Consider the following 113,468-nt stretch of genomic DNA (forward strand, 5'->3'; position numbering starts at 1 on the left):
AAGTTCAGGGTCACTGGAAGAAAAAATTGTGCCCAGTCCATATCTTTCTTGTGGATAAACTTGGTAGGTTCTCATTTCACACAAGATTTCTCCTGACCTAAGGATATGTCATGACCTTGGGTCAAGGTGGTTTTGGGAAGTTCAAGGTCACTGGAAGAAAAATTTCATAATTCATGTCTGGTCCATATCTCTCTTATGGATAAACTTGGTAAGTTCTCATTTCACACAAAGATTGCTCATGACCTAAGGATGTGTCATGACCTTGGGTCAAGGTCATTTGGGGAAGTTCAAGGTCACTGGAAGAAAAATTTTACAATTTGTGTCCGGTCCATATCTTTCTTTATTATGGAAAAACTTGAATCTACTACTTTACACAAACATTGCTTATGACCTGAGATTGTGTCATGACTTTGAACCAAGGTCATTTATGCAAGTTCAAGGTCACACAGAAAAAGTTCATGATTCGTGTCTGGTCCGTATATTTAGTCTATTTTTTTTATTAGGCTGCGCCTTCGTTTCATTTATAAAAAAAATATAATGAGCAATTACATTTGCACTAAAAATGTTTTAGCATTTCTCTCTTCTCTTAGATCCATAAAATATTCATGATTTAGCACTAATGAAAAAACCAGCAGGGGGTATTTTGTCCCGTTTGAACAGTTCTAGTTAATCCCAAGTTTACATTGGGTAACTATGGCAGGGTAATTGGTATCACAGCTTTGGTGTTTGATGTAGCCTAAGACTGATAAAACAAACCACTTCGCTGCAATTCAGAAATTAAATACAGACAGTATTACCTATATTGCATTTAATAATATGCTCTGTATACATGAAATCGTAAATTCATATAACACAAAGATTTTTCTCGGTAAACTTAAATTAAACAGTTAAAATGCAGTGCGTAATGCACAATGCAGTAATTGTTATCTGCGCAGAAATTAATAGATAACCTTGACCGCCATTTGCATTGTTAGTTTTGTAAACTATATGTTCCTTAGTAGAACTTCATAATGTAATACATTAAGCTATTAATAATATTCAAGTACACCGTTTAAATACTGATTATTTTTAGTGCTCTAAATAACAATTTGCATTAAACTTCATCAAATAATGTTTTTTAAAAAAATTGGATTTTTGAGGCGCATCATTTTCAATGCAGCCTCATTGCGATCACCTGGCAATTCTTTCTTATCTAAACTGCGGCGGCAAAGGACTCAACAATATTGATTCTTAACACGTTATTGAAAATAGTGCTAATGTACATTGACAAGTTGATGATATCCATTGTTAATTTTAAACAGCTAATAACATGAAATCTTTTACTTTGAATCAACAGAGGTTACAAAAAATGAGAAAATAAACAATTAAAACAAAGAGAGAAAACAACAACGAACGTGCCCTGCGCGGAGTAAGATCTATTTGCATAACAACAGCTCGTACTATAAATTACTCGGTTTTTTATCGGGTTTATAATAAACCGTATACAACGCCCGATTGTTTATTTTAGTCCCGTATAATTTACATGAACATTTCATGTATATAACATTTGTTACATATTGTGCCATTTGTATTGGGAAAAAGTTAAAAACAAAGTAGTGATATTTATAAAAGTGCACATAATGAAAGGAACTGAAATAATTCATATATGAAATTATATAAATTTATTCAATAATCATTACTAGTAATTTCTATATTGACATTCATAATTTCATCTTCCTAATAGTAAAAGAATAGAAATAAAAAAGAATTGAAATACAATTAAAATCAATTATGATTTAATTTAAATATCAATGAATTATAACCGATATATCAGACTATCTTTAAAAAAAATGTTTTTCCTCTCCTGCACATGATCGATTGGCTAAAACTCAGAGCCATGGCTCAATTTTTTTAACCTCAAAGAAACGTTAGTTATTTTTTAAATTCTTATTCCTGGATTCTTTCATTCCCTTAACATTGATGTTGAATTTCTCTTAGAAAAAAAAAAGTTTTATACCCTCAATGCGATGCGCCTCTCAGGCCGTCAGGCCTTTGATTTCTTTTCTTACGGAGAAGGTTCTTCAACTATAACGCTAATGATACATCCCGTTTGATCACGTAAGCATGGCCTGGAATATGTTAAATCCCTCTATATGCAATTAGGCATGTATATTAAATTGTTTTACAATTATACATGATAAAGAAAACAACAACATTGTTTTTTCTTAATATTTATTGCGAATATGCTTGAGTCTTTACCATAAAGACTGCATGTTTGGTAATACATTATGCATGAAAATATATACGAAAAAATGGGAAATTATTGATTCAACTTTGGAAGATAACTTCGGATATCTCGAACCCCCGGATATCTCGAAGTTGTGTCCAGGTTCCCTGAACTTCGAAATACTGATATTTCACTGTATATGTTTTGACTTGGAAGAAATGAGCCATCGCTGACATGCTACTTTCCGTGGTCGTCACCATTTTGTATGTAACACATTTTTTCGTTTAGCTTTGTATTTTTCAGTGGCAATTTAAAATGTAAAAAAAAAAAAAGGTATAACAAAATAGAGGCCTCATGTAAACAGTTTGGTTCTTGGGTCCAACATGTTGCCTTCCAACTCAGTCAATAAATGTATAATGTGAAGTTTGTCTCACTTTTAGACAACATTGAGTGTTGAGGTGAGCTTTGTAATAATTGATTACCTACAGGGATTTTTTTACCCTTTGATTCCAGGGGCCGGGGCCGTCAACATTGGGAAAAATAGCGATATTTAGTTGAAATTGGGAAAAATATCTTCATACAAATAAAAAGGAAAAAACAAGCAAAAGTCAACTATTTAATCTTTTTTTATTATCTTTTATTGTATAAAACTGGCTTCAATCAGCTTTACTGATATGAAATAATAGCGGCTGTTGAAGTTCAGAAGCTTAAAGATGGCAAAGTCGCAGAGTATGATAAAATTGTAATGAACATACATGTATTTATACGTTGTCATCTTTTTTTTTTACCTTTATTTAAGAAGTTTGTTAAAAATAAAATTTGATAATACAGGTAAACTTCGTTATCTCGACATCGACGGGACAGTCGGAAAATGTCGAGATATCCGAGGTGTCAAGATATCAGAGTTGAGACTTGACGTCCTTAATTTTAATGCATATAAGTAAAACCATAGACTTAAACTGAACAGACGTGTTAATTACTACATGTACCTATATGACTTCAGTAGACTGTAGCTCGTTTGTTTCAGTTATCCTCTATATTTATTAGAAAATCTAAGAAGATAATATATTTACAAATGTTATGAAATGCTTTCTTTTTTATCCAAATCTTCTCATTTTACTGAAAACCGTTTTCTATCCAGCATTCGATGCGCGTGCCACTAGCTCTGTCAGAACAGGATACGAAATGCACTCATCAGTTACTTTTTTAAAACAAAATGTTTAAGTTTTGTTAGATTTTGAAATAAATAAACGGTTGTACATTTACGCAGAATCGAGAAGATTTATCAATGATATTATCTAAGCTGAACATTAAACAATTAATGATTAGAGACGCCGAGGGGGCTTGGGATTCCTCTAAAAACACATTTCTACAGAGCAGTATGTAGTCAAAACATGGGTGTGAAAGGTGTGAATTTCTGACGACGTCGAGATACATGGAGTCGTCCGTGCGTGACGAGCTACCAGCTGACAAACAATTAGGTTAAGTAGAGCAGAAAATTGCCCTGATGTCGACATATACCTGGTAAATTTTGCTCTTGGGACTGGGAAATACGTCGAGATAAGCGGGGTAGTCGACATTACCGAGGTCGACATATCAGAGTTTTTGCAAATCATTTATATAGTAAATAATGCCGGGACCGAGGATGGATGTCGACATTTCCCAGGTTGTCGACATATCCGATGTCGAGATACCGAAGTTTACCTGTAGTTTTGTTCCTGATGAGTGATTAATCGGTACTGATTGACCAGTTTATAAGAATAAAACTCGAGAGCAATTCAACCCAGCCTGAAAATTTTTGTCCAAGGCAAACTGGAGAGACTGCCATGATGCACATTAATTTATTAAATAACGATCCGGACTCTAATTTTTCAATTGATCCCGCTCTAAAAAACATCCGTAGTATTCCGAATGACTTTTCAGTACTTATCGGATGGCTGGGGAACATAACACCTGTTTTTCATAATTTTATTTTAATAATTTACAACTTAATACTTTTTTCATATTGGGAATTTTTATGTATAATTTTGGGGAAAACATGCACTTTTCAGCATTGGGAATGGGGCCGAATTTCGGCCCCAGAGAGACCTTAAATAAATCTATGACCTATGTCTCAAATTAAAAATTATTTTATAAGACATTAGTTAATAAACTAATCTTGTATTATTTCCTTTCTTGTAGAGCACAATTTGGGAGTAATGACTACCTTTTATTGAGAGATCAAAGGTGTTGAAATCACAAATTCCATTCTGTTTATTTTTTTTACCATATCAGTAAGTTTTATTTTTTATTAAGTATTTCAGTGTTTGTGTTACTGTAAGATACTTCTTTCTTATGAGAACTTTAAACTTGACCATAACTTTTAATGGGTGATGCAAGGGGCTTTCATATTTCACAATTGTATTTCTTGTGAATTTAATATTTAATACCCATGCCAGGAGCAGAGAAGAAGATTTTCAAAGAATTTATGCATTTTCACTTTATAATCAATAGAGCCCCCCCCCCCCTCCCAACACCAAAACCCCTGACCCTGGGGCCATAAAATTCACAATTTTGGAAGAGGCACTCTTGGTCAGCATTACTTTGTACTCAGTTAGTTTGTTTAATATCCATGAGCAGAGGAGAAGAAAAGAAATAAAGCATTTTTACTATATAATCTATTTAGCCTCACCCTAGCACTAGAACCCCTGACCCTGGGGCCATGAATTTCACAATTTTGGTAGAGGACTGGATACTGGATACTGATTACAATCATGCCAACAGTTTGACTGCTTGATGTCCAGGAGTAAAGAAGAAGATTGCTATCTGTTTTTGTCTGTCATAGTGCGTCATGTGTCGTGTGTTAACATTTGAACATTTTCAGCTTTTTCTCTGGAACCACTGATTCAGTTTCAATCAGATTTAATATACAACATCTATGGGTGAAGGGGAACAAAAATTATGCAATGGTCCCTGCCCCCCTGGATCCTGAGGGGTGGGGCAAAAACCACTAAAATTAATGGAATCTTTAAAAATCTTCTTTTTTACTCCCGGACATCAAACAGTCAAACTGTTGGCATGAATGTAATGAGTGAATGTAATGAGTATTGAGTCCTCTACCAAAATTCTGAAATTCATAGCCTCAGGGGCAGGGGTTCTAGTGCTAGGGCAGGGCTATATAGATTATATAGTGAAAAGCATGATTTCTTTGAAAATCTTCTTTTCTGCTCCTGGGTATTAAATAGATCAACTAAGTACATAGCTATGATGAGCGAGAGTGTTTCTTCCAAAATTGTGAATTTTTATGGCCCCAAGGTCAGGGGTTTTGGTGTTAGGGTGGGGCTCTTTTGATATATATAGTGAAATGCATTAATTCTTTGAAAATCTTCTCTGCTTCTGGGTTTTAAATAAACCAACTAAGTACATAGTTATGATGAGCAAGCGTGCCATTACAAAAATCTTGAAATTTATGGCCCCAGGGTCAGGGGTTCTGGTGTTAGGGTGGGACTCTATTTATTATGTAGTGAAAATGCATTAGTTCTTTGAAAATCTTCTTCTCTGCTCTTGGGTATTAAATAAACCAACTAACTACATAGTTATGATGAGCAAGAGTATCTCTACCAAAATTGTGAATTTTATGGCCCCAGGGTCAGGGGTTCTGGATTTAGGTTGGAACTCTATTGATTATGTAGTGAAAATGCATTATAATTCTTTGAAAATCTTCTTCTCTGCTTTTTGGTATTAAATAAACTAACCAAGTACATAGTTGTGATTAGCAAAAGTGCCTTGACCAAAATTGTGAATTTTATGGCCCCAGGGGTAGGAGTTCTGGTGTTAGGGCTGGGCTCTATCGATTAATTATACAGTGAAAATACATTAAATTTTTGAAAATATAATGTAATTTTATACAAAATTTTATTCACTTAAGTGAATGGGATAAAATTTTGTATAAATAAAAACTTTGAAAAATCTTCTCTGCTTCTGGGTAATAAGCAGATGAATTACTTACTGTAAATGTATTATATTTGGCATGTACAATATTTGGTGGAAATTGAATTATCAACAAGTTAGCGTAGATTTGATTTAGCGCAATCTGAATGTGCTTGATATACCTATATGATATACAAGGCATTAATCTATGTACTTGATTTAGCGGACTCTGCTTACCGCCAAAATCGCTAATTAGAATACACAGCTAAATGTAATACATTTACAGTATATGGTTATGATGAGCATGGGACTTCTTTTTCAGAATTTTGAATTTCAAGGCCCGTGGGTCAGGGGTACCATTTTCAGTATATAATAGAGCCCCCTGGCTCTACTTATATACTGAAAATGAATTAATTAGGGCCCCGCAAGGATTTGCGGGTGCCCTATAGTAATCACTCTGTCCGTCCGTCTGTCTGTCTGTCTGTCTGTCCGTCTGTCACTCTTCCGTCCACAAATTTTCTGTTTTTTTCTAATAACTTTTTTTATGGTTGCCCAATCAAGTTCAAATTTAGTATGGTAGTTCAGTAGGCAGAAATACATATTTTGATGCTAAGTTTGGTTCTCTATGTCTTCTGGTTTGGAGCTGGGGTTTTGGGCTAGATTCCTTAACTATGCATAAGAATGAATGGGCAACTTTTTTTATGGTTGCCCAATCAAGTACAAATTCGGTATGGTAGTTCAGTAGGCAGAAATGCATATATTGATGCTAAGTTTGGTTCTCTATGTCCCCTGGTTTGGAGCTGGGGTGGTGGGGTAGATTCCTTAACTTTATATATGAAAGCATTGGCAAAGAGAGATAACTGCTGAAGATGTTCCCCTTGTAAAATGAATGCTGCTATGAGTCCCTTGGGATTAATTAGCTTTCCTCCTGAAGAAAATCCAGAGCATTATCTTTCTCTGTCAAATTGAGATGAATTACCACCTCTGTCTGCAAATGAAGTTTGTTTTGAAGTTAAGTCAATTTGGAATGCTATGAACACTCTGAAATGTGGATTTAAATATAAATTTTTATAATTTATTTTTGTTTAATAGTTATGATTTCATTGAATTCTAATAACAAGAAAAAGATTAAAGAAGATTTTTTGATTTACTTTTTTTCACTTTATGTTAATTCAAGAATATTATTAATTTTTAGGATAGTTGTATAAAAACCCCATTCTATCATTAATACTGAAAAAGTTCTTATTGTAACTTTAGAAGAAAATGATGAGAGAGGTACAATTAATCCCTTGGGATTAATTATCTAGCCTGTTGCAGAAAATTTAGTAGGCTTTTCTTTATCTGTCACTTTAAGATTAATGGGTCCTTGAACAACATCAGCATAAAAGTAGGTCACCGTGACCTACTTTTTGAACTTTATGACTAATTCTTTTTAAAACATTTAATCCAATTATTTCAGACACTGAGAGGTTTAGAATCATCAAATCTTGTAAATTGATGCATCTTGGGACCTTTAAACATATTTATGAAAAAGTAGGTCACAGTGACCTACTTTTTTGAATTTTGCAGGCATTTGTTTTTGAATTGTTTAAAAGGCATATTTTGATTACCTTCAGACCTAGGATAATCAAAATTGGTCAGCAGATGCATCTTGTGACTTTGAAAAATTTCGACCAAAATATAGGTCACGGTGACCTACTTTTGACATTTTATGGCTTTATTTAAGTGTCTTAGGTATTTTTTGGCTTAGAGTCATCAAACTTTGTAAGTTGATGCATCTTGGGTTTTCGGAGAATGATGTCTAAAAAGTAGGTCACGGTGACCTACTTTCGACATTTTATGGCTTTATTTAAGTATCTTAGGTATTTATTGGCTTAGAGTCATCAAACTTTGTGAGTTGATGCGTCTTGGGTTTTCGGAGAGTGACGACCAAAAAGTAGGTCATGGTGACCTACTTTTGACATTTTATGGCTTTATTTAAGTATCTATGGTACTAAGTGGCTTAGAATCATCAAACTTTGTAAGTTGATGCATCTTGGGTTTTTGGAGAATGATGTCCAAAAAGTAGGTCACGGTGACCTACTTTCGACATTTTATGCTTTATTTAAGTATCTAAGGTATTTATTGGCTTAGAGTCATCAAACTTTGTGAGTTGATGCGTCTTGGGTTTTCGGAGAGTGACGACCAAAAAGTAGGTCATGGTGACCTACTTTTGACATTTTATGGCTTTATTTAAGTATCTATGGTACTAAGTGGCTTAGAATCATCAAACTTTGTAAGTTGATGCATCTTGGGTTTTTGGAGAATGATGTCCAAAAAGTAGGTCACGGTGACCTACTTTCGACATTTTATGCTTTATTTAAGTATCTAAGGTATTTATTGGCTTAGAATCATCAAACTTCGTGAGTTGATGCGTCTTGGGTTTTCGGAGAGTGACAACAAAAAAGTAGGTCGCGGTGACCTACTTTTAACATTTTATGGCTTTATTTATGTATCTATGGTACTTATTGGCTAAGAATCATCAAACTTTGTTAGTTGATGCATCTTGGGTTTTCGTAGAATGGTGTCCAAAAAGTAGGTCATGGTGACCTAATTTTTGACATTTTATGGCTTTATTTAAGTATCTATGGTACTAACTGGTTTAATTTTGTTTGTTGATGCATCTTTGTTTATAGAGAATGTCGACCAAAAAGTAGGTCATGGTGACCTACTTTTGAATATCTCAAGGACTTATTGGCTTAGAATCATCAAACTTTGTCAGTTGATGTATCTTGGGTTTTCAAAGAATGTAGACAAAAAAGTAGGTCACTGTGACCTACTTTTTTGTCTACATTTCTTTGAAAACCCAATAAATATCTCAAATACTAATTGGCTTAGAATCTTCAATCTTTGTTTATTAATGCACCTTGAGTCCTCAGAAAACTTCAATCTTAATATAGGTCACTGTGATGTACTTATGATTTTTTATAGCTTTATTATTAAAAATATTTTCAGTCCTAATTGGCTAAGAATCATCAAACTTTGTCAGTTGATGCAACTTGGGTCTTAGGATACTTAGGGTTAGAGGCTTCAAATAGAAGTGATAGATTGTAAAATTTATCAGAAGAGCGATTCAAGGCCCTTGGGCCTCTTGTTTAATCATTCCGTAAGCTGCACCCTATTAATTCTGCCCCATGGTGGGGCCCTTGCTGACTGGTCAGTTTTCTAGTTGTTTGAAATCTTCTCCTTGGTATTATGTAACATTTTGTCAGTTGATGCGTCTTGGGTCCTCGAACAACGTCAACTTAAAAGCAAGTCACCATGACCTACTTTTTGAATTTCATGGCTAATCCTTTCTAAAACATTTAATCCCACTGTTTCAGTCACTGAGAGGTAATCATCAAATCTTGTAAGTTGATGCATCTTGGGGCCTTGAAACATATTTATGAAAAGTAGGTCACTGTGAACTACTTTTTGAATTTTGCAGGCATTTGTTTTCAAATTGTTTAAAAGGCATATTTTGAATACTTTCAGACCTATGATCATCAAACTTTGTCAGTTGATGCATCTTGGGTCCTTGGAAAACGTCGACCAAAAAGTAGGTCACAGTGACCTACTTTTGACATTTTATGGCTATATTTAAGTATCGGGTATTATTGACTTGGAATCATCTAACTTTTTTAGGTGATGCACCTTGGATTTTTGGAGATTGTCTATCAAAAAGTAGGTCGTGGTGACATACTTTTGACATTTTATGGCTATATTTAAGTATTTCAGGTACTTATTGACTTAGAATCATCAAGCTTTGTAAGTTGATGCATCTTGGGTTTTGGAGATTTTCGACAAAAAATTAGGTCCCGTGACCTACTTTTGATATTTTATGGCTATATTTAAGTATGTTGGGTACTTGTTGGCTTAGAATCATCAAACATTGTCAGTTTAGGAATCTTGGGTTTTCAGAGAATGTCGACCAAAAAGTAGGTCACGGTGACCTATTTTTGAATATCTCCGGCACTTATTGGCTTAGAATCATCAAATTTTGTCAGTTAATGCATCTTGAGACCTCAGAAAATTTCAATTAAAAAGTAGGTCACCATGACCTACTAGTGATGAAACGATTGTCACCGACAATGGATTGCCGATCATTTTTGGGTGTTTGATTCCGATTATTGATTACGTTTTTCATAATCGATTGTCGCCCAAATAAACTCGCCCAGTAAACGTGTACGATTTGAATGAAACAAATGCGTATGCAATAAAAATACATGTAAAACGAAACAAGGTCAACAAAAATGGAGTCCGCAGATGAAGTTAACAACAATCAAGTAGAAATTTACCCATATCCAGGGAATGCAAAATCTGATATCATGACAACAATTTTTAGTTTTTATGAGCAAATATGTATTTTTATGTCCCGCCATGAATATGTCCGGGGCATATAGTGTCATGTCCGTCTTCCATCCTTCCGTCCTTCTGTCCTTCTGTCCTTCCGTCACACTTGAGGTCAAAGTCTCAAAGAAACTAGCCTAGATATTTTCATCAAACTTCATATGCTGATAGATATTGATGAGAGCTATGCAACTGCATCAACATTTTTTTGACCTTGACCTTTCCTTTAACCTTGACCTCCATTTTCTTAAGGTCATTTGGGGAAGTTCAAGGTCACTGGAAGAAAAATTTCATAATTCGTGTACAGTCCATAGCTTTCTTATGGATAAACTTGGTAGGTTCTCATTTCACACAAAGATTGCCCATAACCCAAGGGTGTGTCATGACCTTGACACAAGGTCATTTGAGGAAGTTCAAGGTCACTGGAAGAAAAATTTCATAATTCGTGTCCGGTCCATATCTTTCTTATGGATAAACTTGGTAGGTTCTCATTTCACACAAAGATTGCCCATAGCCCAAGGTTGTGTCATGACCTTGACCCAAGGTCATTTGGGGAAGTTCAAGGTCTCTAAATTTCATAATTCGTGTCCGGTCCATATCTTTCTTGGGGAAAACTTACTTCTGAAAAACCCAGCGGGGGGTATTTTGTCCCGTTTGGACAGTTCTAGTTTTATTCCCAAGTAACTATAAGTCCTACCTGAACCAAATTTAAACTTGCATGGATGATGCATCTAGGGATGGACACTACCAGACTTGCTTCGGATGCTGGATCTTGGCTTATATTTTCATTCCCAAGTAACTATAAGCCCTGCCTGAACCAAATCTGCATGGATGATGCATCTAGGGATGGACACTACCATACTTGCTTCGGATGCTGGATATGACCTATATTTTCCAAACAAGCAATTCAGCTGCATCACTATTCAAGATATTCTGATCAAATTCTATACACATACAAATTTTCATGTTGCTTTACTAATATATCCTCGGCGGGGCATTCAGGCCTCTTGATTCTCAAAATCAGGGGCCGATATTCGGCCCTGTTCCCAATGCAAAAAAGGTACCTTTTTTCCCAAAAGAAAGGTGTAAATTTCCCAATTCCCATAGCAAAAATATTAACCCATGTCCTGCCAGGGATTCTGTAGATAACAGCATCTGTGAGTGCCGAGCTGATAAGGAGCTCCAGCCGCTGACTGTGCCAGGCTGATTTATAAATTTCTGTCAAATTGCATATGTGTAGATTATCTTAATTATCACCATTTTATAATTGCCTTTTCTGATAGCAATCTACACAAATTTTTTTCAGAAAAAACAAAAGAAGAAAATTGTGAAGAATTTTTAGGTCACCTGAGTAAACTCAGGTGACCTATTGCTATCCGTTTTCGTCCGTCGTCGTTCGTCGTCTGTCGTGTGTTAACATTTGAACATTTTCAGCTTCTTCTCTGCAACCACTGAACCAATTTCAACCAAATTTGCCCTAAAGCATCTATGGGTGAAGGGGAACAAAAATTGTGAATTTCATGATCCCTGTCCCCCTGGGGCCTGAGGGGTGGGGCCAAAACCATTAAAATTAATGCAGTCTTTAAAAATCTTCTTCTTTACTCCTGGACATCAAGCAGTCAAACTGTTTGCATGATTGTAATCAGCATTGAGTCCTTTACCAAATTCATGGCCCTGGGGTCAGGGGTTCTAGTGCTAGGGCGGGGCTAAATAAGTATATAGTGAAAATGCATTATTTCTTTGGAAATCTTTTTCTCTACTCCTGGGTATTAAATAAACCAACTAAGTACATAGTTATGATGAGCAAGAGTGCCTCTACCAAAATTGTGAATTTTATGGCCCCAGGGTCAGGGGTTCTGGTGCTAGGGCGGGGCTCTATTGATTATATATAGTGAAAATACATGATTTCTTTGAAAATCTTCTTCTCTGCCCCTGGGTATTAAATAAACTAACTAAGTGCATAGTTATGATGAGCATGAGTGCCTCTACCAAAATTGTGAATTTTATGGCCCCAGGGTCAGGGGTTCTGTCATTAGGGCGGGGCTCTATTGATTATATAGTGAAAATACATGATTTCTTTGAAAATCTTCTTCTCTGCCCCTGGGTATTAAATATACTAACTAAGTGCATAATTAGTTATGATGAGCATGAGTGCCTCTACCAAAATTGTGAATTTTATGGCCCCAGGGTCAAGGGTTCTGGTGTTAGGGGGGGAGGGGCTCTACTGATTATATAGTGAAAATACATGAATTCTTTGAAAATCTTCTACTCTGCTCCTAGGTATTAAATAAACCAACTAAGTGCATAGTTATGATGAGCAAGAGTGCCTCAACCAAAATTGTGAATTTTATGGCTCAAGGGTTCTGGTGTTAGGGCGGGGCTCTATAGATTATATATAGTAAAAATACATGAATTCTTTGAAAATCTTCTTCTCTGCTCCTAGGTATTAAATTAACTAAGTGCATAGTTATAATGAGCAAGAGTGTTTTTACCAAAATTGTGAATTTTATGGTCCCAGGGTCAGGGTTTCTGGTGTTAGGGCAGGGCTCTATTGATTATATATTGAAAATACATGAATTCTTTGAAAATCTTCTTCTCTGCTCCTAGGAATTAAATAAACTAAGTACATAGTTATGTTGAGCAAGAATGCCTCTACCAAAATTATGAATTTTATGGCCCCAGGGTCAGGGGTTCTGGTGTTAGGGGGGCGGGGCTCAATTGATTATATGAATGAAAATACATTAAATCTTTGAAATTTTTTTTCTTTGTTTCTGGGTATAAAGCAGATGAACTACCTTTATAGTTATGATGAGCAAGGGCCCTAATCTTGCAGAATTGTGAATTTCAAAGCCCCAGGGTCAGGGGTGGGGTGGGGGCTCTACTTATATACTGAAAATGAATTTTTTGTTTGAAATCTGCTCTTTTGTATTTATAAAACATTTATTTTTTGATATTAAGGGTGCCTTTTTGAAATTTGTTCAATGTGTGGACCTAGGGTCAGGGGTTTATGTCACAGTGTTAGGGGCACTACTGGTTAGTTGGAATGCATTTTTGTTCCCCTACCCTGCATATGGGTATTCAGTAACCAAGCTAAGCAACTGCTAAGTGTATTGTTATGATGATCAATGGTGCCTCTTTCAAAATTGTGAATGTCATATAGCATCTGGCTTAAAGCATGAATCAAATTCAATAACTGGAAAATTGTTGCATAATGCTCAGGTGACCTATAAGGCCCGTGGGCCTCTTGTTTTTAATATTTCAACTCAGTAAAAAACTACATAAGCTTTAAACAAAAATTTTATATTGAAAATCTTTAAAATACGAAATTATTGGTATTTTAATGTCACTATTTATTTCATAGTAGCTTTTTGCGATTACTATATTGTAAGAGTCCTTCATGTTACTACTGGATATACTTTTACATTTTTAAACATAAAATTATGCTTTCTACAAGTCCTTTTTTTGACATCTGTTTAATGGACATGGAAATCCGATTTTGTGGCCCTGTTTTTTTCTTGTGAAATATTGAATATATCTGCTGTAAAGTGATTTTTTTAACCAAATCGTCTTCAAAACAGTTTTTAGAAATAATAAACTTTAAAAGTCAATCAGTTTGCGATCATTTGACATAGTTGTATCGATTTTTTTCACCTTTGAAACTGGTGATGCATATCAATGTTTTTAAATCCACGTGTCCTGTGAAAAGTGATTGCTCCAACATAATATTCATGTCCATGGAATCAAATCATCAGAATTCTTCATCGGAAGCATAATTTAGATATATTTTACCAAATAAAACTTTAATTTTCTGCTTGCTATTACTGTTAAAGCGTATTTCCATCGAGCATCTTCTCCGTTACCTCCATCTTGTTTTCAAACTTTCCCCAAAGCATGCGATCAACAAGTTTCATTTTCTAAGAATACATAAAGGAATTTCCCATCAAGAGCCAATCATATCATTAAACTACTGGAAAATCTATCTATTTTTAGTAAACAACATTGAAATGAATGGATTCCCTTTATTTCATTGGTTAAAATATGAAAGAAAACGTCATGTGTGTAAAGTCAATATACTGACAACCGGCACAGAACGGAAAACATGGCAGCTCTCACTTTATCGACGACCGGCACTGTGATGGTGTTATCTGGGTCGTCGATAAAGCGATGACCTGCAGGACAAGGGTTAATTAAAAAATAAAAGTTGCAGGACAAGGGTTAATTAAAAAATAAAAGTCCATGAAACGTAATCGCGGAAAAAAAACTCAAACAAAACACACTTGCAAATGAAAGTGAAACTGTATGTCTGTTTTATTAGTTCGATCCAAATGCATTCGTAAACTGGTTCAGGGAACCAGGTTATTATTTATACAAAAATGTGTACTAAGTATGAATGCAGAGTGTCTTGTCATGTAGTTTCGACAAAAAACATCAATTTGGTTTCAAAAATAGACATTTCATTTAAACATTAGTACGCTGCACCTAGGAACATACCCACACTTCAGCATGTTCTGTCTCACGCTGTATTGGTAAGCAAAGTTGTCCATGTGATCGAGGAAATTCGGGACTATGTGACTAGCGACTGTCACTCAGAAAGACAGATAACCAAAATATCAACACTCAAAGATGGTTATGACAAAGCTAATGTACTTTCATAAATAGCCTACGTAACCATGTTTGTTCTGTTTATCTGTTTATTCAAAACCAGAGTTAAATTGATGACAAAATGCTAGAAAAGCAAAATTTGAGGATTTTTTAAATGAATGTTGGTTATCCAACTTTTCCCAAACTGACGATGATTTTCCCAATTTGATCGGCCCTGGCCCCAGTCCCAAAAAGTGGCATGAGAGCCCTGGCATTTATGTCCTATGGACATTTTTTTTTCTGTTTCTTTGTTACTTATACGACAAAAAGTTGTCTTTAGAAAACTTGATAAAATCTTATTTTTAGTTTGTTACATAAATGATAAATGCTATAAAGAAATGGAATTTTGTATTTGAAATTTGAATTACCAATTTAGTCGATCATTGATCGATTAAGTGTCTCCGATTTTGACCGATTATCAATTAAGAAATTTTCCCGATTATTCAACACTATGACCTACTGATGGTATTTTATAATTATATTGTAATATCTTCAGTCTTAACTGGCTAAGAATTACCAAACTTTGCAGGATGATGCATTTTGGGTCTTATGATACTTAGAGTTGGAGGCTTCAAATAGAAGTGAAAGATTGTACAATTTATCAGAAGAGCGATTCAAGGCCCTTGGGCCTCTTGTTCTTAATACTTTGGAAAAGTGGCAATCTTGTTGTGTATAAATGAAAAATATTAAAACTATAATCCCTGGGCCTCTTGTTGATAGATAGGTACTGGTAGACATCATTGTTCTAAATGATATCAATGCATTTTCAACTAAACTAAGCAGTTTCACTTTTTCATAAATTCACAGGGCCAAAACAGGCGCTGTGTGAAACTTGTTCTTTATAAAAGATTTTGAGTAGCTTTTCTTCGTTCGCTTTAGACTTATAAACATATAGAATTACAGTCTCATCATAGTTGTATTTTTTATTCTAGATTGTTGTGCTCTACTTGCCAATATTGGTGACAAACAACAGCCTTGTGGAGCCTGACCTCCACAGTTCCTTCTCTTCCATCACATGGACAAAAAGAAATTGCTACAACCAAGCAAGAGACCACGGTTAGAAGCTCCAACAAGTATGTCATTCATGATTTCATATTTTGGTCACCCGAGTTACTTAGGTGACCTATTGCTATTTATTTTCGTCGTGCGGGTGTGCGTTGTGCGCAAAGGAGTGTATATGATAAGAGCCAATTTTGGCCCCCTAAAAATCAACATTTTAGAATGACATTCAGATATGTTTAATTGATATTTATTTTGTAGAAGAGATTATATTAGAAATATTTCCAATATATTTTTCACATTTATATGCACTCACTAGCTGTAAATGACATTAGAAATAATGCTATTTTTGCTATCTAGCAAAAAAGCCAAAAATATGCCTTTTTCTTGATGTTTTTACTTATGGGAAACAAAGAGCGCAGTGTAGAACATACATAATTTTTCTGTCACTAATTAGTATTGGATAGATACATCTTTGGTAAAAATATCAATCTTGTTCTAGGCTGCGCTCTATATTTTCTGGAAGAAAAACTGCTTGAAAAAAAGCAGTTTTATTACAAATTATGCTAAAAACGTGATTTTTATGATGTCATATTTCTAAAATAACGGAATTTTGATCAAAATGAAAATGACCAATATAATTTGCATATATAGCTGTACAACTTAAAGCTATATATATAAAGTAAAATTTAAGGGGCCAATTGAGACATTTACCATATATCGCTCTTTTCACATTTTCGACTTCTTCTCAAGAACAAGGAATAAGGAATATTAAAGTGAAAAATTAATGACACCTTAAAAATCTTCTTCTCCAGAACCACAGGGTCAAAAAAGATGTATCTTAGGCCAAAACTTTTTTATTTACTGTTTTACTGGAAATTTTTTCAAAAAATTGAGTCGGGGGGTCGAAATAAAAATAAGAATAAAATCTTCAAATTCAAGCAGTCGGTCAGAAAAATGAAAATAAAATTTAAAAATGTAACAATTTTTTTTATTTTTTAAATGAAGAATGGAATTGTTTTATTGCCTTAATTTAGTAGAAAAAGGGTGTTATTTGAAAAATTAATGCATGCAAAACAATTTTATCATATATATATAACATGGATAAATATATATATATATATATATATATATATATATATACAGTGAAATATATGCAAAGGGAGACAAATATATATATATTAAAAACATGGAAAACAGTAAAATGGGAAAGGATTTTAACGTCGGAAACCACAGTGTGCTGGATTATTCAGGTGTCGGATTAGACAGTTTTCACTGTATATATATATATATATATATATATATATATATATATATATATATATATATATATATATATTTATTTTGGTATTCAATAAATAATAAGATTTGAGGATTTATGATAGATATGTCCTTTATCTATATTCAAAATATGGTTAAGATCTATTAAGTGTATGCCCTTGCGAAAGTACGATTTTATGAGGTATCTCATTGTAAAATATATGTAACCTGTACATAAAAACACGACATAATTTATAAAATACATTCTCTTGATAGTTAATGAATAATCACACTAAACAAAGGATATACATTGACATTAATCGACTATTTAAAACCTGTAAATTATATTCCGTTTAATAATAAAATGCATTTTTCATTGTTAAAAAATTCCTCAATCTGCCTCTCACAGCACATGAAATACGTCATTTACAAAAATGACCTCATGTTTACAAGTTCATCCCGATCAGTGTCTTTCTCTGATCTAACTCTGGGTATTAAATAACTAGAGTAAGCATTCTAAGTGTATAATTGTGATAAGCAATGGTGCCTCTTTCAAAATTGTGAATTTCATGGCATCTGGTTTAAAACACTCACCAAATTCAATTTTTGGAAAGTTGTTTCATGATACTCAGGTGATCTATAAGGCCCATGGGCCTCTTGTTTAGATATGTTACACGTTTAAAAACGCATCTTGGATAAACATACAGGTTTAAATAAGTTACATTTTGTTCTTCACAAAATTCGAAAGTCTACTGTTGATTCCCATTCTTTTATCACGTTCATCAAGGGTATCAAAATTGTAAATGAGAACTACCATTAACGGAACAGAAAAAGTGACAGTCCTGTCAACATACATTCTCTAGTCATTTCTTTAATTTCTTTTTAACTCCAACTAAACTTCATCATCCGATGTACTCTTATTGTCGATGAGTTTCCTATTTGAGCTATGGTTGACTTGCAGAAACTATCATGTATAAGGACAAAGTATCCTCAATTTTTGTAAAAATCGACATTTCTGCATTTTATACACCTCCGAAACAGTTGATAACAAAGGTAAATTGATTGGATGATAATAAAGCCTTTCAATAAAGCAGCCAATCAGAATTGCTGACTTATTTGCACATAATTATACCCCCCGCAAACGAAGTTTAGGGGGGGTATATTGGAATCACCATGTCTGTCTGTCTGTCCGTCTGTCCGTCTGTCTGTAGACAAGATTTTGTCCGGACCATTACTCAGAAACTATGAGAAGGATTTGGCTGAAAATTTGTACATATATTATTCACCATATGAAGTTGTGCACCTGAAATTTTCATCCTGATTCAATTATTATTTTGAATTTTACAGGTGTTTTTTCATTTTTATTTTGTGGTTTTGTCCTGACCGTTTCTCAGAAACTATTGCAAGGATTAATCTGAAAATTTGTACACTTATTATTCACCATATGCAGGTGTGCACCTGGAATTTTCAACTCTTTTTGTTAATTTTTCTGCATTTTACAGGGTTTTTTTATTTTAATTGACTTGTTCATTTTGGGCTCATGTATAAGGTTTGAGACATAGAATCTAGAATATCTGTACAAAAACGTGAACTACAGCTTAAAACTACTCATAAAAACTTTAAAAAAAAGAAACATCATCAAGTGTTAAAAACAGTTTTTACATTGCACAGAAGATAATGTAATTTCATTTGTCTCTTGGGAATAATGACTGGACATGCATCCAGTTAAAGATAAATAAATGAGTTTGGTGTGGGAAGTTGAACATTAAGGCATCTCATTATCAACCATGTGTATTCTCCAGGGAATCGGGCACAAGAATTAAAGATCTCTCTTCTCTTATTCTCTTAATTATGTCGCCCCGAACGAAGTCGGGGACGACATATTGATATTGTACGCATGTTTTTTTTATCCAGGCTGTTTCTCGGAGATGGCTTTGACAATCTTGCTGAAACTTTCCTCAAAGGACGATCACTGGTTGTAGTTGTGCAGTGAGGTCGTTCAGTTCCAATATGTCTACCGTTGCCATGGAAACCTGTAAAAAGCGACGAATTTTGTCCGCGAGTGTTCTCTCTGGTCCCTTAAACGTTTGTCATGAAACTCTTTTTATTTTAATGATTAGTATCTGTAGTTGTGCGATTTGCATTTAAAATTTTCAAATAATCGATTGTTGCCATGGAAACCAGGGGAATGTTAAAATTCTTTAATTTCGATTTTCTCAATAACTACTCAAGCAATCGTTTTGAAACTTTCAATGTTAATTCCTTGCATTGTGTCAAAGTGATTTCTACTTTTAAAATAATTGTAATGAGTCGCTCACAGTTGTCATAGAAACAAAACAGAAAAAAAGGTTAAGATGTACACATGTGTTCTCCAAGGTCTAGGTAAAGGGTCAAAGTTCTTCATGTCCAATAAAAGTTCTTTTCACAAGGATTACATATTTGAAATACGAAAGCCCTAGCCCTTACCGTTCAAACGTAAGGTACTATGTTCAAGACGACCCCCCCCCCCCCCCGCCCCCTTTTGAAGCGCACTGCCAGGTAGAATACACAGATATAACATATACAACTTACAAGTAACGTTTTAAAAGTTTCATTCATAAAATTCAGTTCTCCTGATGTGATTTGATAGTTTGCCAACATTCATTCTTCCTCTGTCTTGTCTCTAGATTTTATAATTATTTTATTTTATCAATATAAAAAAATAACGATTGTCAACTGCATTTATTAGCATTTCGCGTTTTTTTTGTATATCTATTACTTGTATATTATTAATTTCATTAGATAGTGCAAGTATAAATTAGAAAATTGGTACGTTATTTCCATAGTTTTTATTCATTCATAAATCCTTGGATCCGCCCCCACAGGTGCGCTAAGCCTTGATCACTACTGTAAACAAAACATTCATCTCGCCGAAAATGTTCATGATTCCGCTAAACTGAGAAAGTTTACACATGATTTATCATCTCATAAGAAACATCAGCCCTGTACAATGCAGAAATGCTCGAATTGAAGGTGGCATGTCAGATTCGTTTTCCGGCAGAATCTCTAAAAATGAAAGTGAAAGTAGGGAAATTTCAGAGTTCTCACTGGCGTTATAATACACAAAATAATTCGGCTGATCTTCTTAATAAATTACATTTGCCAAGCTTTTTTGGTAGGAAAGATACTGCCAATTAACAAGTATGAGGCTCACTTCAGTACATCTGCCCAATTTCTTTCATGCAAGTCTGCAATTTTGGACTTGTAATTATTTCCTGCACTACTTTCTTCTCCTACCGATTCTAAAAATAATGAGTGGGATGTACCCAATTAAGGTCTTCCGTTTCCAACGGAAAGAACTGATAGGACTCGATGGTTGTCCAAGCTTAGCTAATGGACCATTGTTTTAGTGATGATAAAAATGAAAGTATTGTCCAATACGGGGCGATATATGCTATTGCTTGCAATAGCAGACTTTCTAGTTGTAATTTATTGTCTGTCAAAGCACTTCATTACTGGATGACCAGCTCTTTATTTTCAAAATGAATTTGATATAAAGTTATCAAGATTAATTTGATTTTGTATATGATTATTTTTCAACAATCAGTTTGCAGAGTGACATAACACATAATTGCAATATTTTTTTTTAATGCAGAAATAAAAAAATAATGTTACAATGGAATTACAATGTATTTGTATTGATGTTTCATTTGGTTGCACCTTTGTTTCATTCATTAAGAAACATGGTGAGCAATTATATTTCACTGCAAATTTTTGTAAGTAAATTGTGAACACCTCTAGATCCATAAAGTATTTTTGAATTGGCACCTTCTCTGAAAAACCCAGCGGGGGGTATTTGTCCCTATTGGACAGTTCTAGTTTTATTTTCTTAGTGCACTTGCATCGATGATCGGCGGGTAATTTAAAAATAAAATCAACAACAGGGACTTTTATTTTTATTTGGTTTTAGCTAAAATTGTAGTCGGCGCTCCAGTAAACATTTGATAAAAAAAAATGTTGGCCTAAGTAAGAATTTAAATTGGGGTCAATGTACTTTTTTCCAGGGGATGCTCTGTATTCAAGTGCCCTTTTTAGGTCATCTCAGATTGCTAACCTATTGCTATCCGGTTTTGGCCATTGCGCGTTTACATTTGAACATTTTCAGCTTCTTCTCTGCAACCACTCAACCAATTTCAATCAGTTTTAGCACAAAGCATCAATGGGGTAAAGGGGAACAAAAATTGTGAATTTCATGGTCCCCCTAGGGCCTGAAGGGTGGGGCCAAAACCACTAAAATTGATGCAACCCTTAAAATTCTTCTTCTTTACTCCTGGATATCAAGCAGTCAAACTGTTGGCATGATTGTAATTGGTCCTTTACCAAAATTGTAAATTCATGGCCTCAGGGTCAGGGGTTCTGGTGTTAGGTTCGGGGCTCTATTGATTATGTAGTGAAAATGCATTAGTTCTTTGAAAATCTCCTTCCTTGCTCTTGGGCATTAAAGAAACTAACCAAGTACATAGTTATGTTGAATAAGGCTCCCTCTTCCAAAATTGTAAATTTCATAGCCCCAGGATTAGGGGTTCCTGAGTTATTATTGAATTCTTTGAGAATCTTTTCCTTTGCGCTAGGGTACTATGCCAATCTGAAAATGAATTAATGATTTGATATATCCTCTTTGTTATTAATGATCCATTTATGAAGAAATAAAATTTATAATAAAACTTCCAAAATTTTGAAATATGTGGCCCCAGTGTCAGTGGTTCCTGTGGGATGGGGTGCACAACTTGTGATTATAAAGTGGAAATGCATTTTCTCTTTTTTACTCTGATCTACCTCTGAGTATTAACTCTTTACCCCGTAATGCCACGATTTGACACACTGGCCGAATCCTTCGAGTGTTTGCCTAGCTGCCCCTTAGAGCGTTTTAGATGAAATGGAGTGCAGTTTAAACCTGAACAAATAAGGGTCAAAATATTTCATTTATGCTACGTTTTATATATCATTGGATTTGTAATAAATTGAATTTTTCAAATCTATTTACATAATTTCTGTTGAAATTTTCTGTAAAAAAAATAATTCAGGTGAAATCAGGTATAATTCGCAAAATAGATATTTTCAATATAAAAAACGGCTTTGAAAAGCCGAAATTGTCTGTATAAATAATAAAAAATATATGTGATGATATAATTGATGATTAAATTATTATTTATTATCAATTTTATAAATTTAATTCCTCAGAAATCAATAAATTGTAGTGCTACCTCAATGTCAATCTCGCCGATAAATTTTCAGATGAGCGTGCTAAAACTTGATTTCTTAACGTTTTTGGATACTTTATTGATCTAATTCTATTAAAATAATTATTTTCTACACCTGTACATATACACAGTACAGGCCACGAGTTTTCCGAAAAAAAAACACAGGGCCCTGTGGACCGCAAGAAAACGCTTTAGTGTGTACCTGGAACTTTGTCGGCGTCTTTGAAGTCAGCGTTTCTGTGCACTGTGTGACATGGTGTGTCACAGTTCTGATGATAAATATTTTAAACATTTTCATTGCCCTTATTTAATAAAATTAAATCAACTTTCTTTTGAAATGTTTGTTGTACTTTTCCATAAATTAATATTGGTAATTTATTGCATACAGATGTTTAAACTAATAAGATGCCTTAAAATTTAATAACAACGTACTCGTGTCCAGCAACAAAAAAAAATGTATAATCACATTTCAAGTTAAATCCTAATTATGTTCCCCAAACGAAGTTGGGGAACATATTGTTTTTACTCTGTTTCTTATTATGTTCCCCAAACGGAGTTTGGGAACATATTGTTTTTACTCTGTTTCTTATTAAAGTCTTCCGTCTTCAGCGGAAGACCTTCTTGTTATTCTTAGGTTTCTTTTCCACTATTTTTATTAAGGTCTTCCGTCTTCAGCGGAAGACCTTCTTGTTATTCTTAGGTTTCTTTTCCACTATTTTTATTATTTTTATTATTGTTTTTTTTTCTTACCGATTTTGTGCACGCGATTTCTCAGAAACGGCTTGATCGATTTTTATGAAACTTTCAGGACTGATGGAACATCAATCAAACCTGATATATAATTTTTTATTTTTATGACGTCACTTCCGGTTTCGAGATTTCCGAGATTTAGTGATTTTCAGAGGGTCACATTGTCCAGCATTTTTCTCAAAAGTGCTTTTATATAGAAACGTAAGATTTTCAGCGATGATAGAGCAACATATGCTGATGTGACACACACCTTTCTTATTCTCCGGAAGTGCAGCACGTCGGCGCTCGCTATGGCTCGAAAAAAGATCTATGGGGAATTTAGACATTTTTCACACATTTTTGGCAATATCTTTTTACATGTTACTATTTTGTAAAGATGTATAGAACAAAAGTTGTGAAGAATGTCACGATCTTTCGAAAGATATCAATGATGAAGGGCTGGTCCCTATAATAAAGGGCCAAAAGGGGCCGAAAGTTTTTCCTTTATATCTCAAAAAGTATTGAGAATTTGTAATACGTCAAAGAAGCAAACTTGTTCAAAATATCAAGCTTCATCTAATGGCGTCGTCAAAATACGTCCGGCGACGTCACTTCCGGTCAAACCGGAAGTTGGCAAAAATTGCATATTTTTGCTGTTCTTGACAGGTTTTTGGATATCAAATGTCACTGGAAGCTTAAATCTTAATTTTCCGTCCGTCGACGTCACTTCCGGTCAAACCGGAAGTTGCCAAAAATGGCTTAATTTTGCAATAATTACCATAGATTTGGAGGATTAAACCATTTTGGGACTTCATAACTCTTCATTTTTTTTAATGAAAGTTACTTCCGGTCAACCAGGACGGAAGACCTACTCGTTGCTTTGCAACGAGCTCGGCTCTAGTTATTATGCCCCCCTTCGAAGAAGGGAGGGCATATTGCTTTGCTGCCGTCTGTCGGTCGGTCGGTCGGTAGGTCTGTCGGTCTGTCGGTCCACTTGGTTTCCGTTCATTTTCTTCACAACCGTTGTACATACTGAAATGAAATTTGGCATACAGATTTATCACATTAATATCTAGGCCAAGTTCTGTTTTGGGTACGATCGCACCATTTTTGACAGAGTTATGCCCCTTGGACTTAGAAAAATTCCAATTATTGGCAGTTTCCGTTCATTTTCTTTGCAACCGTTGCACATACTGAGATGAAATTTGGTATACAGATTTATCACATTAATATCTAGGTCAAGTTCTGTTTTGGGTAGGATCGCACCATTTTTGACAGAGTTATGCCCCTTGGACTTAGAAAAATTCCAATTATTTGCAGTTTCCGTTCATTTTCTTTGCAACCGTTGCACATACTGATATGAAATTTAATATACAGATTAATCAGATTAATATCTAGGTCAAGTTTTGTGTTGGGTATGATCCCACCATTTTTAATAGAGTTATGCCCCTTGGACTTAGAAAAATTCCAATTATTTGCAGTTTCCGTTCATTTTCTTTGCAACCGTTGCACATACTGAGATAAAAATTGGTAAGCATATATATCAGATTAATATCTTGGTCAAGTTCTGTGTTAGGTACATTTTTGACAGAGTTTTGCCCTTTTGGACGTGGAAAAATTCCAATTTGGGGGGAGGGGGGCATAAGTGTTTTACAAACATCTCTTGTTTTTATTGTTTTTTTTCTTACCGATTTTGTGTACACGATTTCTCAGAAACGGCACGCTCGATTTTCATGAAACTTTCAGGACTGATAAAGCATCAAACAAAGCTGATATATAATTTTTTGTTTTGATGACGTCACTTCCGGTTTTGAGATTTTTGCGATTTAGTGATTTTCAGGGGGTCAGTTTGTCCGCGAGTTTTCTCAAAAACGGCTTAAGATAGAAACTTGAGTTTTTTGAGCAATGATAGAGCAATGTCTGTAGATGTGACATACGCATTTCATTTTTACCGGAAGTGCTGCACGCCGACGCTCGCTATGGTCCAAAAATGGGCATGTCGAGAATTTTAAAATTTCTAACACCTTTTCTTCGATATCTTTTCACATACAAATATTTTGTTAAGACATATAGAACAAAAGAAGTGTAGAATTACATGATCTTTCAAATGATATATCGTAAAAAGGGCTGGCCCCTAAAATAAAGGGCCTAGAGGGGCCGAAAGTTTTTCATTTATATCTCAAAAAGTATTGAGAATTTGTTATACGTCTAAAAAGCAAAGTTGTTCAAAATGTCAAGCTTAATCTGTTGAAGTCGTCGAAATGCGTCCGGCGACGTCACTTCCGGTCATACCGGAAGTCGTCAGAATATGCATATTTTTGCCGTTCTTGACATATTTTTGTGTAACATATGTATCTGGAAGCATAAAACTTCATTTTCTGTCCGTTGACATCACTTCCGGTCAAACCGGAAGTGACCGGAAGTAGCCAAAAATAGTTTATTTTTGAAGGTTTAAATACAAAATCAAAATTATAAAGTCAATGGAGACCACTTAGCTCATTTGCTTTCATTTGTTGACGTCACTTCCGGTCAAAACAGGACGGAAGACCTACTCGTTGCTTTGCAACGAGCTTTGCTCTAGTTATTATTATTTTTTTTCTTATTTGTTCTCCGGTACTTTTTTGTCCGCGAGTGTTCTCAGAAACTGTTCACCCAAATGAGCTAAAACCTTTTTTAGGGTTAATAGGTGTGTAGTGTAGGTGTGCGGAACGAAGATCATTTTGCGCGCAAACGCCTGCACGTGCGTGCGCGTGAAATGAGTGAATTGACTGATATATTTAATATAGCTATAACTTTTACATTTTTTGATGAAATGCTTTGAAACTCATTACTTGAGGATATATTATTTGTATTAATAATATGACACTGTCAAATTAGCACGAACTCACGCGCATGCACGTGCGCCTTGCTCTGATTGGCTGAAACAAAAATCTCAATATCTCTTTTGTTTTTCGACTAAATGCTTTGAAATTTTTAACATTGTCATGAATTAGGATATCCTACAATATAATATGGAAAGAATTTCATGAAATCACGCGCATGCACGTGCGCTGCAATCTGATTCGCTGAAACTTTAAATGGCTATATCTCCTTTGTTTTTTGACGAAATGCTTTGAAATTTAAAATATAGTCATACATTAGGATATCCTGCAAAATGATATACAAAAAATTTCAAGAAATCACGCGCATGCACGTGCGCTGCAATCTGATTGGCTGAAACTTTAAATGGCTATATCTCCTTTGTTTTTTGACGAAATGCTTTGAAATTTAAAACATAGTCATGCATTAGGATATCCTGCAAAATGATATACAAAAAATTTCAAGAAATCACGCGCATGCACGTGTGCTGCAATCTGATTGGCTGAAACTTTAAATGGCTATATCTTCTTTGATTTTTGATGAAATACTTTGAAATTTAAAACATAGTCATGCATTAGGATATTCTACAATATGATTTAGAAAAAAATTCTTGAAATCACGTGGATGCACGTGTGCTGCAATCTGATTGGCTGAAACTTGAAATGGCTATAATTCCCTTGGTTTTCAACCAAACAGGATGGGATTTAGAACATAGATAGATACAAGGGCCTCCTACAAGAAGGTATGGTCATCATGCACGTACACGCACGTGCGTGCATTTGGAATGAGTGAAATTAAAAATACACTTAAATGAGTGATTTTTAAGACTTTTGGACTAAATGCTTTAATATAAAGTATATTTAGATATATAGAAAGTGTAGACAAGATTATATGATCATTATGCACGTGCATTCACATGGGCACGCGTGCAATGTTAAAATTTAATGTAATTGGTATCCTTTTGGGAAAACTTTGTTAAAGTCAAAAATGCACAGATGTTGTCTAATTTAATAAGGCTTACAGGGAATATGGCACCAAAAGGGAGTTGGGAGCGTTTGGGGAACATCTGTAACGGCTCCCGTTACAATTAGCACTAGTTAAGGTCTTCCGTCTTAACGGAAGACCTTATAGCGATTCTATTGTTTCTTATTAGGTCACCTGAGTAAACTCAGGTGACCTATTGCTATCCGTTTTCGTCCGTCGTCGTGCGTCGTCCGTCGTCCATCGTGTGTTAACATTTGAACATTTTCAGCTTCTTCTCTGCAACCACTGCACCAATTTCAACCAAATTTGGCACAAAGCATCTATGGCTAAAGGGGAACAAAAATTGTGAATTTCATGATCCCTGCCCCCCTGGGGCCTGAGGGGTGGGGCCAAAACCACTAAAATTAATGCAATCTTTAAAAATCTTCTTCTTTACTCCTGGACATCAAGCAGTCAAACTGTTTGCATGATTGTAATCAGCAATGAGTCCTCTACCAAAATTGTGAAATTCATGGCCCTGGGGTCAGGGGTTCTAGTGCTAGGGCGGGGCTAAATAAGTATATAGTGAAAATGCATTATTTCTTTGAAAATCTTCTTCTCTGCTCCTGGGTATTAAATAAACCAACTAAGTACATAGTTATGATGAGCAAGAGTGCCTCTACCAAAATTGTGAAATTTATGGCCCCAGGGTCAAGGGTTCTGGTGTTAGGGTGGGGCTCTATTGATTATATATAGTGAAAATTCATGAATTCTTTGAAAATCTTCTTCTCTGCTCCTGGGTATTAAATAAACTAACCAAGTACATAGTTATGATGAGCAAGAGTGTCTCAGCCAAAATTGTGAATTTTATGGCCCCAGGGTCAAGGATTCTGGTGTTGGGGGGGGGGGCTCTATTGATTATAAAGTGAAAATACATGAATTCTTTGAAAATCTTCTTCTCTGCTCCTAGGCATTAAATAAACTAACTAAGTGCATAGTTATGATGAGCAAGAATGCCTCAACAAAAATTATGAATTTTATGGTCCCAGGGTCAGGGGTTCTGGTGTTAGGGTGGGGCTCTATAGATTATATAGTAAAAATACATGAATTCTTTGAAAATCTTCTTCTCTGCTCCTAGGTATTAAATAAACTAACTAAGTGTATAGTTATGTTGAGCAAGAGTGCTTTTACCAAAATTGTGAATTTTATGGCCCCAGGGTCAAGGGTTCTGGTGTGTGTAGGGGGGGGGCTCTATTGATTATATAGTGAAAATACATTAATTCTTTGAAAATCTAATTCTCTGCTCCTAGGTATTAAATAAACTAACTAAGTGCATAGTTATGATGAGCAAGAGTGCCTCAACCAAAATTGTGAATTTTATGGCCCCAGGATCAAGGGTTCTGGTGTTGAGGGGGGGGGGGGGGCTCTATTGATTATATAGTGAAAATTCATGAATTCTTTGAAAACCTTCTTCTCTGCTCCTAGGTAATAAATAAACTAACTAAGTGCATAGTTATGATGAGCAAGAGTGCCTCAACCAAAATTGTAAATTTTATGCTCCCAGGGTCAGGGGTTCTGGTGTTGAGGAGGGGGGTGGGGGGGCTCTATAGATTACATAGTAAAAATACATGAATTCTTTGAAAATCTTCTTCTCTGCTCCTAGGTATTAAATAAACTAACTAAGTTAGTTATGATGAGCAAGAGTGCTTTTACCTAAATTGTGAATTTTATGGTCCCAGGGTCAGGGGTTCTGGTGTTAAGGCAGGGCTAGTTTGATTATAAAGTGAAAATACATGAATTCTTTGAAAATCTTCTTCTCTGCTCCTAGGAATTAAATAAACTAACTAAGTACATAGTTATGATGAACAAGAATGCCTCAACAAAAATTATGAATTTTATGGCCCCAGGGTCAGGGGTTCTGATGTTAGGGCGGGGCTCTATTGATTATATAGTGAAGATACATTAAATCTTTGAAAATTTTCTTCTCTGTCTCTGGGTATGAAGCAGATGAACTACCTATATAGTCATGATGAGCAAGGGCCCTAATCTTGCAGAATTGTGAATTTCAAGGACCCTGGGTCAGGGGTGGGGGAGGGGGGGGGCTCTACTTATATACTGAAAATGAATTGTTTGAAATCTGCTCCTTTGTATTTATAAAACATTTATTTATTTTTTGATAGGCAATTTTAAGAGTGCCTTTTTAAAATTTGTGCAATGTGTGGACCTAGGGTCAGGGGTTTATGTCACAGTGTTAGGGGCACTACTGATTATTGCTGAATATTACTGATTAGTTGGAATGCATTTTTGTTCCCCTACCATGCGTATGGGTATTTAGTAACCAAGCTAAGCAACTGCTAAGTGTACTGTTATGATGATCAATGGTGCCTCTTTCAAAATTGTGAATGCCATATATCATCTGGCTTAAGTTAAAACATGAATCAAATTCAATAACTGGAAAGTTGTTGCATAATGCTCAGGTGACCTATAAGGCCCGTGGGCCTCTTGTTATTATTATTATTATTTTTCTAATACGATTTCTCAAAGACTACTGGATGGAATTACATGAAATTTTCAGGACAGATGTTTTGTTAAATGAATTTGATACATCTGAGAGATTTTTTTGAAATTCGCTTCCGGTGCCAAGTTACAGACCTTTTTCTGATTTCTTTTGTACGGATTTTCTCAAGAACGGTAAATGATATCAATGTGAAAATTTCAGATATTATAGATGATAATAAATACTATCCAGGACGCGACTTTTCGTTTGTCGTCATTACTTCCGCTTGCTACCGGAAGCTAATTTAAAAAGTCTAATTTTTTAGATTTTTTTGTTTTTCAATATTTTTCGTTTATTTTTTGTATGTTAATAGAAACCTTTCTTATAATGCTTACTATATATTTTGTTTGAATATTGATAAATCTAAACTCTAGATATTAGCATTTAAAAATTTGAAGCGTTTCAAAATGGCCGCTCTCTCTGTCAACTCCGACATTTCGCAATAGGGGTTTACTGAGGCAGTCGAGCATTTGCTTGAACGAAAGTAACATAAGGACAATTGGAATGTAAAGGAATACTTGGATTTTCACGTTGTAGTAACGTAACAATTCTGTGTCAAACTAAATTCTTCTAAGTAAACGTCTTCTATAATTGGTTTTGGTTGATTCTCAAAGTAGAAAAAGAAAAGACTAAATGTGCAAATGAAATTCGATACCTAATATCTATGATTGCACCACGGAAAAGCAGCTCATTAATCATTGTTATAAGTAATAGTTTTTCAAGAAGGATATCAATGAATACAGTAAGTATAAAACTTACTCACTGTTTTTCCCATGCACACTTGTGCCATATTAAACGAATAAAAAAGACAAAATAAGATAACCTTATTTTTTTAAAGATCGCTTAATAGAGTTTATATTAACATTATTGTCTCAAAGATTTTATTCAAGTTATTGAGCACAAACAATATCCAATTCCTTGACCGTCGTAAGGCGAGTCATTTATTTTTTTGCGAAACATTTCAATCTCTTCATGAATGTTTTTAACTAATCGGGATAGTTCACTTTAGCGAGTTCACTTTAAAATGAAATTTTAAAAAAGTTAAAATTCATAGCCGTTTCACTGTTTTAGTGTTACTTCCTTATATACTAAATGGAGTTTGTGAAATGTATTAAATATACTTTCTAATCATCAAGTTTTATGCTAAATGAACAGTTTTTTAATTTCATTAAAGCTATCACACCTATTAAATAGAACATTCCAAGGAAAAGGCGCGAAGATTAACTCGTGGCGTTTGGCGCGAATTTATGAATAGTGACTAGCTTTCATAATTCTAAGACAAACGCACTGTTATACAGAGGTATATACAAGAAGATTTAGAGCAGAGGTCCCGACAGATTACGTAATATTTAGCGCGTTGGATTTTCATGCTGCTGACTTGGATTCAATCCCCCTTGCGTGTAATATTTTTTTTTACCTTTTCATCTAGATTTTACAAAGGTTTTTTTTCGGAATCAGACGGAAGACCTCTCGTTGCTAGCAACGAGATCGTATCTAGTTATTATTATTATTATTTTTCTAATACGATTTCTCAAAGACTACTGGATGGAATTACATGAAATTTTCAGGACAGATGTTTTGTTAAATGAATTTGATACATCTGAGAGATTTTTTTTAAATTCGCTTCCGGTGCCAAGTTACAGACCTTTTTCTGATTTCTTTTGTCCACGGATTTTCTCAAGAACGGTAAAAGATATCAATGTGAAAATTTCAGATATTATAGATGATAATAAATACTATCCAGGACGCGACTTTTCGTTTGTCGTCATTACTTCCGCTTGCTACCGGAAGCTAATTTAAAAAGTCTAATTTTTTAGATTTTTTTGTTTTTCAATATTTTTCGTTTATTTTTTGTATGTTAATAGAAACCTTTCTTATAATGCTTACTATATATTTTGTTTGAATATTGATAAATCTAAACTCTAGATATTAGCATTTAAAAATTTGAAGCGTTTCAAAATGGCCGCCCTCTCTGTCAACTCCGACATTTCGCAATAGGGGTTTACTGAGGCAGTCGAGCATTTGCTTGAACGAAAGTAACATAAGGACAATTGGAATGTAAAGGAATACTTGGATTTTCACGTTGTATTAACGTAACAATTCTGTGTCAAACTAAATTCTTCTAAGTAAACGTATTCTATAATTGGTTTTGGTTGATTCTCAAAGTAGAAAAAGAAAAGACTAAATGTGCAAATGAAATTCGATACCTAATATCTATGATTGCACCACGGAAAAGCAGCTCATTAATCATTGTTATAAGTAATAGTTTTTCAAGAAGGATATCAATGAATACAGTAAGTATAAAACTTACTCACTGTTTTTCCCATGCACACTTGTGCCATATTAAACGAATAAAAAAGACAAAATAAGATAACCTTATTTTTTTAAAGATCGCTTAATCGAGTTTATATTAACATTATTGTCTCAAAGATTTTATTCAAGTTATTGAGCACAAACAATATCCAATTCCTTGACCGTCGTAAGGCGAGTCATTTTTTTTTTGCGAAACATTTCAATCTCTTCATGAATGTTTTAACTAATCGGGATAGTTCACTTTAGCGAGTTCACTTTAAAATGAAATTTTAAAAAAGTTAAAATTCATAGCCGTTTCACTGTTTTAGTGTTACTTCCTTATATACTAAATGGAGTTTGTGAAATGTATTAAATATACTTTCTAATCATCAAGTTTTATGCTAAATGAACAGTTTTTTAATTTCATTAAAGCTATCACACCTATTAAATAGAACATTCCAAGGAAAAGGCGCGAAGATTAACTCATGGCGTTTGGCGCGAATTTATGAATAGTGACTAGCTTTCATAATTCTAAGACAAAAGCACTGTTATACAGAGGTATATACAAGAAGATTTAGAGCAGAGGTCCCGACAGATTACGTAATATTTAGCGCGTTGGATTTTCATGCTGCCGACTTGGATTCAATCCCCCTTGCGTGTAATATTTTTTTTTACCTTTTCATCTAGATTTTACAAAGGTTTTTTTTTTCGGAATCAGACGGAAGACCTCTCGTTGCTAGCAACGAGATCGTATCTAGTTAAGGTCTTCCGTCTTCACGGAAGACCTTATAGTGATTCTACTGTTTCTTATTATTATTATTATTATTATTATTATTATTTTTCCGTACACCAAATTTTGTGCACGCGATTTCTCGAAGACTACTGGGTGAATTTTCATGAAATTTACAGAAATTATGTGTTATTATCTGAAGTTATTTTTTCCGAGAGATTTTTTGAAAATTCGCTTCTGGTGCCAAGTTACGGGACATTTTCTGAAAATAAAATGACATTTTGTCCACGATTAAACTCAAAAACGGTAAAAGATATCAACATGAAACTTTCAGGGATTATAGATCGTGATATTTACCATCCAGGACGCGACCTTTCGTTCGTCGTCAGTACTTCCTGTCGTTAGGAGAAGCGAAATGAAAAAATTGGATTTTCTAACTTTTTTGTTTTTAAATATTTTTTATTTATTTTTGGAATGATAATAGACACCCTTTGATTGATGTTTACTGTATAAGTTGTTTGAATATTGGTTAATCTGAACTCTAGATATTAATATTTGAAAATCTGAAGCGGGTCCAAGATGGCGTCTGCCTCTGTCAACTCCGCCATTTCGCGAGTAGGGGTTTGTGGAGGCAGCTGAGCGTTTGATTAAACCATTCTTACATAAGGATACATGAAATGTAGAAAACTACTTGGACTTTCACGTAGTAGTACGTTGTAATTACGTGTCAATCTTAAAACTTAATTTCCGTTTAACTGGGCTAGATACGATATGTAATATGTACAATGTGTTAAATATACCTTCTTAACGTCGAAATAAAATAAAGGCGATAAGAACGTTTTATTTATTTAATTTCATTGAAGCTATCACACCTATTTAATAGATCAGTCCAAAGAAAAGATGCGAATATTTACTCGTGGTGTTTGGCACGAAATTATCAATAGTGGCCCGCCTATTATAATTCTTAGACAGGTGTACTGTTGCAAATGTATACACAAGTATATTTAGAGCAGTAGCTTAATGGTTTGCGCGTTAATAGATCACGTAGTAATTACGTTACAATTCTGTGTCAAACTAAAGATTTATTCCAGGGTCTTCTCAAACGTCTTCTGTAACTGGTTTTGGTTGGTTCTCAAAGTAGAAAAAGAAAAGACTAAATGTGCAAATGAGAGATACCTATTAGCAAGACGGAAAAACAGATCTTAAATCATAGTTATAAGTTATAGTTTTTCAAGAAACAATATCGATGCATGTATATAGTAAGTATAAAACGTATAACCACTGTTTTTCCCATGCACACTTGTGTGATATTAAATGAATAGAAAAGACAAAAATAAGAAAACCATTTTAATAAGATCGTCTAATGGAGTTTATATTAACATTCTTTTCTCAAAGATCTGAATCAAGTTATTGAACATAAATGGTATCTGATTCCTTGACTGTTGTAGAGCGAGGCAGGCATGTTTTTCGGCGAAACATTTCAACCTTTTTATGAAAGTGTAACTAATCGGCATAGTTCACTTCTGAGACGGGAAATAAAAAAAAATTAAATTATAGTCATTTCACTGCTTTTGTGTTACTTTTCTACAGAATGTGTACAATGTGTTAAATATATTTTCTAAACCTCGAAATGTAGGCTATGAGAACGTTCTTTTTTAGGTCACCTGAGTAAACTCAGGTGACCTATTGCTATCCGTTTTCGTCCGTCGTCGTGTGTCGTGTGGCGTGTGTCGTGTGTCGTGCGTTAACATTTGAACATTTTCATCTTCTTCTCTGAAACCACAGAACCAATTTCAACCAAATCTGGCACAAAGCATCTATGGGTGAAGGGGAACAAAAATTGTGAATTTCATGATCCCTGCCCCCCTGGGGCCTGAGGGGTGGGGCCAAAACCACTAAAATTAATTAATGCAATCTTTAAAAATCTTCTTCTTTACTCCTGAACAACAAGCAGGCAAACTGTTTGCATGATTGTAATCAGCAATGAGTCCTCTACCAAAATTGTGAAATTCATGGCCCTAGGGTCAGGGGTTATAGTGCTAGGGCGGGGCTAAATAAGTAGATAGTGAAAATGCATTATTTCTTTGAAAATCTTCTTCTCTGCTCCTGGGTATTAAATAAACCAACTAAGTACATAGTTATAATGAGCAAGAGTGACTCTACCAAAATTGTGAATTTTATGGCCCCAGGGTCAGGGGTTCTGGTGTTAGGGCGGGGCTCTATTGATTATATAGTGAAAATACATGAATTCTTTGAAAATCTTCTTCTCAGCTCCTGGGTATTAAATAAACAAATTAAGTACATAGTTATGATAAGCAAGTGTGCCTCTACCAAAATTGTGAATTTTATGGCCCCAGGGTCAGGGGTTCTTGTTTAAGGGGGGGGGGGGCTCTAATGATTATATAGGGAAATGCATGAATTCTTTGAACATCTTATCCTTTGCCCCTGGTTAATATGCTAATGATCTAATTACATATTTAAGGCCAGGATTTTTTTTTTAGTTTTTTAAACCCTCCGCTCAAGGTTTTGAATGTTTAGAAAAAAAATAAAACATTTTTTTCTTTCCGATGTCAAATTTGAGTCGGGATCGAGATTTCAAATTTACGAACTCGCACTTCTGGTTTTAGGGCGGGTAAATAAAGCTAGATCTGAGAAGAGCTTGGTTTAGTGTAAAATTCATCGATAAGAGTGCCATTCAGAACGTTTCACCCGTTCAAAAGACAAATAAAATGCTGACGACTTTGTTGCACAATGACATGATGGTGAGATAATTATGTATTCGTTTCAAAAGTAACTGTAAATTATTTTCCTCCCCCAGGTTTTTAACTGCCCGTGATAGCTATTGCATATTGCCAGGGACAATGTTTAGGTATCTATTATAGCTTACAGTCTAAGCATCATTCCTCAGAAAAGGGTTGCTTATGCATCAAGTGTAATGAATAAAACCATGGGAGAAGTGAATTCAAATTTGAGGAAGAACCTGAAGAAATAAAAAGAAATTCAAATATTAAAAGGCAAGAATATACAAATATATACAGGCATATAGTATCATTTGTATCAACCAGAAAAATTATTTTACACTTAATTGAAAAAAAATGTTGACCCTACTCCCCAATACTCCCTGTCTGTTTTATGATAGGAATTATAATTTTAGGCATCAAGTAAATTTTAGAACAATGTCTACACATTCATACATTAAAGAAATGAAGATATTTTGAAATATATTTTGATCAACATCACAAAATTTATGTAATTGGCCCAAACTGGCGGATGATGAAATAAGCAATTAAATGTTCTACTTTCCTATTTGTAAGCATCATGTGTCCAGTGGTGAGGAGCCTATTAGAATAGCATAAAAAAGAATGTACCAATGTTAATAATTGATTTATCAAAAAAAAATTTATTTCCTTCTCCTTCGGGACTTTATTACATGTTCATAACTAAATCTAAACATAAAAAATGCTGGCCTTATAATGAAGAAAGGGGCCTCTTTCAAAATAGATAATTTCTCAGGGCTACGGGGTCAGGGGTACCAGGGGGGTACTTTGACTAAAAATGAATTAATGTTTTGATATCTGCCCTTTGATAAGCAATGGTGCCTCTTTCAAAATTTGTGAATTTCATGGCTTTTGATTAAAACACGAACCAAATATAATCACTGGAAAGTTGATACATGATACTCAGGTGACCTATAAGGCCCGAGGGCCTCTTGTTTCTTAATTTCATTGAAGCTATCACACCTTTTTAATAGATCAGTCCAAAGAAAAGGCGCGAAGATTTGACGTGGCGTTTGGCGCGAAATTATGAATAAAGGCCCGTCTTTTATAATTCTTAGACAGGTGTACTGTAGCAAAAGTATACACAAGTACATTAAGAGCAGTAATCCCAATAGCGTAATGGTTAGCGCGTTGGGGATAAAAGGGGAAAAAAGCGAATTGGATTTTCACGCTGGCAACCTGGATTCAATTTGTGACCAAAATGTTTAATCAATTCTCAGCTCGACTTTACGAGTTTTTTTTCCAGAATCAGACGGAAGACCTCTCGTTGCTCGCAACGAGATCGTTTCTAGTTATTATTATTTTTCTTCTTCCTGGGAAAATTTTGTCCACGAGTGATCTTGTAAACTACACATCCGACTTAGGTAAAATGTTTTTAGGGTCAGTAGACATGTTATGTAGATTTGCCGAACGAAGGTCATTTTGCGTGCACGTGCTTGCAAGAGCGCGCACGTGCAGCACATGAAATGACCAATATAATGGATATTGCTGTAACTTTTCTTTTTCTTGATGAATTTTTTTGAAACTCATAATGTAAGGATACATTAGTAGTATAGACAAGATGGCATGGTCAAAATAGCAAGATCTCACGCGCATGCACGTGCGCTTCGCTCTGATTGGCTGAAACTAAAGTCTCAATATCTTTCTTGTTTCTTGTCATAATCTTTTGAAATTTTGAGCATAGTCTTACATTATGAAGATCTACAGCATGATATATAAAAAATTTCATGAAAGCATGAGCATGCGCTCGTGCTGCAATCTGATTGGCTGAAACTTTAAATGGCAATATCTCCTTTGTTTTTTGACGAAATGCTTTGAAATTTAAAACATAGTCATGCATTAAGATATCCTAAAATATGATATAGAAAAAATTCATGAAATCACGCGCATGCACGTGTGCTGCAATCTGATTGGCTGAAACTTTATATGGCTATATCTCCTTTGTTTTTTGACGAAATGTTTGAAATTTTAAAATATAGTCATTCATTTAGATATTCTTCAATACGATAAAGATAAAAAATTATGAAATCACGCGCATGCATGTGTGCAGTAATCTGATTGGCTGAAACTTCAAATGGCTGTAACTCCCTTGTTTTTCAACCAAACAGGATGGGATTTAGAACATAGATAAATATAAGGGACTTCTACAAAAAGGTGTAGTCATTATGCACGTGCTTCCACGTGCGTGCACGTTCAATGAGTAAAATTAAAAATACACTCGAATGAGTGAATTTTTTAATACTTTTGAATTAAATGCTTTAATATTAAGTATATTAAAATTTGAGATATTGTAGACAAGATAATATGGTCGTTACGCACATGAACACGCGTGCAATGCCTATTTTTAAATATAATTTCTATTTTTCTGGGAAGATCTTGATTAAGTCTAAATTCCATAAAGTATTTCTTATCTAATAGAGATTACAGGGAATATGACACGAAAAGGGAGTTGGGGAGCATTTGGGGAACATCTGTGACGGTCCCCGTTACAATTAGCACTAGTTACATTAGTCATAAAAAGTTCAATAGACTATTATTATTATATTACACTAAGAGGAAACACACTTTCATAAATGAATAACTTGATTGTCTCTAATCTCGATTTTGATTATAACCGTGTTCAATTAAATTGTTGATACAAGATCATTTTTCCCTACGTATGCATTCATGCGTAGTACATATCAGATGCGTGATTATACTAAGTGAATTAATTTTTTGTAAGAATTTAAAATATATATGTACTGTGTCTAGAATAAATTTTTTTTTTTTAAATACGTATCAGACTGGCACATTAATTCTGCTCTTTGATACCGGTACCAAGGCCTAGAAAAAAAAATTGTGTGTTTCGGGTAACCCGACCTAACCTAAAAATATGCGCCGATCCTAACGTTTTTTTTTTCGATGTCCGTTTTTATCCGATTAAAGTTCCTATTATATTTCTATGTAAAATCAGTTTTTATCAGATTATTACTTTTTTATACGCCCGTCTTAAGACGGGACGTATTATGTTATAGGCTTCATGTCCGTCTGTCTGTCCGTCTGTCCGTCCGTCCGTCTGTTAGCTTTTCTCGTGTCCGGCTCATAACTTGAATACTATAAGGCCTAGAGTTATCAAACTTTGTCAGCTGATACATCTTGGGTAGAAGGTGTGTCGCGCACAAAAAGTAGGTCGCTCTGACCTATAATTAAAAAGTTATAGCCAAATATGGAAAAATCTTGTCCGGTCCATAACTAGAAAACTATTAGACTTAGAATCATCAAACTTGGCCACTTCATGCATCTTAGGTAGAGGGTGTGTCGCGACCTATTTCAAGGTCACTGTGACCTTTAACTTAAGTGAAATTTTAAAAAAAAATGTCTTGTTTTCTCTTCATTTACACACTCCAAAAAATGTAAAAGTATTGCACTATTCTTATTAGAAAAATGTTAAATCAAGAAAATACTTATTTTTTTAAGCATATACTTGACAGCAATCTATAACAAATGTAATGTATGTTAAAGAAATTCCACCACTCCCATGAGTTTAATTATCAAGCACTGGTCAAGAAGAATTTTGATAACAGAAAATTGCATGTCAAATTAGAGAAATTAATGAGTTTAGTGTGAGGGAGAGCATCGATGCTATCTATATCCCTTGAGTATTGGGTCAAATGGGTAATCCTGTTGGATTAAAAATAGCTCTTGTTGGCTAGCATAAGTTTTAAAATGAATTTGATGAGAAGTAAATAAAACTAATTTGATTTTGCATAATAAACTATTTTGATATTACATAATATTATGAACTTTAAAAAAATAATTTTATGGGGGTGGGGTGGAATCAGCATGTCCATATGAATTGCATATTAAAACCTGTCTGCCATTAAATCTAACAAAAAAATCATTGAGGTTTTATATGTTTTAAAAATGCTTTATGGTAGATAGTGCAGATCCAATAATCTCTTGGGAGTAATGAGTAGACAAGCATCCAGTTAAAGATTAATTAATGTGTTCAGTGTAGCAAGGCTATAGTTGTCTCAATCATTTCTTCAGAGCATTATCTTAATTAACTGACAGTGCATCCTTTGGGAATTAGACAGAAGAACTGTTGGTCAGTTTATATTTGATGGCCAGCCTTTTATTTCCAAAATTAATTAGGTATAGATTAAGTTGTTAAGACTAATTTGATATTGTTTAATATGATAGGCATTTGGCAAGGTTTAACACAACCAGTATAGAAATCTATGAATGATGCAGTATATGTTATAATTAATGCCTACACCACAGGAGATGGATAAACACATTTTTTAAGGAGTCGAAAAATCATGGAAATCTTAAAATCAAGGTTGACATGATTTTCTTGCACTTTTAATGGTTTAAGATAATTGTAATTTTTTGACGGGCGTATCATGCTGTGGCGTGGCACTTTATTGTTCATAAGAAACGTCTCTAAAACGCTTAGGCTTACAGTCAACATGAACGGAATTAAAATCAACATGCAAGCGTTTTTATGATCGACGGATCAGACAGCATGGAGGGAAATCTTTTTGATAATTTCTATAATTTAAAAGTATTGTGACATAGCTGAAATGGTATTGGGTGGTTACGTTCCGATTACGTGTTCGACCCGCGCGGTTTCGTACTGCGTGTCTATAAGCCAACTTGTATACATGCCCACAGGTGAACCAACGTGTTTAAAAACGCACAGCCTGTAACACAGGAATATATAATAAATGTTTTTTTCTATATTTCTAAAAAAAATTTGTTAAAAAAATCATATATTTTGATGAATGTGTATTAGAATATTTTAGATGGCTTTTTTCATACAGAAAAGCCTGTTTGAATGTTCTGGAAAGCAGTTCAAAGATCCCACAAGCGCAAGGACAAGCTACACTGTAAACAATAACTAGATAACAAAAACATTAACAAAATTACAGCCTTCTTTGAAGATCAAAAAACTTCACTGGTAAAAAAAAATATTTATATTTGCTTCAAAATTACAGTGTAAATGAATTGTATAAATAAAGATGATATAATTTATTGTTCTGAATCAAACTGCATATGTTATAAATGTAAATATTTTTGACCCTGTTTAAGAATTCTGTGCTTTAATATATGTTGCATTTTCTTGCAATTATATATGCAAATAAAACACATTATTTGTAAATATTTTTCAGACACTAGTATCTTCGTATTGTACTTTCATTTGTACCATCACGATGGATATGATTAATATAATTTCATATTACAATATACTTTAATATAATTTATATGTAATCATACTAATATAATTGCGTATGCCCCCTATTAAGGATCCTTGCTTGGTGTGTTAATGTATTTTTATTTTTATATAATAATTAGGATAATCAGTTAATGATTAAGAATATGTGATTTGTGTAAAAATGAGAGTTTTCCCATGCAGAAGAGATTCAATAAAATAATTTTAAGTTATCCAATATGAAATGGTATCTTTTTAATTCAGAACAAAACCACTTGGATTGTACCCACAAGGATTAAACACTTATTTGAAACCTAACCACTCATACGCACTGAAATGAAGAGAAAATTCAAATATTAAAATGACATGAAACTCTGTAAAATTTAGTTGTCTGAAGTGTTTCAAAAATGGTGGTGTTAAATATAATACGAAATTATATTCTCATGATTTTCTATTTACATTCCAGTGGTCATGAATACCAACAACAACAAAAAAAATCAAAAAAAAAAAATCCCTACCTACCTACCCTAAATTTGTCAACAGTGTTACCCTAAACACACAATTTTTTTTTTAGGCCCAATACTCAGCGAATCATTGGGCAGGTTCAGATATGGATTATTGCAGTAAGACTAACACTGAAAATATGTAATTATGTAGAATATGGAGATAAATATTAAATGTGGTAAACTCGAAAATCTACTGAACAGGCAGAGATTATATAGAGAAAAATACATACCCTTTTCCATATCACATCCTGTATCAGCCCGAGACACCAATATCAGCTAGAGGGCCTTCGGCCCTCTGGCTGATATTGGTCGAGGGCTGATACAGGATGTGATATGGAAAAGGGTATGTATTAATATGTTTATTACACACTTAGTAATAAAATACAGCATACATTAAGTTTAGAAAACAGTTTGAGAAAACATATAGATATTTAGGCAATAAAAAAAATATTCCTAGATTCTCATCCCCACCCGCCCCGATTTTATACCCCGCCTCGATTTTTTATACCCCCGCAAACGAAGTTTAGGGGGGTATATTGGAATCAGCATGTCCGTCTGTCTGTCCGTCTGTCTGTCTGTCTGTAGTCAAGATTTTGTCCGGACCGTTTCTCAGAAACTATTGGATGGATTTGTCTGAAAATTTGTACACTCATTAATCACCATATGAAGTTGTGCACCTGGTATTTTCATCATGATTGGGTAATTTTTCTGCATTTTACAGGTGTTTTTTATTTTTTATTTTATGGTTTTGTTTGGCTCATAACTAGAAAACTATTAGACTGACAATCATCAAACTTGGACAGTTTATGCATCTTGGGTAGAAGGTGTGTCATGACCTATTTTAAGGTCACCGTGACCTTTAATTTAAGTGAAATTTTAAAAAGAAACCCGTCTTTTACTATTGAATTACACAATCCCAAAAATGTAAGAGTGTTTCTGTATCCCTGTTTAAAAAATGTTAAATTAAGAAATAATATTTTTTTCATTATATACTTTACAACAATCTATATCAAATGTTATTTTATAAGAGATAGTCTACCTCTCCCAAGGGTATAATTATCAAGCACTGGTCAAGGAGAATTTTGATAACAGAAAATTGCATCCCTTGGCATTTATCAGTGGACATGCATCCAGTCAAAGATTAATTAATGAGTTCAATGTAGGAAAGCTAGCTGTCTCAATCTTTTCTGTTAGCTGTTATCTCTGATTAAGGTCCTTTGGGAATTAGACAGAGGAACTGCTGGTCAGTTTAAATAGCATATGTCATTTGATGGCCAGCCTTCTATTTCTAAAATCAATTCGTTATAGATTAAGTTTTTAATACTAATTAGTTAAATGGATATATTTTTAAAAAATTAAAATATCAAGTAACAAATTTCAGAGCATCATGTCCTACATGAAAGATATATGCATATGTGTTTGTTTGTGGGGGAGGAGCATTTGTCAAGCTATAATGCAACCATTTGATGATTATTTGTTATAATTAATGCTTACACCACAGGAGATGTTTAAACAAATATCAAAAGGAAAAAAAAATTATGGAAATCCTTTTAAAGGTTGCCATGATTTCCTCACACTCCAAACTGTTTATATTAATTGAATGAACAATATTTGACTGGAGTATCATGCTGTATTGGGCACTTTATTATTTTTAAAATGAATTTGATATAAAGTTATAAAGATTAATTTGATTCTGTATAATATTTCTTTTCTCAACAATTATTTTTCAGAGTAGCATGACAAATAATTTCTTTTTTTAATGAAATTAAAAAAAAACTGTTACAGTGTATTAGTATTGATATTTTATTTGGTTGCACCTTAGATTCATGAATTGAAAAAAAATTAATGAGAATGCAATTATATTTTCACCACAATTATATTTTCACTCGATTTGTTTTAAGACAATAGTGAACACCTCTTAATAGATCCATAAAATATTTGTGAATTGGCACCTACTCTGAAAAAACACAGCGGGGGTATTTGTCCCTATTGGACAGTTCTAGTTTTATTTCTGTTTTTCTTCTTCGTCTTAATTCTGATTGGGATCGGTATTCATCTACCATTCTACTTTCGTTTTAAATCCCGCGAAAGTCGACATGATTTTGACAGCTGAAAAGAATGGTTATTGCTGTAATAACATGCGTATATATTTTAAACAAGGGTCATAGGTTGAAAAAGATTGGTGATGATGTGAAGTAAGAGATAATTGAACCTTTACTATGACTTTTATTCGGGTATTGTAGATAAAATTACACCGATTGACCAGGTCAATAAAAAATCTGCAAAATTGAAAAAATAAAAAATATAAAATAAAAGCCGCCCGCCCGCCTCGATTTTTTAAAAAATTCGGATGAGAATCTAGCAATTTATTTATTATGGCCTTAGCGATTTTTATACGCCTGTCTTAAGACTGGACGTATTATGTTATAGGCTTCGTGTCCGTCTGTCTGTTAGCTTTTTCGTTTCCGGCTCATAACTTTGGTACTACTAGGCCTAGGATTATCAAACTTTGTCATCTGATGCATCTTGGGTAGAAGGTGTGTCGCGCACAAAGAGTAGGTTGCTCTGACCTTTAATTAAGAAGTTATAGCCAAATATGGAAAAATCCTTTCCGGCCCATAACAGGAAAACCATAAGACTTACAATCATCAAACTTGGCCAGTTTATGCATCTTAGGTAGAAGGTGTGTCACGACCTATTTCAAGGTCACTGTGACCTTTAATTTAAGTGAAATTTTAAAAAAAAATGTGTCTTTTTACTATTCATTTACACATCCCAAATAATATAAGAGTATTGCACTGTCCTTATTAAAAAAGTTTTAAATCAAGAAAATACCTTATTTTTTTTTAAGCATATACTTGACAGCAATCTATAACAAATATAATGTATGTTAACTTAGAGAAATCCTACCTCTCCCATGAGTGTAATTATCAAGCACTGGTCAAGAAGAATTTTGATAACAGAAAATTGATTGTCAAATTAGAGAGAAATTAATGGGTTTTGAGTGCGAGGAGCTAACTGACAGAGCAATCGTGTTATCTATATCCCTTGAGTATTGGGCAAATGGGTAAGCCTGTTTGATTAAAAATAGGCTATAGCTCTTGTTGACTAGCTTAAGTTTTAAAATGAATTTGATGAAAAGTAATTAAAACTAATTTGATATTGCATTATAGACTAATATGATATTATGTAATATTATTAATTTAAAAACTAATTTTATGGAGGATTCCTGTCCATATGAATTACATCATTAAAAACAGAAAATTAAATCTCAACCAAAACAAAATATCCATGAGTATTTTATATGTTTTTAAAAAAATTTTATAGGATACCAGTGAATTATCCTTGTTTGTAGTGACTCAGTTAAAGATTAATTAATGAGTTCAGTGTAGGAAGGCTAGCTGTCTCAGTCGCTCTGATTAAGTGACTATATCTGTACCCTTTGGTGTATGTAGACAGAAGAAATGGTCAGTTTATAACATTTCATTTGATGGCCAGCCTTTTCTTTTCAAAATTAATTTGGTATAGATTAAGTTGTTAAGACTAATTTGATGATGGGCATTTGACAAGGTCTAACACAACCAGCACAGAAATGCAATCAGTGATGTAATATTTATTATAATTGATGCCTACATCACAGGGGAAAAATGGCTGTGTGAAATGGAAAAATATCGTAATGTTACAATCAAGGTTGATGTGATTTTGTTGCACCTAAACTGTTCAAGAAAATTGAAAATTTTTTTTGACGGGCATAAATCATGCAGTGGCGCGGCACTTTATTAAAAAGTACACCTAAATCACTTCTAGAAAGCGATACGAATCAGCTGGTTAAAACTTTATCAGAAGTCTGCAAATTTTGTTATGTATTTAAAATCTTAATTACGGGATACATGCTTATTTTTTGAAAAAGGATAAATAAATTAACAAAGAACATGTAAGTTTATAATTGTTGTTGTAGTGAAACCTAAGAGAATTTCGCATGAAAATTGAGTGTGTTATACACTTGCTGTGGTCTAGGCCTCAAGAATTTGAAAGGTGTGAGCTGCGCCATGGCCCACCGGTAAGAGACCCAATATATTTTTTAAACAGGTGTGAACTCAGTCACACTTTTACCAAAGGAATATAAAGTGGAAAAGTGAGACTGAGATCAAAAGTGAGCTTATCTAGGTTTTATGGTCCCAGGCCAGGTCGTAGTGTGTGAGATCACTCTTGATACTCAGGTGACTGGCTGACCACCTAGCCCTAAGGTATCTTGTTTCATTGTTTCCATTGCTTCTTCACAAATTTATTTTGAATATGCCATTTTTCACCAGGTGATGCAAAACCAATACTCATAGTATTAATATATTGTAATATATTGTTTATTAGGTTTCTTTAATATTTTTAATCTTGTACACTTTGGTTACTATTCTTTTGTTAATGATTCAATTGATTCATATTTTTATGCAGATTCCTAAGAGGGACGTGCAATATTGTTGACTGTCCTTTCTCTCATAAAGTGGACAAAGACAAGATGCCTGTGTGCTCCTACTTCTTACGGGGGGTCTGCAGTAGAGATAACTGTCCGTACCTCCACGTCAAGGTCAGCAAGAATGCCGAGGTGTGTCAGGATTTTCTACAGGGATTTTGTTCAAAAGGTGCAAAGGTAGGTTTATAGAGAAAAAAGTATTATCTACAAAATCAAAACAGCTTGAGAGAGCCCAAAACAAATGAGGCTGTTTTGTTTATTTTTTCATTTAATTTAATGTTCAAATTATGTTGAAAATATCAGTGAAAGACTAAATAGCCTGTGTACTGTACAAATTTTGGAAATGCTTGTTTTTAGTGCAAGAAAAGACATACACTAACCTGCCAACTATTCGCTGCAACTGGGTCATGTCCTGATGGAGACAAATGTAGACTTAAGCACCATAAACAGAAAATCAGGAAAAGAAAATCATCCGAAGATAACACTAAGTATATAATCATTGGTACAAATTGCACATCAATTTTGTATTCAGTGAAGAGGTACTCGAATGGTGCTATTTATGCTTTTATTTTTGTTGGCTTTTGAACTACATTTAAGTAAATACCTCTTGTGAAGCTTTTGTTTCACACTGTTAATTACCCGGTATGTCTTATGTGATACATTGTATTTGGTAATTATTATGCTTCCTGTCAGTTTGTCTCTATATAACCCATACCCTACTATTATCACATATTGTTCTAAGGATTTATATAGCATAAGCATACTATGCCGAAATAGTGCATGGCTTCCATTTCTGAAGAAAATCCGACAACGCCCATACCGGGGAGCGAACTCATGACCCCGAGATTGTCAGTCTGACACGCTACAGATTATGCCACAGATTCTGATTCATGTACCGGCGTATTTTATTATATTTATACTTAGTTTCATATATTTCATACTACAAGAAATAAATAAACAAATTATTTTTCTTATATAGGTTTTTACCTTCACTTAACTTAATTCCTTGATACTATCTATACATCATGCTTTATTGTGTGAAACACTCAAAATAATAGAAAAGAAGATTTTGATGTACATGTAGCAAAACGTGACGTTATAATAGGTGTGTACTAACATGTTTGTAAGAGGTGATGAAACATTGGAATTGGAGAAAATATTGTCATTTTTATGCAACAGTCAGCATAATAATAACAACTAGGGCTAATTGTAACGGGAACCGTTACAGATGTTCCCCAAACGCTCCCCAACTACCTTTTGGTGCTTTAGTCCCTGTAACCTTCATTAAATAAGACGAACTGTATGCACGTGCATGCATGTGCATGATGACCATACGTTTTTGTAGGAGTCCCTTATGTCCATCTCCGTTCTATATTCCATCCTGTTTGGTTGATTACCAAGGGAGTTATGACAATTTAAAGTTTAAGCCAATCAGATTACAGCGCACATGTATGCGCGTGATTTCATGAAAATCATCATTTATCAAATTATAGGATATCCTAATGCATGACTATGTTTTAAATATCAAAGCATTTCGTTAAAAGGCAAAAAAGATATTGAGATTTCTGTTTCAGCCAATCAGAGCGAAGTGCACGTGCATGCATGTGCATGATGACATACCTTTTTGTAGGACGGTGTATAATGTGTGCCTACTCTGAATCCCATCATGTTTGGTTGAAAATCAAGGAAGTTATAGCCATTTAAAGTTTTAGCCAATCAGATTGTACCGCACGTGCATGCACGTGTTTCCGTGAAAATTTTTATATATCATACTGTTGTATATCCTAATGCATGACTATGTATAAAATTTCAAAGCATTTCGGCAAAAAAAAAAGATATTGATATTTTTGTTTCAGCCAATCAGAGCAAAACTCACGTGCATGCGCGTGCATGCCTGTGCATGATAACCATACCTTTTTGTAAGAGTTTATAATGTCTATCTATGCTCTGAATCCCATCATGTTTGGTTGAAATATAAGGAAGTTATAGCCATTTAGAATTAAAGCCATAAATCAGATTTTTAGCGCACGTGCATGCGCGTGCTTTTGTGAAAATTGTTATATATCATACTGTAGTATATCCTACTGCATGACTATGAAATATATGAAATTTCAAAGCATTTCGGCAAAAAACAAGCAAAGATATTGAGATTTTTATATTCAGCCAATCAGAGCACAGCGCACGTGCATGCGCGTGAGTTCGTGCTAATTTGACCATGTTATATTATCTACACTACTAATATATCCTTATATAATGAGTTTTATAGTATTTCATCAAAAAATGTAAAAGTTACGTCTATATAAAGCATATAAGTCATTTCACTCATTGCACGCGCACGCACGTGCATGCGTATGCGCGCAAAATGACCTTCGTTCCGCACACCTACTCTACACACCTATTAACCCTAAAAAGGTTTTAACTCAGTTGGGTGAACCCATATTTATATGGAAGCATCCGGAGAACAAAGAAGAAAAAGTTTGAATAATAATAACTAGGGCTAATTGTAACGGGGACCGCAATGGCCGACCAAACGTTTTAATAGAAATATATGTGAAAATTTTTCCCTGTAAGCTTCATTAAATAAGCAAAGCGAAACATTTTAGACTTTTAAAAAGTTTTCCCAGAAGTAATCAATTTCAGCATTGCACGCATGCGCACTTGAATGCATGTGCGTAATGACAATATCATCTTATATACAATATATATACTCTTTAAAAATTTCTCAAGAATAGCAAAGTCATAATTGCTCATATTTATATGGATGCATACAGATTCAAGTTTGTTCAAATCATTTAATCCAAAAATTTTTACTTTTTCCTTGCCACAATGCTCGGGTAGTGTATTTGTTATTTTACCATTTCACGTGCACGCACCTGCATGTGTTAGGAGTCTATAATGTCACATACACCTTGCTACACCGTGTACACGGTTGAAAACAAGGGAGTTATAGCCATTTAAAGTTTAAGCCAATGCGATTGCAGCGCACGTGCATGCGCGTGATTTGTGTAAAATTATTATATATCATATTGTAGGATATAACAAAAGCATGCCTTTATTTTAAATTTCAAAGCATTTCGTCAAAAAACAAAAAAGATCATTATGATTTTATTCAAACCTTTCAAGAGATAGAGCACTTTCATGCGCGTGCAATGCATGTTATGATGACCAAACCTTCTTCTAGTAGTCCATTATGTTTGCTAATTTTCTAAATCCCATTCTTTTGTTTGTTTACACAGGTAAATCATGGATTTTAACTGAGTAAAATCATCTATTGTTAACCTGCAGGTGGCCACCTGTGCTCTGATAATCAGTAAACATGCATTCAAAGTTTTAGCCAATCAAATTTCAAGTGAAATCAACAATATATATCATATTGTAGAACATCGTCATTAAAGTATGCCTATGTTTTAAATTTCAAAGCATTTCGTCAAAAATCATGCTAAAAGTATATTGAGATTTTGGTGCAGCCAATCAAAATTGCGCAATTGCATGGCCTTTGGTTTAAAACATGAACCAAATTCAATTGTTGAAAGTTGTCACATTATCTACACTATTAATATATCTTTATATAATGAGTTTCAAATCATTTCATTAAAAAATGTAAAAGTTATAGCTATATTAAGTATACAAGTCATTTCACGTGTTGCACGCGCACGCACGTGCATGCGTATGCGCGCAAAATGACCTTCTAGATGGCAGACTGTTCAATACACACCCATTAACTCAAAGATGTTGCCACTGTGGCATTTTGTGATGCTCAGTCAACACAAGAAATTCATGAAAAAGTAAGTGTGTGGTTATAAGGGTTTGCAATTGAATACCAAATTGCAAATCTGTTAACTCTTTAACTACCAAAAGAGACTCTCTGTAGAGAGCCTGCTACTGATAAGCTCTTAGCTGCCGCTCAGCACTAGTTTACTAATACTACCAGAGATAAATTCCTGCTATGTTAGAAAGACAATACAATCGTGAGTGGGCACATTTATCGCTGATTATCTATATTTTGATAAAAACATGTATAACAAAAAATGGGTTGAATTATCTTTATCAGCTCATGTAATTAAGGCAAAAATAAGCATTTTTTCTGACTTCAAAATTTTCCATTGTCTGTCGTTGTTGTTGGAGTTGTTGGAAAATTACACATTTTTATGCTCTCAAAACCACTATGTTACCCAAAAAAAAACAATTTTAATCAAACTTGCCACAAAGTATTTTTTAGTGAAGGATTCCGGTTTGTGCAAAAAGGGCCACGTCCTCTTCCAAGGGGATATAATTATGAATTATTGAAAAATTAATGGTATTGGACAACTTTGCTTCTTTTTTTAAATCCTCTCAAGAACCCCACTGGGCCAGGAAAGATGAAACTCGGGTTACGCATTTTAGATATGTAGAAAAAGTTTACTCAAATCATGGCCCTTAATTTTAGGGGCCAGCCCTTACAAGATGTCAAATTTTACTGATAATGTTTGATAATTACTGATATGGTGCTGTTCTTCTGATAATTAACAAAATATTTCCTGTTAAAATGTTGTTCCTGATAATTTTAGTTGTTTCTGAAAATTTTGAAATTTGCTGTTGAGTCTATAAATTTTGATGTGCTGTCATTGCTGAGATTTACTGATACTTATTGTGGCCAGTTTGATATACAAAAGGCACATGCAAAAGTTTGCTCTAGCATTCAAAAATTCACACTTCTATCTTTAATGGTTTTTCAGAACAGTGCCGGACAAAGTGACCCACTAAAAATGACAAAATCGCAGAAATCTCAATGAGGCACCGGAAGTGACGTCATCAAAACAAAAAAATATATATCTAGATTTTTTGCATGTTCTATCATTCCTGAAAGTTTCATGAAAATCATCAGACTAATAAAATCTGTGGGTAATTAGCGTGCACAATAAAATTTTCTGGAAAAAAAATAATAAAAACTGTGGAAAAGAAACCTGGAAAATCCCATATGTATTTTTAGCTTGGTAGCCTTTTGGCAGGAAGTTAAGAAACCGAGTAAAATCAATTTGGTGCTTAATCTTAGGACTCATTGGTTTGAAATTAAACATTTTAGCAATCATGATTTGCATGACACATAAAGAAAGATGTTGGACGTTTCAATTTATGTAATCATAAAAGAAAAACTTAAAATGAAAAAAAAGTTCATATCGAAATTTCAACAAATCTTGGAGTAAAACATTTCACATAAATGATTTGTTTATTTTTAAAAAGTTTTTAAAGTACATTGCAATGTTAATTTTACTTATTTATTTGATATGATGGACTCGTAAAATCCTGCATGGACTTGTTAAAGTTAAGAAGCACTAGTCTGGCTGGACTAAAGCCTTAAAATGTTAGTGTTGGACCCTGTGGTAAGGGACTGAAAAAGCCTGAGAAATTATTATTTGTTTTAAAAAAGGTATTTTATTAAAAAATCAACCGTAATAAATAAAATTTTGTTTTTTTTTAAACTACTTCCGTGGATTTGCCATTGACCCACCTATAAGTCAGTTCAATTTTTTTTTACTGAAATCGAGTGACAATTTCAAGTAAATCTTTAAAAGTTTTAACCTGATATGTAATCTTAAATCATTTAACAAATAAGTAATGCTCACTTAAAATTCAAATAAAATTATTAAAATGTGTAAATATATGCTTGTACTTTATGCATTATCTAAGAATACATAAATTATCATATATATCCAGACATTTTCTTTGAAAATTGTCAGAAATGTATATAAAATAGTACATTTAAGCGTCTAGAAAAATACCAATCTCTTTATAACTCGCCTATAATAAATAATAGGAAAAGACCAAAATTTAACTCCCAAAAAACCGACTTGTAGGCGAGTATAAACGGTACTAAATTAATTATTGTAAATGAAGATTTAAAAGTCACATTTTAAGGAGGCTGGGGGGGGTCAACAAATTAATCACAAATTAACCATAAGATTTAACTTATATTTTAAGATATGGTATCTTAAGCTGTCAGCTACATACATGTTAACCTATTGTGATGAAAAAGAGGGAGATTCAGACCTCAAAAGCGGTAGCATTGCGCGCGTGTTGTTTAACGCTTGGATTATCGATATCTTTCATGTAATATATATGTATATTATAAGCCTTAAATGAAATCAGGTACCTACACTAACTAATCTTATATATCAACAGCAAAGAAGAAGACAGAAACACCTTAAGTTTGACATAAATTGTACAATTCAAATATTTTTCATGCTCATCATTTTGCTTGGATTGGCTGCTTTACTTAGCCTTTTGAAGAGTGATCTTTGCTGAAATAGCATAGAGGCAATAATTCTGAATGTTCATTCAGTTTTTAAACAAAACAAATGATGGCATGGTTTAATCTAGATCTAAAACAAGTTCGTATCTTTCGTTAAATAAATCAGATTTCCCGCGATGAGCGAAAACGAAAGTAGAGATGTGCCACATGGCTTGGTCAATCGAGTGATTTCTATTGACTTTATTGATAAAGTTGTGAGCTTCTGTGCTTTTAAAGACGATGTCAAATGTTTTCATCTAATTCTTAAAAGCTGTATCTCCTTTTTCATGGCAGGGATGTTGATTAATTTATCGTAACCAATGTAATCACTGGTAGTCTTATGTTGTTGTCGTTGTCAAATCCGTGCTTGAAATCTATGTACAAAAAAAGCGTTTGTATGATTCCGAGTCAAATCACGCGATATCTAGCGAGATTTTATGAGAGTGGCTTCAAAAATGGATACCCAAGCGAACCAAAGATACTTTAGACGCAGCTTTTGTAGAAAAGTGGTAGATTTCTGAATAAAATCGGTAGGCGGGAGATGGAGTGAAAAAGCGGTAGACTCCCGCCTAAATCGGGAGAGTTAACATGTATGGTCAGCTATCATTTGGCAAAGAAAAAATTCATACATTTTAGTTTTAAAATTTGATCATTTTTGTATATCTCTATTTGGAGCTCTTCTTTTAAAGGAGATCAAAATAGTCTGAAAATGGCTGCCACCCCCCAGCCTCGTTAATTGTTTTTTAAAGACTGTATTAATTTCATTATAATCATTTTTATGTCATAATCATGATAATGTGAAAATTAGATCATAAATGTTTATTTTTTTCTTTATTTTATATTTCTCCTTACACATAGTTGTCATTATCTTAGGAAAATATTTGTGTTGTTCTTGCGGTGGTTTTTCTCCTAAAGAACTTTTAATACAAACTTTTATTCACAAAGGTAAAAAAATATGTGTACATGTATTTGTATACAGTCATTATAAGCTTTTAGGGGGCATCTTTGTCAATTGTTGTAATTATTATTTTTTGAGGAGAACTGAACATGTACATGTACATGTACATGTATTAGCTCTAATAGTTGTGGACACCCCCTCCATTTACAAACAATTCTCAATTTAACAAGACAGTAATAAATATTCCTCAAGAAAATATATTTGAAGTCCTTATTGGCTTAGAATCATCAATTTTTGTCAATCAATGTATCTTGAGTCGTCAGAAAATTTCAATTAAAAAGTTTTATGGCTATATTTAAGTATCTCGTGTACTTATTGGCTTAGAATCAACAAACTTTGTCAATTGATGCACCTTGGGTTTTCGGAGAATGTTGACCAAAAAGAAGGTCATGGTGACCATCTTTTGAATATCTCAAGTACTTATTTGCTTAGGTCTAAAAAAAGAATATGTTTGTTTCCTGTAACCCGACCGACCCATTCAAATTATCCCCGGGTGGATTTTTTTTTCCTGACAAATGGCAAAACTTCGTTTGATCAATCAGCTGATTCCATTTATTAAATAAAAAAAATAGCTTGTAGCTTAATTTGAGACATAAAATATGTCAACCAAGTTTACATTTACCTTAAATATAAAGAGTAATCATTAGTGTAACAACAGTTTCCCCCTACAACTTTCCTTAAGTTCGTTTTCTGCCACTGGCAGCCATTTTGGATGCCATGTTAGGTGTCCACTGTAAATATAACACCTGTTATTTTCAGTCTGGGGATGTTTCACCATTCATAAGCAAAAAAAACAAAAAAAAACAAAAAGAATTTCCGACCTACCGACCCTTGATTTTTTAGGAATGTTACAGGAAACAAACTTATTTTTTTTTTAAGCCTTAGAATCATCAATTTTTGTCAATTAATGCATCTTGAGTCCTTAGAAAATTTCAATTAAAAAGTAGGTCATTGTGACCTTCTTATGGTTTATAGCTATGTTGAAATATCTTCAGTCCTAACTGGCTAAGAATCATCAAACTTTGTCAGTTGATGCATCTTCGATGGGTCGTAGGATACTTAGAGTTGGAGGCTTCAAATAGAAGTGACAGATTTTGATAGATTGCACAATTTATCAGAAGAGTGATTCAAGGCCCTTGGGCCTCTTGTGTTTTTTAAATATATAGTCTCGTAACTGCAACAGTGTGTGCAAACAAATTGAATAATGCACGTTAGGGTTAGCAATGGCGAGATTCACTAATAGTCTGGTACGTGCTCAGTTTAAGCGGCACGTGCTGTTATGCAAGCAATTATGTGAAATCAAAATAGGAAATCACTTCTCTCTTGAATGCACACAGACAGCTGGCCAGGTAATATGTTTTTTTTTAATTGGCCTAAGTATTTATAAAAGTGTTTTTTGACTGGATGATCAAGAAACTAAGGATTTGATTTTAGAGTTAACTTTATGTTCTTTGTGTAGTCAAAAAAAAAATCTTGCCAAACGAGAAAGTCTCGATAATCCTGGCAAATGAGGAAATTGAATGAACTCAAATATTTAATCTAATATTTTATATTTGTACATACAATGCGATGTATCTCTCAGGCCTTTGATTTTTAGTTTTTGTTCTACAGGTACTGAATGAAGCAGTTGGTGCCTTGATGTGGCACACTATAACACTGGCTAAGGAGGACTTGGAAAAGTTTAAGAGTTTACGGGTCATTGTCAGAATTGGAAGTGGTTATGACAATGTGGATGTAAAATCAGCAGGAGAGCTAGGTATTTATTCTTTTTAAAAGAATGGGAAGTATTCACAGATAACAGTTAAAATTTGCAGTAATTCTAAGGTCTTTAGGGACCCATAGGCATCTTGTATATAAGTTCTTTGTTATCAATTATTAGCTCACCCTTTGTCCGTCCGTCCATCTTTAAACTTTTAACATTTTCAGCTGCTACTCAACAACCACTGGGCCAATTTTAATCAAACTTGGTACAAAGCACTGTTTGGTGAAGGGGAGTTTGAATTCTTAAAATGAAGGGCCAAATACCTTAATTTACAAAGGGAGATAACCAAGAAAAGACAAAAATAGGGTGGTATCATAAAAAAATCTTCTCAAGAACCACTGGACCAGAAAAGTTTAAACTTGTGTGGAAGCATTCTGGGGTTGCAAAGATTTTAAATTAATAAATTATGACTCCCCCTGGATAGGACTGGGATACAATATGGAATCCAAGTTTTACATTGAAATATAAAAGAAAAATCTTGAAAAATATTTCTCTGAAAAACCACTCAGCCAGAAAAGCTGAAACTTACTAGGAGGCATCCAGGGGTGTTGTAGATTCTTATTTGTCCAAATCATGACCCCTGATTGTAGGCAGGGCCACAGTAGGTATTACAGGGGGGAAATCCGGTAAAAACGGCATGGCTTAGATTACTCAGGTGAGCGATGTGGCCCATGAGCCTCTTGTTTTTTAGGCATTGCTGTCTGTAATGTACCTGGATATGGTGTAGAAGAGGTAGCTGACTCCACTATATGTTTGATACTGAATCTATACCGAAGGACATATTGGCTGGCCAACAGTGTAAGAGAGGGGAAGAAAATCAGTGGTCCAGAACAATTACGAGAAGCTGCCCAGGGTTCGGCAAGAATAAGAGGGGATACGCTAGGAATTGTTGGGTTAGGTAAGATATTTTTAAAGATATCAACCATTAGTAATAAAACATTACTGTGCATTACAAAGAATTATTAAAATTAAACTATTTTGAGAATGAAAACATGGAGAACCAAAAAATCAAACATGAAAACCCAAAAAAGTTAATATTGTCATTAGATGAATAAAAATATTATATTATGCTGTAAATGCATTTTATTTGGCATGTACAATATTTTGCAGAAATGGTTTTTTTCAGAAGTTAGTGTAGATTTGTGTTGGTGCTTTCTGAATGTGCTTTATATGAATACAAGTGATTCGAGATAGTTGGAACTCCAGGGCTCTCGATTCTCTAAATCTGGGGCCGATATTCGGCCCCATTCCCAATGCAAAAAAAGGTACCAAAAAGGTTCTTTTTTCCAAAACAAAGGTGTAAATTTCCCATTTCCATAGCAAAATATTAAAAAATAAAAGTCCATGAAACTTAATTGCAAAAAAAACAAAACAAAACAAAACGTTAACGCACTTGCAATTGAAAGTGAAACAAACTAGTTCTATGTACAACTATTAATTAATTCGCGCCAAATGCATTCGTAAACTGGTTTGGGGAACCAGGTTAGTGATATTACAGAAATGTGTAAAGTTAGTGCAGAGTATCTTGTCATGAAAATCGACAAATACATCATTTTGGTTTCAAAAATAGACATTTCATTTAAACATTAGTAAGCTGCACCTAGAAACAAGCTCACACTTCAGCATGTTCAGTCTTGCGCTGAATTGGTAAGCAATGTTGACCATGTGATCGAGGAAATTTGGGATTATGTGACTATTGACTGTCACTCAGTAAGACAAATATCCGCAATATCTAAAGCTAATGTACTTTCATAATTAGCCTACTTTCACTGTTTATTCAAAACTAGAGTTAAATTGATGACAAAATGCTAGAACAGTTTGAGGATTTTTTTTTTATGAATGTTGGTCATCCAACTTTTCCTAAATTGAGGATAATTCTCCCAATTTGAATGGCCCCGGCCCCAGTCCCAAAAAGTGGTGTGAGAGCCCTGAACTCCGATCTTGAGAAGTTCTCGATCTCTCAAAGTGAACCTCCGGTTCCGTTTTTCCCTCCATATAACTAGGTCCTTTGTCAGTGACTGAATACTGATTAAGAAAAATCTATTGAACACTGGAGAAGGACCCGATCAAGTCGCGGAATAGCCAAACCGACAATTGCTATTGGGGTTTCATGTAATCATGAAATAAGAACAAATAAATATTGAAACTTTAGGATTTCATAATCATGAAATAAAAACAGGCTGAATATCTTAATTGTATATATCATAAAAGCATTAACTAGACTCAGATTATCTTCTCATTGTCTACGCATTGAATCTTGTAGATATGATAAAATATGTCCCACAAGAGAACGGAAAAGTATGTTTGTACATCGAATGAAATAGTAGACGAATATCATTTTGTTTTAGTATGTAACTTTTATACTGAGTTAAGATAAAAATATTTTTTAAAATATTATTATGTAAGACCTAGTATGGCAAAATTTATTGAATTACTTAATTCCAATTCAGAAAGTACACTTTAAAAACTTGGGAAATTTGTGTTTGAATGTTTTAAAAAGGGGGAAAATTCTACCATACATCAGTATTAATAATATAAAAGACACCTGCATCATTACAGTGTACTTTTTTTTCCTTTCTGTTTTCTGATTTTTACATACATATTTGTGTAAAATTATGTAAAAGCACCTGTGTAACACCTGTTAACCAATGTATATATATAAAGTAATGTTATATATGGCAATATATGCAATGTATAAGCCAATGCTATGAACTCTTATTAGAGTCTACATAATACCATTATGGCAAATATTGCACAACAAATTCCTTTGTCAGTGACTGAATACCGATTAAGAAAAATCTATTTAACACTGGAAAAGGACCCGATCAAGTCGCAGAATAGCCAAACCGACAGTTGCTATTGGGGTTTCATGTTATCATGAAATAAGAACAAATAAATATTGAAACTTTAGGATTTCATTTTATATATTCGAAATACGATCATTGTGTATGTGTTGATATCAAGTAAATTACCTGTAAAATACAATTGAAAACGTGCAATGAATTTATTTACATATACTTCCAGTATCTATAATAGTAGAACATCGATGATCGGAATTGAAAATTTACGATTTTATTTTCTATCTCTCAAACCCCTCAATGGTGTCCAGTCAACTCGTACATAAATTGTACAAAAGTCCACTTCATGAATCAGAAGTCAACTCGTACACAAATCAGAAGTCAACTCGTACACATTTTATTTACAATTGTTAGGAATTATGTTTATATGAATAATGTGTAATCCAGGAAAAAAACAAGATGTGTTTGTGAAACACTGTTGCCCCCGTTTGGCAACAAAGCGAAGGTTTACCTTTCTCAAATGCAGATCAAATATGTTGGTACCTAAAGTAAGGCCTTTTCACAAGAAATACAAATGTGAAATATAAAACCCTACCACCACCTGTTCAAGGGTTATGACCAAGGTTAACATTTTTAAAATGTAGGACAAACTGCAGGGTCAAGGTCAAAGGTCAAGGTTGAAGGCCTCGTCTCAAAGATTACATATTGGAAGTATGAAAGCGCTAGCCCTTACTGTTCAAAAGTTATATGGCCAAGGTTAAAGTAAAAAGTAGTTCAAACTCCAAGGTCAAGGTCAAAGGGTCAATGCTCTTGAGATCCAGTGAAAGGTCTTCTCACAAGGATAACATATTTGAAGTATGAAAGCCTTAGCCCTTACCATTCAAAAGTTATGGCCAAGGTTAAAGTTTTTACATTAATATGGACATCTCCAAGGTCACGGTCAAAAGGTCAAATTGTTGGTTTCAAATAAAAGGTCTTGCCAAAAAGAATTGATATTTGAAATATGAAATTCCTAGTATCTACCATTTGAAAATTAGGATCAAAGTAAAAGTTCGGAATTTTTAGCTCTACTGGTCAGAGACCAGAAGAGCTTATGCGATAGTAATGCGTCCGTCGTCCGTCCGTCTGTCTGTCTGTCCGTCTGTAAACAATTTTTCAAAATGCTACTCCTCCTACAGTTTTGGTCTGATTTCAATATAACTTGGCACACAAGTAGACTACAGTAAGATACATAATTCTGTGTATCGGTTTTTGATTTCGATGAACAGTGTTGCTGTGGTTACTAAAAATAGAAATTTCTGTGAAATTCTTTCAAAATGCTACTTCTCCTACAGTTTTGGTCTGATTTCAATATAACTTGGCACACAAGTAGACTACACTAAGATACATATTTCTATATATATATCGGTTTTTGATTTCGATGAACGGTGTTGCCGTGGTTACTAAAAATAGAAATTTCTGTGAAATTCTTTCAAAATGCTACTCCTCCTACAATTTTGGTCTGATTTCAATATAACTTGACACACAAGTAGAACACACTAAGGTTCATAAATCTATTTATCAGTTTTTGATTTCGATGAACTGTGTTGACATGGTTCTAAAAATAGAAATTTCTGTGAAATTCTTTCAAAATGCTACTCCTCCTACAGTTCTGGTCTGATTTCAATATAACTTTGCACACAAGTAGACTACACTAAGATACATAATTCTGTATATAGTTTTTCACTTCAATGAACGGTGTTGCCACGGTTACTAAAAATAGAAATTTCTGTTCAATACTCTCAAAATGCTACTCCAAATACAGTTTTAATCTGATTATAATGTAATGTGGCATGCAAGTAGACTACACTAAAACATAAAGAGACTTAATCAAGGATCATTTTTCTATTAATTGCTGTTGAAAAGTTTCAATTCCCAACTGCCTAAGTACTTTTCTCTTCTATTGCTATAAGTACAAACCAGTAGAGCTTCAGTCTCGACAGAGACTTCTGGTTGTGTAAAAGTGGGTCCAAGGTCAAGGTCAAAGGGCCAAGGTTCTTGATATAAAATGAAGGTCTTGTCGCAATGGTTAAATTTGTGAAGTATGAAAGTCCTAGTTCTTACCTTCAAAAATTATGTTCAAGGTTATATTTTAAACTAGGTCAAACTCCAAGGTCAAGATCAAAGGGTCAAGGTTCTTGGTATCCAATAAAGCATCTTTTCACAAAGATTACATGTGTGAAAAATGAAAGCCCTAGCTCTCACCGTTCAAAAGTTATAGCCAAGGTTAAAGTTTTTTTCATAAGTACAGAAATCTCCAAGGTCAAGGTTAAAAGATCAAGGTTGTTGGTATCCAATGAAAGGTCTTACCGCAAAGAATACATATGTCAAGTATAAATGTCCTGGTTTCTACTGTTCAAAAGATAAGGCCAAAGTAAAAGTTCAAAATTTTTGTGTAAAAGTGGGTCAAACTCCGAGGTCAAAAGGTCAAAGTTGGTGGTACCCAAAGAAAGGTCTCAAGGAATACACATGTGAAATATGAATGTCATAGGTCCACTAAATCAAAAGTTATGGGCAAGTTTAAAATCTATATACCCCTTCGTTTTGGGGGTATATAAATGTTTTAAAAATATTTTCCGTTGATTTCTATAGTGAAAAACACAAGTTTTACTAAGATTGAGTTATCTCTCTTTGTTTTCCCAAATAAGTAATGTTTTATGAAAATCCATATAATTATCTATGAAAAATGTTAAAAATTCATCGAATATGTTAACTTTTGAAAATTGACTTTAAGGTAGGTGGGAGAATAATACTATCGTTTGCAGTTCTTTGGTCCAAATTTCTTCATTTCTTAAACTTATCTACATTAATATCCAAAGTATATCAAGTTATATTTATATCCACATATTACTTGCATAAAAGAAGACTAATTTTAAAATGTAAAATTAAAATATCTTGTTTTGTTGAATGATGTTTAACAATATTAGAAATCAAATTCAATTATAACAATATATTTAGGGCCCCGCAAGGATTTGCGGGTGCCCTATAGTAATCACTCTGTCTGTCTGTCTAGCTGTCCGTCTGTCATTCTTCTGTCCACAAATTTTCTGTTTTTTTTTCTAATAACTTTATTTATGGTTGCCCAATCAAGTTCAAATTTGGTATGGTAGTTCAGTAGGCAAAAATGCATATTTTGATGCTAAGGTTGGTTCTCCATGTCTTCTGGTTTGGAGTTGGGGTGGTGGGGTAGAACTATGCATAAGAATGAATGGGCAAAGAGAGATAACTACTGAGATTGTTCCCATTGTAAACTGAGAAGGCTGTGCATTGTGTCCTTTGGGATTAATTAAGCTCCCACATGAAGAAAATCCTAAGCATTATCTTTTTCTGTCACATTGAGATTAAATACTGTACTGCCTCTGTCTGCATATGAACTTTGTTTTGAAGTTGTCAATTTTGAATGAAGTGTACATTCTCTGAAATATGGATTTAAAATAATGTTCATGTGTTCATACTTTATTTTGGTTAAAATACTGTACACAGTGATTTATGTTAATTTTATTGAATTCTAAAATTAAGATATATATTAAGATACTGTATTCTTTTTTTTATTCTTATTTTATTTTTTTTCATTCTTATTTTATTTTTTTTGTAAATTATTTATTTATTTTTTTTTTTTTTTTGGCTGCCTTAATGCTGTTGATTTTAGATTTAGATTAATAATCAGATAACCCCATTCTGTCAGTGCTGAAAAAAGTTCTTATTGTAAATTTAGAAGAAAAGGATGAGAGAGCAGTACAGTTAATCCCCTGGGATTAATTATCTTGCTTGCTGCAGAAAATTTAGAGGCTTATCTTTATCTGTCACATGAAGAATAATGAACACCTTGGTCTGCAACTGATGTTTGTTTTGAAGTTGTGGTCAACCCTGGGTGATATTTGCATTCATTGAAGGCTTGCATTTTATAAAACACCTGCTTAAATCTTTTTTAAATACACATTTAATTTAGTTTTTAGCTCTACTGGTCAGAGACCAGAAGAGCTTATGCGATAGTAATGCGTCCGGCGTCCGTCCGTCTGTCTGTCTGTGTAAACAATTTTTCAAAATGCTACTCCTCCTACAGTTTTGGTCTGATTTCAATATAACTTGGCACACAAGTAGACTACACTAAGATACACAATTCTGTGCATCGGTTTTTGATTTCGATGAACGGTGTTGCCATGGTTACTAAAAATAGAAATTTCTGTGAAATGCTTTCAAAATGCTACTCCTCCTACAGTTTTGGTCGGATATCAATATAACTTGGCACACAAGTAGACTACACTAAGATACACAATTCTGTGCATCGGTTTTTGATTTCGATGAACGGTGTTGCCATGGTTACTAAAAATAGAAATTTCTGTGAAATGCTTTCAAAATGCTACTCCTCCTACAGTTTTGGTCGGATATCAATATAACTTGGCACACAAGTAGACTACACTAAGATACATAATTCTGTGCATCGGTTTTTGATTTCGATGAATGGTGTTGCCATGGTTACTAAAAATAGAAATTTCTGTGAATTGCTTTCAAAATGCTACTCCTCCTATAGTTTTGGTCCGATTTCAATATAACTTGGCACACAAGTAGACTACACTAAGATACATAATTCTGTGCATTGGTTTTTGATTTTGATGAACGGTGTTGCCATGGTTACTAAAAATAGAAATTTCTGTATAATTCTTTCAAAATGCTACTCCTCCTAAAGTTTTGGTCGGATTTCAATATAACTTGGCACACAAGTAGACTGTACTAAGATACATAATTCTGTGCATCGGTTTTTGATTTTGATGAACGGTGTTGCCATGGTTACTAAAAATAGAAATTTCTGTAAATTACTTTCAAAATGTTACTCCTCCTACAGTTTTGGTCCAGTTTCAATATAACTTGGCACACAAGTAGTTTACACTAAGATACATACTTCTTTGCATCGGTTTTTTATTTCGATGAACAGTGTTGCCATGGTTACTGAAAATATTAATTTCTGTATAATTCTTTCAAAATGCTTATCCTCCTACAGTTTTGGTCGGATTTCAATATAACTTGGCACACAAGTAGACTACACTAAGATACATAATTCTGTGCATCGGTTTTTTAGCTCTACTGATCAGAGACCAGAAGAGCTTATGCGATAGTAATGCGTCCGGCATCCGTCTGTCTGTCTGTCTGTCTGTCTGTCTGTCTGTCTGTCTGTCTGTCTGTCTGTCTGTCTGTAAACAATTTTTCAAAATGCTACTCCTCCTACAGATTTGGTCCGATTTCAATATAACTTGGCACACAAGTAGACTACACTAAGATACATAATTCTGTGCATCAGTTTTTGATTTCAATGAACGGTGTTGCCATGGTTACTAAAAATAGAAATTTCTTTGAAATTCTTTCAAAATGCTACTCCTCCTACAGTTTTAGTTCTATTTGAATATAACTTGGCACACAAGTAGACTACACTAAGATACATAATTCTGTGCATCGGTTTTTGATTTCAATGAACGGTGTTGCCGAGGTTACTAAAAATAGAAATTTCTTTGAAATTCTTTCAAAATGCTACTCCTTCTATAGATTTGGTCCAATTTCAATATAACTTGGCACACAAGTAGACTACACTAAGATACATAATTCTGTGCATCGGTTTTTGATTTCGATGAACGGTGTTGCCATGGTTACTAAAAATAGAAATTTCTGTGAAATGCTTTCAAAATGCTACTCCTCCTACAGTTTTGGTTTGATTTCAATATAACTTGGCACACAAGTAGACTACACTAAGATACATAACTCTCTGCATCGGTTTTTGCTTTGATGATTGGCAAGGATCATTTTTCTATGAATTGCTGTTTTTAAAGTTTCAAGTCGCAACTGCTACTTTTCTCTTCCTTTGTTTTAAGTATAAACCAGTAGAGCTACAGTCTCGACAGAGACTTCTGGTTTATGAAGACATGAGGTTTTCCCTGTTTTGTAAATACAAGGTTACTATTTACAGGTTTTTGGACATTCAGGAATTGTCTTTAAATTTTAAAAATACAGTGTTACTTAAAATCTTCATTTTTTTTTTTTTAATGTAATCAAGTAAAACTCTCATTCAGTGAGCTGCACCCTTATCTTTCTACCCCTTCAGCAGGGCCCTTGCTGACTGGTCAGTTTTCTAGTTTAATTTACATTTAAATCCACAGGAAAAAAAACTGATTTCTCATTATGTATATAAAAAAATATATTTAAATAACAAAAATGTGTAGGAGTTGATGCCTCAGATTTAATTACTCCAGGAAAATCTTGTTAAAAAAAAAACAAACAAACAAAAACAATCTCTGCATGTGGTGTAGGTAAAATCAGTGGCATAAACATGATAAAAAAGATTGAAATGTGCAAGAAAACCTTTGTGTACGAGTTGACTCCTCAATTTTTGTACACTGAGGAAAACTATGCTTTTACCCCTTCCATGGCAAAGATTTTAAGCATTTCTAGACAAATTGATATTAAGATTTCAAATCATTTTTAGCTCACCTGAGCCGAAGGCTCAAGTGAGCTTTTCTGATCACATTTTGTCCATCGTCCATCCGTCCGTCTGTCTGTCCGTCTGTAAACTTTTCACATTTTCGACTTCTTCTCAAGAACTACTGGGCCAATTTTGACCAAACTTGGTACAAAGCATCCTTAGGTGAAGGGGAATTTTAATTGTTAAAATGAAGGGCCAAGTCCCCTCACAAAGGGAGATAATCAAGAAAAGACAAAAATAGGGTGGCGTCATTAAAAAATCTTCTCAAGAACCACTTGGCCAGAAAAGCTGAAACTTATGTGGAAGCATCCTAGGGTAGTTTAGATTCTATATTTTAAAAATCATGACCCCCGGGGGTTGGGCGGGGCCACAATGGGGAATCAAAGTTTTATATAAAAATATATAGGAAAAATATTTTAAAATCTTCTTCTCAAGAACCACTTGGCCAGAAAAGCTGAAACTTATGTGGAAGCATCCTGGGGTAGTGTAGATTCTAAATTGTTCAAATCATGACCCCCGGGGTCGGGCGGGGCCACAATGGGGAATCAAAGTTTTACATAGAAATAAATGGGAAAAATCTTTAAAAATCTTCTTCTCAAGAACCACTTGGCCAGAAAAGCTGAAACTTATTTGGAAGCATCCTGGGGAAGTGCAGATTCTAAATTACTAAAATCTTGACCTTGGGGGTCGGGCGGGGCCACAATGGGGAATCAATTTTTACATAGAAATATATAGGAAAAATCTTTGAAAATCCTCTACTCAAGAACCACTGGGCCAGAAAAGCTGAAATTTATGTGGAAGCATCCTAGGGTAGTGCAGATTCTAAATTGTTCAAATCATAACCCCCGGGGGTTGGGTGGGGCCACAATGGGGAATCAAAGTTTGTCATAGAAATATAAAGGAAAAATCTTTGAAAATCTTTTTCTCAAGAACCACTTGGCCAGAAAAGCTAAGACTTATGTGGAAGCATCCTAGGGTAGTGTAGATTCTAAATTCTTCTAATCATGACCCCCGGGGGTAATGCGTGGCCACAATGGGGAATCAAAGTTTTTCAATTGGGAATCAAAGCATCCTATGGTAGTGTAGATTTCAAATTGTCTAAATTATGATCAGTGGGGTAGGATGGGGCCACAATATGTATCAGACATGATTTTTTTCCGCTTTAAAGCGGAAATCCGCTATCCTGATTTATTATTTCCGCTCTAATTTTTCAAATCCGCATTTTTAGTAATTCGGATTTTTCTCCGTAATTTATTTCACTTTTACTTTCCTCGAAACACTTCCTTTATTTTTTATGTGTTCGGCTTGTTCATTGGTTGAAAAATTGACTTCATCCAATCAGGAGTCCGTTTATGTAACGATCGAGTTAATGCCTAACAATGTTCCGGACACGTGGTCCAGCGAGAACCATCAGATGTTCAGGCAATTAATAAGGGCCTTCGCAATTGTTGGAAGTGGGAATGGTTGGAAAAGGTCGTCAATAACGAGCCCATCTCAAAATACATCCGTAAATTAAACTTCAAAGGCATTCCTTTATGCCATCTCTGTAACAAACATATCAGTTATGCGGGTAAGGGATGGAGAAGTTTGGAACAAATCTAACGAAAAAGATCCACTGTGAGAAAAAGGATGAAAAAGTTTTAAAACAGATACAGTTAGATATTCTTGTTAAAAATACTCAATCTAAGAGAAAGGCAAAAGAATTGATTGTCCGTGCTGCCAAGAAAGCTAGACTGGGACATTGTCAAAACCTTAAAAAATAAATACATGTAACTTCAGTGTTTCTCATTGTAATTTATTTCTCCAAAGGAGAACTACATGTATAAGTAGACATTTTCATGTTTATTTTTACATTCAAAATTGAAATATTTGCTCTAAAATTCAGTTCTCAGGGGGCTTTTAAATGTTAAAATAACCATTTTTGGATCCCCTGATCAGGGGCGCTGCCCCTTGAAACCCCGCTGGGGGAGGACCCCCAGACCCCCCTTCAGCTCTTTTCCTTTTCTTGGGAATCATGTCTGATGTATTGCAAGGGGGAATTGTGGTAAAGAACGGAATGGTCAAAGCTTCTCAGGTGAGCGATGTGGCCCATGGGCCTCTTGTTTGAGTATTTCTTGGAATTTTTTTATATACCAATGTATATATATTCCGAACGCAGGTAGTGTGTAGTTTCTGAAAATGATTATAAAAATATAATTTCAGTTGCCATGGCAATGAAATACACCATAATCATTCTGGAATTTCCATTTATTGAAGAATGAGTTTCATTCAATTTTTTTGCTTAGTTAAATATATTAAAAAATATTTTATTGTTGTGTTGAAAATTATAAGCATGTTGTACATTTTTTTTACAAACCAATTTTAAGTATTTTGGGGGGATGGGGTGGGGTTGGGAGGTACTCAACAGAATTTAGCATTTTTACATAGAACATGTTACCCAAGCATTGATTTCGATAATGGCAAAATCGCTCAAATTATGCGCAAAGTTTAACTCAAAAAACTTGTACAACCAATCAAAAAAAATTTCTGTATATTATTTTATCGTAATTATTTTCTCTTTCCAACAGTGTAAGATTTATTCTGATATTTGCAGTATGAACGAAGTTATGAATGTTTTTTCACACTACTCTCGTTTTTCAAGTCAGATGCGTAGAAATGCGTATATGCCATGTAAGGGGTTAAATCACGTAGGAAAACCTATGTGCCAATGACAGTTTAGTTTGTGTACGAGTTGACTTCTGATTTGTGTACGAGTTGACTTTTTGTGTATGACTCGGTTTGGGTACGAGTTGACTGTAAATCCCCTCAATCTCTCGAACTTTTCTTGCGGTACCTTGAACTTGAACTTTGAGAGATCAAGAGTCACCTGTATATGTAAACAAAAGATTTACTGATGTACTTGATTTAGTGGAAGGTGCTTTCTGCAAAAGGCACTAAATAGAATACACAGTCAAATGTAATATGTCTACCAGAAGTGACAGCTGGCGCTCTCAACTCAAGGGTTTTGCCTACTTCTCAAAGATTATTACTCATATAAGTACACTCTCACTCGAACAACTTCTTATTTTGATGACAGGAAATTTAAAAATGTTTAAAAGTTACTTAAGACATTTGCATCTGAATAACATACCTAATTATCATTCCAAATTCATTATCTTTAAAAGATATTAATGGGAAAGACAAATTCTCAAATTATATAGTTTTTCTCTTATAACCGGAATGTTGTCGTATTTTTTTTCCCATTGGGCTGACATATTTCGAAACTACAAATAAGATACAATAAAGTGATGCTAAAAATATTCAAAAAGGAAAAGTTGAATTTTTTATATTTCTTTGATTACTTTCTTTGATAATCTGAAGTGAAAGCTTACACTCTTCAGGAGGAACAAGGCCTTGAGCTGAAAAAATTCCAGTCAATGAATTCTTTTTCGTATTTGTTTTACTGTGTACAGGGTTATTTTCACCCCGCTTTATTTTCGCCCTTTCATACTTGCAAACAATTTTTTTAAATTCGCCCAGTCACAGTTTTGTTTAATAAATTTTAAAAGATATCACCCCACAGATATCGCCCTATAAAGTGTTTGTATGAAGTTTCTATTATTCATGTTTAAGGGTCCATTGCGGAGTCCGTAATACAATATACAAATAATAAATATGTATATATATATAACACTATACAGTAAAACTCGTTTAGTACGAACACAGATATTGAGAATTCATGGATATAGCGAAGTTATTGTGGATGCCTAGCTATACATATATTCAACAAATTCTTTATACGGATATAACCAATTACGGATATAGCGAAGTAATTTCATATGTCCCAGTGAGTTCGTTATAACCAAGTTTTACTGTATACTCAAATATTATACAATTATAGCCTTTTGATGAGGTCAATCCCTAGATATATATAGACCTCAGAGAAAGCATATGCTTTCTATAAGGTTTATATATCTAGGGATTGTACCGAATCAAAAGGCTATGATTGTTTTATTATTTTTAATCCTTTAAATAAGAAATGTCATAAATCCTTCTTTCTGATACTCAGTACCTTCTCATATACTGTAAACCAACTTTTATTCACATGCGAGAAATTTTCACGAAGTTTGTGAGAGCCTTGTATTCGCAAATATTTCTCACCTCGAACCTGTATACTCAAATATTATACAATTATAGCCTTTTGATGAGGTCAATCTCTAGATATATAGACCTCAGAGAAAGCATATGCTTTCTATAAGGTCTATATATCTAGGGATTGTACCGAATCAAAAGGCTATGATTGTTTTAAGTAATGTCATAAATCCTTCTTTCTGATACTCAGCACCTTCTCATATACTGTAAACCAACTTTTATTCACGTGCGAGAAATTTTCACAAAGTTCGCGAGAGCCTTGTAATCGTGAATATTTCTCGCCTTGAACTGGGCCTTAAAGTCTCTACATGTCTATTAAAGCTGAACACAACTCGTAAATAGGCATACGCCATTTTCGATAGCATTATCTACGATACATCAATACTAGGGTATACTCGTCGCATTCGTTACACCTGACTGCTTTATTGTCACGGGTATCGGTGTGGAATGGCGACCCGTGTTCGTGGTGGTTATCATGCATTACCTCTGTTTGTATTTTATTGCAGTTACGTTTATCTGTGTTGTTTGTATGCTGCACCGACTTATACATCTACAATTGTAAACTTATTTGGTATCTTATTTTCCTGCATTAGATGAAGTATTACGTTATTATTCTCGCTACCGAGTTCTGTATAGCATACGTCCGTCTTCACCGATGTCGACTGATTACACTGAACAGTGACTAAGTTCTGCCCTATTTATAGGTGTCTCCAGAGTAGCGAGACTCGGGAAAAAAATGGCGGACAGAAAAATAATAATATACAATTATAGCCATTTCCAATATTTCAGAGAAAGCATATGCTTTCTATAAGGTTATATATCTAGGGATTGTACCGAATCAAAAGGCTATGATTGTTTTAAGTAATGTCATAAATCCTTCTTTCTGATACTCAGCACCTTCTCATATACTGTAAACCAACTTTTACACTGCGAGAAATTTTCACAAATCGCGAGAGCCTTGTAATCATCGCCTTGAACTGGGCCTTAAAGTCTCTACACGTCTATTAAAGAACACAATCGTAAATAGGCATACGTTAGCATTATCTACGATACAACTAGAAAAATAATAATATACAATTATGGCTGCCTTGCCCTATTTATAGGTTGGTCGGGAAAAAAATCAGCATCCTTTTATGAATCGTGTTCAGTTTTAACTACAGATAGAAAAGTTTAATCATGAAAATTAATCGTCACGAAGTAGTTTACCCCTGGTAAATCGCGAAATAAAATTGTCGCGAATAAAAGTTGGTTTACAGTAAGGTATTGTTATGTCATTTGCATTATGACTTCACAGTAATGAATACCATTAGAAATATCCAGTTTATAAAGACTATTGTGACGTCAGCACTATTGTTGCTTCACAGGAGAACATTTCCAATTTTAGAAACAGCAGGTTTATAAATTTCTAAAATAGAAACATCCAGTCTATAACACTTTTTATACTTAATCATGTGATCTTGTTTGAGCCAATCAGATAGTTAGAACAATAAAGAAAAATAATAATTCAGAATATTCATAGTGTTTAAATTATCTGAAAGCATCTGTTTTAATTTCACATTGTATTTGGGTGGGATAATTTCCGCACTTTTCAAGGCAGCTTCAATGACAAAATCCTCATTTTGGAAAAAATCTGTCAATGAATATTGCTAATTTTATGACTGAATGAGGAAAACTTGATCTTTTTCTACTGTAAAACCTTCCACAAACTTATAGTTCCCCACTAAATATTTTTGGTTTGAAATTGAATCATATGGGGTCTTAATTGAATATAGTTTAATTATTAGCATTATAGAGTCTAAATTTATTGTAAAAACTAAATCATTATTCAGAATTTTTAGATAGAGGTCAAGACAAAAATCTGCTGAAAAGCTGGGGAGCAAACCTCATTAAGGGGGGTTTAGCAAATGAAGACCTTAAATCAAGGAAACATTTTCCTATTTTGCTGGAATCAGATAAAATATTTCGTGACAGATCAATATAATTTTTCAAGTGTGCTATAGCTCTTCTAGATCTGGGCCAAAGGCTCAATATTATCATACTGCACTTAACACACAGTTTATTTTGTTTGCACGGCTAGGTGCTGATATCCAAAATGAGAATTCAATGCTAGTAAAACTACCATTAAAATTACCAGTTTAATGGAATTAATTGTGAGAGTTTTTATCTTCGTCGAGATGAGCTTATGCTATACCCCCGGTGTCTGCGTCCCAGTTAAATTTTAAGGAGCAGGTCCATTCCCAAGTAACTATAGCCCTACCCGGACCAAACTTGCATGGATGATGCATCGAGGGATGGACACTACCAGACTTGTTTCGGATGCTGGATGTGACCTACACTTTCCAGATGAGTGACCAGGTTAAAGTTTTTGGAACAGGTCCAATCCCAAGTAACTATAAACCCCTACCCAGACCAAACTTGCATGGATGATACATCTAAGGATGGATAATCGAAACTTGCTTCGGATGCTGGATCTGACCAACTATTTCCAAACGAGTGACAAGGTTAAAGTTTTTGGAACAGGTCAATCCCCAAAGAATTTTAAGACCTATTTAAACAGAACTTGCTTGAATATTGTTGTCAAAATAAATACTGTTAAAAAAATATGATGTGAGATTTGCATTACCTAAACTGATAACATTCGTCGATGTGAGTTTTGTAATCTTTGATTACCTATGTTTTTTTTTCTTGTTGTTGTTGTTTAGGTAGAGTGGGTTCTGCAGTTGCCCTGCGTGCCAAGGCTTTTGGATTCAATGTTATATTTTATGATCCCTATCTGCAAGATGGAGTTGAGAAATCATTAGGTGAGCTAAATTCTTCAAACTAGAGTTAGTAGTAGGTTAGTGGGCAAACAAGACTTGCATGTATTTTGTGGTGAAAAATACAGAAGAGTTCTGTAAAATGGCTGACACTACTGCATAATCAACATAATCAATCTGAATTAGGAATACATCCTAAATATAAATATAATGAAGACAAACCTTCTTCAATTGAAGGGGAGTAATCTATGCAATATTGAAAAGCCTTGTCCCTTCATGTGGATAAATGAAATTAAACAAGCAAATTCTAAGAATTGTGGTCCCCCACTTTTGGTGTTTTTGTGGGTGAGATGTCATTTTTAGCTCACCTGAGCCGAAGGCTCAAGTGAACTTTTCTGATCACATTTTGTCCGGCGTCCGTCTGTCTGTCCGTCTGTCTGTCTGTCTGTAAACTTTTCACATTTTCGACTTCTTCTCAAGAACCGCTGGGCCAATTTCAACCAAACTTGCCACAAAGTATCCTTGTGTGAAGGGGATTCAGGTTTGTTCAAATGAAGGGTCACGCCCTCATTCAAGGGGAGATAATTGGGAATTAATGAAAATTTGGTGGCATATTTTAAAAATCTTCTTCTCAAGAACCACTGTGCCATGAAAGATGAAACTTATGGGGAAACATCCTTAGGTAGTGTAGATTCAAGTTTGTTCAAATCATGACCCCCGGGGGTAAGGCGGGGCCAAAATGGCCGACCAAAGTTTTACATAGAAATATATAGGAAAATTCTTTAAAAATCTTCTTCTCAAGAATGACAAAGCCATAATTCATCATATTTATATGGAAGCATGCTCAGGTAGTGTAGATTCAAGTTTGTACAAATCATGACCCCCGGGGGTAGGGCGGGGCCAAAATGGCAGACCAAAGTTTTACATAGAAATATATAGGAAAATTCTTTAAAAATCTTCTTCTCAAGAATGACAAAGCCATAATTCATCATATATATATGGAAGCATGCTCAGGTAGTGTAGTTTCAAGTTTGTTCAAATCATGACTCCCAGGGGTAGGGCGGGGCCAAAACGGTCGACCAAAGTTTTACATAGAAATATATAGGAAAATTCTTTAAAAATCTTCTTCTCAAGAATGACAAAGCCATAATTCATCATATTTATATGGGACCATGCTCAGGTAGTGTAGATTCAGGTTTGTACAAATCATGACCCCCGGGGGTAGGGCGGGGCCAAAATGGCCGACCAAAGTTTTACATAGAAATATATAGGAAAATTCTTTAAAAATCTTCTTCTCAAGAATGACAAAGCCATAATTCATCATATTTATATGGGAGCATGCTCAGGTAGTGTAGATTCAAGTTTGTTCAAATCATGACCCCCAGGGGTAGGGCGGGGCCAAAATGGCCGACCAAAGTTTTACATAGAAATATATAGGAAAATTCTTTAAAAATCTTCTTCTCAAGAATGACAAAGCCATAATTCATCATATTTATATATGATGAATTCCATATGACCCCCAGGGGTAGGGCGGGGCCAAAATGGCCGACCAAAGTTTTTAAAGATATATATAGGAAAATTCTTTAAAAATCATTTTCTAAAAATAGCAAATCCATGATTGGTCATGGGACACTTTTGGATTTAAACTTTACAATAAAAAGCCATTTTCTACTTTTTCCTACCCTTAGTGCTCAGGTGAGCGATGTGGCCCATGGGCCTCTTGTTATGAACTACCTATTATAAATTGTCACCGAATTTTTAAAAAATAAGGTCAATCGTGAAGGTCAAGGGGTCAGAAATCATAGCATGCTTTGAAATATCTTGGCGCAGGTAATGCACATGTCAAATATGAAAGCCCTATCTCTTCTCTATGGTGGCATATTTCTGCCCCCTACATGCAAGATAAATTGTGTTAACATTGCAACATAATTATGAAGACATGCAACATATTTATATCAACATGCAAGTTAATTTTGTTGACATGCAAGTAACCAATCATAAGAAAACATAATTTAGATAGGGGTAAATTAACTAATGCCTGTATCTGACATTGTAGATGTAAGATGCAAGATAATTATGTCAACATGTGACTTATTTATGTCAACATGCAAGATAATTATGTCAACATGCAACTTATGTTGACATGCAAAATAATTATGTCAACATACAACTTATTTATGTTGACATGCAAAATAATTATGTCAACATGCAACTTATTTATATCAACATGCAAGATAATTATGTCAACATGCGACTAATTTATGTCGACATGCAAAATAATTATGTCAACATGCAACTCTATTATGTCAACATGCAAGATAATTATGTTAATATGCAAGATATGTAAGTTGAATATCTTGTATGTAAAAATATAACTTGCATGTTGACATAACTAAGTTGTATGTTGACATAAATAAGTATATGTCTACATAATTATCTTGCATGTTGACATAAATAAGTCGCATGTTGACATAATTATCTTGCATCTACGATGTCAGATACGGGCTTACGTAAGTGATTTAACCATATTAAAATCAGATTCTATTATAAGATTTGTAACTTGCATGTCAACATAATTATCTTGCATGTAGACATAATTATCTTGCATGTTAACATAGTTTATCTTTTATGTAGGGGGCAGAGATGTCACCATCTTCTCAATCGAAAGTTATAAGGAACAAGATGTGTTTGTGAAACAATGATAACCTGATATGACAACATACCGAAGATTAAACTTTTCTTAAATGCAAATTAAATATTTTGGTACCCAATTTAGGGTCTTCTCACAAGAAATGCGATTGTAAAATATGAAAGTCCTAGAACCACCTGTTCAAAAGTTATGGCCAAGGATAAGTTTTTGAAATGTAGGTCAAGTTCTTAGGTCAATGGGTCAGAGTTGTTGGTTTCTTAAGAAAGGTCTTGTCACAAATATTACATATGTGAAGTATGAAAGCCCTAGCCCTTACCGTTCAAGAGTTATATGGACAAGGTTAAAGTTTTTAGGTCACCTGTGTAAGTCAGGTGACCTATTGCTATCTGTTTTCGTCCGTCGTGTGTTAACATTTGAACATTTTCAGCTTCTTCTCTGAAACCACTGAACCAATTTCAACCAAATTTGGTATACAGCATCTATGGATAAGGGGAACATAAATTGTGAATTTTATGGTCTCCGCCCCCCTGGGGCCTGAGGGGTGGGGCCAAAACCATTAATATTATTGCAATCTTAAAACATTTTCTTCTTTACTCCTGGACATCAAGCAGGCAAACTGTTGGCATGAATGTAATGAGCTTTGAGTCCTCTACCAAAATTATGAAATTCATGGCCCAAAGGTCAGGGGTTCAAGTGCTGGGGCGGGGCTATATAGATTATATAATGAAAATGCATTATTTATTTGAAAATCTTCTTCTCTGCTCCTGGGTATTAAATAAACTAACTAAGTACATAGTTATGATGAGCAAGAATGTCTCTTCCAAAATTGTGAATTTTATGACCCCAGGGTCAGGGGTTCTGGTGGTAGGGCGGAGCTCTTTTGATTATGTAGTGAAAAATCATTATTCTTTGAAAATCTTCTTCTCTGCTCCTGGGTATCAAGTAAACTAAGTACATAGTTATGATGAGCAAGAGTGCCTCTTCCAAAATTGTGAATTTTATGGCCCCAGGGTCAGGGGTTCTGGTGATAGGGTATGGCTCTATTGATTATATTGTGAAAATACATTAATTCTTTGAAAATCTTTTCCTTTGCTCCTGGGTTTTATGCCAATGATCCAAGTATATTTATTTATGACGAAGAAAGGTGCATCTAGCAAAATGGTTATTTTTTTTATGCTCCCCCCCCCCTCTCCACCTGGGTCAAGGAGGGGGGGGGGAGTTATATAGTCTGAAAATAAATTAATGCTTTGAAATCTGCTCTTTGGCATTAATCAACCATTTTATGATAAAATTTGCAAAATTTTGAAATATGTGGCCCCAGGGTCAGTGGTTCCTTTGGTGTGAGGTGCACAACTGGTTTTAAAGTGGAAGTCATTTTCTCTTTGTTACTCTGATCTACCTCTAAGTATTAAGTAAATAGAGTAAGCATGCTAAGTTAATAATTATGATAAGCAATGGTGCCTCTTTCAAAATTGTGAATTGTGAATTACATGGCATCTGGTTTAAAACACAAACCAAATTTAATTTTTGAAAGTTGTTACACAATACTCAGGTGACCTATAAGGCCCATGGGCCTCTTGTTAAAAGTAGGTCAACTCCAAGGTCAAGGTCAAAGGGTTAAAATTCTTGATATTCAATGAAAGGTCTTGTCAAAAGGATTAAATATGCGGAGTATGAAAGTCCTAGTCCTAACCCTTCAAAAGTTATGGTCAATGTTTGTTTTTTAAAAGTAGGTCAAACTCCAAGGTTAAGGTCAAAGGGTGAAAGTTGTTGGTATGCAATGAAAGGTTTTCTCACAAGGATTACATATGTGAAGTATGAAAGCCCTAGCCATTACCGTTCAGAGGTTAAAAAGACACTGCAAGCGGGGGACCACAATTCTTTGAATTTGCTTGTATTCATTATAAATAAATTGAATTGAACAGCAGGCGTAAATTCCTTTGATTGTTCTCTCTCTCTCTCTCTCTCTCTCTTTAATTTTTGTTAGATGCTAAGCATGCCTACACTTCTGAAGTACACTTTGCTAGCAAGTGAAAGGCTTGAAATAGGGAATCTTACCATTAGCAAGACTAATAAAAAAAGATGGGTCTGAAAGGAAAAGAGATTGGGGGTCAGATGTCAAAAACATAATTGAGAAGTTCATGCAGAAAGGTTATTCCAGGAGAAAAGTGCTGCAATACATGTTATTTTCATCTTATTTTATAGTAGAGTTGATCTTCACGTTGCCTGTTTGAATCCCACTGTGGGATGTGGAGACTGGTCCCTTGGATTAAATGTGTAAACCGAGGGCCCATGTCGCAGAAGCTGGGAGCTGGCACAAAAAAATATCCCTCACTGCTCAATGGCCAAAAGTGGCAAGTATAGGACAAAATTTGCAGCTCCCCACCAGCAAGTGGCAAGTGGTGGTGTCTCCATATGAGTGAAAAATTCTCAAGAGGGACATTAAACAACATACATAGTACAATCAATCTTCAACACTCCTCTTGAGAATTTATATCTCATGAGATATTGCCATTACCAGTGATGTTCCACTCCGCTTAGCGGTGCTCTTGCTTAAGTAAAATATGGGGGCAGATGACACAAAATGTGATCAGAAATGAAAGACAACAGCAATTACACAAAACCACCTAGAGTTAAAGCTGTATCTGATCATGCAACATGATCTTAAAAGTTCTTGTGTCAAAACAAACTCAGCCAGCCATTCTTCCTCGACACAGGCAATGTCAATATCAACTCGAGAATACATATTTTTGGCATTTATATTTTCATTTAACATGGGGGAAAAGTGAAAATTATTAGGAATTTTATATTGTGATATATTAAAATACTGAATGGAGTATTTAAATATATCACAATACAATTTTTCAGTCTCAATCCCCAGCACTAGTATTTACTGGAGGACTTAAAATCAAATGGGCACTAAGTTAATGATTAATCTTGATCTGTTTTTTTTAATTTCAGGCATTACTAGAGTATATACTTTACAAGATCTTTTGTTTCAAAGTGACTGTGTAAGTCTACACTGTAACCTGAATGAACATAATCATCACCTCATTAATGACTATACCATCAAACAAATGCGGCCAGGTAAGACAGCTACAGGTAAATTGAAATACATCTACATAGAATTTTTACTGTACACTAAGATACAATTTAGTGCATCAGATTTTGATGAACAGTGTTGACGTGGTTAGGCCAAAAAAAATTAATTAATAGTTTCCCAGGCCAAAAAAATCAAAATTCAATGCGGGAGGCAGGCTTTTTTTTTTTTTTTTTTTTTTGAAGCAGGTTTTACACCTTTTTTTGTAAGTCATTTGTGCAGTAAACTGATCATATCTACTAATTCTTAAGTTTTGTTCTCTGAAATTAGTTATATGTATTCAACATTAAATAATGTTATTCCAAACATTTATTTAAAAGTTAACTGATAAAATACTTTAGATTTAGAAGAAATATATTGTTTTTCTAATACAAATGTCTTTCTTAGCATTTATGAAAAGGGGAATAACTCGATTTTCTTTTTCAACTTGGAAAAATGGAAAATAGAGTTACTTCCCTTTTCAATATGTCAATAAAATTGATAAATGCGGCCGTTTTTGAACTGATGCGGCGGTGCCTGAGAAACTATTGATTAATTATACCCCCGCAAATGAAGTTTAGGGGGGTATATTGGAATCACCATGTCCGTCTGTCTGTAGACAAGATTTTGTCTGGACCGTTTCTCAGAAACTGTTGGATGGATTTGTCTGAAAATTTATACACTTATTATTCACCATATGAAGGTGTGCACCTGGGATTTTCATCATGATTGGTTGATTTTTCTGCATTTTACAGGCGTTTCTTCTTTTTTATTTTGTGATTTTGTTTGGCTCATTACTAGAAAACTATTAGACTTACAATCATCAAACTTGGACAATTTATGCTCTTGGGTAGACGGTGTGTCACGACCTATTTCAAGGTCACTGTGACCTTTAATTCAATTGATGTTTTAAAAAAACTAAGTCTTTAAAATTTTAAATTTCATAATCCTGAAAAATGTAAAAATATAGTTGTATCCTTATTAAAAAATGTTAAATTAAGTAAAAACTTATTTTTTCATCATATACTTTACAGCAAATTCTGTAACAAATGTTAATGATTTGAGAGGAATTCAGTTTGTCCCATGGGCATAATTATCAAGCACTGGTCAAGGAGAATTTTTGATAGCAGAAATGTGCATGTCAAATTAGAGAGAAATTAATGAGTTCATTGTTGGGAGTTAACTGGAAAAGAGCATCTCTAGATATGATCATGCAGTATTATCTTAATTTATCTCTTGGGAGTTGGGCAAAAAGAAATGGCCTTATAGTTGGTTGTGTTAATTAAGAGTTCTTGATGACTGTAGTTCAGATAAAGATCTTTCAATTGGTGTAATGTAATTAAAACAAATTGATGTTTTAGTGTATAATTAAGACTGAATTAGTATTGTATAATATAATTAAAATTAATTAAAAATGTGTACATTTCAAATTTTATATATTTGCAACAAGTTGCAGCCATGTCTCGCTTAGAATTTTATAGTCTAAAGAATAATTAATTTTTGATTTTTTAGCTCACCTGAGCTGAAGACTCAAGTGAGCTTTTCTGGTCACATTTTGTCCGGCGTCCGTCTGTCTGTCTGTAAACTTTTCACATTTTCGACTTCTTCTCAAAAACCGCTGGGCCAATTTCAACCAAACTTGCCACAAAGCATCCTTAGGTAAAGGGGATTCAAGTTTGTTCAAATGAAGGGCCACGCCCTTATTCAAGGGGAGATAATTGGGAATTTAATGAAAATTTGATGGTATGTTTTAAAAATTTTCTTCTCAAGAACCACTGTGCCAGGAAAGATGAAACTTAAGGGAAAACATCCTCAGGTAGTGTAGATTCAAGTTTGTTCAAATCATGACCCCCGGGGGTAAGGCAGGGCCACAATTGCCGACCAAAGTTTTACATAGAAATATAAAGGAAAATTCTTTAAAAAATCTTCTTCTCAAGAATAACAAAGCCATAATTGATTATATTTATATGGAAGCATCCTCAGGTAGTGTAGATTCAAGTTTGTTCAAATCATGACCCCGGGGGTAGGGCGGGGCCACAATGGCCGACTAAAGTTTTACATAAAAATATATAGGAAAATTCTTTAAAAATCTTCTTCTCAAGAATGCCAAAGCCATAATTGATCATATTTATATGGAAGCATCCTCAGGTAGTGTAGATTCTAGTTTGTACAAATCATGACCCCCGGGGGTAGGGCGGGGCTACAATGGCTGACTAATGTTTTACATAGACATATATAGGAAAATTCTTTAAAAATCTTCTTGTCAAGAATAACAAAGCCATAATTGATCATATTTATATGGATGCATCCTCAGGTAGTGTAGATTCAAGTTTGTTCAAATCATGACCCCCAGGGGTAGGGCAGGGCCACAATGGCTGATCAAAGTTTTACATAGAAATATATAGGAAAATTCTTTAAAAATCTTCTTCTCAAGAATAACAAAACCATAATTGAACATATCTATTTGGAAACATCCTCAGGTAGTGTAGATTCAAGTTTGTTCAAATCATGACCCCTGGGGGTAGGGCGGGGCTACAATGGCTGACTAATGTTTTACATAGACATATATAGGAAAATTCTTTAAAATCATCTTCTTCTCAAGAACCACTGAGCCAGGAAAGGTGACACTCATGTGGAATCATCCCCAAGTAGTGTAGATTTAAATTTGTTCAAATCATGACCCCCGGGGCAAGGGTGGGCCACAATGGCCGATCAAAGTTTTACATAGGAATGTATAGGAAAAATCTTTAAAAATCTTCTCAAGGACCACTTGGCCAGGAAAGATGAAACTCATATGGAAGCATCCTCATGAAGTGTAGATTCAAGTTTATTCAAATCATGACCCCCGGGGGTAGAGTGGGGCCACAATGGTCAATCCAAGTTTTACATAGGAATATATACAGTGTATAGGAAAAATCTTTAAAAATCTTCTTCTCAAGAACCACTGGGCCAGGAAAGATGACACTCATGTGGAAGCATCCTCAGGTAGTGTAGATTCAAGTTTGTTCAAATCATGACCCCCGGGGGTAGGGTGGGCCCACAATGGTTGATCAAAGTTTTACATAGGACTAGATAGGGAAATTTTTTAGAATTGTCTTCTCAAGTACTTCAAAGCCATGATTAGTGATATTTATATGGAATCATCCTCATGTAGTGTAGATTCTAGTTTGTTTAAATCATAACCCCCAGGGATAGGGTGGGGCCACAATGGGGGATCTAAGTTTTACATTAAAATATATTAAAAATAAGAGGCCCTTATAGGTCACCTGAGTATAATGTAACAACTTTGCATCAATTGAATTGGTTGGTGTTTTAAACCAGAGGCCATGAAATTCTGAAAATTTGGAAAGAGTCACCATTGCTTATCATAATTATAAACTAAGCATGCTTACTCTATTTACTTAATACCCAGAGGTAGATCAGAATAACAAAGAGAAAATGCACTTCCACTTTATAACCAGTTATGCACCCTGTTAAGGAACCACTGACCCTGAGGCCACATATTTCAATTTTGGAAATTTTATTATAAATTTTATTTCATCATAAATGGCTGATTAATACCAAAGAGCAGATTTCAAAGCATTAATTTATTTTCAGACCATGTAACCCCCCCCCCCCCAGTGGGCAGGAAATTAACCATTTTGCTAGATGCACCTTACTTCATAAATATATAAACGTGGATAATTAGCATAATACCCAGGAGTAAAGAAAACAATTTTCAAAAAATTAATGTATTTTCAATATATAATCAAAAGAGCCCCCCCCCCTTACACAAAATAGTAAAACCTCTGAAACAAGGGTCATGAAATTCATAAATTTGAATGAGGCATTATAACTATATACTAAGTCAGTTTATTTACTACCCAGGAGCAGAGAAGACAATTTTGAAAGAAATAATGCATTTTCTTTTGATGTAAAATAAGTGTGGTTTCAAAATTATTTTAAAAATTGCCTGTTATTGCTACATTATAACTATATACTAAGTCAGTTTATTTACTACCCAGGAGCAGAGAAGACAATTTTGAAAGAAATAATGCATTTTCACTATATAATCAATAGAGCCCCACCCTAATACCAGAACCCCTGACCCTTGGGCCATAAAATTCACAATTTTGTAAGAGGCATTCTTGCTCAGCATAACTATGTACTTAGTTAGTTTATTTAATACCCAGGAACAGAGCAGCAGATTTTCAAAGATTTAATGCATTTTCGCTATATAATCAATAGAGCCCCACCCTAGCACTAGAACCCCTGACCCTGGGGTCATGAATTTCACAATTTTGGTAGAGGACCCAATGCTCATTACATTCACATCAACAGTTTGCCTGCTTAATGTCCAGGAGTAATGAAGAAGATTTTTAAAGATTTCATGAATTTTAGTGGTTTTTGCACCACCCCTCAGGCCACAGGGGGGCGGGGACCATAAAATTCACGATTTTTTTCCCTTCACCCATAGATGCTGTATATAAAATTTGGTTGAAATTGGTTCAGTGTTGTCAGAGAAGAAGCTGAAAATGTTCAAATGTTAACACACAATGGACGGCGGACAACGCACAGTGACGGACGAAAAACAGATAGCAGTAGGTCACCTGAGTCACTCAGGTGACCGAAAATTCTTCTCAAAAATAGCAAAGCCATGATTAGTGATACCAGTATTTATATGGAAGTATCTTCCTGTAGTGTAGAATTAAATTTGTTCAAATCATAACTCCCAGGGGTAGGATGGGGCCACATTGGTGGATCAAAGTTTTACATAGAAAAATAAAGGGGAAAATCCCAAGAACAGAAAAGTTATGTTTCATCATATTGACATGTAAGCATTCTTATGTATTGAAGATTTAAATTTTTTCAATCATGGTCCTATGGGGTAGGGAGAGAAACAATGGAGAATCAAACTCAAATTATTATGAAGTTATATATAGGAAGAAAATGTTTTTAAACAAGATGTGTTTGTGAAACACAATGCGCCCGGCGGCAACAAAAATCTTAAAAGCTATTTTTAGCATACTAGCATTGGTCACAGTCAAGGTCACCAGGTCATTGACCTTGATGTCATTGGAAAGAACTTGATTAGTTGAGTATGCACACCTTATATGAAGTCTCTATCTTTTATGGTTCAAAAGTTATGGTGAAAGTTACGAAAAAGCTATTTTTAGCATATAGGTCACAGTCAAGGTCACCAGGTCATTTACCTTGATGTCATTCGAAAGAACTTTATTAGTGTAGTATGCATACTAAATATGAAGTCTCTATCTTTCTTGGTTCAAAAGTTATGGTGAAGGTTAAAGTTTGCAGACAGAAAAGCTATTTTTAGCATATAGGTCACATTCAAGGTCACAAAGTCATTAGTATTGGTGTCAATTGAAAGCAACCCATTAGTGAAGTATGCATACCAAATATGAAGTTTCTACCTTTCATGGTTCAAAAGTTATGGCGAAGGTTAAAGTTTTGGAGACAAACAAACAAACAGACAGACAGACAGGACAAAAACAATATACGCCTCAAATCTATCGATCCGGGCGCATAAAAATCTTTTTATCAAGAACAGCAAAGTCATATGCTGTAGTAATATGAAGGCATTCTAAAGTAGTATAAAAATTCAAGCCCCCCCCCCCCCCCTTAGTAAACTTTTCAGTTCTATCTGATTTGTGCTTTTTCCTAGCCGATTTTCTCAGGTGAGTTATGTGGCCCCTGGGCCTCTTGTTTAAATTTTCGATGAATGGTGTTGCCTTGGTTACTTAAAATAGAATTTTTTGTAAAATACTTTCAAAATGCTACATCTCCTACAGTTTTGGTCTGATTTCAATATAACTTCACACACAAGTTGACTACACTAAGATACATAATTCTGTATATATAGGTTTTTGATTTCGATAAACGGTGTTGCGGTTGTTACTACAAATAGACATTTTTGTGAAAATCATTCAAAATGCTACTCCTCCTACAGTTTTGGTCTGATTTCAATATGACTTGGCATACAAGTAGACTACACTAAGATACATAATTCTGTTTATCGGTTTTTGATTTCCATGAATGGTGTTGCCGTTGTTAATAGAATTTTTTGTGAAAATCATTCAAAATGCTACTCCTCCTACAGTTTTGGTCAGATTTCAATATAACTTGGCACACAAGTAGACTACACTAAGATACATAATTCTATTTATCGGTTTTTGATTTCCATGAATGGTGTTGCCGTTGTTAATAGAATTTTTTGTGAAAATCATTCAAAATGCTACTCCTCCTACAGTTTTGGTCAGATTTCAATATAACTTGGCACACAAGTAGACTACACTAAGATACATAATTCTATTTATCTGTTTTTGATTTCGATGAACGGTGTTGCCGTTGTTACTAAAAATAGAATTTTTTGTGAAAATCATTCAAAATGCTACTCCTCCTACAGTTTAAATCTGATTTCAATATAACTTGGCACACAAGTAGACTACACAAAGATACATAATTCTGTGCAGTGGTTTTTGATTTCGATGAACGGTGTTGCCATTGTTACTAAAAATAGAATTTTTAAAAAAAAATACTTTCAAAATGCTACTCCTCCTACAGTTTTGGTCTGATTTTATTATAACTTGGCACACAAGTAGACTACACTAAGATACATATTTCTGTATATTGGTTTTTGATTTCAAAGGACGGTGTTGCCGTTGTTACTAAAAATATAAATTTCTGTGAAAAACATTCAAAATGCTACTCCTCCTACAGTTTTGGTCTGATTTCAATATAACATTGGCACACAAGTAGACTACACTAAGATACATAATTCTGTATATAGATTTTTGTTTCAATGAACGGTGTTGCTGTTGTTACTTAAAAAAAAAAGAAATTTCTTTGAAATACATTTAAAATGCTACTCCTCCTACAGTTTTGGTCTGATTTCAATATAACTTGGCACACAAGTAGACTACATTAATATACATAATTCTGTATATCGGTTTTTGTCATTATTCTATTTATTGCTTTTGTAAAGTTTTATATCCCAACTGCTACTTTTCTCTTTCTTTTTTATAAGTACAAACCAGTAGAGCTTCAGTCTCGACAGAGACTGCTGGTTTGGTTTGGATTAAGTAATTTACATAAATAATTGGTTTACGTGCCATTTCGGTTTATCCATCTTTTCAAGCCCTTAGCTAGCGAAAATGGTGGTTATCTTTGTTTCAAAATATCATAATTTTTATACTTTGGAAATCTTGTGTTTTCGTTTTTGTACTTTTTTTTTTAAAGAAAAAGCTAATTTTTGTGACCAATTTGATGCTTTGCAGGCATGTAGCAACATGGGGGCTAGTATTGTTTGCAAAACAATTGGTAGTGGAAGAACGTTGGCATTGATGAAAGTCCCCCCTCCACCCCACCCCCCACAAAATAGGATTTTCGAGTTTGAGCAATTTCTTCTTTTTTTTTTTTTTCTTTTTTCTTTTTTTTTTTTTTTTTTATTTGCTTGTCAATTTTTACAGGTATATGAAAAAAAATTCTCTGGCTGCCCCCCCCCCCCCTTCTTTCAAAAACGATGCTACGTGCCTGCTTTTCATCAATTTTGTTTAAAAGTCTGTCCGTCTGTCATTCTTCCATCCACAAATTTTCTGTTTTTTTTCTAATAACTTTTTTTACGGTTGCTCAATCAAGTTCAAATTTGGTATGGTAAATTTTATAAGAGAAAATCTACCTCTTTTGAAGAAGGGCATTGTGGCCTATGGGCCTCTTGTTGTATACTTCATTCATTTTGTAAGTTCTCTTTCCTGCATGTATTTTCCAGGTGCATTTTTGATAAACACTGCAAGGGGAGGCCTGGTGGATGAACATGCCCTAGCAGCAGCATTAAAAGATGGCCGAATTCGAGCAGCAGCATTAGATGTCCATGAAAATGAACCATTTAGTTTCTCCACTAGTAAGCTGCAATAACTCTCTCCACTCCTATTTGAAACATTAATCAGGGCTCAACATTAACGCTTGTCCAGTACCAGTGAAAAAAATTACGGACAAGTGAATATTGCTGGACACTTGTCCGATTTGACAAGTGCATTTTGATTTAAGGGAGGACCTATGTCCAAAAAGTCTTGGTGTGAAATTTTCAAAACTTTGACATTTCTTTCCTGGCCACTTGCTTAAAATTTTAAGGCAAAAAAGTAATACCTTTATATGCTAAATTTTATACAGGAGCACCTGCAAAAACAGTGTGAGATGCTAAAAATAGATTATTTACAAACATTATTTTTCTACAGAAAAATGTGCTAAAAAAGAAAAATATTTGACTTATCTTCAAAATGAAGGCAAATTCATTGCAATTCATTTTGCATGAAAAATTATAATGGGGGACAATGTAAGTATTACCCCCATTTTTTGTCGTATTTTGCGTCATGCATGATAGGCAGTATCTTAAAAAGTCTTTGTGTGAAAATGTTGTAATTCATAAGTTTTGAAGAAATGAATTATCTTTTTATTTTTGTAGTAACGAAAAAAGTATACCTTTGTGATAAAATAAACGAGAAATATGAGGTTTTGTTTAATTTTCATACTTTTTTATCATAAATATTGACCTTTCTACACTAAGACAAAAATAAGTAGGCACTGACGTACATCTGAATATTAAATTATTTTGCGGAAAACAAGTATTCTACTTTGATTAGTAATAACTTACACTGATGTAATCTTTTCTTCTTGATTCCGATCATTCTGTACACGCCCCATACCCCCTTTCCTCGTCAACAACCAATACTGAAATCTACTGATCAATATTAAAGCAATATGGGCAAAGTACATTTTTTAGCTCCACTGGTCAGAGACCAGAAGAGCTTATGCGATAGTAATGCGTCAAGCTGTCCGTCTGTCTGTGCAAACATGTCCGGTCCATATCTTTCTTACGGAGGAACATTAGAATCTACTACTCCACACAAAGATTGCCTATGACCCAAGAGTGTGTCATGACCTTGACCCAAGGTCATTTGGGGAAGTTCAAGGTCACTTAAAGAAAACTTTCATAATTTGTGTCCGGTCCATATCTTTCTTATGGATAAACTTGGTAGGTTCTCATTTCACACAAAGATTGCCCATGACCCAAGGGTGTGTCATGACCTTGACCTAAGGTCATTTGGGGAAGTTCAAGGTCACTGGAAGAAAACTTTCATAATTTGTGTCCGGTCCATATCTTTCTTATGGATAAACTTGGTAGGTTCTCATTTCACACAAAGATTGCCCATAACCCAAGGGTGTGTCTTGACCTTAACCTAAGGTCATTTGGGGAAGTCCAAGGTCACTGGAAGAAAACTTTCATAATTCGTGTCCGGTCCATATCTTTCTTATGGATAAACTTGGTAGGTTCTCATTTCACACCAAGATTGCCCATGACCTAAGGGTGTGTCATGTCTTTGACCCAAGGTCATTTGGGGAAGTTCAAGGTCACTGGAAGAAAACTTTCATAATTCATGTCCAGTCCATATCTTTCTTATGGATAAACTTGGTAGGTTCTCATTTCACACCAAGATTGCCGATGACCTAGTGGTGTGTCATGACCTTGACCCAAGGTCATCTTTGCAAGTTCAAGGTCACTGGAAGAAAAATTGTATGATTCATGTTTGATGCATATCTTTATTATGGAAAAACTTACCTCTGAAAAACCCAGCGGGGAGTATTTTGATATTTTGTCCTGTTTGGACAGTTCTAGTTTTTATTAGGCTGCGCCTTCATTTCATTTATAAAAAATATAATGAGCAATTACATTTGCACTAAAAATGCTTTAGCATTTCTCTCTTCTCTTAGATCCATAAAATATTCATGATTAAGCACTTCTGAAAAACCCATCGGGGGGAGGGGGGGGGTATTTTATTCCATTTGGACAGTTCTAGTTTAAACTAGAGGTACTGTTGAGTACTGAGCTCGCTAAATGATACCCCTGACCTCCCATATTATTATAATGGGAAAGTGATAGGATGTCCATCCGTCTGTATGTCTGTCCATCTGTTACAATGGCACTATGTAACAAAGATTCTGTGAAAGTTTCTTTAAATTTCAATCAGTGGTATAAGAGGTGTTGCAAAAAAGAGATGGGTACCCAAAAGCATAAGAGATGGACATACAGAGAGATGGACATCAAGTTCACTATAAACCCTCCCACTTTTCAAGTGAAAAGGGTATAATGAAATGAACCAAATCATTCTGAACCAAGACCACACTGAATCGATCGAATCCTGAATTAAGCCAGCCTTAGTGGCGGGGCACTTTATTTGAGTGATTTTATACCAATTTGTCTTATGTTTTAAAAAATTTTTTTGTCAGGTCCATTAAAGGACTGTCCAAATTTGATCTGCACCCCTCATTCATCATTCTACAGTGAGCAGAGTGTGACAGAACTTCGTGAAATGGCAGCTGGGGAGATCCGAAGAGCAATTGTTGGGAGAATTCCTGACAGTCTACGCAATTGTGTCAATAAGGAGTATTTTTCTGCTGGTATGTTTGTAACAATGAAATGTACAATTTCTTTGAAAATACAATGTATGATTTCTTTGAAAATTTTCTCTGCTACTAGATATTTTGCAGATGGAAAATTAAGTGCATACATGTAGTTATGATGAGAGCAAAGATTACTTTTTCATGTGTCGCTCATGGGACACAGTGGCTAGAGCGTTTGCTGTAGACTCCAGACCTTTTTACTCTTACGCCGTATTTTGTACGGATTTTTAGTTTAAAATACGTCTCGCGTTTTGCTAGTATGAAAATACGAAAATTGGAAATACATTTGTTTGGAATTAAGCAGTTAATTTTGTTATGATCCGTCTTTGTTTCATGCTTCTTAATCGCTAAAAATGAGAAAGATTTAAAGCACATAATTGATGATGTCGGGTTGCCAAAAGCTGTGGTATTATAAAATGATAAAAACCATATTGTTAAAACATGTTTTTGTAATCAGATAATAGATGTTCTTTATTAATATACTGTAGAAGTACTTTTTTTCCACATGGTATTAATTTATGCTATGTACATGGTCACAAATTTTCCGCGGAAATTTGTCCAAGCGTATTAGATATAAATGTAAGGAATATAGTGACAGTCTAAGAAATCTGCGTAATTTTCTCTCCGCGTATTAAGCAGAAATTGAGACTCAAAAAGATCCTTCACTTCTCAATGGTTCTGAGTGCCAAGTGAAATATACATCCCTTCACCAGCAAAGGGTATCTCAGTATGAGTGAAAAATTCTTGAAACAAGCAAAATTATGAATTTTAGGCCTCTTGGACAGGAGTTTTAACCCTTGTCATGCTTATCGTGGCAAATGCCACGATCAGTAATTTTGCGTGTCGGTGCTGATCGATCGCAACAAAAGTCATTTTTGAATATCGGGAATTTTAATATCCTATTAAAAGGTTATTAAATCCTCGTACAAATTAATTTGTTGTTGGTATTTTGTTATATCTGATTTACACACATAAACACTTTATAAACCCTGATTTCATTGATTGAAAGTACAAAAGCTCATGAAAAAAATGCAGGTTGTGTCCCTTGTTTACCGCAGTTACAAAAGTGGCGGAATGTATCAACGCTGAGGATTTGTTCTTAAACAACCCCAATATAACTGGATTTATTTTAAATTATCTTGATCATTTGTTAAAGAAATTGATTGTGTTGGATTTCAATATGTTCGTTTTATGACCATTGACGAATTTTTACTGGAGATATAGATTTATTTATTGAATACAGTTATTTTTACTTTTGTTGTTGTTTTTTTTTTTTTGCTTTTTTCCTAGCCACAGTGCTCTGGTGAACAATGTGGCCCGTCGACCTCTTGTCCTTTTAGTGATTAATTAAATTTTTCTCTCATTTCATCCTAAAATTTTAACATGTATAAACAAAACACATATTAAAAAAAAAGTTGAATATATTCAGATTAATTTGATAAAAACATCTCTTCCACTTAGTAAAATGAAAAAAAATATTTTTTTTATCAGGCACTGTGCGTCCACCTTTTGGATTTCCAGGATACCCTGAGGGAATGAATGGAGCAGGGTATCCTTTCCCTAACCCTGCAGCAGCAGCAGCTGCAGCTGCTGCAAGTCTTGCTGGTGTCCATTCTACCACCATAGAACATCCAACTGTGTCCCACAGTACTCCTCACTCAACCCCCCACAGTACTTTGTCAGAAACCGCCATTCACATGGGAAAAGCAGAATCATCAGAGGTTCACTAACACGGTCAAAAAGTTGAAGTAAAATCAGAAGTTACCTGTATGAAGATCTACCTTAATGTGTTATTCCCATTATCATAAAGGTTGTCAGATGTCTGTATAGATTGGTAAAATACATGAAAATTTATTGATCTAGTAAACAAAAATGTTATATTTTCTCCAACACTGGATCAGTAAGCATGACAAAGTGACAGCTAGAGGAAATGTCTGGGTTGGAGAAATCACTGAGGGAAGAAAACATTCTGGACAAAAAAATGTATCTTTAGCATGATGGATTTTACTGCAAAATGTTTAGAAAAATTATTTGGGAAACATGCGAAAACTTGCTGAAGATTGCATTCCGGAGCACCAATACTGGGAAAACTGGCAGTTGAGACTTGAATCTCATTGTCTCATGAACAAGCCATTACATTACATCACTCCATCATCATCATCTTGATAAACAGTGGAAGAACCATATATAACACAGAGATATTTTTGTAGTATTTCAATCAAAGACTTCATATATCATAGAGCAAGTGACAGTGTATAGAGTTATATGTGTTTGTGTGATTGAGGTTAGAGGTTATGTGTGGTTTTGTTCTTTATTATGTTCCCCAAACGAAGTTTGGGAACATATTGTTTTTACTCTGTTTCTTATTATTATTATTTTTCTTCTTCTTCTTCTTCCTGGGTACTTTTTTGTCCGGGAGTGATCTTGTAAACTGTTCGTCCGATGTAGGTAAAACCTTTTTAGGGTCAGTAGACATGTTATGTAGATTTGCGGAATCAAGGTCATTTTGCGCGCACGTGCTTGCAAGACCGTGCACGTGCAACACGTGAAATGACCAAAATAATGGATATTGCCGTAACTTTTCTATTTCTTGATGAAATTTTTTGAAACTCATAATGTAAGGATACATTAGAAGTATAGACAAGATAGCATGGTCAAAATAGCAAGATCTCACGCGCATGCACGTGAGCTTCGCTCTGATTGGCTGAAACTAAAGTCTCAATATCTTTCTTGTTTCTTGTCATAATCCTTTGAAATTTTGAACATAGTCCTATATTATAAAGATCTACAGCATGATATAAAAGGATTTTCATGAAAGCATGCGCGTGTGCGCGTGCTGCAATCTGATTGGCTGAAACTTTAAATGGCTATATCTCCTTTGTTTTTTGACGAAATTCTTTGAAATTTAAAATATAGTCATGCATTAAGATATCCTACAATATGGTATAGAAAAAAAAATCATGAAATCACGCATATGCACGTGTGCTGCAATCTGATTGGCTGAAACTTGAAATGGCTATAACTCCCTTGTTTTTCAACCAAACCGGATGGGATTTAGAACATAGATAGATGTAAGGGACTTCTAAAAGAAAATAGGGTCATCATGCACGTGCACGCAGTATTAGTAAAAATACACTTGAATAAATTATTTTTATTTCTTTTGACTGAATGCTTTTATATATAGTATATTAAAATATATAGATAGTGTAGACAAGATGATATGGTCATAACGCACATGCATTCACATGCGCTTGGGTACAATGCTAAAATTTGAATATTATTGGTATCCTTGTTAAAGTAAAAAATGCACAGAGTTTGTCTTATTTAATGAAGCTTACGGGGAATACGGTTCCCGTTACAATTAGCACTAGTTTTTCTTTGTGTTTACAGTAAGAAACATATAGAACTTACTAGGGACAGCCAAAATCATTTTATTATATCCCTAATTTGTAATATCAAATAAATGTCTTATTTAGCATAAACTTCTTGATGACTTGTAAAATTTGTTGTGGGTAAGAACATGTTTTATGCCAATTTTTGTCAAATATTTTTTAATTTTGTTAAAAGTAAGATAGCTTTAATCAGATGGTTTTTTAATTCATAATTAAATATGTTTAGATTTTTCAAGATTTTTTCTTTATACATTTAAAGTAATGTAAATTCTGAGTCAAGCTCACATGATTCAAGGTCCATGTGAACTGTTCTGATCATCTGTTGTCTGTCTGTAAGCTGTTCACCTTTTTCAATTTTTTTCTCCAGAATCACTGGACCAGTTTGGATCAAAGTTGTCATAAAACATCCTTGGTTTAAAGAATTTGTTCAATGTAAAGGACCCCTTTGTAATGGGAGATAATCAAGAAAAGGATTAAATGGGGGAAATATTTTTAAAAACCATTGTGCCAGAAAGGAAACTTGAAAGAATCCTGAAGTGTGAAATCATTCTAGCTCACCTGAGCCAAAGGCTCAAGTGACATTTTCTGTTCACATTTTGTCTGGTGTCCATCTCTCTGTCATCTGTAAACTTTTCAATTGTTTTTACTCCTCAAGAATCACTGGGCCAAATTCAACCAAACTTGCCATCCTTGGTTGAGGGGGAACCAAATTTATTCAAATGAATGACCATGCCCTCTTTAAAGTGGGAACAATTATGTATTTGTGAAAATTAAGTGGCATCTTTTAAAAGTCTTCTTCTCAAGAACCAAAGGGCCAAGAAACTCAAGTGGAATAATCTTCAGGTAGGTTCGATGCCCAATTTGTTCAAATCATGACCCCTGTGGATTATTTAGGGCCAAAATGGACAAGCAAAGTTTTATGTAGGGAAAAATTGGAAAAAATCATCTCAAGAATAACTAAGCCATGATTGGTCTTATTTATATTGATGCACCCTCAGGTGGTGTAGATTCAAGTTTTTTTTTCAAATCATGACCCCCAAGCCTAGGTTTTGGTCACATTGGATGATCAAAGTTTTACAAAGGAAGATATTTGAAACATCTTTAAAAATCTTGATCTTTACAAGAACAACTGAACCATTATTGGTCATATTTATAAGGAAGCATCCTCAAGTAGTTTAGATTTAAGTTTGTTCAAGTCATGATCCACTTGGGTAGTTTTGGGCTACAATGGATGATCTTAGTTTTACACGAAATATGTGAAGGTGACAAGCAACATTCAAGCTTAAAAGTCCATTAACCAGTGCAAATTTTGGAGCAGATCAAACACAGACCCCAAAAACATCAGAGGTAGGAATATATAGGAAGGTCATTTTTATAAAGAAGCATTGGTTTGCAATGTCATAAAATCTCAATTCTGAACTATAATTTGGTAGCATAAAAGCACTTGAGGATGATGGGAAGGGTGTTATAACTGCTTTCGTCAGGTGATAGAACTGTTTTGTTTCCGGTGTCGTTCAGCTTTCTTCAGGGATGATAGTGAAATTTATTACATTTTTAACATTACATGAAAACAACAAAAATGTTATATAATGTATTATATATATATTGATTGATATCATTCTCTTTCATTTCAATAAAACTGCAGTGAGTCTAATTTCGCATTTGTAAAAAAAATCCTTTTTAAAAAGGAATTTTTACAGTCATAGAGATTATTCCATAATTATTTGTAAATGGTTTATATAAAGCTCTAAATTTTAGTAAGACAGTACTTGAATGATGAGAATAAAATATGAGTTACAGTTACATAAGTTATAGATTTGCTAAATTGGCATACATTACTTCAACCATATAAGTATTTTACACTATGTGAGCTTTTGGTTTTCTTTCTTGAACCTAAAATTTTCCATCAAAACTTGGTATACTTGTAGATTATTTTTTATGTATTCCTTCTAATACCTTTAAAGGGGCATGGACACAGTTTCAGCTTAAACAAAGTCAAATTTATTTTTCCATTTTTACAAATATTTAACTAGTTGGGTCTTTCTAAATGTCAGTTGTCAATATACAAGACAGATTTAGAGCTCCAAACATTTGTAATGTAAACAGTACATGTCATGTTTTTGTTTACATAGGTTAAATATTTATATATATTCGTTCAAAGCAGATAATTTCAATAAAGAAGTTAATTCTAAATACGATTCAACAGTTTCTAGTGATTTGCTGAATTTCATTTTGTTCAAAATATGATATTTTCTATGTGTAAACAAAAACAAGGCACAATCCTTGTTTACATTATGAAGAACTCTAAGTTCTGGATCTCGTTTGTTAACCAACATGATGTTCAAATTTTGCTGATCATGAAAAGATGCCTTAGTTAGGATATATAAACATTTAATTTAGTTGAAAAAAAAATTAGTTGAAACTGTTTCCTTTCCCTTTAAGCATTCTTGCTGCTAAAATACTGCACTTCAAAATTTGGTTTGTTCTTCAGAGCTGGAATCCAGCTAAAATACTGCACTTCAAAATTTGGTTTGTTCTTCAGAGCTGGAATCCAATACCACATCCTCATATTTAATTACTGATTAAAATGAATCCTTCTCAAGAACAGCAAATCCATGGATTCAGTTTTTAGGTCACCTGAGTCACTCAGGTGACCTATTGCTATCTGTTTTCGTCCGTCGTCGTCCGTCGTTCGTCGTACGTCGTTCGTCGTTCGTCGTCAATCGGTCGTAAACTTTTGAACATTTTCAGCTTCTTCTCTGCAACCACTGAACCAATTTCAACCAAATTTGGCACAAAGCATATATAGGTGAAGGGGAACAAAAATTGTGAATTTCATGATTCCTGCCCCCCTGGGGCCTGAGGGGTGGGGCCAAAACCACTAAAATTAATGCAATCTTTAAAAATCTTCTTCTTTACTCCTGAACATTTAGCAGTCAAACTGTTTAAGTGATTGTAATTAGCATTGAGTCCTTTACCAAATTTGTGAAATTCATGGCCCTGGGGTCAGGGGTACTTGTGCTAGGGCGGGGCTAAAAAAGTATATAGTGAAAATGCATTATTTCTTTAAAAATCTTCTTCTCTGCTCCTGGGTATTAAATACACTAACTAAGTACATAGTTATGATGAGCAAGTGTGCCTCTACCAAAATTGTGAATTTTATGGCCCCAGGGTCAGGGGTTCTGGGGTAAGGGCTGGGCTCTATTGATTATAAAGTGAAAATTCATGAATTCTTTGAAAATCTTCTTCTCTGCTCCTGGGTATTAAATAAACTAATTAAGTACATAGTTATGATGAGCAAGAGTGCCTCTACCAAAATTGTGAATTTTATGGCCCCAGGGTCAGGGGTTCTGGGGTAAGGATTGGGCTCTATTGATTATATAGTGAAAATTCATGATTTCTTTAAAAATCCTCTTCTCTGCTCCTGGGTATTAAATAAACAAACTAAGTACATAGTTATGATGAGCAAGAGTGCCTCAGCCAAAATTGTGAATTTTATGGCCCCAGGGTCAAGGGTTCTGGTGTTGGGGGGGGCTCTATTAATTATATAGTGAAAATACATGATTTTTTTGAAAATCTCTTTCTCTGCTCATGGGTATTAAATAAACTAACTAAGTACATAGTTATGATTAGCAAGAGTGCCTCTACCAAAATTGTGAATTTTATGGTCCCAGGGTCAGGGGTTCTGGGGTAAGGGTGGGGCTCTATTGATTATACAGAGAAAATACATGAATTCTTTGAAAATCTTCTTCTCTGCTCCTGGGTATTTAATAAACTAACTAAGTACATAGTTATGATGAGTAAGAGTGCCTCTACCAAAATTGTGAATTTTATGGTCCCAGGGTCAGGGGTTCTGGGGTAAGGGTGGGGCTCTATTGATTATACAGAGAAAATACATGAATTCTTTGAAAATCTTCTTCTCTGCTCCTGGGTATTTAATAAACTAACTAAGTACATAGTTATGATGAGTAAGAGTGCCTCTACCAAAATTATGAATTTTTTGGCTCCAGGGTCAGGGGTTCTGGGGTAAGGGCGGGGCTCTATATATTATATAGTGAAAATACATGAATTCTTTGAAAATCTTCTTCTCTGCTTCAGGGTATTAAATAAACTAAGTACAAAGTTATGATGAGCAAGAGTGCCTCTACCAAAATTGTGAATTTCATGGCCCCAGGGTCAGGGATTCTGGTGTGTGTGTGGGGGGGGGGGGGGGGGGGTATTGATTATGCATGTATAGTGAAAAAAACATTAAAACATTGAATATTTTCTTCTTTGCTCCTAGACTTTAAGCAGATGAACTACCTATATAGTTATGAGCAAGGGACCTAATCTTCAAGAATTGTAAATTTCAAGAGCCCAGGGTCAGTTGTAACCATAGAGGAGGGGGGGGGCTGTACTTATATACTAAAAATGAATGAATTGTTTAAAATGTGCTCCTTGGTATTTATCAAATATTTTTGAAAAGCAAGGATGCCTTTCCAAAAATTGCAATATGTGGATCTAGGCCTAAGAGTAAAGGGTTCATGTGTGGTAGCGGCACAACTGATTATTGCTGAATATTACTGATTTGTTGTAATGCATTTTTTGTTCCCCTACCTTGCCTATGGGTATTAAGCAACCAAACTAAGGAACTGTTAAGTGTATAGTTATGATGACCAAATTGTAAATGCTATAGCATCTGGCTAAAAACATGGATCAAATTCAATCACTGCCTGGAAAGATGTTGAATAATGCTCAGGTGACCTATAAGGCCCATGGGCCTCTTGTCTTTATATCATGACCCCACCTCTACCCAGGAGGACTGGAAATATTTTAAATAGCAGTAGAGTAGTATTTCATTTTGATATGCAAAGGAAGACTTACTGTTTCTTTTATTGACTTTCTCTTATACAAGTAATGGACCATTGGGTAAAGTTTGGCCTTTAATCATGGATCACATTTCAGGTACTTTATCTGTGGGAATTCTTTGTAAAAATCTTCTCTAAAGTAGCTAAGCAAAAGTCATATTGATACATGTATTTAAGCAACCCTATTTTGTGGATTTTATTGGATGAATCATAACCAATGAGGGTGTATGTGATTTAAGTGAGCGTTGTTGCTCATAGGTCTCTTGAAAAGAAATAATCTAATACATTATTGCGTACTGTGATTCTTACTTATTATGCAAGAAAGTTGGAGCATCTGTAGAATTTAATTTCTTGTTTGATTTATATTCTGTACAACAGATATTCAGAAAAAAAATAATTTTAATTGTGCAGTAATTTCATCTCTCTTGCTGGTAAGAAATCTTGTAAAACTGAATTTATAGCAAGTGATTAAGTAAATGAATTGTTGCAATGATAATGAACAGTATTATTTTTGTGTACTGAAAGTTCTCAATTTTGTTGATTCAAAGAGGTTGATTTATACATATAGGCATTTCCCTCCGAATTGCTTCAAAATCTGTAGAAATTTTTGTACAGTTTTTTGTATCAATAAGTTAAAACCAAAGTAATATTCTTTTTACATGTGTTTTTTTTAAATTTAATACTAGTGTTGTTAATTTGTTATATATAACAAATTATGCACAGTTCCTTTGCAACTGAATTTCAATACTGGCTAGTTTTTTTTTTTTTTTTTTTTTGAAGAAGTGCTAACAAATATAGCTAGGGACCAAAATCACATTTGATGTAAATACATAGTTGTATTTGTGTGTTTAGTTATCTAGCCAAACCATTGTATAGAAGTGTGTGATCCAATCAGCATTCTGACTTGCTTTGTAGGAAATTCATTGTAGATACACTTCTCATGAGGATCTTCCACTGGGTTTTATCAATAAAACATTTTTGCAGTATTTTCATATGCTTTAAAGTCTTTTGTATCACACTTTTGTGGAAAATCATAACAAAGTGCTACAGTGAATCTCACAATCATGAAATATTTCTTATTCATAATTTTGTTTTTTATGCCCCCATCATGCATGTAAGATTGATTTTATGTATTATGGTATCATAACTTTAAGAACAAGATGTCATCATGTGTTTTTTAAACACTCATGCCCCTGTATTGCAGCTTATGACAAGGGTTGAATTTTCTCAAATGCAAGTCAAACTCCAAGGTCAAAAAGGTCAGAATTATTGGTATCAAGAGAAAGGCTCATTCACAAGGAATACACCTTTAAAATATGAAAGCCCTATTTATTAATAACTGTTCAAAGTTATGGCGAAGGTTAAAGTTCTTTTTACAAAGTGGGTCAAACTGTAAGGTCAAAAATACTTAAACCAACTGAAAGGTCTCTCACAATGAATACACATGTGAAGTATGAAAGCCCTAGCACCAACTGTTCAAAAGTTATGCCCAGGTTTAAAGTGTATGTTTTTAGCTCACCTGAGCCGAAGGCTCAAGTGAGCTTTTCTGATCACATTTTGTCTGGCGTCCGTCTGTCTGTCTAGCTGTCCATCTGTCTGTCTGTCCGTAAACTTTTCACATTTTCGACTTCTTCTCAAGAACCACTGGGCCAATTTCAACCAAACTTGCCACAAAGTATCCTTGGGTGAAGGGGATTCAAGTTTGTTCAAATGAAGGGCCACGCACTCATTCAAGGGGAGATAATTGCAAATTAGTGAAAATTTGGTGGCATGTTTTAAATATCTTCTTCTCAAGAACCGCTGTGCCAGGACAGATGAACCTTATGGGGAAACATCCACAGGTAGTGTAGATTCAAGTTTGTTCAAATCATGACCCCTGGGGGTAGGGCGGGGCCAAAATGGCCGATCAAAGTTTTACATAGAAATATAGAGGAAAATTCTTTAAAAATCCTCTTCTCAGGAATAGCAAAGCCATAATTGCTCATATTTATATCGAAGCATCCTCAGGTAGTATAGATTCAAGTTTGTTCAAATCATGACCCCCGGGGGTCGGGCGGGACCACAATGGCCGACCAACATTTTACATTGAAATATATAGGAAAATTCTTTAAAATCATCTTCTCAAGAATCACAAAGCCATAATTGCTCATATTTATATGGAGGCATCCTCAGGTAGTGTAGATTCAAGTTTGTTCAAACCATGACCCCCGGGGGTCGGGCGGGACCACAATGGCCGACCAACATTTTACATTGAAATATATAGGAAAATTCTTTAAAATCATCTTCTCAAGAATCACAAAGCCATAATTGCTCATATTTATATGGAGGCATCCTCAGGTAGTGTAGATTCAAGTTTGTTCAAATCATGACCCCCGGGGGTAGGGCGGGGCCACAATGGCCGACTAACATTTTACATTGAAATATATAGGAAAATTCTTTAAAAACTTCTTCTCGAGAATCTCAGAGCCATAATTGCTCATATTTATATGGAAGCATCCTCAGGTAGTGTAGATTCAAGTTTGTTCAAATCATGACCCCCCCGGGGTAGAGTGGGGCCAAAATGGCCGATCAAGGTTTTACATAGAAATATATAGGAAAATTCTAATTCTCAAGAATAGCAATGCCATAATTGCTCATATTTATATGGAAGCATCCTCAGGTAGTGTAGATTCAAGTTTGTTCAAATCATGACCCCTGGGGTAGGGCAGGGCCAAAATGGCCAATCCAAGTTTTACATAGAAACATATAGGAAAATTCTTTAAAAATCATCTTCTCAAGAATCACAAAGCCATAATTGCTCATATTTATATGGAAGCATCCTCAGGTAGTGTAGATTCAAGTTTGTTCAAATCATGACCCCCGGGGATAGGGCAGGGCCAAAATGGCCAAACCAAGTATATAGGAAAATTCTTTACAAAATCATCTTCTCAAGAATAGCAAAGCCATGATTGGTCATGGGACTGCTTTTGGATTTAAACTTTTCAATAATGAAACCATTTATTCTTTTCCCAGCCACAATGCTCAGGTGAGCGATGTGGCCCATGGGCCTTTTGTTTAGCTCTACTGGTCAGAGACCAGAAGAGCTTATGCGATAGTAATGCGTCCGCCATCAGTCTGTCTGTCTGTAAACAATTTTTTAGCTCACCTCGACAAAGTCGAGATGAGCTTATGCTATTCTGTCGGTGTCGGCGTCCCAGTTAAAGTTTTAGGAGCAGGTCCATTCCCAAGTAACTTTAAGCCCTACCCGGACCAAACTTGCATGGATGATGGACACTATCAGACTTGCTTCGGATGCCGGATCTGACCTACATTTTCCAGATGAGTGAGCAGGTTAAAGTTTTTTGGAGCAGGTCCGTTCCCAAGTAACTATAAGGCCTATCCGAACCAAAGTTGCTTGGATGATGCATCTAGGGATGGACAATACCAGACTTGCTTGGGATGCTGGATCTGACCTACATTTTCCAGATGAGTGAGCAGGTTAAAGTTTTTGGAACAGGTCCATTCCCAAGTAACTATAAGCCCTACCAGGACCAAACTTGCATGGATGATGCATCTAGGGATGGACACTACCAAACTTGCTTCTGATGCTGGATCTGACCTACATTTTCCAGATGAGTGAGCAGGTTAAAGTTTTTGGAGTAGGTCCATTCCCAAGTAAATATAAGGCCTATTGGGACCAAACTTGGATGATGCATCTAGGGATGGACTCTACCAGACTTGCATGGGATGCTGGATCTGACCTACATTTTCCAGATTAGTGACAAGGTTATTCGCAAGTAGCTATAAGCCCTACCAGGATCAAACTTGCATGGATGATGCATCTAAGGATGAACAATTGAAACTTGCTTTGGATGCTGGATCTGATTAACATATTCCAAACGAATAACCAGGTTAAAATTTTTGGAACAGATCAATCCCAATGAACTTTAAGACCTATTTAAACAGAACTTGCTTGAATATTGTCAGAATAAATAGTTACAGTTAAGAAAATATGATGTGAGATTTGCATTACCTTAACTGATAACATTCGTCGAGGTGAGCTTCGTAATCTTTGATTACCTATGTTTTAAAATGGTACTCGTCCTACAGTTTTGGTCTGATTTCAATAGAACTTGGCACTCAAGTAGACTACCCTAAGGTACATAATTCTCTTTATCAGTTACGCCCTTAAGAATGCATCGAAGTTTCGTTCTTCATGCTTTGCACGTATTCGAGGATAAATTTTTTTGTGAATATGATTAGCTCTCGTTTTTTACAATATGCTATTAATTGTTACAAAAAGCATTATGATACGTGCCCTTTTCAAAAAGGGTTAAAATATTTTTGGCGGCAAGCGATGTGAAGTGTCATACCCTAGACTTGAACTTCACAATTATTTATAGGTCTATTTCTCAAAAAAATGATTTAAACATACTGTTAGATTTTGAAATTTTTCAGTGTGAAAAACAAAAGTATTTCTCTGATGTATTACACCTTTACCAAGGGTAATGGATTCCACAAATTTGTGCCACTAAAAAAATCATACCCATGTATATTGCCACATGAATATAGCGCATAACACAATGCGATCAGCTCAGCAAAGAAACTATGGAAAATCAAACTTCATATGCTAATAGATATTGATGAGAGCTATGAAACTGCATTAACTTTTTTTGTGTTTTCATTTAACCTTAGGTCACTGAGTAAACTCAGGTGACCTAGCAAAAATTTATTAAATCGTCGTTATATCGTGATATATTGCAATACAAAATATAAAATTTGGCAATATATCGCGAAGGGGAACAAAAATTTTTTCATGGGCCCTGCGATACCCAGCACTAGCACTCAAGTAGACTACCCTAAGGTACATAATTCTCTTTATCAGTTACGCCCTTAAGAATGCATCATAAAGAAGTATCTATCTCATCATGCTTTGCACGGGTGACATATATAGTGAAATTTCATGAATAAATTTTCTCCTCGTATTAAATAAACCTAAGTGCATAGGGAGCACTACCAAAATGATTAGCTCTCGTTTTTTACAATTTACAATCTTAAAATTTACAATCTATGTAAAAAGCATTATGATACGTGTTTCCAAAAGGCTTTATTACACCTTCAAAAAGGCGTTATTACGAATTTTATTTTTCAATACATGACTAAGTGCATAGTTATGATGAGCAAGAGTGCCTCTACCAAAATTGTTAATCATGGCCCCAGGATCAGGGGTTCTGGTGTAAATCATATTATATAGTGAAAATACTTGAATTCTTGAACTTCACAATTATTTATAGGGCTTATTTCTCAAAAAAATGATTTAAACATATTGCGATTAGATTTTAATTTTTCAGTGTGAACAAACAAAAGTATTTCTCTGATGCCAGACACCTTTACCAAGGGTAATGGATTCCACAAATTTGGTTGCAGGCTAATTACTCATCATACCCATGTAATAGTTTGCCTCCTTTTTATGCCCCGCCATGAATATAGCCGGGCATATAGTGTTTGTCATGTCCGTCTTCAAATATTCTTGAAAAGCAAGGGTGCCTTTTCAAAAATTGTGCAATGTGTGGATCTAGGCCTAAGGGACACTTCATGTGTGATTGGGGCATTACTGATCATGCTGAATATTACTGATTTTCAAAGAAACTATCCTATGGGATATTTTCATCAAACTTCATATGCTAAGTGTATTGTTATGAGAGCCTATTTCAAAATTGTGAATGCCATAAACTGCATTAAAACTTTTTTCAATCCTTGGAAAGTTGTTGCATAACATTGACCTCACTTTTCTTAAATTAGTGTTTAGCTCAGTTTTAAACATTCAAGATGGTGTTATTAAACATCACATGTTGATACATACTGATAAGAGCTATTCAACTGCATCACCATTTTTAGCTCTACTGGTCAGAGACCAGAAGAGCTTATGCGATAGTAATGCGTTCGGCGTCCGTCCGTCTGTCCGTCTGTCTGTCCGTCTGTCTGTAAACAATTTTTCAAAATGCTACTCCTCCTACAGTTTTGATCTGATTTCAATATAACTTGGCACACAAGTAGACTACACTAAGATACATAATTCTGTGTATCGGTTTTTGATTTCGATGAACGGTGTTGCCGTGGTTACTAAAAATAGAAATTTCTGTGAAATTCTTTTAAAATGCTACTCCTCCTACAATTTTGGTCTGATTTCAATATAACTTGACAAACAAGTAGACTACACTAAGATACATAATTCTATATATTGGTTTTTGATTTCGATGAACGGTGTTGCTGTGGTTACTAAAAATAGAAATTTCTGTGAAATTCTTTTAAAATGCTACTCCTCCTACAATTTTGGTCTGATTTCAATATAACTTGACAAACAAGTAGACTACACTAAGATACATAATTCTGTGTATCGGTTTTTGATTTCGATGAATGGTGTTGCCGTGGTTACTAAAAATAGAAATTTCTGTGAAATTCTTTCAAAATGCTACTCCTCCTACAGTTTTGGTCTGATTTCAGTATAACTTGGCGCACAAGTAGACTACACTAAGATACATAAATCTATGTATTGGTTTTTGATTTCGATGAACGGTGTTGCCGTGGTTACTAAAAATAGAAATATCTGTAAAATTGTTTCAAAATGCTACTCCTCCTACAGTTTTGGTCTGATTTCAATATAACTTGGCACACAAGTAGAATACACTAAGATACATAATTCTGTGTATTGAATTTTAATTTCGATGAACGGTGTTGCTGTGGTTATTAAAAATAGAAATGTCTGTAAAATTGTTTCAAAATGCTACTCTTCTACAGTTTTGGTCTGATTTCAGTATAACTTGGCGCACAAGTAGACTACACTAAGATACATAAATCTATGTATTGGTTTTTATTTCGATGAACGGTGTTGCCGTGGTTACTAAAAATAGAAATATCTGTAAAATTGTTTCAAAATGCTACTCCTCCTACAGTTTTGGTCTGATTTCAATATAACTTGGCACACAAGTAGAATACACTAAGATACATAATTCTGTGTATCGAATTTTAATTTCGATGAACGGTGTTGCTGTGGTTATTAAAAATAGAAATGTCTGTAAAATTGTTTCAATATGCTACTCTTCTACAGTTTTGGTCTGATTTCAATATAACTTGGCACACAAGTAGACTACACTAAGAACATAAAGAGACTTTGTCAATGATCATTATTCTACTTATTGCTGTTGTAAAGTTTCAAATCCCAGCTGCTTAAGTACTTTACTCTTCCTTTGCTATAAGTTCAAACCAGTAGAGCTTCAGTCTCGACAGAGACTTCTGGTTTACCTTTCCTTTGACCTTGACCTCACTTATCTTTAATTAGTGTTTAGCTCAGTTTTAAAGATACCATTCAAGATATTTTTATCAAACTTCATATGTTGATACATACTGATGAGAGATATGCAACTGCATCAACATTTTTGACCTTGACCTTTCATTTGATCTTGACCTCACTTTTATCAATTTGTGTTTAAGGCAGTTTTAAGGAAACCATTTATAATATTTTCAACTTCATTTGCTGATACATACTGATGAGAGCTTTTCAACTGCATCAACGGTTTTTGACCTTGGCATTTCCTTGGACCTTGACCTCACTTTAAAGAAATTAGTGTCAAACTTCATATACTGATACATACTGATGTAAGCAATTCAACTGCATCACTATTCAAGATATTCTGATCAAATTCCTTGCGTTAATACAAATTTTTATATTGCATTACTAATATACCTTGGGGGGGTGGGCATTCTTGACTTATGAACATATTAGAAAAATATTTTCATTTTTGACATGAATTTTTAATAGGTCAGCAAAGCTCCAAGCTGCAACGGGTTTTTCTTTTAGGTCACCTGAGTAAACTCAGGTGACCTATTGCTATCTGTTTTCGTCCTTCGTCGTTCGTTAACATTTGAACATTTTGAGCTTCTTCTCTGAAACCACTGAACCAATTTTAACCGAATTTGGCATATTGCATCTATGGGTGAAGAGGAACAAAAATTTTGAACTTCATGGTCCCTGCCCCCCCTGGGGCCTGGGGGGTGGGGCAAAAACCACTAAAATTAGTGCAATCTTTAAAAATCTTCTTCTTTACTCCGGGACATCAAGCAGTCAAACTGTTGGTATGATTGTAATCAGTATTGAGTCCTCTACCAAAATTGTGAAATTCATGGCCCCAGGGTCAGGGGTTCTAGTGCTAGGGCGGGGCTAAACGGGTTATATAGTGAAAATGCACTATTTCTTTGAAATTTTTCTTTTCTGCTCCTGTGCATTAAATAAACTAACCAAGTGCATAGGTAAGTTGAAAATGACCGCTTTTTCCAAAATTGTGAATTTCATGGCCCCAGGGTCAGGGGTTCTAGTGGTAGGGTGGGGCTATATAGATTATATAGTGAAAATGCAAAAATTCTTTGAAATTCTTCTTCTCTGTTCATGGGCATTAAATAAACTAACCAAGTGCATAGCTATGTTGAAAAGGCTGCCTCTTCCAAAATTGTGAATTTCATGGCCCCAGGGTCAGGGGTTCTAGTGCTAGGGTGGGGCTGTATAGATTATATATATAGGAAAAAAATGAATTATTTCTTTGAAAATCTTCTTCTTTGCTCCTGAGTATTAAATAAACTAACCAACTGCCTCTTCCAAAATTGTACATGGCAGCCAGTAAAAGAAGAGCTCCATATAAAGATGTACAAAAATGATCAAATTTTAAAACTAAAATATATGAATTTTTTCTTTGCCTCTTCCGTATGTAAAAAAATAAGTTAAATCTGGTGGTTAAAAATTGTGAATTTAATGGCCCCTGGGTTGGGGTTCTGGTGTTAGTGCAAGGCTTTATTGATTATATAATGAAAATGCATAAATTCTTTAAAACTCTTCTTTTCTGCACCTGAGTATTTAACCAATGAACTATGTACATAGTTATGAGGAGGAAGGATGCCTTTGAGATTTTTGAATTTCAGGGTCCCTGGGTTAGGGCTTCTTGAGTTAGGGCGGAGCTCTAATGTTTATATAGTGAAAATGCATGAATTCTTTGAAAATCTTTTCCTTTGTTGTTGGGTATAATGCCAATGATCTTAGTATATATTTGTGACAAAAGACCTGCTTCTTACAAAAATGATTAATTTCCTGGCCCCTGGGACAGAGGTACTTTGGGGGGGGGGGGTAACATAGTCTGAAATAATTTAATGCTTTGAAATCTGCACTTTGGTAATAATCAACAGCATGAATGCATGATGAAATAAATTTTTTTTTTTTTATTCCAAAATTTTGAAAGATGTGGCCCCAGGGTCAGTGGTTCCTGTGGGATGGGGAGCTCAACTGTGGACCCGCCCTAACACAAGAAGCCCTGACCCAGGGGCCCTGAAATTCACTAAAAGTGGAAATGCATTTTCTCTTTGTTACTCTGATCTACCTCTGGGTATTAAGTAACCAAAATAAGCATGCTGAGTGTATAATTATGGTAAGCAATGGTGCCTCTTTCAAAATTGTGAATTTCATTGCCTCTAGTTTAAAACGTGAATCAAATTCAATTGTTTGAAAGTTGTCGCATGATACTCACGTGACCTATAAGGCCCATGGGCCTCTTGTTTCGTTATTTACCGATCATGACAAGGTACACAAGACGGGTGTTATTGATTGACAGGGGATGCTTACTCCTCCACGGCACCTGATCCTACCTTTGATGTTATGGAGTTTGCGTTTGCTCTGCTCTTATTTTGTATTGTATTGCATGTCTGCAAAATGTGCAGAAATACTTTTAAATATTGCATAATTTAAAGCTGACATGAACTCATTTTTCACCTTTGTACGACTTACTACGTTGCTGTACGCTTTTGGTGGCAGAGGATAGTTTTTTTATGCCCCCGTAAATGAAGTTTCGGGAGTATATACAGACAGACAGACAGACGGACGGACATGACAAAAACTATATACCCCCGAAACTTCGTTTACGTTACGGGGGCATATAGTATTTGTAGTGTCTGTCTCTCTGTCTGTTTGTCCGCAAAAACTTTAACCTTGCCCATAACTTTTGATTTAGTGGAGCTTTGGCATTCATATTTCACATGTGTATTCCTTGTGACAAGGCCTTTCGTTGGGTATCACCAAATTTGACCTTTTGACCTTGACCTTGGAGTTTGACCCACTTTTACACAAAAATTTTAAACTTTTACTTTGGCCATATCCATTGAATAGTAGATAACAGGACATTTAATCTTGACATATATATTTTTTTGTATAAAGACCTTTCATTGGATACCGACAACTTTGACCTTGACCTTGGACATTTCTGTAGTTATGAAAAAACTTCAACTTTGGCTATAAATTTTTTACAGTAAGTGCTAGGGCTTTTATACTTCAAATGTTTAATTCCTGTGAAAAGTCGCTTAATTGGGTACCAAGAACCTTGACCCTTTGACCTTGACCTTTGAGTTTGACCTTTAAAATACAACCTTGAACATAATTTTTGAAGAGTTAGAACTAGAGCCTTCATTCTTCACGTATTTAATCCTTGTGACAAGACCTTTCATTTGATATCAAAAACCTTGACCCTTTGACCTTGACATTGGAGTTTGACTCATTTTTACACAAAAATTCCAGACTTTTCTTTTGGTCCTAATTTTTAAACGGTAGATACTAGGAATTTCAGATTTCGAATATCAATTTTTTTTAGCAAGACCTTTCATTTGAAATCAACAATTTTGACCTTTTGACATTGACCTTGGAGATTTCCGAACTTACAAAAAACTTTAACCTTGGCCATTACTTTTGAACATATGTAATCCTTGTGACAAGACCTTTCCTTGGATATCAAGAACCTTGACCCTTTGACCTTGACCGTGGAGTTTGACCTACTTTTTACAAACATAAACATTGGCCATAATTTTGAACGGTAAGGGCCAGCGCTTTCATACTTCTCAAATGTAATCTTTGAGACAAGTCCTTCCTTTAGAAACCAGCAATCTCAACCCTTTGACCTTGACCCCGGAGTTTGCCCTACCTTTTAAAATGTTAACCTTGGTCATAACCCTTGAACAGGTGGTGCTAGGGTTTTATATTTAACATTTGTATTCCTTGAGAAAAGGCCTTACTTTAGGTACCGACATATTCGTTCTGCATTTGAGAAAGGTTAACCTTCGCTATGTTGCCATACGGGGGCATCAGTGTTTCACAAACACATCTTGCTTGCAATCAAAACGTTTGACTGACGGTTTACTTAATACTGAGCTGCTTTTAAAATGTGCATTAAAAATTTTTAATTCTCTCTATATGTAATAATAGTATGATATAGTCCCTTGAGGTATTTGAAGCTTTTAGGAATAAAACGTACAATTTACAAAATGAGCCCTAATGATGGCACAGGGATAATCTCAAAATTTCATGTAAATCAAGCCCATTTTCACTATTTGGCCTTTAAAATACAACCTTGAACATAATTTTTGAAGAGTTAGAACTAGAGCCTTCATTCTTCACGTATTTAATCCTTGTGACAAGACCTTTCATTTGATATCAGTCGCAACTGCTTCCAGGCCCGTGCTAATGACTTAAGCTACCACACAAACTGCAAAACAACATTTGTACATACCACTGAACATCAAGAGAAAATGGCTCAACCACCTCGTTTTCAAGCTACAATTCATCCTATGACCCACCCCGCTTTTCTGGTGAAATACCAGAAGAGTGATTTTTGATCTTAGTTTTGTATTTCTAGTCCATATCCCATATACAGTAGTAGTGACACTAGAGTGTCATATTTCAATAAAATATACAAGACCACCACTTCCCTCCAAATGCACCCATAAAATATTCTTGTTATGAATTATAGACAGTAATACTTTTCTAATTTACCTTTCGATACAATTATATTAATGACATTTACCGAACTATGACGTCATAGTTGTTGCACTTGGTCAGTTCAGAAATTCACACCGTCATGTAGTAACATTTATTGTTTCGACCTGTTAATGGATAGATATCTATTACAATAAATAACAGTTTGTTGTAATTATACAATTCTCATTATTATTAACAGTCATTTTTAAATATTAAATAACTCACACATTGACGGGCTAAATACATGACATTGTTTCGCCGTTGAGGAGTCCGTGCATCTCAAACCGGATATTACTTACGAAATAATAAAGTCCGAAACGATACGGACGGAATGTACAATTCCGAAACGTACACTCCCCCCACCATTTGTCCAGGGATATGAAAAAGTTCACATGTTCACAGTTTACATTTACACCTGTTCTTCAACTGGAAGAATCACAACTAATCGTCGAACTGATCTGCAAACCACCGTATCTGGACAACCACAATATTTAGGATCTTGGTTCAGATTTTTGTATCTAAGTTTTACATCCCGAACTTTTCCATCACTTCCTGGGTTTGCCTCAAAAACTTGTGCCAGTTTCCATTGACCACGCACATTATTTGAATCTTGAACAAGTACAATGTCACCATTTTGAATGTTTCTCCTTTCATGATGCCATTTCTGTCTTATAATAAGGGTATGAAAGAAATCTCGTGTCCATCTTCTCCAAAATGTATTCACCACACGCTGAACAAATTTCCATCTTATTCTGGGGTCCTTGCAATCATCCCAGTCTCCTACAGGGACTCTGGTGCTTGCCCGACCTAACAATAGATCGTTCGGACAAAGGTATGTACCTTCAGTAGGGTCGCAATTTTTTGTACCAATGGGACGTTCATTTAGTAGATTGGAAACTTCAAAGAGAACTGTTTGTAACTCTGAAACTGTCATAATTGCTGATCCAATGGCAGTCTCAAGAGAAAGTTTTGTTGAACGAATAAGCGACTCGCTGCAACCATTTTCCCAGGGTGCGTCCGCTGATTTTGTTGTCTGCCAATCCATGCCTCTAGCTTTCCCAAAATTCTTGATATCTTCCCAATCCCAAGTATGTACAACTTTTTGTAATTCTTTCCCGGCAGCAATTAGTTGAGTACCTGCACCAGAAATCATTTTTCTGGGATATCCTCTGATGGAAACAAAACGTCGTAGTACCATAAGGAAACTGCCCATGTCATATCCTTCTGCTACATCAATATATACTGCTCTTGAAACTAAGCAATTAAACAAGACACCATAACCTTTCCCATGGGTCCTCTTCTTAACTGTGTCCTTGATTACAAGAGGTCCAAACAAATCAACAGCACACATGTAGAAGGGAGGGGTCGGTTTAAGTCTTGTCTCTGGCATTGGACCCATCTGTTGACCTTGCATTGATTTGAATTTTCTTCTACATATTACACACCTAAATTTAATTCTGCTTATAATGTTTTTTACTTTAGGTATCCAAAATCTGCTTCGGATCTTTGCTAGAGTAACGTCAATTCCTGCATGATCTTCATTGTGTATTGCTTTCACTACATATTCTGTAAATACATGATTTGTAGGAAGAAGTGCAAATGTGGACTGATTCCAGGTTTCTTCAATCCATTTACTCATTCTTTGTCCAACTGTAATAATTCCATCCTTTGTTCGTTCAGGGCCAAGACGTCGAAACCTCTGCATAACATTGTTTGGTTGGTCCATTTGAGCATGTAAAATCCAAGCCTTTTCAGCCTCTCTTATAACTTCAGCTGTCACATTTTTAAGAATCTTTTTGAATGAGTGCACCTTGAATATAAGTTGCAAAATACCAGTGAATCTATATAGCTTATTCAAGGATGAGATTCTCGTGGTGTCTATCAATTCCAGTATCCGAGTCGAGGATTCCTTTGGCTTCACTTCAATATTTTCTGTCAACACACTGTGCACCGATGAATCCGGAATTTCTAAAACATCAACAGTTTGTTTCATTGGCCACTTTTCAATAGGATAGTGTAAGAATTCTGGTCCTTTCTGCCACCTTGAATCATTGTTTAATATGCTGGGATGTGTAATCCTTGTTGTAAGATCCGCAGGATTTTGATCAGAAGGAATCCAAAACCATTCAGCCTTTTGTGTCTTTGATTGAATCTCGGCTATCCTATTGGCGACAAATGTACCAAAACCGTAACTTTCCTTTTGAATTTGGGCACGGACAATTGCAGAATCAGTAAGATGAATTACTCTCTGAAATGTAAAAGTCATGCTTTCCACAATTTTTTCCCTTATTCTAGCTGACAGCACAGCACCGCAAAGCTCAAGCCTTGGAATGGAAAGTTGCTTAACTGGCGCAATCCGATTTTTTGCAAAAATTAATCTGACGTCATAAGTGTCCCAAGCAGTCTCCCATCTTATGTATGCACACGCTCCAAAAGCAAGATTGCTGCCGTCAGAAAAAAGCACCAAGACCGGATTTCCAAAGACATTAGTTGGTTTTAAACATCTGGGAATGCACAGGGATTCTAACTGAAAGAGTCCATTGAAAAATTCTATCCATTGTTGTCTCATTTCTGCGGATAAAGGTTTATCCCACACTTCAGACTTACTCTGGTTTCCTTGGCATAAATTTCTTATGAGAGATTTTGCACTAAGAGTGTAAGGAACGATCAGTCCTAAAGGGTCATACACTCCTGCAACTTGGCTGAGTACTATTCTTCTTGTCAAAATTTCAGGAATTTCCTCCAACTTATTGGTTGATTTCTCTTCATGGCTTTTATGCTTTGTTTTCTTGGAGAAGTTCAATCGCACTTTAAATGTAAATACATCATCAACAGGTTTCCACACTAGTCCCAACACCTTTTCTGATTCTGTATTCATTATGTTGATTTCATTAATTTCCTGATGATGGTCTCCTGATATAATCCAATGCTTTATGTGAAAGCCACCAAAGTCCAATACTTGATTGATATGCTTAGCCAATTGCAATACATTTTCAAATGTGGAATCTGATGCTAAAATGTCATCAACATAGCTGTTGTTTTTTATAACACTAGCAGCCTTTGGGTAAACATCTTCCAGCATTTCAGCTGTTTTATTGAGAGCTATAATAGCTATAGCACCACTGGGGCGATCTCCAAATGGAACACTGGTCAGCACATAATGATCTGGTGGTCTGTCAATTTCACAATTTCTCCATAAAAATCTGTGCGTATGCTGATCTTCAATGGAAAGATGAATCGAGTTATACATTTTGGAGATATCGCCTACAAGACCAACCTGATTTTCTCGAAACTTCAACAAGATGGAAAGAAGGTCATTTAAAACTTTTGGTCCTTTAGCCCAGTAGTCATTAATAACATGACCTATGTAGGAAGCAGAAGAGTTGAACACAATTCGAAGTGGTGTGGATGATGATTCTGGTTTTAAAACCTCATGATGTGGAAGATAGTGCACAGGTCCTTTGTATGAAGTAACTTCCTCTGGTGATAATTTTCTAGCAGCCTTTCTCTGCACCATGTCATCTATCTGTTTTTGATATTCCTGAGTGTGTTCATCGCCAGTTTTTTTCAGTCGTTGTTCCGTTGACCGTAAACGGCCTATAGCAGCTTTTATGTTATTAGGCAGTTCTGAAGGATTCCGTTTCCATGGGTAATTTATGGTCCAGCATTTGTTGGCATCATCATGCTTTAATCCAGTCTCAATCATGTTCAGTTCATGCTCCTCTTCAATGGTGTAATGTCCTGAACCAACAACACAATGTCCACATCGACACCCTCCACATCTTGGTTGACAGTAGGTTCCTAAGCTTTCAATGTCTAGAAAACTATCAAACTGATCTTTTAGCGATTTAGTATTCATGATATGCATGGAATTTAATTCACTTCCCGACAAATGATTGATACAAAACGAGTTTGGCATTGCGGATACTTTAATCAGAGAATGACTTCCCCTCACACAATAACCAAATTGATTTTTCATCAGTTGAAGATTCCCGACGCCGTCAACTCTTGTGGGTAAAAGAACGCTACAGTCTGATCCAATCAGTAAATCAACCTCTCCACATGGTCTGTAGATATCAGAGTCTGTAATTCCAATAAATAATTGTGCTATTCCACTGACATCTACCTTGCCTGCATTTGTTGTAATTCAAGGGGATGCTGTAGATCACCACACCGTATCCCTTAATTTGCCGAATTATGGTTATTGCTTTATATAATCCTATTATCCTTGTCTGTCAAGGAATAAAAAGGATTATATATTCTTTGCTATGTAGTTGTTCCATAACATTTCCCACCTTCGTGATACTGAGGGTTACATCTTTTCCTTGTAAATTAAGTTTCCTTGCTGCACGATGTGAAATTAACGAAATATTTGATCCTGGATCCCACAAAGTTGATAGCGAAATATCCTTACACTTAACTTCACTGATCATAAGTAGGACATCTTCTCCAGGTTCTTTGCTATTAACAATTCTCACAATGTTAGCAACATTTCCCTCTTGACCTTCTTGATGCAGTGACGAGTGATGTAATTTTCCACAATGTTCACATCCTTTCTTTTGAGGACAGTATTTCGAGATATGTCCTGTTTTTAGACAAATAAAACAGCCTCGATTTTTTCTGAGTAAGTCCATTTTAGCACCAACGTCCTTTCCGTTGAAATTCCAACACTGAGAAATATCATGTGTATCACTGTTATGGTACCAGCAACTCCTTTGTGATGGCGAGGGTCGACTAAATCTTGGTAGATTTTGATTTGTTTGATGTCCTTGACGAACAATTTCATTGATGCTTGCTAGGCCGTCTACAACCTTTTGGAGGACTTCTTGATTGTGCTTCATCTGAACACTTAGTTGATCAACTGGAGAATGTGAATTTGTCTCTGCTACATGGTGGATTCTTGCTTTGGAGTTATTCCTTATTTCTGATTGCATGTATTCCATGGCATTCTTTTCTTCTAACAGAAATTCAAGTAATGGAAGAAATATCTCTAATTTCCCAGCGTGTTTTTTCTTTTGCAAAACCCATTCTCTCTTTTGTACAGGGGGTAGAATTTTTTCGATTTCGCTTACCATTGTCGCCGTATTCATCTCTCTCTCCATTTTCATTCGTTTCAAATCTAAATAACATCGTTCAATCACTTCTACACTATTTATAAAGCTGATATGGTCCCCATCGGCTATGACCTTGAGCTTCTGGATGTCACTCAAAATTGAATCTGTTAGTTTCTCTGGTCTGCCATACTTTAACTGCAGTCTGTGCCACATTTCTTCGTAATAATTATCCACTCCTTGAATAACCTTTAATGCCTCTCCGTGTAAGCACTTTTTCAGAGCGAATGGGTCTAAGCCATACGATGGTACCATAATACATTCATAGTCTCTTTTGAAACTTGGGTATTCCCGTATTGCACCGCTAAATGAAGGTGCATCAAGTTTTTTAACTTTAACTGTTTCCTTTTTTGTTTTTGTCTCTAATTCTTTTTGTTTAATCTTTTCTGCTAATCTTGTCACGTGTAAACGGCAGTCACATAATTCACTGTACATTTTGTCCATGTCTTTATCAACATTTTCATGTTCACTTGCTTGTAATTCATTTTCTAGATCTAAAAGTTCTACATATTCTGCATGACTTCTTTCTAAATCATTATAGGACGTTTCTAGATCACCAAGAATATTTTGTAGTACACCATGGTCCTCCATATAACCTAATTCTCTAAATCTGTTGTATATTCTATGAAACTTGCCCTTTTGCGTTGAACGTCGACGCTTCTTGCCCTGTAGCTCAGGATCTTTCGACTCTTCGGGTGGCGGCATGTTCCCTGTGTGTCGAAATGTTGCACTTGGTCAGTTCAGAAATTCACACCGTCATGTAGTAACATTTATTGTTTCGACCTGTTAATGGATAGATATCTATTACAATAAATAACAGTTTGTTGTAATTATACAATTCTCATTATTATTAACAGTCATTTTTAAATATTAAATAACTCACACATTGACGGGCTAAATACATGACATTGTTTCGCCGTTGAGGAGTCCGTGCATCTCAAACCGGATATTACTTACGAAATAATAAAGTCCGAAACGATACGGACGGAATGTACAATTCCGAAACGTACAATAGTACTATGACGTCATAGACGTTGCTATAACGTTATGTTTTATACTTGTTGATTCAAATAAACCACTTTTCAGTTCAGATGTGTTAACTATGGGTGTTACAATCTTGACATTGGTGCCGTGACCAAAGAAGAGAGATGACTTCTAAATTGAAGACAGTAAGAGCAGGACAGAGAAGTGCTGTAAGCAGACTTCTGAAAAGACTGGATGAAGAAAATGAAGA

The 113,468-nt window shown here is 34.7% G+C and overlaps 1 protein-coding gene across 1 annotated transcript; it reads left to right on the forward strand.

Annotated features, from left to right (window-relative positions):
* Positions 1-49,420: 49,420 nt before the first annotated feature.
* Positions 49,421-89,401, forward strand: LOC134240232 (C-terminal-binding protein-like; the record flags this gene model as incomplete). The annotated part of the gene is made up of 8 exons (XM_062722326.1): positions 49,421-49,483; positions 54,536-54,680; positions 55,378-55,584; positions 70,826-70,924; positions 76,491-76,616; positions 84,374-84,505; positions 86,890-87,060; positions 88,555-89,401. Coding segments are annotated over 8 exons (1,182 nt in total), but the record flags the coding sequence as incomplete, so codon positions are not given.
* Positions 89,402-113,468: the final 24,067 nt, after the last annotated feature.

Source organism: Saccostrea cucullata, unplaced genomic scaffold (genome assembly GCF_032062105.1).
Source record: "Saccostrea cucullata isolate Sc308-1 unplaced genomic scaffold, CSIRO_AGI_Scuc_v1 ctg1094, whole genome shotgun sequence".
In the NCBI taxonomy this organism is placed as follows: Eukaryota; Metazoa; Mollusca; class Bivalvia; order Ostreida; family Ostreidae; genus Saccostrea; species Saccostrea cuccullata.